At 24.4% G+C, this 126,455-nt stretch overlaps 6 protein-coding genes across 9 annotated transcripts; 2 read left to right on the forward strand and 4 right to left on the reverse strand.

Annotated features, from left to right (window-relative positions):
* Nucleotides 1-6,295: 6,295 nt before the first annotated feature.
* LOC122501072 (protein AF-9) lies at nucleotides 6,296-11,104 on the reverse strand. The gene is made up of 3 exons (XM_043610320.1): nucleotides 10,452-11,104; nucleotides 8,291-8,556; nucleotides 6,296-8,205 (listed from the first exon to the last, which is right to left on the reverse strand). Exons 1-3 carry the CDS (start codon nucleotides 10,588-10,590, stop codon nucleotides 6,352-6,354), a joined length of 2,259 nt encoding a protein of 752 aa, XP_043466255.1. The 5' UTR covers nucleotides 10,591-11,104; the 3' UTR covers nucleotides 6,296-6,351.
* A 634-nt stretch (nucleotides 11,105-11,738) lies between these two features.
* Nucleotides 11,739-13,314, reverse strand: LOC122501057 (26S proteasome non-ATPase regulatory subunit 8). The gene is made up of 3 exons (XM_043610295.1): nucleotides 13,099-13,314; nucleotides 12,741-12,813; nucleotides 11,739-12,462 (listed from the first exon to the last, which is right to left on the reverse strand). The coding sequence occupies exons 1-3, from the start codon at nucleotides 13,297-13,299 to the stop codon at nucleotides 11,843-11,845; spliced, it is 894 nt and encodes a 297-aa protein (XP_043466230.1). The 5' UTR covers nucleotides 13,300-13,314; the 3' UTR covers nucleotides 11,739-11,842.
* A 415-nt stretch (nucleotides 13,315-13,729) lies between these two features.
* Nucleotides 13,730-17,558, forward strand: LOC122501056 (elongation factor 1-gamma). Its single transcript, XM_043610294.1, has 8 exons — nucleotides 13,730-13,890; nucleotides 14,019-14,168; nucleotides 14,801-14,864; nucleotides 15,041-15,183; nucleotides 15,471-15,773; nucleotides 16,053-16,355; nucleotides 16,509-16,661; nucleotides 16,789-17,558. The coding sequence occupies exons 1-8, from the start codon at nucleotides 13,879-13,881 to the stop codon at nucleotides 16,942-16,944; spliced, it is 1,284 nt and encodes a 427-aa protein (XP_043466229.1). The 5' UTR covers nucleotides 13,730-13,878; the 3' UTR covers nucleotides 16,945-17,558.
* Nucleotides 17,559-19,421: 1,863 nt separating this feature from the next.
* LOC122501060 (probable 39S ribosomal protein L49, mitochondrial) lies at nucleotides 19,422-20,989 on the reverse strand. Its single transcript, XM_043610299.1, has 3 exons — nucleotides 20,851-20,989; nucleotides 20,078-20,264; nucleotides 19,422-19,789 (listed from the first exon to the last, which is right to left on the reverse strand). Exons 1-3 carry the CDS (start codon nucleotides 20,950-20,952, stop codon nucleotides 19,497-19,499), a joined length of 582 nt encoding a protein of 193 aa, XP_043466234.1. The 5' UTR covers nucleotides 20,953-20,989; the 3' UTR covers nucleotides 19,422-19,496.
* A 466-nt stretch (nucleotides 20,990-21,455) lies between these two features.
* Nucleotides 21,456-40,642, forward strand: LOC122501058 (serine-rich adhesin for platelets). 3 transcript variants are annotated; one of them, XM_043610298.1, is made up of 8 exons: nucleotides 21,456-21,591; nucleotides 26,766-30,419; nucleotides 33,541-33,613; nucleotides 34,000-34,262; nucleotides 34,461-34,616; nucleotides 34,922-35,235; nucleotides 35,326-36,370; nucleotides 39,264-40,642. In XM_043610298.1, exons 2-8 carry the CDS (start codon nucleotides 26,790-26,792, stop codon nucleotides 39,879-39,881), a joined length of 6,099 nt encoding a protein of 2,032 aa, XP_043466233.1. In that variant the 5' UTR covers nucleotides 21,456-21,591; nucleotides 26,766-26,789; the 3' UTR covers nucleotides 39,882-40,642. The 3 variants fall into 3 exon arrangements, with proteins under 3 accessions (XP_043466233.1, XP_043466231.1, XP_043466232.1); XM_043610296.1 differs by lacking the exon at nucleotides 21,456-21,591 and adding an exon at nucleotides 24,870-25,262; XM_043610297.1 differs by lacking the exon at nucleotides 21,456-21,591 and adding an exon at nucleotides 24,870-25,262 and having other exon boundaries at nucleotides 33,541-33,571.
* A 16,527-nt stretch (nucleotides 40,643-57,169) lies between these two features.
* On the reverse strand, nucleotides 57,170-88,407 carry LOC122501077 (chitin deacetylase 1-like). Of its 2 annotated transcripts, none has more exons than XM_043610327.1 (7): nucleotides 88,273-88,407; nucleotides 82,230-82,359; nucleotides 77,142-77,254; nucleotides 65,551-65,700; nucleotides 62,521-62,961; nucleotides 61,617-62,098; nucleotides 57,170-58,285 (listed from the first exon to the last, which is right to left on the reverse strand). In XM_043610327.1, the coding sequence occupies exons 1-7, from the start codon at nucleotides 88,319-88,321 to the stop codon at nucleotides 58,052-58,054; spliced, it is 1,599 nt and encodes a 532-aa protein (XP_043466262.1). In that variant the 5' UTR covers nucleotides 88,322-88,407; the 3' UTR covers nucleotides 57,170-58,051. The 2 variants fall into 2 exon arrangements, with proteins under 2 accessions (XP_043466262.1, XP_043466261.1); XM_043610326.1 differs by lacking the exon at nucleotides 77,142-77,254 and adding an exon at nucleotides 77,314-77,444.
* Nucleotides 88,408-126,455: the final 38,048 nt, after the last annotated feature.

Consider the following 126,455-nt stretch of genomic DNA (forward strand, 5'->3'; position numbering starts at 1 on the left):
TAATAAATATTGAGAATGCACACAGACTGCTGAAAATTATATTTGAAAAATCTCGAATCAAAATCTAAATTAGTGAAAAAAAATTTTTCCTTTTTAACTATATCACAGCCTGTAATATTATAATTCTGTTAAATTAAATAATAAAAAAATTGATGGATTTTTTTTTCTCTATAGTCACTAAAAAAATCACTGGAAATATTATCATTATTATTAATTATAATTCAAAATTTGCTAAATTCGTTTCATTTATATTAGAGAATAATGCTTCTTTCACTTAATTTCTTTTTGTTTTACAAAAATTTTTTCAAATTATTTTTGAATTTTGAAAAAAATAAAGTATTTTAAACAAAAATTTTTCTTATAATTTATAATATCATTTTTGTATGAAAAAAATTTTTTAATTGGGTCAAAATAAGTGAAACCGGCCACTTGAAAAATTTTTGTCCCCGAATTTAAAGTTATCTATGGTTTTTGATAGATATATGAGTAAACTTTTACCCGCTAAAATATTTTTCAAAAATTTTATTTATTTTGAAAGTTATCAGGTGTTAAACTTTTAGGTTACTTTTTATTCTTTTCATTATTACTCCGAAACGAATGAAGATAATTTCAATTTTTTTTTTGGAAATTAAAGCTAAAAGTCTGTAGTTTAAAGTGCAACTGAAAAAATTGCTGTATAATAAAAATTTCTAATTGTTATTAACAATTATTTTAAACAATTGCGATTTAAAGTATGTTCTCAATGTCGGAAAAAAATCAAACTATACTCATGTGATGCGCAAAACTCTAACGAGTAAATTAAAAAAAAAAAAAGTGAGTAACCTCTAAAATTACAGAAGTTATGCATATTTTTCTGACGACGCGCGGGAATTAACTGATTCGCAAACTCTCGAGCGCGCGGGAATACGCCCGCGCCCGCTCCCGCCGCACTGCTCACACTTGTGTTTTCAAACAATTTATGTTAACAGAGATGGAGAAGTAATTAAAATATTATTTTCTTACTGAATAGTTTATTAATATTTTTACTTTTGGAGTAATTATATACATAAAAACCATTTTGTATGTACTCATAAACTGCTTTGCAGTTTTTATGCTTTGATAAAAAACTTTTTTCGTGGGTCTGATATTCTTGAATCGTACAAAAATCGAAATCGATATTGTTTGTGTAGAATTTCATCAAAAAATTTTTTAAATAATTGGATTTCTAAATAAAATAATTAAATCATTTGTCACTTCTCCAAAATTCAATTTTTATTAGTGTTTTAACTGAAATTTCTTCTATAAATTCGCTATTTTTAATAATTTATTATTTCTTAAAATTGTATTCCCATAAAGAATTTTATTAACAAATTTTTAAATAATTGAATTCTTTGAACGAGTTTTAATAAAATGTTTAAGAATAATTACATTTTTCGAGGAATTCGATTATAATTGTACACGGAGAAAAATATAAAGTAACTTTTACTACTTTTATAGTAAAACATTTCTGATAACTTTTACTACTTTCGGAATAAATTTACTCCGAAAGTAGTAAAAATTATTTGACTAATTTTTAGTAGTTTTCATGGACGACTTTTCCCCTTTTCAATTAGTAGAATATTACTAATTCTTAGTAAAATTTTACTAATGTTTTAGTAGAAATTCACTAATTAAAAGTCACTCATTTCACTAAATGAATTAGTAAAACTGTTTTATCGACTATTAATAAAACAGTTCTACTAATTGTTAGTAGAAATCTACTAATCAATTAGTAAAATTCACTATTTGTTAGTAATATATTACTAAATCATTTGGTGCACGACTTTTTGCCATTTCATTAGTAACTTTCTACTAATTCAGATTTAGAGAGTGCGTTTACAATTTTCATAAATAGATGAACTTACAAATGATTGCAAAAATTCAATTATGATAACAATTTTTTTTAAATTATCGTCAACATTTCAATAAACTTAATAAATAATAAAATTCTTCTCCGAATATAAGTTATTTTCAGAAGTTTTCCTCAATTCAATGATTTTCAAAATCTACTATTTTAATAAAATTTTCTAAGAGAATTCAATTATATTAAAAAATAATTTTAATACCTACAATTCCAGGCAAAAATTTAATTATTATTTATTATTAAGAAATAATAAATTATTAAAAATAGCGGATTTATAGAAGAAATTTCAGTTAAAACACTAATAAAAATTGAATTTTGGAGAAGTGACAAATGATTTAATTATTTTATTTAGAAATCCAATTATTTAAAAAATTTTTTGATGAAATTCTACACAAACAATATCGATTTCGATTTTTGTACGATTCAAGAATATCAGACCCACGAAAAAAGTTTTTTATCAAAGCATAAAAACTGCAAAGCAGTTTATGAGTACATACAAAATGGTTTTTATGTATATAATTACTCCAAAAGTAAAAATATTAATAAACTATTCAGTAAGAAAATAATATTTTAATTACTTCTCCATCTCTGTTAACATAAATTGTTTGAAAACACAAGTGTGAGCAGTGCGGCGGGAGCGGGCGCGGGCGTATTCCCGCGCGCTCGAGAGTTTGCGAATCAGTTAATTCCCGCGCGTCGTCAGAAAAATATGCATAACTTCTGTAATTTTAGAGGTTACTCACTTTTTTTTTTTTTAATTTACTCGTTAGAGTTTTGCGCATCACATGAGTATAGTTTGATTTTTTTCCGACATTGAGAACATACTTTAAATCGCAATTGTTTAAAATAATTGTTAATAACAATTAGAAATTTTTATTATACAGCAATTTTTTCAGTTGCACTTTAAACTACAGACTTTTAGCTTTAATTTCCAAAAAAAAAATTGAAATTATCTTCATTCGTTTCGGAGTAATAATGAAAAGAATAAAAAGTAACCTAAAAGTTTAACACCTGATAACTTTCAAAATAAATAAAATTTTTGAAAAATATTTTAGCGGGTAAAAGTTTACTCATATATCTATCAAAAACCATAGATAACTTTAAATTCGGGGACAAAAATTTTTCAAGTGGCCGGTTTCACTTATTTTGACCCAATTCTAAAATAAAATTTTTGTGTGTGAAAAAACTTTGAAATGTACAAAAATCGATATTCACTAACAATATAAATTACTTTCTAGAGTTTTCTTTTTCTTTTCCATTTCCTTTTTTCTTTTTTTTTTGTATTAAAAAAGATTGATCCTATCTAATGCTTTCTATAATAGTAAATATTGACATACTATTTTCGAAAAACTACAAGGAAAAAAAATTAAATTATTCATAATTATGCTTGACATTTACAAGAAGATCTAAATACGATTGTACTTTTCTTTTTTGATTTTGGTCTTAATCTTTTAATGCAACAGTTTTGTTGTTAATATGCTCATTTTACATAATAACATATAGTGTTAACAAAAAAACATAATTACAAAACGAATCAAGACAAACGTTCATTTCTTATTTGCTTTGAAATTAAAGAGAAAGAAACATTTGCTTTTTATCGTGCACAATATAAATAGTTTTTTTTTTTTGAGATCTTTGTCCCTTTTCTGTTTTTAGTTTAAAAAAAAAATTCGATATTACGTGTATGTGATTGCATTTTCCTTTTGTTCTTTCAATTATTTTTAAATATACACACATTTTTGCAGATTTACAAAAAATGGAATATATAGCAGTTGAATCACTGGAGATGAATTAACATATTTCTTGAAATTTTTCTATTTTTCTAGTTTTCTATTTTACTATTTTTCTATTTCATATTACAATTTATCGTGATGTCAATAAATTTCTAATTATCACAATCGATGTGACAAAATATAATATTTTATATATTAAATAAATACATTTGAAAAAGCTAATTTTATTCGACTTGGAATATATAATTAAATTTCTAAAATTATAAAGGAAAATAGAGATTATTTTTTTTTCTAAATTTATCTATAATCTTAGTCATTAATCACTCAATGTGTTTCGAATTTAAATCAAAAAATTTTAAGTCATGATTCTCGATTCTTAGACAACTATAAAAAAAAAATTATAATAATAAGAATTACAAACAACAAAATTAAGAAATTCGATATTTTATAATAAAAATAACGAAGAAGAATGTAAAAAATTCTTTTTTCGAATATTTCTCAATATACATTGCATTTTTTGTAATTCCTATAACAAAATACACGTAATATTATTGTGTAAATGACAATAAAACAAATATATTATACACAGTTTTAAAACCTTATATACTTTTTAAAGTAAACCTGGCAGTAATAACGAATATTATTTAAATTTTTTGTATATATATATATAATTATAATAATAATCATAAAAATAATAAGAGCAAAATAACCGTTATTGAAGCTTATTTGCATTTGAAAAGGAAAAATTGTATTTCACAAAATTTGATTTATTTTTTACTTTTTGGTAATGAATTTTGCGATTTTTCTTTCAAAATTCCGAACAAATAAGAAAATTTTATTTTAAAGACAAATTAAAAAATTGTAAATTCAACGTGAGCTTTATTATTAGAATTTCAAATCTAATTATCGATTTATTAGCACGTAAGGCTTTTTTCAATTTACAATTATTAAATTAAATTATCAAATTAAAAATAAAATTTAAAATGTATTCAAAATAAAATGGAGAATTAATTTCCCCAAAAATGTTGATTGTCCTAAAATACAATTATTGTACGTTTTTATATTCTTAATTTTAGTTATTTTTTTAAATTTTCAATTGAATGATTCTACAAAAAAAATTAAATTTTAAAAATATTCGAATTAAACATTTATTCAATTGTTAAATTTTCAAAACCATCTAACTTTACAAAAATAATTCTTAGAGAAGAGAAAAAGTGAATAATTGAATTAAAAAATTTGATTTTTTGACACAATTATTTTTTTTCTGTCTTTAAAAGAAATAGATTCAAATTTGAAATTTTTATTTCTTATTTGTTCCAAACAATTAAATATAATTGAAATTAAAAAAATTTTTACTTTAAAATATTAGAATTAAATCTCCTAAGAAAGTAAATTATCCAAAAATACAATTTATTGTACCATTTTTATTTTTCAATTCAATTATTTTAATTGACTGAATAAATTTATAATTTTTTTGTGATGAGATTTTTGAAAAAACTAAAAAAAAACCGAAAATCTAAAAAATAAAACAAATTTATAAAATCATAATTGAATTTAAAATTTTAATTTTCGAAAACATTTTAGGAGAAATGAAATCTCTAAAAATGTATAGAATATTTAAAAAATAAAATTAGGTATTGTTCAATTTTATATTTTTAAAATTTAGTTATTTTTTCATTTCATTCTCATTCATCAAAAAATAAAATAATTGTTCAATTTTAATTAAATCAATATACAAAAAAATTAAATTTTTAAAAATTATATTCTTTTTAAAAATTCGTTGAATTCTACATCAATTGAATTTTCAAAAAAATCTAATTTTACAAAAATAATTTTTAAAGAAGAGAAAAGAGAATTAATAATTGAATTTAAAAATATTAATTTTTTAAAACAATTTAATTCGAAATTTTTTATTTATTTGTTCAAAAAAATTAAATTGAATTCAAGTTATGAAATATAATTTTTTAAAACAGCTTTTTTCTGTTTAACTTTAAAACAAATAAATTCAAATTTGAAATTTTTATTTATTATTTGTTCAAAACAATGAAGTAAAATTGAATTTTAAAATCTATTTTTTTAAATATTAGAAGAATTCTCGGAAAATTTACTTTCTTAGAGGATTTATCTTCTAAGAAAGTAAATTTTCTAAGAATACAATTTTTTTGTATTCTTTTTGTTGTACAATTTTTTTTTTTGTTTTAAATTCACCTTTTTTTCATTTTCATTTAAATTAAATGAGAATGCAAAAAAAGATTTGAATTTTAAAAATATTTCTACTAAAACTTAGTTAAATTCCAACAATAATTAAATTTTAAAAAATATTTTTTGACGAAGAGAAAAACTATAAATTGATAATTGAATTTAAAAAATTTAATTTCTTTCAAAAAACTCAATTTTTAATTTCTTATTTGTTCAAAACAAATATTAAATTTAAAAAATTTAATCTTCTAAAACAATTCTTTGAAATGTTTTATTTTCTTATTTGTTCAAAACAAAATATTGTTGCCATGAAAAGCAATTTTATAGATTATGCCAGTAAAAGAAAAATAAATCAATTTTGAGATTCTTCCTTTTCGTTTGAAAAAGGAATGCGACAATAATATGTAAGCAAAACTTATTCACTTTTTGTAATGCAAAAAATCGCAATCTTTAACATTATCAAACAATGTTAGTGATCAAATATATTATATACTTTTTATTTTTTATACACACGCACATTTAACGTGAAATGGGTGGTCACGACGCGAAAAATTGTTGCAAGCGTTGCACTGTCCTTCGATCTAAAGCGCAAAGATCAAAGTCAAATGTTTTCTTTGTAACTTCATACTGGCCTGTTTCAGCAATAACCTCGACAAGTCTCTGCAATTCCTGATTATCCTCGATCGTCATTATTTTATGCTGCAAATCCTTTAATTGCGAAACATATTCTTGTGAGAATGAGGAAGTATCGGCAGTTGTTTCGGGTTCAACAAGGGTTGAATTTGTTGAATCGGGCGCAACTTGTTCGCCCTCGCCCTCACTTCCCTTGCCTGTTGATGATTGTTTCCTCGAGGCAGCACCATCTTCCTTCGGGACTTTTTGATGAACAGTCTCCATATCGACGGCAATTGGCGATTGACTCGATGACACTGGTTCGACAAGTGGCGAGGCCGATTGATCTCTCTCCTTTTTAATAGCACGCTCATCGTCGCCTTTACTTTCGCTTCTTCTTTTTCGTTTCTTCGTCTCCTTGTCCTCACGATTGCCCTTTGATTTATCACGTTTTGTTCGATCGCTACGATTTTTCTTATCACTAACAGGCGGTGGGGACATGATTGGTTTTGATTCGTTGGAAACAGTTGGAGTTAGGACAGGTGGTTCTTTTTTAACAGGGGGAATTATTTTTGGTTCTGTTATAATGGGTTCGTCGTCAAGTGAAGGGGCTGAATCACTGCTATCTCTATCGGGCATTTCGGCCAGGAGAGTGGAAAGAGGATTCGTTGTCACTGGTGCTTGAATTGGGGCATTATTTGATTTTTCACTTGAACTTCTATTTTTGTCACGTTTCTCCTTTTTGTCTCTTTCTTTACTGCCATCACGTTTATCTTTCTTTTCACGCTTTTTGTGCTTACTTTTGTGCTTCTCCTTTTCTTTATTGTCCTTGGATTTTTCCAATTTTTCGGTTTTTTCGATTTTCTCTAATTTTGGGGGTTTTTCCTCCTTGGGGGGTTTCTCGATTTCCTTGATTGGTTTGGGTGATTTTCTTCCATCTTTCGACTGTTTGAATTCTTGGGGTTTTTCCTTGTCGATCTTCTCGGGTTTCTCGGGTTTTTCAATTTTCTTTTCGACTGTTTTTGATTCTTTGGAATCTTTACTCTTGTCACGTTCTCTGTCCTTGTGCTTATCTTTCTTCTCCTTTTCCTTGTCCTCTTTATGCTTCTTTTTGTCCTTTTTTTTCTCGGTTCGGGAATCGTCGGATGTATTTTTAGATGTTTCTTTTATTTTATCCTTTTCTTTTTCCTTGTCCTTTTCTTGGGGGACTTTTTTCGATTCCTTTTCGCGGGGTTTTGGAGATGGTGGTCGTTTCGATGGTTGTGACGGTGGAGGAGTTGAGGGTTTTTTTATTGGGGAAGGTGAAGTGGGTCTCTTGGTTCCTGGACTCGTGTTGTGACCACTTTTATTTGTTGGACTCTGCGATTTTTTGGATTTTTCTTTATTTTTCTCTTTTTCCTTGGATGATTCTTTGTCCTTTTTCTCCTTTCTTTCGTCGGAGGTTTTTTCCTTTTTTCCATCCTTGTGCGGACTGTGCTTTGCCTTTGAACTTTTATCACTTTTTTCGGGTTTCTCCGAGGATGAGAGTTTTGTACTGCTTGTTTTTTCCGATGTTGATGATGATGATGTGGACGACGAGGAAGGTTTCTTCGTGTCGGGGGAGACTTTCGTTCCCGCAGTCTTTATTGGAGGACCGAATAAATCAGCGAAAGCATTTGATCCCTTCGGTTCTGACATTCTATACTTCTTCCCCTCGGTCCCACTTAATTTAGGTTTACCTACCATTAGAGGAGCTGCTTTACTTTTCTCGGGTGTTCCTTCTGAATTAGTTACCATGACCTGCAGAAAATAATAATTGTCACAAAAAGAAAATTCAAATAATTTCTTTAATTTTAATTTCTACAAAGAATAACCGAAAACTTACGGCTCCACCTTTGAGGAGTTTTTTCCTAAATTCGTCATTGGGATTAGGAATATTTTCACTATGTAACAGAACTTTATTTATCGCTGGACCACTGGGTTGAAGATTCAAGTCGTAGGAAATATGAAACTTCTTTGGTTCATCCTTGTTTTTTAGATAAACGGAAATTGGAATTTCGAATCCGGCATAGCCCGATTCTTTCACTACATAAGGTGGCTCTCTCAAGACTCTTTTTGGCTTAGGAAATGTCTCGTGAAGTTGAAAGACAACTGGAAAAGAAAATATCAAATTAGTGAATATAAAATGCACAAATTCCCGCTTTTTTCACCAAATATTTTTTTTTATTTACAAAATATTTCATAACTTTTTTTAAAAATTTATTCCGAACAAAAATTGCGTTTATTTTACACATTCTGAAAATATTTATTCACTTGATAACAATTCCATTCTATTACTAACACACACACACACACACATTCGCATATATACAATCAGTTTGATTAGAAGAAAAGGAATAAAACATTATTACAAAAAACGATAAAATGTTTTTTCTGTAACAATAAAATTTCTTTCTGTTTTACCAAGAAAAAGAAAAATTGTGCTAAAAATTCAACTAGAATCAATAAAAAAAATTTTTTTATGTTTCGTGTCACATCAAAAAGTGAAAAATGTGCTAATCACACTTATTGCAAAAATTGAATTTTTAAAAATCTATCAAAATGCGTGAATAGTGAAATGTGAAAGTCGTGTGATTTAAATCTGATAAATCACAAAAAAAGAATAAAATGATTTAAAAATCAAAATTTTTATTTAAAAACCAAGACGATAAAGTTTTTAAAATTAACAGTTTACTTATCTGAAAAAATTTAGTTTTCTATAAACTCTGAAACTTTAGGCAAGTTAAATGATAGAAAAAAAAGAAGGAAGAGTAGAAGAGAAACTATATTTATCTCTCGATCCAGGGGGTGGCAATTATTTCCATTTTGACCCACATTTGTATTCGAATTTTTTTTTAATAAAAAAAAGGAAGGAAAATTATTTTCTAAAAATAAAGAATTGAAGTTCACAATATTTTTTGCAAATTTAAAGTATGAATTAATTACCAAGACAAAAATACAATAATATAAATATTAATTAATGTAGGAAATTAGGAATTAAATTATAAAGCGATAAAAATTGATTTATTGGTGTGACGAATTTTTTTCATCGTTAAAAAAATTTTCAATGTTTATTGATATTATCAGATTTAAGTCACGCTTGCACGCATTTATCTCCAAAATATTCTTGTTTAACCTTTTTATTTGCATAAATAAATACCTTTTAATTATTATTTATGAAGTGTTGAACGCAGTTATTAGTTTTTCAATGTTACTTTTTGTGTTGTTTCAATTACTGCAAACTGGTTCTAGGAGTTACTCAAAATTAATTTTATATTTTATAAAATTGACACAAAATTTACTAGTAAATTAATTAAAAATATTCTATGTTTGAATTTTCTAACAAATGTATGAATTTATAATGAACCAATAATTTTTTTAAATAACTAAAAAAGACTAACGGTTTTTAAATTTCTCTTAAAATAACATGAAAATTTATAAATTCATACAAAAATTTAAAATGCAGATTAAATGAAATGAATTTTTGTTTCAATATTCAATTAATATGTACATAATTTAAATATTGTCTTTAAAAAAAGTAAACACCCCCAAAATTTATTAAAATTGTTTTTCCCACATACACTGTGTTGAAAATGTAACATTGATTTAAAACACTAGAAAAAAAGGCTTTATTCTTTCATTATAAATTAAGAAGTAAAAAATAACGTTAATTATATGAAACAATATTTACCTAAACCATAAAAATAATATAATAGCCCATATGTTTCCGAAATCAATGATTTAAAAGCAAAAGAAACAAATCAACGTTAAGATCAAATTTCACAAGTACTTCCTATTCGATTGTTTTATACAGTGTATTGAAATAAAACGTGGCACTAAAATATAAATGATTATTAGAGAAATTAGAGATTTAATTGCTTCAATGATAATTTGAATTTGATAAAAAAATATTAACCTAAATACTGTTTTTTTATGTAATGTGATAAAATGTATATGTAAAAAAAAATGCATGAAGGTAAATAAACAAACAATAAATAAAACTCTACCTTTTTCAATGTATTGATGAATTTCAGCATTGTCAACCCCTCGTACAAAAACTTGCCAATCGTGCGTATAACCTTCTGGAGTCCTTTGGGCACGTAATTCAGATGTATGGCCACACTCGAGAGTTACACGCATTGCCATTCTCCCTCAAAAATTAGTGAATTAATTATGCTTTGAAAAAAAAATTAAATCAACGATCGTGAACTCTTTTCTTTGAATAGTATCTTTCCATTACACCAAATAAAGCACAAAATTATTCATTCACAGATCATTAAACTATCAAATTCCATCAAATTTATCAATTTTTTATGTAAATAATTTCTATCCATTAATTGTTAATGAGAAAATAAAAAAATTACACTATGCACTTGATTTAAAGTACACACAAGCTGACATAATGCGCTCCTCTGATTCTATTAAGTGTCGTTGAGTTGAGAGTACATTTTCTTTTTGACACGAATCCTGTATGAAAATTATGTTTAGCGAATTAATTGTTAATATAATTTCACGAAACGCGTTCATTAGAAGATTTCAAAAGAACGAGACTAGCACGAGTTGCGTAATATTTTGTTTGAAAGCGACCAAGAATGTCAACAAGTAAACTTTTATCAGCAAGAATCAGCCGCCATCACTGCTTCTTAAATTATGACTGATTGATAATGAACGATTGCAGCGCCACTGTAAACTGATAGTGATGTCAACAAGAAGCGCTTTTTTTTAAATGCGCAAGCGCTATTTAAAATGACTATTTCTTTTTATTGTTGATTGAAAATAAAAGAATGTTAATAATTTGATTGAACAATTAGTTGACAATTATTTTTAACTATCTTGAAATAACAATAGTTTGGTAATAATATGATATTTTTTGCGGAATTTTTTTAAGAAAATCAAATATTTTTTTTTCTCTTTTATACAAAGTGCGCCATTTTCAACCAATTGGAATCGCTTGACCCTTTTTTCGCGCTTGCGCAATTAAAATGCAATTAATTATTGACATCATTAATTATTTTTGGCGCAATTGGTATGAGGTTATTAAATTATTAATTTAATGCATTTAATGATTTACAACTTTTCGTAAAATATTTCAACTATTCGAAGATACTGTGTTTTTTAGAAATCGTAGAAATATTTCTAAGATAAGAAATTCTGGTAATTTAACTATAAGTGAAAAATAATAATTTTCTACATTATCGGTACAACTATTATAAAGTAATTAAAATTTTCCGCAAATGAAATTAAAATTAAATTAAAATATTTTTTAAGATGGGTTATAAATGAGATTAAATAAATACGACAGTAGAATGAGTGTTTATTTTTTTGGTTAACTTAGAGAAAATAGAAACAGGATGAAATCGGAAAATTGTGTTACACTGTAAAAAAGTTTTCTTTTTTTTTATACAATCATTTCAAGTTCCCTGGCATAATCAATTGCAAGTGTTGCTAAATCAGAACTTGGTATTGGTTCCTCGGATTTCTTTTCACTTGGAGTACTAAAGTGAAAGTGTCCGTCTTTAGATAATTTCCAATTTTTCTTTGTCGCAAAGGCCATTGTATCTTTTTCTGCATTTAAATTTAGCATTCTCGATGCATCTTTCACGGAAATTTTATCATACGCACTCTCCATGCAGGCACCAATTTCATCGCGTACAGTATTCAAAAGAATATCGATGAAAAAATTGTACGACGTCGCTGGTACATTTCCCTTGGCAAGGAAAATTTTATTATACGAACCCTCCATTAAACATTGCTCTAAACTCAATGGATGTCTAATGTAGACATTCGATTGAATTTGATCAGAGGGCAAGAGTTCTAATTCTGTGTGAAATTCAGCCACTCGATTTTGCGACAATAAAAACAGGAGATTCAATCCAAGCAATTGATATTTATAGGCTGACTCGGATAATTTTGATTTATAATCGAAATAGTAGCATTTTAATTGAGCCATGTAACGTTCAAATGAAGGAATATCTTCCATTGCTATACTCCATTGTACTCCAATCTCGAGAATGTCACCTGCGAAACAATTCTTTTGTTATTAAAGAAACAATACCTATTTTTAGTTACAAATTCAATTACAAATTCAACTTACGTTGAATTTTTTAACTAAAATCGAAATCCCTTTTTTCAGTAAAATATTTTATGATTATAAAATATTAAAAATTTTAAAACCAATTAAAAAACTTTAAGAACTTCTTTTTTCTAAAAGTTGTAAACACGTTTGTTTACAAATAGAACAATTTTTTTAATTCTGGGAATATAAACTAAATAAAGGAGTTTAAAAATATACTTACGTGCAATAAGTAATTCCTTTTGTGACGCATTATTATTTGAAGTGGGTAAAAATGTTAAATGAGTTAATCCAACCTGAAATAAAAATAACACTCCATAAAATATCCAAAACTTGTGAGTCATTGACAAACTACATGACAATTTTTTTACGAAATTTATCGGTAAACCTATTTAAAAAAAACCCCAGAAAATATAGATTTAAAACAAAGCTGTGAAATTATAAATATAAAAGCAGTTTGTAAAAACAAAATGCCTTTAAATGGAACATGACAATTCATTTTGACAGTCTGAAAAGTGAGGTTAAGTTCACAGAAAATGTACCCAAAGGATAATTTCAAAATTCTATGAAGATTGACATACCTTTAATTGATTAAGTAATTCACCGCATTTTTTTAAATTACACGGAGTTTTCGTCCATTCTTGTTTTAAATTTTGATACAAAGAGGTTACATCTTTTAACGCCGCCATATTTAATATTTCTGCCTCTGTTTTCGGTCCACTTCCCACTCTCCTACTGGATCCAATGCTACCAATGCATGACAATTTTCTCAGCTTTTTCATTTTCTCAAAAACGAACAAATATTTTTCTTTAGATAATAAAAAGAAATGGGTTTAAAATCCGAAATTTCACTCTTATAAATTTTTGTTAATATTCTTTCATCAATCTGAAATTATTAACTTGCGGAATTCAATTGTTTTTGTCCATTTTGGCAACAGTGTAAACACGTCCACCAATCAGATGTTTCTAAACACTGGAAGAAGATTTACGCGCCATCTACAGTACACTTTTCTTAATAAATAATCAACTAACATTTGGAATAAATTACTTAAATTAATTAATTTAAATTACAATTATTGATCATCGTGTGATTATTTTAATATAAAGGATTAAAAAAAGGATTAAAATTAATAGTTACGAGTTTATAGACCGGGATTTCGGATAATTTTTTCAAAAATCGCTCCTTAACCTAACTTTTTTGTTCAAAAATCAGGTGTCACTCCGAGCGGTGAATTCGGTGAATTGATGCAAGGGGGAAAGTGTGTAGATAATGCAGATTGCAGTGAAGAATAAACCATAGAACAAAGTAGATCTTACCGGCCTTCAATTTCCTCTTCCTGTAGACTACTGTAAACGTTGCAATGGCGTCTGGTGTAAGTGTAGTCCACGCGACTTTTTCATCCATTAACATCGCCATCAAAATGCATCTTTCACGATGTTGGAATGATGGACGATTCTTACTGAAGAATAGCACATTTAAAGTGACTTCTATTTCTTTCAGACTCTATACACATACCCGGAGAATTTCCGTGCCTACAAGGCCCTTATTGCTGCCCAATTCTCTGGGGCCCAGGTCAAGATCGCTGACAATTTTGTCTTTGGTGTTACCAATAAATCCAAGGATTTTTTGAAAAAATTCCCCCTTGGCAAGGTAATTATTATTTTACTATTAATTTTTCTCTTAATAACTAACACATAATTTTCTCATTTCTCATATTCTTACATACTTTGAAACCAGATTGTAGATTTTTAAATATTCCTGTTGGTGTTTTAACTGTTTTTTGGAAATTTTTTTTATGTTTTATCATTTAGTTTCCGTTTAGTTTAGAGTACTTGATTGAATGGAATTTTATATTTAGAGAGATTGTTTAGTTTCCGAAAAATTGTACTCAATTTCCTGGCATACTTACGTCAGAATTATGCTACTATATAGTTTTGTAAAGTATTGAAAATTTGTCTCGATTCATTGTTTCGAAGTAATCTTCTTAAGTTTTAATTTTAATTTATGAAAATAGAAATTTTTAATAATTATAATTATCGATTATCTGGGCTTACGTGTATTTATTTATAGATTTCGAGGCTGTTCTTAACATTTTATGTATTTGTTTGGAGATTTAAATTTTAAATGGACAGTTAATAAAGTAGGAACAATAGACTAGAATTTGTTTTGTTTTGTATTTTATTTTAAGGGTTTACATGTAATTGTAAATATTTTTACAATACTGTAAATGTAAATTACACGTAGAATAAAATAGCAACTAAAATAAAAAATTTGAATTTAAGGTGCCAGCTTTCGAGACCAACGATGGAAAATGTCTGACTGAAAGTAATGCCATCGCATACTATGGTAAGTTCAATTTTTAATTGATTCCCTTACAATTTTCATTATTAATTAATTTTTATTCTATTTAATTCGTTTTGCTTATTTTATGTATTTATTTTGCTGATTTAAAATTTTATTTTTAATTTAAAATTTTATTTTTTCAATTTTACAACAATTTTTAAAAATACTTTTGTAAATAGTGGCAAACGAACAACTCAGAGGAAAGACAGATCTGGAGCGAGCAGAGGTTATTCAATGGTTTGGATTTGCTGATTCTGAAATTTTGCCAGCCAGTTGTGCGTGGCTATTTCCCTTGCTAGGAATTATGCAGTACAACAAGCAGGTATTTATAATTTCATTAATTGTATTTTTTTTTTTAGAAACTTTTTTATAATATAATAATAGTAATAATCTCCTACAAAGGCGAGCTGTGAAAATTTTCCATTTTATCGTTCGTAACGAACGGAGAAAAAGTAATTAAGGCAGGCATAATAAATATCTAAACTTTCTCTTGGATGTTATTTATACGTTTGCATACAAATGTATTTTTTTTAATTTACATTTTTATTTTCGAGTATCTCTTCTTTTCTTTTTGCACCATTTACAGTTATTTTTGTCTTTTTTTCTCAGGCTGTGGAGAATGCAAAAGAAGATGTGAAGAAGGCATTGACTGCTTTGAATACACATTTGCTCACGCGCACATATTTGGTTGGAGAACGTTTGACCTTGGCTGATATTAGTGTGGCAATGACACTATTGAATCTCTATCAATACGTTTTGGAGCCAAGTCAACGCAAGCCTTACCAGAATGTTAACCGATGGTTCCAAACCGTTATCTATCAACCAGAATCGATTGCCGTGATTGGTGCCTTTAAATTGGCTGATAAAGCTTTGGAATATGACCCCAAGAAATTCGCCGAGAGCCAAGGAAAGGTGAGTTGCTTTTTTTCGCTTGTAGACAAAAGTATTGAAATGACTAAAAAGTATTTTTAATTTCAAAAACTAAAACATAAAAAAAACTAAGTTTAAACTAAGTTTTAAATTTAAAAAAAAACTAAGTTTTTAATTTTAAAAAATAAAAAATAATAACCAAAAAACTGAAAAGTTCCTAAAAGACGAAATAATAAATTATTTCTAAAGACTAAAATGTATAAAACTATTTAAAGAGATTTTTTTTTTGAGAAAATTGCTAAATTTCAATTTGATTGCTAGACGGCCAAGAAGGAGAAGAAAGAGAAGGAGCCCAAGGAACCTAAGGAACCTAAGCCCAAGAAGGAGAAGGAGAGTGAACCAGCAGAGGAACTTGACGCTGCTGATGCTGCATTGGCAGCTGAACCCAAGAGTTCCAATCCATTTGACGCCATGCCGAAAGGCACTTTCGACATGGAAGATTTCAAACGTTTCTATTCAAACGAAGACGAAGCAAAATCTATTCCTTACTTCTGGGAGAAATTCGATCCCGCAAATTACAGTATCTGGTTAGGCGAATACAAATACAACGACGAATTGACGAAGGTACAAAAATAACCAATTCCCTTCAGAAACGAATTTACAATTTATAATTTTAAAATTCCATAAATCTTGTAATTCCAATTTTTCTGATTCGACAATAAACTTTTGGATAATTTCTCTTTTTTATAGAATAATAATAATTTTTACAATTTTCAGGTGTTCATGTCCTGTAACCTTATTGGTGGAATGTATCAACGTTTGGATAAAATGAGAAAGGCTGCATTTGCCAGCGCCTGTCTGTTCGGTACCGACAATGACAGCACCATCAGTGGAATTTGGGTCTGGCGTGGTCAGGATCTCGCTTTCTCGGTAATTAATTCTTCCAAATGTTCAAATTCACTCGAACTCAAGTTTTACCAACACTTCGATTTTCTATTAGTATTTTTTTAGTCTTTCATTTTAGTTTTGTGTTTAAAAATAAAAATTTTCTTTGCAGCTGTGTCCAGATTGGCAAATTGATTATGAATCATACAGCTGGAAGAAATTGGATCCTTCAGCGCAAGAAACGAAGAACTTGGTGAAACAATATTTTAGCTGGTCAGGCACTGACAAAGATGGACGTAAATTTAATCAAGGAAAGGTTTTCAAATAAAAAAACAAAACTCTTTAATTAGACTTTTCATAAATGAGATCCGTATATTGCTGAAAGAATAGAAGACGAAAAAAAAGAAAGATACACTCTTAATACTGTAAAAACACAAATTTCGAAAAAAACGAACTTACGGATCTTCCAAGACACAGAACACACACAAACACCCATTTTATTCCTCATTAATGTCCAATTCTACATGTTTAAATTCTATTTTGCTACGAGTTTGTCACGCGTAAACTTAAGCTCGAAGTTATGTCCTCGGTTATCATTTAAATGTATAAAAAAAAGAATAGAACGTCTTTTCCTTTTTTTGATTATGATAATATTTTCCTTTTTCTCTTCAATCACAGTTCGTTTAATCGTTTAGACTGATCAGTCAAAAAACAGATCATATTCTTTAATTTTTTTTTCATTTATTAGAAGCAGACAATTATACTGTGCAATGTGTTATTTATTGTTGAAAACTACAATTTTGTTTTAGCGACGCATTCTATTGAGATTTGGACGTTTTGTCGAGTGAGACACGTTACGTTGATTTTATCGATCTGCGATTTTTGTATGTCAGTAGTGAGAAAAAAAAAATTAAATATCGAAAAGTCTGAATGGCATTTAAATCTATATGCATTTTTTTTTATATCCATTAACTTTTTAGGATAAAATCCGCTTTTTTAGAATATTTTTTAAGAATAAATAAATGAATAAATAAATAAATTAGGTAATTAATTCATATTATTAAATTATATTCATTAAAATTACTAATTCGTATGATTCAATTATTTTTGATTAATCAGAGTTTCCAGAGGTTAGGGAAATCAGGGAAAAGTCAGGGATTTTTATTAAAAGTATTGGAAAAAATTAAATGTTTAGAATTTATAAGAAAATTCTGCTTTTTTGTGTTTTTGCTTGTCTCATAAACTATGAAATTATCACGAATTCTAAAAAAAACTTTCAATTTTTTCTATTTTTGACAATAATTTATTTTAAATAACTTAATTTTATTGAAGAACTGCCGTAAAGTTATTACTTATAAATTATTTAATGGAGCATTTTTTTTTGAAAAAGTTTAATTTCAATTCTGTTGAAATTAGTTTCAATTTTAAAAATTTTAACGCAATTATTTTAAAGAATTTAACTATCTTAATATGTAAATATTAAAATTCTCTCCAGAAATTCAATTATATTCAAAAATTTTTTAGAAATTCTCGTCAACATTTTAATTATCTTTTTATAGCAAAATTCTTCGCTGAAATTCAATTATATTCAGGAATTTTTATAATATTCATTGTAAAATTCAATTATTTTCATAAATAACAATATTCATAACAAGCATTCAATTAATTTCAAAATTATTTATTTATTTATTTCATATAAACGGGTTTATAAAATTAATTAATAAAATTCTTCGCAGAAATTCAATTATTTTCAAAGAACCCAAAAAAAAATTTGTAACATTTGAATTATCTTCATAATTGAATAGCAAAATTCATCGACAAAATTCAATTATTTTCAGGAATTTTAATAAAATTCATTGCAAAATTCAATTGTTTTCATAAATAATAGTATTCATCACAAAAATTCAATTATTCTTAAAAGTAATAAAATTCAATTATTTTCAAAATTTTTAATAAAATTCATGGCAAAATTTCAATTATTTTCAAAAATATTTCTTAATTCAATTATTTTTAATATTTTACTATTTTAATAAAATTTCTCAAAAGAATTCAATTATTTAAAAACCATTTTGACAAAGTTCTAAACAAATATTCAATTATCTTCAAAAATAATTAAAATTTCACAGGAATTTAATTATTAAAAATAGAATTTGCTCACATTTTTTCGAAAAAAATCAATTGTAAACTTTTTTATAAAATTCTTCGCAATAATTCAATTATTCTCATAAATAAAAAAACTCATTGCAGAACTTAAATTATTTTTAATACAATTTTAATCAAATTCCTCAAAAAATGTAATTATTAATAAAAATTTTTTTAAAATTCGTCGAAAGAATTCAATTATTTAAAAATTTGTTGAAAAACTTTTATATAAGAATATTAAATTTTAAGAAAGATTCATTTATTTATTGAATAAATTTTTTACGTTTGTATTTAAATAATTGAATTCTCGTAGAATTTTCTAATAAAAATTAATTTCATATAAAGTTTTAGATTTAACTTTGGAGAAGTTACCAATAATTGCAATTTTTAGAAATAATTGAATTTCGTAAAGGTTTCAAATTAAAATTATTGATATTTTCGAATAATTTGCCAATTAAAGAAATTCGTAAATAGAACATTTTTTTAGTATGAATCATTTTTAAGGTGAATCAGGATATTCTTTAGGGTCAGGAAAAAGTCAAAATTTTGTCTGGAAACCAGGGAAAAGAAAATTAAATTCTTGTGACAATCCTGTTAATAAAGTTAATAAAAATTAAAATAGTAAAGTAAAATGTATTTGGTAAATAAAGTCCAATAGACAAATTTATCATATAAAGATATAATTCAAAAAGTAATTACAAATATTTCAATTTATACAAATATTATATTCTACAAATGTTAAAATCCTTTTGATTGCAACCATCGGTTTACTATTGAAACGAAATCACCTTGAAATATGACAACACCAGCAGGTTCGTTGATTCGCGATGAAACCAATTTTACTCTCTTTTTCTGTGCAGGTTGAAGATATTCTATGTGACTTTTCAATTCCGACTCAAATTGCCAAATATCGCCTTGGATTTTACGTATATAAGTCAATCGTCTCATTCCTCTTTTTGACAATATCATGTAAACTGGATGCATATGATTCTTTGTACGAGGCACAAAGTAGGGCAAATTCGTGTTTGGCTCTAGAAACCGTTAAAGAATAAATTATTACCCTTTCGTTTAAAATTCAGTTTCTTGAATTCCTATGGTATTTGGTCAATTGAATTAAAAATAAAACAATTTTATTATTAAGTTGTTTCAAAATTGAAAAAAGTGAGTAACAATTTTTTTCCCAAACTATATTAGTTTATTAATTAATCTTTAAATGATTTTTAATTATGGGAATTGTAAAGTAATTGAATTGTCATTTGTCTGATTGTTCTCTGGACTTGAAAGGAATAGGGGAAAAAATGTTAAAGAATTATTTATACCTTTTGGAGGTACCCAGCCACTTGGTGTAGTCTCAACATTCTTTGGAGGTGCTGGAACAGTTTTATACGGAAACAATCGTTCTACGTATTTCCATTCATTTGGATCGGATGTAATATCGAATTTTGTGAATTTAGAAGGGTCCTTATATAAACCACATGATTTAAAATTGCTCCATCTTTTTTGAATCTGAAAAAAAGGAAAAATTATGTTTCCTGTGAAGCTTTTTCATTGTGAATGTAATTTGCAATTAAATAACTTAATAGGTAATTAGTTTAAAAATTGATTAAAAAATAATTATTTCCAATAATACATTCACAGGTACAATTTATTTATTACAAAAGGGCAAATTTTTCTTTTCAGGAAAAATCGGATGTACAGGTTATGTTTGCTGGAAAATTCCTATGTAAAGAAAATGAATTTAAAATTACATTGCATTGAAAAAAATTACTTTCTAAATGGGGAATTTTCAAACGCATTGTCTGTAGAATAATAATTGAATCTCAACCTCGTGGACGTATTTTATCGAGTGACAGTTTATGTTTTAAGGTTATATTGCCATTTAACAAAGGGGATTTTAAAGTGTGCGAAAAATATTCCACCCTGCTCAAGTAAATATGTTAAATTGTGACAATTTGTAAAATCACTGCTAATAAGAGTAATAAGGGTCATTCATAAAGCCCTTCACTTTCGGAACAGGGAAAAAAAAATAAGACATAAATTTTTCCAATTTGAAACAATTAGAGAGTGAAATGTGAGAAAAAGAATGGTCTACCTCGAGAGTGGATGGTGAAACAATCCTTTGAATTTCAGTTTTATTAAAAGCATGAAGTATCGAGGAAAGCTTCGAGCGTGTTAATATTCGAAGGGAGGCCATTTTGACTTCGGTAAATAAGGGTCGGTGTCAGCCATTGGTTGCGCACGGGCGCGTCTTCTTTCTCGCTCTGGTAGATTTTTCCTCGTGTATAACATCAATTTTCCCGCGACCTTGTGTTCCCTTTAGTTATTCAGGAACGTGCACATAAAATTTTTTTTTTGAGAAAAATCGCCAACGATTGGGACAATAATTATATGGGGAAATTTTTTTTGTCGAATAGGTATTGAGACAGACAGTTAGCATGAATGGCGTGTAGGTTTGGAATGTGCCGCGTTGTTGCCACCTTGCTCAGATTAAAATCAGTGTAAAGAAAAATTGTCCGGATTAAATAGTGTTCATTCAAGTGCTTGTGAATTTGGTGAGAAATTAAATTGTGCCTAAATTTTGATTGACATCGTCCTGCAGGGGGATGAACAATTGCAAATTTTCCTTGTGTGAAAATTATCATAAATAGGCTATGGGACTTTAAAAGGTCGTGTGATCTGTCACCAGGTGGCGGAGTTGTGCACCATGGTCAAAACAGTAGGACAGCGATAGCGTACAGACACCCTGCAACGGGACACCGTCTTTTTCTCGAGGATATTTTTACCGTTTTCCCCGAAAAACGACGGACTTTCAGCAGGATTTTTAGCCTCATAGGTAAGTTTATTCTGCATTGTTTCTATTAAGCCTATGATTTATCATGTCCGCAAGTGTTGAGTGGCAGATCTAACTCGAGAAATCCCAAGTCAGACTCGACCTTTTGTTTATTCGTGGCGATTTTTCGCAAAGCTTTCTCGGGAAATTTTCGATATATTAAGTACACCGGAAAAGGAGTTTTCACCGCGAGAAGTTAATATGTGCATTGAAATTAATATTGGGACAAAAATTTCTCAGATTAGTGAATTCATTGTGGAGATATTACCGGAAATACTTGGAGGCATTTTCCTAGTCGGAAAGAGGCGCACAGTACATCCGTGTAAATGCAAAGTTTGTCACGTAATTTTTCTTGGCTAACAGGGCCGCATTCATCAACCCCACTAAGCTACGTATTTACTTTTATGCGGATATATTCTCGACGTGCAGATTTTACATTTCGGAGCATTCTCGTACTTTCGTGGGGTTCTGAATCTTTATACGCTATTTTCCATCCATGTTAGATATAGGAAAAGGTTAGTAGCAGCGTTCGAAATCAGCCATTCTCGACTACTTGTGATTGCTTTACTACTACTTATAATATGTCGGACTTGTTTCGTGAGATTTTTTTAATTAGATGAATTTACTCAACGAGAAAACACATTTAATGATTCATCTCAGTTATTTGTATTATTCTTTCACATAAACTAGGTAAAATGCGAAATTTTTACATGTAGTTTTTTTGAAAATAGTTGTACGCGTCACTCCTCGAAATATTTATTATCTCATAAAGAAACATATTTTTAACAACATTTTTTTTTCTTTTTGTAGAATTGTCTTTATTTACTAATTAAACTATTTTGTCATTATTGCATGAAATTATGTGAATTTGAGTTTGGATTTATCAAACATTTGATGTATATATTTTTTTTCTTGAATAATTGATAAGCATTTTTTAATTGCAAAATTACAGGATTGTAAAGTTGAAATTACTTGTTGATTGTTGGTCAAGTTGACAATATTTTCAAGAAATCTAATGATATCCATAACAATTCTTTTGTTTTATTTGTTAATTCATTTGTTTTTTCTGAAAATAATTTTTAAAGGTTATGTTTGAATATTCGTGTTGTGCAGATTTTCTTTTTTTCATTAAAATTTAAACAATAAAAATGATAGACAAGTGGAAGATAAAATGTTTAATATTGCCTAAAAATTAAATAATTTACTAATTCCTATGTATTTAATTTTTGTTAAATTACTATAAAAAAAAATGTTTTTAATATTTGTGCTTTTGAACGAATTTCTTGAATGAATTTCTTAGAAACTGATTTTGTAATAATTGTTTTTGTCAGTGGAAAAAATTGCATAATATGAGAAAATTAATTTGATAATTAATATTTACTAAATTATTATTTTTTTCTCAAAATGAATATTAATTTTTGTTCATCAAATATCTAGAAAATATATTGCAACAAAAATTGAAATTCCTGTTTCTTATAAAGCACTTTTGGAGAATAAAAATAATTTGAATTCTTTGGAGAGTAAAATCTTTTGATATAAAAATAAATAATAAATTAATTAATTAATTAAAGTAATCGAATTTTAAATTTTACTTAAAAGTTATTTTAAAAATATTCGCAATTTAATTTATTTTTATGTTCCCAAAGTTTTGAAAGTTGGAAATTTTTTATTTATATCTTAATTTCTATATTCTGACTAAAATATTTATTTTCTATATTCAAAAAATTAATTATTAACTCAGTGACTGTTTAATTTGAATTATTTTTTCTTTTTCGATAGCAATTTCAAAAAATATTGAAGCAGAAACAAATTTCGTTCAAAACTTCAAGGAAATTTATTTTTTCTAAGCAAATAGAATTTTCTGCATAAATAATATAAATAATTATTTTCCCATAAAGTCTATTTTATTTTATTTCTTTATTTTTAATTAATTTTATTATCAAATTAAAATTTTTTAGCAATTTTTTGTTAATTCCAAACACAAATTTTACATTTTTAATTTTATAAAAATAATGAGTTTGAAATTTAAGAAAAATCCTTGAATAATTTCTTAATACAAAATTTGTGACTTTGTGTAAAAAAAAACTTTTTCCATAAAAAAATTATCCACATGAGAAAATTTCAAAATATTTAACGTAATTCGTTCTTTGAAAAGTTGAGTATCTTATCAATTCCACATTGATATGATGTATCTAATAACGATTCTGTTACATTTTGGAGTAAAATCTGCATCTAGAAAAAGAACATTGTAAAAATATTTTTATTATTAATTTTATTAGGGAAGATATTTTGATTTTTTTTAATGACACTACACTGAAAAAAATTCGGTCGAAATCTTTAACTACTATTACCTAGTTGAGTTGAAAGTTGTCAAATTAATTACTTTTTTAGTTTTACTAACAATTTTTGTGTAGTTGATTTTACTACTTTGAATATAGTTGAAGAATAATAGTTTATATAACTAAAAAAAGTAGTTAAATTGCAAAAACAACTACAAAATCTAATTACATCAACTAAATTCTTAGTTCTTTTTACTACTTTCGGTAGTAAATATAAATTTTTAAATTCAGTTGAGGACCTATTGAATCACTCAGGGTAGTTAAAAAGTAGTCAAATCTACTAGTTTTTTTTTTGAGTGTAAAAAATGGTCGCTCATTATATGTACTGATTCTAATAAGTAAAAAAAAAGTAGCAAAAAATCAGTAAATTACTGAAAGTTAAGAAAATGGTTAATTTTCTAATTTACCAATTGAGTAAATTAAATTAAAGCAAGATTAAATTATAAAATAAATGAAATTACGGGAATTTTTAAAAACTATGAGCAAAGCTTCATTTTCTTTCGAAACTTTAAGAAGTTTACGAAGTAAAAGTAAATTGACGTCATTTACCCCTTTTTAAATTAAAATTTATTTTCAACAAATATTTTTATTATTCATCGAAATTTGCTTCTATCATATTTGCTTGAAAATTGATTTTTAATTACCTTTCAAGTTCCCCCATAGAAAAATTTCCCGTCTTACAATATTCCCAACTAATAAAATCCATTTATCGCATATTTGAAAAATTGTCATTTTGTTTTTCATACACGGAAATTCATTTGAAAACTTTAAGGCAAATTTTCATTTACAGTAAACCTTGTTTCCGTCACTTTATTATGGGTTTGTGCAGAGTGTTAAACTTTGAGTCTCGCAGGTACTAAGTAGGGGCGGGTATCGTATATTCTCATCAATGGGTGTTTGAAGAATCCAAAACTTTAATGAGAGATGTACACCTTACACAAATCCTCGGACATTTGACTCGAACGGTTGTAATGTAAATGTTTTGTTGTGAATTGTGCGTTAAAATTTCTCGTCTTTTTTCTTGTTGTTATTAATAATTATTTATCGAAAATAGTGTCTCTTACGGTGTGTAAATTATTTATTTTACGGAAAACAATTATGAATGAATATTTGATGTGATTTTGATTGTGTTTGAAAATTGTAATATTGTGTTGCATTTCCGCCATAATAGATTTTTCGCGTGTGTACAAAAATTTTCCCCTTTTTTTCTAATGATCTCTTGTTTTGTCGTGAAAAAAGTGCTTATGTACTTTTATTTTTAGCAACAGTGAACACAAACTTTGACAAGATTTATCCAAAATGCTTACTGTTAGGAAAACTAGACTGAAATTAAAGGTACTTATAATATGGAAAATGGAAATTTATTCTTGAAAATTTTGTTGTATTATTTCGTCTCTCTTTCTTTGTCGTTTTTACAATTTTTCGTTATTTTCTTTTTTTGTCATTTTTAACCTATTTTGGATGTTTGATATATTTCTAATATTTTAATTTTATTATTTCAATTTTTGTATTTTTGTATTTTTGTATTTTAATATTATAGAGTATTTTAGTGTTTAGTATTTTATACTTAGTATTTTACACTGAATTTCTTAGAATTTATATATTGTTTCTAGTATTTCCATGACGAAATTTGTGTTTATGATCAATCACGTGATTTTGTCGATATTAATAATTTTGATCTTGAATATAAATTGAATAATGTTGAATTCTCATGTAAAACGTAAAGTTATATGTCTATTACATGAAAAATCTATAATTCCAAAGTAGGTCAGTAGTAGGCATGGAAATTCTTTAACAAACTTAAAATAGTACATTTTTCTCTTGTTAAATTTGTTGGATTTCATGTGGAAATCAAATGGCATTTATCTTATTTACACACATATGTAGTTAATGACTGTTTCAAAGTTGTTCTCGATATTAATTAACTTTGAAGACTAATCATTATGAATTTTTAAATTAAAAATCTAAATAAACATTGTTCCCTGTTTTGTTTGTACTCATGTTTATTATATAGAAAGCAGGAAAGTAGTTTACACGTTTTATAGAAGGAAAGAGAGTGTTGGTATAGAGCACTAGTGTAAACTGTAGCTTCCAGTGAGAGGTTAGAATACATTACTCAGGGATGGATTGCTTCATATTATATATATATATATATACTTTTTTCATGAATCTTAAGCTCTGATTGTTAAAGGCTATTTAGAATTTTTATTTTCGAACAAAAGGGTAAAATAATTTTTTGACAAGAATGTTTCTTTATTTCATTGAAAAATTTGTGTACTTATTTCAAAATTATCGCGTATTTTACCAAGAAATAGTAAAAGATCAAATAAAGATTTTTAAAATAGAGGATTGAAAGTTACCGAAAAAATTTAACAGGGCAGGTAACGTGATCCTGAGTATTTAAGAAAAATTAAAGAATTCTTCACTTTTTTACACAGAGAAAAATATAAACTTGTAACTTTTACTACTTTTATAGTAAAAAATTTCCGATAAAGCATTTCTGGTAATTTTTACTACTTTTGGAGTAAATTTTGCTACGTTCGAAGTAAATTTTACTATAATTATTACAAATATGTACTTTGAACGTAGCAAAATTTACTCCAAAAGTATTTAAAATTACCAGAAATGCTTTACCGGAAATGTTTTACTATAAAAGTAGTAAAAGTTACTTTATATTTTTCTCCGTGTATAAAACTTGTACATATAGTGAAGTTGAAGTAGTTAAAATAGTAGACAAATCCCAAACTATTTTATTTGATTAAAAAATTGTAATGAAATATTTCAGAAATTTCTTGTTTTTTTTAAATATTGACAAAAATTATTCGCGTTTAATTTCAGGAGCCCAATGTGGGTGGAAGTGAGATGGCATCCAGGGAGAAAAGACCCTTAGTGCCTTCTAAATCAAAGCAGAAGGCGAGTGAATCTAGTATATCGTCTCCCGATAATAAAACAAAAAAAGGAAAAACACTGCCAAATTTGAGACAGCAAATTGCACGCGATATTTTAGAAGCAGTGGCAACAGGTAGCAAACTCCCTCCAAAGTTAGAAGCTAGTTTGCCTCGTAAAAAAGCACTCGAGAAGCTTAAAAGAAATAAGGAACTTCGTTCGAGAGTAACACTGATTAAAGCGAAGCAAAAAGTAGGGCCCATTAAAGGAGCAAGAAAAATTAACACCGAGGCGAAGAAAACAGTGAAACCAAGAAAGGTGAAACAATCCGCGAGTGCTGAAACTAAACTTAATGAATCTGGAGTGAAAGGTGGTACTACTACGGAAAATTCGAATGTAAATACTGACAACAACGAGGGTAAAGGAACTGAGGCGAATGCTAAAAGTGCAAAGATTGTTACTAAAACAATAAAGAAGACGAAGGCAACAAAAATTTCTTCAGGCGACAACGAAACATCAGAATTGCATGATAGTTTAATTATCCCTAAAGTTAATCAAAAAACCGGTAAGAAACAATCGGACTCGCTGAAAAGCGCCGGAAAAACGGTGAAAACAATCGGGAAAAAATTGGGTGCAAAGGAAACTGGAAATTCAGGTGTACTTTTGCTTTGGGACACAAAAAGTACGAAACCGAAGAAAAATCTTGCCAAGGATACGAGTTATTCATCTCTTCTTAAAAATACTTCAACGACTGATAAAACAAAAACATATTCCGAGGATAGTAAAAATTCGATAGATTTAACTATTGAGGAGGTAATTGCTTCAATGTTGAGTGATCCTGAAATAGAAGAATCCGAAGAAAAGGAAGACAGTAAAACGACTAAGACTAAGAAAATGATGGTTGGTGAGAGATCGTTTTGTGATGTTGAAATTAAAAAGGAAAAAATCGACTGCGAAGATGAGACAACGGAAGGAAGGTGTGAATCGTCGGGAATTGAACAAATTATCCAAATGCAAATTCCAGTGCAGGCGAGGAAAAAAGCAACACCCACTCAACGAAGTCTACGAAATGGAAAGCTGCGACAACTTTCCGACTCGGGAATATCGATTGACATTGAAATGAAGAAGGGAGGAAGGCTCAATTCTGATGAGCATTCAATGGAACAAGAGAACACATCGGACGGTAATATTGACACTGAATCCTGCTTTTCCGAATCGAGTGTCAATGAATCGAGAATCAACGTCCTCTCGACTAAGGACAATTTATCCGTGACGACCAAGGAGGAGAAAAATCATCTCGACGAAGTTATTCAATTTGTCTCCGAAATTGAAAACAACAACAACAGCGATCAAGTGGATACAACTGTTGAAGCTCGTCCAGCTTTACGATCAAAGGTAAAAACACGAATTAGCGACGAAATGCCGACCGACGAGATGAAAATCGAAGATTCAAAATCAACCGTAGAATATCCACCGATCAATTTCATGCAAATCGTCCATATTCCGAAGAGGAGAAACAGTTTAAACACCAGTACGAAAAAAAGAAATCCCTTCGCCTACAGTTTCGAGAAGAGTGACGGTTCATCAAAATCACAAATTGATCAAATGATCGAGGACATTAAATTAACCATCGCCAAATCAATAGAGAGTAAAATATACGGACAGGAAAAGGGAAAAGCTTTCGAGGGCTTGAGCAAGAGTTTCGATGTGCCAAAAATTGAGGAAGTCGTCGCCCCCCTAAGTGCCGAAGTTCAAAAGGTCGGACTCGAGGAACGAAACGAGGAGGAAATGTCAAATATTGCCGAGCAAAAGGTGAAATCGGACAATTCGGAGAATTCGGTGCCAAAAGTTGCCGATACAGCCAAAGAAATTGAAAAACTAGTCATGGGAGAAAATCAATCAGTCGATTCGCAATCTCAAAAGAAGAATACCGATCATCAGGAAATAGTTCATCAAACGACGAGTAAAGAAATAGCGGAAAATGTAGCCAACACCTCCCAAGTGACACAATCCAGCAATGAAGTGGCAATTTCCAATTCTGAACACGAGAATAATTTGAAGAAACCAGGAAGAAGTAAAACTACCCAAGAATTATCATCTGAGAAAATAGACTGTATAGTTGAGGAAAAAATATTAAAATCAGAATCATCACAAATTGAGGATTCAATGAATACTTCAAATCTAACAGCCGACTCGGAAACTAGTATCGTTTTAAATATTTCCTCAATAACTGAAGAGGAGGTGGAGGAGGAGGTGGAAAATTTAGAGACTATTTCAGTTAAAGTTGAATCAAACGAGAAAACGAAAATTGTCCAAATGACACAAGTTCCTCTATCTGAAATTCGAAATTCCGAACAGAATAATGAACTGAAGGCCGTTTCTTGTCCTAAAACCGATTCTGTTTCATTAAATGAGGAAATTAATTCTCCAAGTGAAAAAGAACATGTAAATAGTAATCAATTATTGACTGATGGCTGTGATAATGCTGCAACTAGTGCACAAACAAAATTGACACACTCATCTTCTGAGACTGAGAAATTAACGGCATCGAACAACGATAGTTCCTTGAATATTACTAATAAAGAATCATCACCATCCTCAATATCATTATCTTCAACATCATCCTCAACTGCAACAACAACTACAACTTCGTCACCATCATCATCGTCATCATTACCCGAGAGTCAAGATCCAAAGAATCCAAAAGAGGAAGAGCAAAAAGTCGATGACAACAAAAGAGTTCTACGAGGTCGCGAGAAGCAAAAGAAAATCGAACCCAAGGAGGAGGAGAAATGTGACACAAGTCTCGAAACTCAAAGCAATGGCAGTTTATTGACAGAGGAAAAATGTCAAAATAAAGCTCAAAGTGAAAGTGATGTTCCAGTTCGTACGCGACGTACACGCGAGAGTAAAAAACCGGCAGTTAACACAAATCTCAAGCCTAAACGCAACAGAAAGGAAGTGAAAAAATCCGATCAACAAAATAAGGAAGAGACCCTACTCGACAATGAAGTGGCAAAAATAAATGAAAATAAATATCGAAAATCCGTCGAGGAGGTAAAAACACCACGTGGCTGCTCAGTACCATCGACAAACAATGATAAAAATCAAGAAAATAAATCACAAGACAATACATCGAGTAATCGAAGTAAATCGGAGAATGATTTAGAGAATATGCAAAATTCACAACGAAGTAGTGCAACAAGTAATGGAGAAAGTTTTATGCCAAAGGATTCAAATAATGAAAATTCAACATTGGATATCGATGAGAAGAATGTGAAGACATTGGATAATTTGCAAAAGGATTCTGATGAGGCATCAACGTCGGGCGAATCGTTGAGCAGTATAATTCAGGAGACACCGGAGGAAAAAGCGAGAAAGGAGACTGTTTTTCGTCTATTGGGACTTGAATCGTGGGAAAAAGCTGCTGAACGTTTAAATCATCAGAAAGCAAAGAGGGAGCAGACAAGCGGTTTGAAAATGAGAATTCCAAAGGGACGCGATAAGGACAAAATGAGATCGCGATCGCCGTTGAAGATGGTCTTGAAGCAGGGTCGCGCTGACGGTGAAGGAGATTCACCTGAATTCTACACCATTCAAAAGGAGGTATGTACATTTTTTTTTGTTCATTTCTTTTTTTTTTTATCTAATCAGTAAAAAATGTATCACTTTAAAATATTCTCTCAACATAATTTTTATCTATTTTTAAATTTTCCATCACGTTTTTAAATTGAATTAAATTAATTAATTAATTTAATTTATTAAAAATTAAATTTAATTAATTGATTTAATTTAATTTAATCAAAGAAAAATTTGCAAAAGCTTTTTATTGTTCCTACTTAGCACTTGTTTTGAAAGAAATTTAAAAATAAAAAAAATTAAATACAAAAAAATAAGAAATTAATTTAACTTCAAAAAAGTTCTTTTCTGATTTTTCGTTTTCTAAAAACGTTGCCGAATTCTGACTCGCGAAATTCACAGCGTTTATGATCGAGAAATTGAAGATTGAAAGAAAACAAATTAAATTAATTAATTAAATTTAATTAAATCAAGTTAAAGTCCACAACGTTGATCAACGAAAAAAAATTATTCACTAAGTAAATTAATTGAAAATGACGCAGCAATATTGCCACAAAAATATTTATTGTGTTTTGATAATAATTATTGGATAATTAAATATTAAATTAAAAATAATACTTGAATGTATAATTTTTTTCGTTCATCAAAGTTGTGGACTTCAACTTCGATAAATTAAACAGTAAATTTGTACGTCGGTGAAGTTCGCAATGTTTTTAAAAACGAAAAAATAATCTGAAGTTGTATTTCATTTTTGGTTCACAATTCATGTTATTTGTTAGCAATTGCATTTCAAGTTTAGCAAGTAAAGTAAAAATTAAGTTAATTAATTAAGTAAAAATTTCTTATAAATTAAATTTAAAAAATTTAAATAAACATTTAATTACAAAAACATTAATTAATTTTACTTGAAAAAAAAATTCTTTTTTGATTTTTCGTTTTCTAAAAAGGTTGAGGACTTCGGCCTCGTGAAGTTCACAACGATTATGATCGAGAAATTAAAGATTGAAAGAAAAGAAGTGCTAATAGCAATAAAAAGCTTTAACATATTTTTCTTTATTGATCAAAAAAACTGCAAAACATTTTTTATGCAAAAATTTATAAAACTTTGAGTAGAAAAATATTTATTATTCTAAATCGTTTATGATTGACGTTTGAAAAAAAAATATTTTTCTCGAGGAAAACAACAAAATTTGTTTGGAAATTTTTCTTTTTTAAAGTATTGGTCAAGGAAGTATATGTGAAACATTTTAAAATGAAAATTTACACAAATTTTATCAGGAAAATTATTTTTTCTTCTAAATTGTTGATTATAAACGTTGTGAACTTCACCAAAGTTAAGTTCTTACATTTTTTACAATTTATATTATAAAAAAAGAATTTTAAAAAAAATGTTTAATGTTTGATAATAAATCAGGGTTGCCACAGATCAGGAAAATCGGGAAAATCAGATTTTCCCAAAGTTTCTGAAAGTTCAACTGAAGAGAATATTTTTTCTTTTTAAATATTTTTAAAAATTACTGTACAAAAAAAGAATAAAAATTGAAATTAAATATTTACTAATTCAAGAATTAATTTTTTTAATATACAAAATTATTTTCTTTTCTGAAAAAAATACAAAAGAAGCAGAAAAAATATTGACGTTCATTTGGACGTTCAAAACTTTAGGAACGAATTCAGGGAATTTTATCAAAAGTCCTGGAAATTTAATTTAAAAAAATATTTTGAATTTTTGAACTTTTATTCAAATTAATTAAAAATTCCCAATGACGTTGTTTTTGACAAATTTTTATTAAAAATTTTTTTGAAATTAGTTCAATTTTCTAAATTATTAGTTACAAATTATTTAATGAATAATTTTACTTCAAAATTTCAAAAATAATAAAATTTTAAAAGAATTACGTCAACAATTTTTGGAAATGATTGAATTTCAAAAGGTTTCAAATTGAAATTTTAAATATCTGTATTTTAAATCAATTTTAGTTGAAAATTCTAAAAAAAAACTTGTTTTTGGAAAATTTTCATTTAAATTATCTTGAAATTAGTTGAATTTTTTTCTTAAAAATTATTTAATAAATAATCTTACTTTAAAATTTCAAAAATAATTTAATTTTAGAATTGCGTCTACAATTTTTGTAAATGATTGAATTTTCAATGTTTTCCAATTGAAATTTAAAATATTTGTATTTTAAACCAATTTTAGTTGGAAATTTCAAAGAAATTTGTTTTTGAAAAATTTGTATTTACACGTTTTTGAAATTAGTTCAATTTTTTTAATCTGTATAGAAATGTAATTGAAAAATTTTTGAATTATCGAAATTTTATAAAATTGAATTGTAAACGAGTGGATTTCAGTTATTTTAGGCAAACTTTCTTTTTTTCTATTTCAATAATTGAATTCATGTTTCTAAAGTTCTGAGCGTTCAAATGAACAAAATTTATTTATTTCTTCTCCAAATCAAAATTTTATGCCAATTATATTGTATCACTTAACAGAAATATTAATTATAAAGTTTCTGAATGTAAAATTTCAGTTTTCAATTTTTATTACAAACAATAATATTTATAGTAAAAATAAATTTAATTAATTAATTTTTTTTTTATTATTTTTTTTTTAATGAAAAAATATTTAATTTATTTGATCGTACAAAACTTGTGAATAATTTGAATTCTTAAAGAAATTTCTCAAAATTTAATAAAAATAATTGATTTATACAGAAGAATTTTCTGTTGAAAACTGTAGAAAATAATTGAATTGGAATCATAAAAATATAATTTTGGGTAAATTACAGTTACAATTCTTATAAATTATTTAATTTCAAAAGGTTTGAAATATTTGAAATTTTAAAAAATGTTAATTCCTGTGGAAAAACTTCTATTAAAAAAACCAATAGTTTTCATAAATAAATATTTACTTATTATTATAAATAAATATTTATTTAACGAAATAAATTTATTGGCAACTTTTTTTTGTTATATTTAATTATTTTCCGAGTGAATTAGAATATTCTTTCGGATCCAGAGAAAATTGTCAAAATTCTATATGAAAATCAGGGAAAATTCTGGGAAAAGCAAAATTAAATTTCCGTGGCAACCTTGCAAATGTTTAATTATCATGAAGCTAATAGATTCTTCTTTATTTTATTTACAGTGTGGAACCAGTGTGGGAGAAAGCAGTTCTGGTGCGAACCGAAAGTTGACTACTAACCACAGACACTCTTGCGGTAATCCTGGTTGTGGGAATAACTTTGTTAATCGAACCTTTTCCCTAAACGCTTATCAAAAATCATCCAATTACGCTTTCTTTGCAAAAAAAAAAAAATGAAAATATCAGGAGAAAAAAAAATTTCATTTGAAAAAAAATAATGCACGAAAATTCATTGTTATTTTTCAATTAATTTACCATTTAACAAAAATTTGTATTGTTTCATCCAATTCTTTGGTTTTGGCTCTATTTTTTTTGTTTAAAGATTCCAATGAAATTTTTTTAATTCAGAGAAAAAATGCATGCCTCACAAAATGCTTTGCTTAAATAGAAGAAGAAGAAGAAGAAGAAGATTTTTATTCTGATGGCAAATTTGTTTCTTTTTTTGTTTATTGGAAAATACAGACGAAGACAATGAGGAATCACAGTCAAAGGATCGTCAATCTTTGGTGATACCAGAAAAATCCTCATCGTTTTCTATTCATCCTGGCCGTTGTTGTGGCGATGTTTGTTGTTATTGCTTTGGAAAATTTGGCTCGCTCGATACACCAATGCATTTAGCGCAAATGAAATCGGACGAGAGACGGCAAAAGATTTTGAATCTTGAAAGACATCTGACGAAAGATTCTTGTCTCTGCGATGCGTGTTATCGTCACATTGATAGAAAGGTAAGTTTCACAATGTTTAAGAAACGAATTGAAATATAATTAAATTATAAAAAAGTGTCGTTTCTTTAAAAATTGTATTTTGTATTTTTTTAATTAAAATTCATTTTATCCGAAAATGAAATTTCTAAATAATGAATAATAAGTAATTTTAATGAATAATTAGATCTAGATATTAATTAATTTTCGATCTTTGTAAAGGCGAACCAGAGTCCAACAAACATTCAAACGAAACCACAAAAACAACATCGACAATATTTGGTACCAAAATGCTGTGCACGTGGCTGTTTAGAACCCGCGAGGCATCACGTCAGACGCCGTTGGCTTCAAAAAGTTAAGGTCGGCCTTCGAAGCGAGGTAATTTTGCCTTTTTTACAATTGTTAATTAATTTGACACAATTTTCACCTTTTACATGATTTGATTAATTTTTGGATGTTATTGGATGAAAAATATTTCAAAAAAAGTTGAATTCACAATGTCAATTACATCCAAATTGGGGTTAAAAAAATGGTTTAATTTAAAAGAGAATTTTCATTATTCTTGAGCTTAAATTGTAAATTTTTGTCTTTTTTTGTCATTAAAAATGTTTTAATTGATTCGAGCATATTTTTTAATTTCTAATTAAGAGAATAAATGAAAAACTTTATTAATTTGTTTATAGGTTGATATAAATTGGGAATCGAATCCACTCACTTCGATGTCATTTTGCGTGACTCATTATCCCAAAGTCGCAAAGTTCCTAAACTGTGGCCTGTGCAAACGACGCCTTCAGAAGAATCAATCTTTCCCATTAAATTCTCAGGAGACGATTGAATTGAATCGACGCTTCACACCCCAAGGAATGGACATTCCCACAACTGCCGGTACCTTCGTTTGCAAACTCTGCCGATGCTTCACTTCCCTTCAGCTCAAATACAAAGACATTGACAATATGCATAAAACGAATAAAGAATTCTACAAGAAATACAAAGCAAAGTAAGTTTCAATTTTGTTTACCTCTTTACCCAAAACCCGAAATTGTAATTTTGTCGAACTGAATACTAAATTGTTGAATGTTACTTCCAGAATATTGAGCAGTCGTCTCTCGGGTGGAATGGATAACGAAATGGATGACATGCCAAGTAATCAAGAATCAAAGGAGAAAGAAAAGGAGAAACAGAAGAAAGTAAATAAAAATCCAACTCAAACGAAAAATAGTGCATTGAATTCAAAACCATCGAATAATAGTAGTAATTTGACAAATCCAAGTTTGGAGAAAATGGCTGTCAAAACGAATAAACAAGGGGAGGAGAGTTCATCGCCAATAACTGTTATTGGAAGAAGTGAACAACAAGATAAAAGTGAAATTAAAAATAGTGCAAGTACAAGTAATTCAAATGAATCGCCAATAAGAAATGATGTACAATTTGTCGCGATTGAAAAGACTATTGAGAAATTAAAGAAACGAAAAGCATTGGAGGCACTTAGTTTTACGAGTACAAATACTAGTGAGTCTAGTGAGGGTGCAAATGTCGTTGAAATTCTCGCTATGGATAAGGAAGTTACATTAACAAGACTGCCAAAGAAGATGAGAACGAATAATGATATTACACCGGTTGTACAAAGACTTGGAGCAAATCCTTCGATTAGTGTGCGAACACTTTTCCCAGGCGAAGAGGAAATGAATCTTCATGCGAACATTGAATTTGGTAATGTCAGAGAAGTAACGCCTCAAGGTTGGGAAAAATGTGCAACAATGATACAATATGATCGTGATACAAAATTACTTTGGCAGGAACTGCAAAGGCCTTATGGTAATCAAAGTTCCTTTTTGAGACATTTAATTCTATTGGAGAAGTACTATCGATCCGGGGACCTTGTTCTCGCGCCGAATGCTTCGCGAAATGCTATTAATTATTCGACATCGGTGCATAATCGTTTGATCTCTTATGAGGGACCTGAAAAGGTGGATGAACCGATTATGGAACCGGTGACAATTGACTATACGAATGCAAGGAGATTGAGTGGAGGATTTGTCGTTGAAAGGGATCGCGTACCACCCACGAATACAACTACGTCTTTCCTCACTACCAGTACACCGAATCTTCCCAGCACTTCACAAACCTTCAAGGTATATTTTTTCTCTTTATTTCCTTTATTTCTATCCTTTTTTAGGGACATTTTATATTTTGAATACTTCAAAAATTTCCAAGTTTAAAAGTTCTGGAAAAATAATATAAAAAGATTTTGTAGTTTCAAAAAAATAAAATTTTTCCAGTTTTCAAAAAAAGGGAAAAAAGGAGACTAAATGTGATATCTGCAAATAGTAAATATTCTAAATAATTAATTCTTTAGAATATTATTATTATTAATTATTAATTATTCTAAATAATTAATTATTTAGAATATTTTTACTATTTGCACGGATCACAGTTCGTCTTCTTATTTTCCCTTGTTGTCAAACTTTGGAAAAATTTTGGTTTTTAGAAACTTTACAGTCTTTTTATATTATTTTGCCAGAATTTTTAAACTTAGAAATTCTTTTGGAACAAGGTAGCAATAAAAAATAACTTTTATTACTACTTATAAAGTAAATCCCAAAACGTAGTACAATTTGCTATCAAAAATTATTATTTGCAAAGTAAATTTTACTACTTCTGAAGTAAATTTTACTTTTACTTTAAATTTCTTACTTTTACTATTTTCGGAGGAAGCTTTACTAAGTCCGAAATGAATTTCATTAATTTTTACCGAGATTTGCTTCGAATGTAGAAAAACTTATGGAATTTTAAAACAAAAGTAGTTTTTTTAACAAAAATTTTGATTCAAAATTTGATAAAATTGCAGACTACGGGAAATTTGGGAAAAAGTCACTGAATTTAAAAGTACTGAAAAAAGTATCAAATTTCTAGAACTGATTAAAATAATTCTAGTTTTTGTTGTCAAGCGACCTTTGAAAATATTGAAAACATTTTATTTGTCTTGAATTTTTTTTATTCATCATATAAATTTTAAAATCACCTCAAATTTTAATAGAAAACCTTAATTTTTTTTCTATTTCTGACAATAATTGAACTTTACAGAATATAAAATTGAATTTATTTAAAATAATTTATTAATTTATTCTTGAAGAACTTTCTTAAAATTATTATTTTTAAATTATTTAGCTGACATTTGTTTTGTACAAGATTCAAAAACTAATTGGATTTTAGAAGAGTTGCGTTTTTAGTTTTTTTAAATAATTAAATGTCACAAGGTTTTAAATTAAACATTTTTAAAACACTTGAATAATTTTACAATTGAAAATAATCATAAATTTATGTATTAGAAACATTTTCTTGTTTATTTAAATATTTTTAGAGTGAATCAGAATATTCTTTAAAGGCAGGGAAAGATTCAAAATTCTGTCTGGAAATCAGGGAAAAGTCTGGGAAAAATAAAATCAAATTTTTGTGTCAACTATTGCAATTATCAGTAAAAATTGAACAAAAATTAAATGAATCAAATTAAATGGAAATGATCTGAAATTCCATTACTTCTAAAAATACAACTGTAATTCTTAGAAAATTCAATTACTTTCTAGAACTTTTAATCAAAATTATTCAATATTTTAATATTTTCTAAATTATTAAAAAAAAAGCAATTTAAATAAAAGTAGAGAATCTTTAAAATTCCTCTTTTTTTAAACAAAATACCACTTTTTTGTTATAAAATTCTACTTATTTAGTTTTTCGAAATTACATTTTTTTGCAAGTGTTCTAGCGCATAAAATAGATTTTTGTCATGAAAAGTAGAATTATCATTTGTAAAATAAATGTTCAACATTAAGTTTCTAATATTTTTCAAAATTTCTTTTTGATTTCGACTTTTTTAAACATTTATATAAATTTTGACGATAACAAAGTTGTCAAAGATCACAGAAATAAGGGAATTTTGACCAAAGTAGTAAAAAAATTTTTAAATTCTAGAAATGCTACAAAAATTCTATTTTTTTGTCAACTTTGAAAATATTGAAAACCTTCAACTGCTCTTGAATTTTCTTGTTCACGTTAAAAATTAAAAAGAAGACTATAAATTCTTACAGTTGCAATTTTTGTGTTTGAATAATTGAATTGTCGATGAACTTTCGGAAAATTAATAAAAATATTTGATTTAGAGAAGAATTTGAATTCGAAATTATGGAAAATAATAGGTATGAATTTTGGATAAAAATATTTGAAAAAATTTCGAAAAATCGAAATTTCGTAAAATTTAATTGAAAACAATTGAATTTTAGAATCGCTTTTAATTCAACTTTCTTTTTTTAAATAGTTGAATTCTTAAAGAATTTTCATAAAAATATTGAAAAAATAATTTATTTGAAAAAGAATTTTAGTTAAAAATTCTAGAAAGTAATTGAAATTTGGAGAAATTAGAGTAGCAATCTTTAGAACTAATTTAATCACAGAAGGTTTCCATTTCATTTTTGAAATTTTTGAAGATTTAAATTGACAAAAATGTTTAATTATACATTTTATTGTAATTCGAAAGAAATATTAAACTTTTGAATAATTTTAGTTAAAAGTTCTAGAAAATAATTGAATTTTGGAAGAATTATAGTTGTATTTTTTAGAAGTAATGGAATTTCAGATAATTTCCATTTCAAATCTTGGAAACGTTGGGAAAATATGGCTCTAGAAGTTAGCGTCGATGCTTAGCGTCAAACAGGGTTTTTTTTTGCAGAAATGAAAAGAATAAAACTATTTTTTTAAGGTTTTCGGTTAAAAAAAAGTTCCTGAACTAAGCTAAGAGTCGACTCTAACTTTAAGGACATGGGAAATATATAATCCATTTTTTTTATTGTTCAGAATGAAAGAATTGACTTTTTCTACTTTTTTCGTTCTTTGAATCAACTGAAACAATTTTTTTTTACATCTTAAAGTCGATCTAAGGCTAATATCCCATGAAAAAAATCACTGTGATCCCTTTATTTGTTTAGAATTAATCTTCCACTTATTAACAATTATTTAATTTGATTTTTCAAGACGACTTCCCCACGAACGATGAAAATAAATCCCGGAGTGTCAATAATGAAAAAGCCACCAACACTGCAACGATTGAGTTTTCCATCGACCAGCGGAGGAGGATCCATCACACCGCCAAAACGACAAGATCCCCAAAAATCGCCAATGCAACAGCAACGTCGAGGTAAGGCTTTTGAATTGAGTGAAATGAGTGAATATAAACGTCTATTAAAATTTAAACAACAAAAACAACAAACATTGTCAGAGAAGAATTCGCGTAATATTAGTAATGGTCCAGCGGGCATTGGTAATAATACACCAAGTCCATTACCCGGTCTAAAGCCAGTGTCACAAAATCAAAAATCTCACTACGTTCCACAAACACAATTTCAAAAGCATTTAAGAATGCAACAAGAAATGTTAAATCGACAGAGTCGCAGTGATTTTGAACCACTTGTTTGTGACATGAGACAATTATCAAATGAAAATACACCGACGCAAAATTTCCTCGGCAATCTAAATCTACCAAAATCAATTCAAGTGACAACAAAACCATCAATACCAATTCCAATATTGCCGAAAATTCCAAAGTCCTTAACCGTGATACCACAAACAGTACCGAGACCCATCGAAAAGTGAGATTTTTTTTTATTTTTTTCCTAAAAAAAAATAAGTCGGACGTAATTTATTATATCGGCTAATAAAAAGCCTTTTGTCACTGCGTGCTACAAGCTGCCTCTTGGATAATAATTATTCTACTTCTGCCGTTTGCTCCATAAACTTGATTATTCACGATTATATAGATTATATTATAGAAAATATAGTCGTATATTTAATATATACTAAATATCGAGCACGGAATAAAGAAAAAAAGGAGTGGAACTATTATACCGATGTAAGTTTGTAACCAAAGCTCTGACGTGAATGACAAAAAAAAAACATATAATGTATCTATTTTCGAAGAAAAGTGCCTAAAAAAATGAATGACACGCGAGAGGTCGTTAATTTCTATATTATTCTTAATTGCTTAATTAATCGATAATATAGGCTTGTATACATAGTTATATAGACTATATCTATATATTTATATATAATACAAATATACAGATATATAGATATATAGACAAAAAAAATAGAAAAAAAACACGACTCGTCAATATAGTTTAGTTTAAAATTCATATCATATATATATATATATTATTATTATTACTATATTATTATTATTCTTCTACAAAAGTTTCTTTATTTTAATTTTTTGACGATTTTCAAAAAATAAAAAAACCGTTTAAGACGAAATTGTTTATTGACGAACATTGAGAAAAGCATTCGTTTCATGAAGATTTAATTTTCTTATATTAACTGCATCTTTGAATTCAGCGAACAAAACAAAGAGACTGCTTAGAAATCGACAGTAAGCAGTTCTCTGCTGAGAGTATATATATATATATATATATATATATATATATATATATATATATATATTTATATACACATTGCTCGAGTACACGAGTATATTATCATTAATTTTTATTATTATGATTAATATTATTTTTATCGCTACTATTATTATAATTATAATAATAATTATTATTATTTCTATTATTATTATCATTACTATTATTATTATTATAATTATTATTATAATTATTATTACTATTATAATTAAAATTACTATTATTCTTATTATAATTCTGATTACTATTATCATTATAATAATCATGATTATTATAATTATAATTATGATTATTATAATTATAATTACTATTACTATTATTACAATTATTATTATTATTCTTATTATTCTTATTATGATAATTATTACTATATTATAATTATTATTTTCTTTATAATTATAATCATTATCACCACCATCATTATTATTATTATTATTACTATTTTTATTATTAATATAATGATTAATATTACTGTAATTATTCGTGAGAGTGATAATAATAATTGTTCACAGGATAATAATAATTGTCCACAGAATAATAATAATTGTTCGCTGAATAATAATAATTGTTCGTAGAATAATAATAATAGTAATAATAATAGTAATAATTATTGACATTTGTAATTATAATTATATCATTTGTAATTATTTGCCCGAAAAAAAAATTAGGTACATCGTTTATTGTACTGAGCGTTAGGTTTCGCGCGTTGAGCTTATTTATTACGTTTATTAAAAAAAATATTGCAATGTACATAATGAATTATCGATTAATAGTGTATAATTTAAATAATAGGCAATAATAATTATCGATTGGTAATTTTATCTGAAAGAATTCCTTAAAACTCGATACGATCGTCGATTATTGGGAGCCACTGAACTAGATTTTTTTTTTTGATATTTCTCCGAAGTTTCATTATTAATTTATTATTATTTTATAATAATTAATAATAAAATTATTGTTTCTTTAAAAAGTAAATAAACAAGTTTAAGAAAAAAGTTTAAGAAAATGTGAGAAAGGAGAATTATTAGGGATATATAGGTAAATAATTGAAAAGTGGCACTATTTTTGTATGTTGAAAATAAGATGTTTGAGAGAAAGAGAGATAGAGGAAAAAATGAAGCATCTTGGATTTTTTGATTATAGTCTATCGACGGCTGTTTTGCGGGTGATAGATCTTTTTTTGTAAATAGCTTATTATATATATTATATATAAATATATGTTTAAATAAATAATTTCGTTGGGGCCCCCGAGTGCGCGTAAATAACGAAAATATTAAAAAAAAAAAGATGATAAAAATTATTCTATTGTTGAGGAATATATTTAGATAAGGAGGACATTTCAAAGTGATAGCTTTTTTTTCTTCTCTATAATTAATAATAATTGAACTCTCGAGAGTCCGATAAAATGTAAAAAAAGAAAAAAATTGTCGAGAATTATTTTTTAACTATTATTTTTCGATGAAATGCTTTCATTCTTTATTCTTGTAAATTTCGTGCACGTATTGCTGTTTTATAACTTTATTATAATATTGAATTGAATTTTATCATTAAAAGAGAAATTTGTCAGAAAGTTTTCTTCTATTTTCTTCTACTTTTTTTTGTATTAAAAAATATATTCAAATTTTGCATTCAAGTAAATATAATTTTGTTAATTTTCGGGTGAATTTTCCCTTCTCGCTCGAATAGAAGATTTTTTTCAATTTCCTTTGAATAATTTTTTAAATATCTTTTTCATTTCTTTTTCACAATTTCTTTTTCTCCCTTAAATGATAAATTTTGAGAGATATTTTTCGTGATTTCTATATAATAAAAAAAAAAACTCGTATAGATAGAAATTTCAATCTTGTAAATAAATAAATTTAAATAAATCGCGAATCTTGATGCGGAGAGACTTTTTGCACTCGAGAAAAGAAAAAATATGGAAAAAAGAATATAAAATAAAAGAACGGAGAAAAAAGGGCACTCGTGTCGAGATAAATTTTTGCTGATATATACCTTTTGAGAAAAAAAGGGGAAAAAATGTTCACACGACTCATAATGTCGAATATTATAAATATACAATATATACATATATAAATATATAAAAAAATAGCGAATGAATTATCACGCATAAGGTACTCGTTGATACCTTGATATAAATGCTCTATTTTACTAAGGATATTTTTGATATATCTATATATATATAAAAAAAGCAAAGAATGTGTATATCGAATTACAAATACAGAAAAAAAGTGAACTATTACATTTGCTTGATAATCAGTAAATGGAGATAAAAATTGTTATTTAAAAAAAAATGTATTATATATACGATTTGTGATTGAAAAGCTCTGAAAGAAAATTTCACAACGTTTATAACGATTATAAGTTCGTTATTTGTTTCATGAATAATTTGAGGATACAAATTGATAATATCACCTCTTTTTTTGCATTTAAGTAATCCTTTAATTATTTTCGATAAATTATCGAGTATAAAGGAAATGAATTTTCGATTTGAAGGAATTATGATAATTTTAATTAACGAGTGACTGCAGACGGGGATTTTTTATATTTTGTATTTTATATCTGGGGTTAAAATATATATTAAAATGTTGTTTTACTAGTAATTTAATAAATTCAATAAATTATTAATTAATACAAAAAAAAAATATTTTCTGTTTTTGTATTTGTCTGCAAAATAATTTTTTGTATTTTTGTTTAACATTTTTCTATTTTTAATCTCTGGAAAAGCTAGAAATGTTAAAATAAGCAAATTTTTTTTGCTTTTTTGAAAATATGAAAATTTTGTAGAGAAAAAAATAAATAATGGAAATGTAAAAATAATTCAATAATGATAATTTGAAATATTTTCAGTCGAGAGAAGATGGAAAATTAGTAAGGGAATTTATAAAGAATCAAATTTTGCTGTCACCATATTTCTAATTATTTATTTTTATCAAATTTTTCCAAGAAAAAAAAATTAAGATAAAAAATATTTGTGAGATATTTTATTATTAAATTTTTATTTGTAATTCAAGTAAATTAAGAGGGGAAAGAATATATTTTTAATACAGATCTGTTAGTTTTTCAAAATTAGAGTAAAATATAAATTCATGAATTTTAATTAAAAAGGAAAAAAATTTCCAGTAATAACTGTTTGAAAATGTATATCTTAGATTTAAAAATTATTGTTATAATAAATATTTCTAAATTTATATTATTATGGTAAAAAAATATTCTTAAAGTTTAATTAAAGGGATTAAAAAATATATTTTAAAATTAATTGTTATCGATTTTTTCAAAAATAGAGTAAGAATAATATTTATTAAATTTATCTGAAGAGAAAAATATATTTTAGTATTAAATATTTCGAAAATGTTACTTATTGGCTTTATTCATGCAAATTAGTTAAAAGAAAAAAAAAATTTTAATTTTTTTTTATCAATTTTTTTTTTAAATTAGAGTAAAATAATATTCATTTTTATCTGATGAGAAAATATTTTCTTTTTCGAAATTCAGACTCTGGCAAAAAAAGAAAGGATTCACGAAATTCAAGAAAAAAATATATTTTCCAATTATTTTTTTATCAATTTTTTCGAAATTAAAATTACATTCACAATATTTGTCTGAAAAGAAAAAATATATTTTTAGTATTAACTGTTTTGAAATTCAGACTAATTGTCAAAAAAAAGTTTTCATGAAATTCAATTAAAAAGAAAAAAGTGTATTTTTAAATTATTTTTTTTATCAATTTTTTTGGAATTAAAATTACATTCGCAATATTTGTCTAAAAAGAAAAAAATATATTTTTAGTATTAACTGTTTTGAAATTTAGACTCGTTGCCTTTACAAAAATATTCATCAAATTTAATTGAAAGGAAAAAAAATATATTTTCAAATTATTTTTTATCAATTCTTTTTTAAAATTAGAGTATAAAATAATATTCGTTATAAATTTATCTGAAAAGAAAGAATAAAAATAAAATATTTAATAATCTTTCAAAATTTTATGTGAATTATTTTTTATAATTTTAAGTTTTTCTAAGGATATCAAATTGAGACAAAAAACGTAGTTTTTTGTCTCAATTTGATATCCTTAGAAAAACTGTGAAATGAAAAAAAATTCGTGAAATTTAATTGAATAGAAAAAATATATTCTTAGTATTAAGCCCTTCAAAATTTACACTTTTTGGGTTTAAAAATATTTACAGAATTTAATTGAAGGGGAAAACAATTTAAATCTTTTAAACTAAAAATATTCTTGTATTCTTCTAAATTTTTCGAAATAAAAAAGTTCATCAAAATACAGAAAAAAAATTGAATTATAAAACTGAAATAAGTGCGCTTTAAATGGCCTCTGAAAAAAAATGTCTCGAAAGAGTTTCGAAGCTTTTAATGAAACAATGAAGGATTGCTGATTATATGGAAAAATGTGCGAGAGGTGATATTATCGATTTATATTTTTAAGTTGACGATGATGATGATGATGATGACGACGACGGCGACGGCGACGATGAATGACATTGGTGACATTGTTCGTCACACTGTCCTAAAAAAAAATATATGTATGCGTGTGTATTTTTTTTTTCATTCTTTTTCTTTGAACATTAATATAATGCATCGTCATGACGCGTGGATTGTAGAGGACGCGTAAGTAGTTACAGCGTGGCAGTAGTTACGGCCTGTTTATAGAAGTATCTGTCTGATCAGTCTGTGCTTGACGGTCTCTTACTACTGTGAACGAGGCCCCCATTGTAACACACAGCGTTAATCGAAGCGAGACGCCGACGTCCGACCTTCTCAAGCTACTAAACTATACCTGTTTTTACCTGCGAGAATGCTTTCTAGAATCCAGATTAAATGCGCCTTTTGCTTCTCCTTTGGAATCTTACTTGGCAAAATAATATATATATATATGTAGATATAAAGAGGAAAAAGGAGCGCAGGGGTAGCTGAGAATATTATTTTTCGAAAAAATATTTCTATTTAAAATACACTTATGAATATCGTCGGATCAAAAAATTTGGTGTTTTCTAATTACTTTTTTTAGTATATTTTTTTTTTTTTTATTTGAATTCTTTTGCTTTAAGAGAAGAATTATTTTTTCTCTGGTATTTTTTTAAATACAAAATTTATTTGCATATTTTTAATTGGTATTATTAATGATTGTAATGTGATGTTAATTATGATTGCATTATTTATTACGTAATGTAATTACACCCAGAAAAAAAGATTTATTTGAATCAATGTCAATTAGACTTTTTGTTTGTTTCAAATAAAATTTTCTTTGCGATTCAAATAAAAGTTTTATTTTATTTAAATATAGAATTTTCATTGATTTTAATAAAATTTTCTGTGATTCAAATAAAAGTTTTATTTGATTTAAATAGAATTTTCATTGATTTTAATAAAATTTTCCTTAATTCAAATAAAAGTTTTATTTATAACATAATCATAACGTAAATAATAATTACACATTACATTATTAATTGTCATGTTTTTAAATAATGCCATCATTCGAGAGAAAATTATCTAAATGCATTGTTTGATTATTTTTTGAAAATCTGGAATTGAATTATTAAATATTCCTATTAATTAAATATTTAACGACTGTGCACTACAAAGTTATTAACTTTCAAGTGAACAAAATTTTTTAATTTCTCTTTTTAATTTAATATCTTTTTTAATAACTGATTTTAGTAAATACCTAAAAATAAATTATGAACTTCTAAAAATGTTTAATTTTTAAATTTTTAATGTTTTTAAATATTTAATTCAAATTTATTTGATTCGCATAGTCGATTACTTGTCTACTATAAAATAAATATTTAATTAAAAGAAATACTTTTTATTTAAATCTAATCATTATTATATAAATCAAATAATCATAATATAAATCAAATAATTTTTATTTAATTCAAATAAATTGTATTTGAACCATTAGTTTCTGTATTTAATGAAAATTCAATTTAACTGACTTCAATAAAAATTATTCAATATTAAATAAAATACTAGAAAAATATTTATTTAATGATAAATAGATTTATTTATAACAGAGTAATCGTTTACTTGAATCAAATACAATTTTTTTCAGCGTTTTTTTTTTTTTTTTGCTTTTATTGCAGAGAACAATTTTAGAAAATATTTTTTATCCACCAAAAATTTCCTTCATTTGAAAGTTTAAAATTTTGTAGATCAGAATATTTACAGCAAATTCAATTAAAATAATTAGTTTTCATTTAAATGATTAATTAATTAAAATTAATAACACATTTGACAAATTAATTAATTAAAATTGAAATTAATTTACTTACAGGAAAATTTTCTTTTAATAACAATTTATTTTTCATAAAGTAATCAAATAATAGTCTAGATAATTTTCTTGCAGAGTGATTCAATAATTTATAAATTATTATAGAAAAATGACGAACTATAGTTTTTTTGCTTAGAATATTTTTTCGAAATTTTACATTTAATTCAAGTGAATTTCAAAAATTCAAATTTGTTAAATTCAAAAAAAATATCGTTTTGACAAATTATATTTTTCATATTTGAAAATGTTACTTTTACAAATTGTAAAAAACTACACAAAGTTTATTCTTTATTGATTCAAATCATTGCAAATTAAAATTATAAAAACAAGTTTATTTTTTTAATATTAGTATTTGAAAATTTATTTCATTGAAATTTATTTTTTGGAAACAATTTTTTTTGTACCAATTCTTGTTTAGAAACAATTTTTTATACCAATTTTTGTTTAGAAACAATTTTTTTTATTTCTAACGATTTTTTTTGTAAAGAATTTTGTTTAGTAACAATTTTTTTTTTTGGTAACAATTTCGTTTAGTATCAATTTTTGTTTAGTTACAATATTATCTTTTTGTAACAATTTTTTTTGGTAACAATTTTGTTTTGTAACAATTTTGTTTGGTAACAATTTCGGTTAGCAAAAATTTTTGTATAGTACCAATTTTTTCTTTTTGTAATAATTTTTTTTTCGGTAACAATTTTGTTTAGTAAAAATTCTTTTTTAATAACAATTTATTACGATAATAATTTTTTTGAGAATTAACAATTTTGTTTATGTTGAAAGAAAAATTCGTGTATAATTTTGGCAAATATCTTTTAATGATAAGCTTTTTTGAGAAGAATTTTTTTTTCCTAAAAAAGTATATATTCAATTTTTGACGATTACAACTTTTTGTTTGAAATGTAATGAGAAAGTTTCTCGCTAAAATAATTTTTAATAAAATAATGTTGCACGAAGTTTAGTAGATTTTATTTTTTAATTTTGGAGAATTTGGATTAAGAAATTGTGAGAAAAATTGTAAATAAGGAAAATTAATAAAGTTAAAATTCCTAAGGATAGGTTTCGAATTAATATGGAAAGAAGAGAAGGAAAAAATTAATTTCCTATAATTTGTATTGAAAAATAGGAAATTCGAATTTTAATTTTTAAAAAATACATTTCTATTTCTAATTTCTATTTTTCGAGTTGAAATTATATATAAAAATTCAGAAAAAATGATATTTTTCAAATTTTTTGAACTGACGGAATTTTTTGTTGTTTGAATATTGAATAATCAAAAATTGGAATTCGTTTTCAATTTGAATGTATACGAATTTATTACTATAGAAATTATTAAATTATTATTATTTTTTGTTAAATGAACAATTTTTAGTTTTATTGTACCAAATTGTATTTCTTTTATATCGGGGGTTTTTTAAAATTATTTTTTATGAAAAAAAGTGCGTAAAATATTCCTGAGAAGGACTTTTGTCGACGTTTAGCTGCGATGTATAGATTTTTTTTTGAAAATACTGCGTTAATAGAAACGAAAAAAAGAGCTTTAATAAATTTGAGAAATTTCTGCTCAATTAAGCAATAAGGACAGATTTTCTTTTTTTTCGGAATAAAAATTATTTTACAATTTTTCTTATTTAGAGATTTTGTTTTAAATCTACGCGATGATAGTTATTCTCGAAAGCATCAGTCGCGAAGGCTATTTTTGATTTGGTGTCGGTGATTTCGGTGTAAAAATAACGTTTAGTCGTGACTTAAATTGTCGTTAAGCTGTTTGAAAAATTTGGCCAGTAAAAAACATTCAACCCTTTTTTTATTTACTCTTTTTGTTTTAGTAAAACTTGTGTTCGTTTCTTCGAAACAAAGAAAATTCCTTTCTTTCGGAAACAATTTTTTATCAATATTTGCGCAGAAAATCAAATTGAATATTTCACTTTAGAATTTATTCTAAATCGATTAATTTTTTTTTTATTGACATTTGTTATTTTGTAAAAAAAAATGTTTGCTCTCTTTTTTTTTTTGAAGAGAGAAATACTTTATTTGTGGACTATTATAAATTTTTTCATACTTGTTCCCCGTATGATATATTCTATATAAATATGTGTATATTTTTTAAATAATAGTTTTGTAAATATAATTCTGTAAAAAGTAAATTTATCTCTCAATATAATTATAGTTGATAATTGAAGAAAAAAAAGGAAAAATTATTCAAGCTCTTGTTTTTTCAATCGAGAGTAACTTTCAACGTGTTGTTGAAAGAGAAAAATGATTGTATTTTATTCGATTGAAATTAAGGGCTGTGTATATTGATTTTTGTTAATCAATAATGATAATAATTAAATCGTATGTAATTTTATAATTTATTTTTTAATGAAAGATTCATAAAACTGAAAATATCGTTTCGTGCGAAAAAATTTTTTAGTCATCAGATCTTTTTTTTTTATAGTTGCAAATTAATGATGATGATAATTAGAAAATTTAAATAATTTTGTCATTATTATTTGCATTTAATTAAATAATTTTATGTAAATTATTTAATTTTCGGATTTTAGTGAGGAAAAAATGATTTTTTATCTTACTTAAAAAAAAGAGATCTGGTGAACTTAAGTTGATTATCTTGATAGATCTAATCGTGTTCAAATTTCAAATGGAAAAGAAGAAGAAAGAGATTATAAAATGAATGTGCAGGAAAAATAAGCGGGAACTGAGTTTAAGTTTTAAAGAATTCTATTTTCTGATAACGAATAAAAAATGGAGATATAATATACGTGTTCAAACGTGGCGATAAGCTTATTAAATATTAAAACATTTTAAAAGTCATTTTTCCAAAGTTTAATTTTTCTTTTGTAAATATATAAAGAAAATATTTCTGCTAATTAACGAATTTCCCAATTTTTCTATATTTAGAAGTCAATTATGAATAAATAATTAAAATGAGATTTACTAGTTCAATAGAAGGGACCATTTTTACTGTTATTTATATAAAGAAAAATTTAAACATTGGAGAATTAATGACTTTGTTATATAAGCGAAATAAAAATGTGAGAAAAATAATTCAGAAATAGTGATGAAGAGAATAATGTTCAATTAAATATATAATAATCGAATTAAGAAATTAGAATACAAAGAATTTTCAAAAACTATGAATGTTAACAATTTATTGGATTTTGCATTTAGATGTATAGAAAATATCTCTTGTATATTTTTTTACAAAACGAGAAAAAAAAATCACGTATCAAACGTCGAGTAATTTCAATAATAAATATGTAAGCCTTTGGGTATAGTAATATGGCAAATATTATTTTTCTTCGAATTTTGATTAATTGAGAAAATTTAATTTTTGATAAAAAAAAAAAGAGAAACAAGAATAGAAATATTTTGATTGTAATTTTTTAATACGTTTAAACTCAAGAACTCATTTATTTTCTTCGGCAAAGTAATTTTTTTGTAAACAATGTATACTCTTATTTTTTAATAATACAATTTTTCTATAATATCAATTCTATAGATAAAATGTTTGAAAGAATTGATATAATGCGAAAATAAAAATGAGAGAGAAACAATTGCCGATATTTTGCGAGCAATAATAATATTGTATGACGGAGGGTTTTTTTTTCCGATATAAAAAAGCTTTTGTCATCGAATACGAAATGGACAAGATTTGTTTTTTTGTTGACCAGAAACGAGAAATATTTTGTAAAAAGGATTTCATAAAAAATTTGATTATAAAAGGAAAAATAAATTTTTTTCTCTTTATTACGAAATAATACTGGAATTTTTCATCTGTGTTTGTAGTTTTTTTTTTTACTTTTTCGTCTCAGAGTATCATCCTTTTATCAATATGAGTAGGAGAAGAGAAAGAGAAATTGTGGGTAATCTCTGAAACAAATCTCGAATATATTTTTATAATCGGACTAAAGAATTGCGAAAAGAAATTGACTAGAGAATGCCGATTGAAAAATTTCAGCAAAAAAAAAAAGTAATAAAGAAAAAAATGAAGACATTTATAGAGCTTTGTTAATAATAATTATTAATAATAATTGCTCTCGATGAATCCTATCTAATATACGCGTTGTGTTAATAAGTGCCTATAAAATTTTTTGATAAACTTCGAAAAAAAAAGTTTGTTTATCGAAAAATAAAAAAAAAAAACAAATGCGACCATTTGTGAAATATAACGTTTTTCATTTTGAGGAGAGATTATTTTTGTGATGGATTCTCTATTATGAGCATGTGGGAGGAATGTGTGTCATTTCATCGGGCACGAATGTTTCTTTTATTTCGAATAAAAATTATCTTTCATTATTGAGGTTGAATAAGGATCAGCGCATTGCGGGTCTTATATATAGTTATCAATATTACGTTATTTAAATTAATTATAATATTAACTCACGTTACTACAATTATAACAAAACCTTTGTTTATTTAGTTATAATATGTATTAGTTATTTAGTTCTCTATCCTTTGTATATACTCGCAGGACTTAATAAAAATACCAAAAAAAAAAATTAATTTCGTTATTTGTCCTTTTTGTCCACAATTTTCCTTTTTTTATTTAATTTAATATTTATCTTTTAGTATTATTAATTATGCCTTTTAATATTATTAATTAACATTTATTTCACAAAAATGCCGAACAAAGAAATTAACATAATTTAGAAAAGATAAAATAATTTTAATTCTTTTCTAAATTACAAAATTCTTCACAAAAAATTAATTATTTTGAGAAATTTTATTAAATCCTTTGCAAAATTCAATTATTTTCATAAATAACAATATTTATCACAAGGAATTCAATTATTTATATAAAACTAATAAAATTTTTCAACAAGAATTCAATTATTTTCAAAAATTTAAATAAAATTCCTTGCGAAATTTTAATTATTTTACAAAAGTTTTTCGCAATTCAATAATTTTCAATATTTATTATTTTGAAAAAATTTATCAAAAGATTTAATTATTGAAAAAAAATTTTGATATAATTCTACGAAAACATACAATTATTTTCATAAATAATAAAAATTTATTTATAGGAATTCAATTATTTTCATCTCAGAATTTTAAATATATTTTTAATACCAATAATATAATAATGATTCTATCACTCGGTTTTCAAATTAATTATGTGTTGAAGTGATCGTTAACTTCAACACATAATTATTTTTAATACAATTTTAAATAAATTTCTCGAAAATGCAATTATTCGTAAAAATTGTATTAAAACTTGACGAAAGAATTCAATTTTAAGAAACATTTACTTATTCAATTAAAAAATAAAATTCGTTGGAATAAATTCAAATATTTTCATAAATAACTTTTAATTCGTTATAGAAAATCAATTATTTTCAACAATTTTTATGAAATTCTGCAAAAGAATTCAATTATCTTGATAAACAACAAAATTCTTCCCATAAAAATCAATTATTTTAAAGAATTTTAATAAAATTCTTTTCCACAATATTTAATTATTTTGATAAATATCGAAATTCGTCACAAGAATTTAATTTTTTTTTGAAAAGTAATAAAATACTTTGCAGAAATTAAATTTTTTTAAAATTCTTGTGAAAAATTAAATTATTTTTATAAATAGATGGCAAAGTTCTTCTCAAGAATTAAATATATTGTTAAAAATTTTAATAAAATTCTTAGCAAAATTCCAATTATTTAAATTTTAAACAAAATTTAAAAAAATTCTTCACATGAATTCAATTATTTTCATAAATTATTATTTAAATTCTTCTCAGGAATTTATTTATTTATTTAAGTAGTAAACGGGACTATTTTTAAACGGAATTCAATTAGTTTAAAAAATTTTAATACAATTCTACAAAAAGTTTTTAATTATTTTCAAAAATTGTTATAAAATTCTTTAATATAATAAATTTCAGTAAAATCTTAATTAAATTCCTTAAAAGAAATTAAAAATTTTCAAATTTGTTAATAATATTCTTTGTAAAAATTAAATTTTAAGAAACATTCAATTATTGAATAAATATTATTATTTTATTTTTGGAAACAAATGGATTTGAGAATTTTCAAAGAACTTTTTCGAAAATTATTGAAAGTAATTGATCTAAAGAAGAATTTTAATATAAAATAATGATTTTATCATCAGTCAGTCATCTTTAATTGTTGAATTCCAAAAAGGTTTGAATTTGAAATTTTGAAAATATTAATTCCTATGGAAAAATAATAATGACTAAATATTTATTTAAAAATGAAGTTATTGATGTTTTTGAATAATTTTACAATTAAAGAAATTCTTAAATAAATGTATTAGAACATTTTTTTCAGTATCTAATAATTTTTATAGTTATGTTTATGATCTTTCACTATAAAAAGCGTCACTATTTAGTGTAGTACATAAAAGAAAGTAAAAACATATTCTTAAATTTCTATGAAATATACATTTTTTGCAGTTTGTTATTTATTTATTTTTATAAAAGAAAATAATTATGTATTTTTTATTTAAATTTACAGATAATTTTGAGAATGGAAAATGGATGTGAGAGAAAGAGAGAAAGAAAACCACTTTTCCGATTACCTTTTTTCCAAATATTCCCTCTCACAAACAGTGATGATTTATTTAATCAATGAATGTTTACTTCTGTGAGGAACAAGGGTGAGAAAGATTAGTGCAAACTTTCAAAATTATTATCTTTTTTGCTCAAAATAAGTTTTTTTATTTTTATATAATACCCAAAATAATTGTATTTAAATTTAAATTGCAGAGTGAGAATGAAAATAGAAGTAAGAGAGAAAGAGAGAGAGACTCCAACCACTATCCTCTTCTTTTCAAAATTTCATATCCTCTTCCGCCCTGAAGTCAGTCAATGGTGTCATATGACAATATGTGCGATTACTTCGGTTACTTCCGTGGTGAGAAACGTCAAAAACCGAATTGTCTTCGTGCTCGTCTCGCTCGTCTCGCTCTTTGTTGTCCGATCACGTGTTTCTAAATAAAAATCGGAATTTCATTGTAAGTATGACAATAATTCGGGAGTGTGTATCGTGTTGCTCGATCGTTTTTGTAAAGAAGCCAGAAAGTGAAAAAAGGTAAAACGTAAGACGTAACTCTCAGAAGCAGACAAATTAAAGGTTATGTTTGTGGCGTATTTATTTTGAATAAACGTTCAATTTTCAGTATATAAAATCGAAATCAGTTTTTATTGAATACTTCGAGTGTAATAAGAACTTAAACTCTGTTCTAATTGTTGCTCTTCTCTCTGTGTTTTCACTCCATTTTCACTCCAAAACTTACAAACATAACCTAAAATTTTCTGCTGCTGCGCGAAACTTTATCGGCTTTATCGAAATGCGTCGTCACATTTGATTTTTCACGCACGTGAGCAACAAAATTCGGCAGTGTTCGTCGACCACGTGTTTCTAAAATCGTCCTCAAACGAAAATTTTTATTTTTACAATTGCGTGTCAGCTCTTCGGGAGTGTACGAATTTTTTTTTTATCGCGATAATTACAAATATTGGAGTTTAAATTTTTTTAATTTGGTTTTTTTCTTGTAAATTTATAAGTAATTTTTAAATATCGGGAGTGTTCGTACAACTTATAATCGCGATCGTATTGTAATGAGAAAAAATTGCCCCTTTTCCAGTTTGTGAACACGTGGTTCGGGAGTGTTCGAAATTTCTTTTTAAAAAAACGCGAGTGTATTTTTTTTTACCCTAAACACGTCATCGAGGGAAAAAACTCCAGGATATGGAGATCATGTGCTGAGACGGATTTCTGTAAGTTTACTGAACATTATTAAATTATAAAATTTATATATTGTTATTTATTATTTATTTAACATTTACAGTTTGATATTTTTAAATTCATTTAATTTTCATTCAAATTATCCAAAGAATTTTCTTATTGCTTTAAATTTTGATTGCTACTCTTTATTATTTGTTTAAATTACATATTTTTCTATATTCTATTTCATTTGAATTTATATTTCTATTATTTTAATTATTTTACGTCTATTGTCTCTTTAATTATTTTGTTACTTATTTATTTTTCAATTCAATTGTTAATTTTCCTATAGAATTTTGTCGATATTTTTGGTATTACTTTTAATTATGGGGTCATTCACATATTACGTGATTAATTTAGTATTGTAGTTTTTGAAAATATTTAAACAAAAAAACTTTCTTTGTTCATTTGGACGTTCAAAATTTTAATGATATAATTATTTCCATTATATTATTATTATATTTCATTGTAACATTTTATTATCAATTTTGATTCAAATTTATTTTCTTTTTGTTTTGACGTAATTAGTTTTAACACAGTCAAATATGTTTTTCGTTTTAAACAATTCTTTGTTTCAAATAATATTTTACGCAAAAAGATAATATTAAATTTAAACCGCAAATTTTGTCTGATATTAAATTGCACGCATATTTAATTAGAAGTTTAAATCAAACAGTCTCTGCAAATAATTTTGGTTTTAAACAAAATAGAATATCCTTTTAAATTAAATATTGAATTCAAAGAGAAAATATTTTTAAAATCGGTATTTTCCATTTTAATATTAAACTTGTAGACCTCGTTAAATTTTCCAAAAATATTTACTTTATTTTTAATGCATTCAAGTAAATATTTTATTTAATAATAGAATTGAAATAATTGAAGTATTCTGTTAAATTCTCATAAAATGAGACAAAAAATTGTTTTAATAAAATTTGTTGCAAGATTTTAATTATTTTCATAAATAATCAAATTTTTCACAGTGTTTCAATTATTTTTAATACAATTTTAAATAAATTCCTCGAAAAATGTAATTATTTTTAAAAGATTTATTAAAATTCTTCACAGGATTTCAATTATTTTTGTAATACAATTTTAAATGAATTTCTCGAAAAATGGAAAATAATTATTCTTAAAAGATTTATTACAATTTTTCGAAAGAATTCAATTATATTTTCAAAAAGTTTGATAACATTCTTTATAAGTGGTCAATTTTAAGAAATATAATCAATTATTCTATAAATTATTTTTTTTGTACTTAAATAATTGAATTCTTGTTGAAGTTTCTAATAAGAATTGATTAAAAAATTAATTTCAGTTAAAATTTTAGATTATTAAACATTATATGCGTTATTTCTATGATTGTTTAGAAACAGTTAAATTTCAAAAAGCTTTTAGACTAAAATTATTAAAAATTTTAATTCTTGTGGAAAAATAAATAAGTATTTATATATTTTTTGAACAAAAATTAAGTATGAATAATTTAATTTAGAAATTATTATGAAAAAAAGTATCTTGAAAAATTTTAATATTAGAATTTTTTAAATATAGGCCAAATTCTCGAAAAAATTAAAAATCTTCATTTAAATTTCCAATGAATTGGAAATTTTGTAAAATTTAATTGAGATAAATTTTATATTTTTGAAAAATTTATTTTTTGACTTTTAAAAATTATTTTTAAATAGAATCGAATTTTTGAATTATTCTAACTAAAAGTTTGGAAATTAATTTGAACATAAACATTTTAGAATTGAAGTTATAACCAGGATAAGAATAAAAGTGAATATTTTTTATGGAAATCAGGAAAATGTCAAGGAAATACAGAATCTAATTTTTTTTTAATTTTATGAATCCGTTAAACGAGTTTTTTAGTCATCAAATTTAATTTTTCGATTGCTACTTTTTTTTACTACTTTTTTCAGTCTTAAAGCTACTTTTTGCTATTTTTTTTTAAATTAATTACTGAGTGCGAAGTCTGTGATTGTTATAAATTTTAACAGTTTGGGGTGTTTAAAAAACCCCTTTATTCCTTGGTCTCTTGAATCTGAACAATTATTTTGTTTTTTTTAATTGTTAAAAAATCGTAAATTTTTTTTGAAATTTTTAAATTAAAGATCAAGAAATATTTAGAAAACCGAATAAAATATATTCAAATTTTTTGCTCGAAGAATTTAATATAGGGAAAAATAGTTCTAATGTAAAGAATGTTCGAATGAACGATAATGTTTTTATTACCTCTTTCAATGTGAATTCTATTTGCAAAATATTTTTTTTATAATTAAAAAAATAATTTTTTACTAAATAATTATTCAATTATAAAATTTTTTATTTCAGTCTAGTAGTTGTTCAAAATATTGGGACAAAAAAATATATTTCTTTCATTTGAATGTTAAAAACTTTATAGGAAAATAATAGGAAAAAGGGAAAATGAATTCGCATCGAGATAAATAAATATCTTGTTTATTTTTCATTTTGTCCGGATTTAAAAATTCAACACATCTTAGGACACTGTATCTTAACTTCATTCATTCACTCACACAAGATATACTAACATAGATAACTTAACATTATAATATCCTCCTGGGACTTAAAAAAAATGTCTTTTTCCTGAATTAAATTTCAATGATTTTCAACAATGTCGATATTTTTCTCTTGATCGTAGAATTCATATATCATTTTCAAACAAAAATTTTTCATTTCCTTTTTTCTTAGTACTTCAGGAGGAAAACGAGTCTTTGAGATTTCTCGAAAAATAATATTCATATAACAAAATTTTTTATATAGTTCATTTTTGGAATGTGTGCACAACGTCTTTGTGATTATAGAATAGAAAAAAATTCACTGTTTGTTTTTTTGCTAATTTATAGAAAAGAAAACTACGTTCAAAGTCGTTTGAAAAAGAAAAGTGTTTTTCGTTTACTTTTCTGTAGTTTTCCCTCTTTGTTCTCTTATTTTTCGGTAAAGTTCTTAAAATCGATTTTTTTATTATAAAATTCCTATTTATACTATTTGAATATAAATCCATATCCAAATAATATACAAAGTGAAAGGTAGAAACTTTAAAAAGAGAGGGGAGAAAATATCAAAAATATATAAAGGGGAAAAAATGCAATTTGCTGGTGGATTTTTTTTTTAATGAAACTGGAAAAAATGGAATCTATTTTAAAGTTTCTACGTGCCTCTCTATAGAGAGGAAAATGATAAAAAAAAATGTTATTACTCGAGTTTGATATTTAGTAAGGACATCACTGAGTGCTTTGAAATTGTGAAAGAGGTTTTTATTTTGCGACGATCGATTCGATCGTTTCTATGGCCTCGAAACTCTCTCATTTCTTCACGGAGAAACCATCGCCGGTCGGGTCCAGCAGCCAGGGATAGTTGTTGGGACACTCCATGCAGGTGAAAAGACGTAGGGTCTCGCCAGGTAATTCTCTAGTTGTTAGGGGGCATGCATTTGGTAGGGAGCAGTACGGTTGTCCCTTTTCATCACATGTTTCCTTCCATTCCTGGAAGTCTCGGATTGCAGATAATTCCGTTGGCGTCTGCATCCACTTGATTACCTACAAAAATAATATTTTATTTATAGCCAAATCTCTTTCTTCTCTTATGAATATATTATTCAAATTTTTATTTCTCATTTATTTATTATTAATTAATAATCAGGGTTGCTACGCAATCTAGAAAACCTGAGAATGTCAGGGAATTTTATAAACCTTGCAAAAAACCTCGAAAAGTCAGGGAATTTTGATCAAAATCCTGGAAAATTGTTGTTTTTAAAGTTGTTGTGTTTATTCTTGAAATCTAATTTCATTTAAATATTTCAATATTAATTCAATTTTGTAAGAATTGCGTTTACAATTTTCATAACTAGATGAACTTCAAAAGATTTGATTTAAAATTTTATAAAATTTCAATTTTAAATGAATTTAATTAGAAATATAAAAAAAAAATTAGAGTTAACAAAAATTTTAAAAACTAAAATTCTTCTGAAATTAGTTAAATTTTTTAATACGTATTTAATTGATTATTAAAAATAATGGATTTATAGAAGAATTTGAGTTAAAAACACTAAAACAAATAATTGAATTTTCAAGAAGTTACATAAATGATTTCAGAAATTCAATTATTTTCAAAACTAGTAAAATTCTTCTCAGAAATTCAATTATTTTCAAAAATTTTAATAAAATTCTTGGCAAAATTTTAATTATTTTCAAAAACTTTCCTCAATTCAATGATTTTTAATATCTACTACTTTAATAAAAATTCCTAAAAGAATTCAATTAGTTACAAAAAATTTTAATAAAATTCTACGCAAACATTTCATTATTTTCATAAATAATAAAAATTCCACAGAAATTCAATTATTTACAAATTACTTTTATGTATTATTCAATTATTTTCATAAATAATAAAACTCAATGTTGAATTTAAATTATTTTTAATACAACTTTAATGGAATTCCTCGAAAAAAGTTATTATTCTTAAAAATTGTATTAAAATTTATCAAAGAAATTTAATTATTTTAATAACCTTTGCTACAATTTATTTATTAGACTGAATCTATTATTTTCAATTCATTTTTAATTAAATTTCTTTAAAGAATAAAATTATTTTGAAAATTTTTAATGAAATTCTTTGCCTAACAATTCAATTTTTTTCAAAATAATTTTAATGAAATTCTTCGCAGAAATCCAATTATGTTTAAAAATTTACAAAAATTCTCGTCAAAATTTCAATTATCTTTATAAATAATAACATTTTTCTCCGAAATTCAATTATTTTTAATTTTTCTAAACTTTTAATTAAAAATTCTTGGCAGAATTTCAATTATTTTTAATACAATTTTCAACAAAATTTCTTGAAAAATGCAATGATTCTTAAAATTTTTATTAAAATTTGTCAAGAGAATTCAATTGTTTAAAAATTTGGCGATAAAACTCTTTATGAAAATTCAATTTTAAGAAACATTCAATTGTTTAATAAAATATTTATTTTTATAGTTAAATAATTGAATTCTTTCAGAATTTTCTAATAAATATTGATTTAAAAATGAATTTTAAATTAAAATCTTTGAAAATTTGAACTTTTCATGCTTTTAATTAAGAATTCTATAGAATTAATTTTTCTCAATAAGTTTAATGGAATTTTTTTAATTATATTTGAAGTTTTTAATTTCTAATGAATATTTAATTGAAAAATGTCAGAATAATCGAAATTTCGTAAAATTAAATTGGAAACAATAGAATTTGAAAATTCAAAGAATTTTTTCAAAAATTATTTTTAAAAAATTGACTTAAAGAAGAATTTTAGTTGAAAATTCTAGAAATAAATAATCGTAATGAGGAAAATAATGTTTGAAGAAGTTACAGTAACAAAGTAGATTGTAACAAAATAACTTGTCTATTATCAATTAAATGTTTACTTGTGACAAATAATTATTATTTGAATCGATGAAATCGTATTTTCTTCTAATACTGAAATTATCGGTTCAAATAATTTTTGATACGAAATTATTCGATTGAAATAAAAATTTTATTTGGTTCAAGTAAATATTTATTTGATAATATTCAAGTAATTGGTTATATTTGAATCAAGTAAATTTCTTTTTTAGTGAGTTATATTTTGGATTTTATTTATTTTTGTGATGCTTTTTAACTTTTGTAATATTTTGGATTTTATTATTATTCTTCGTCTACTGAATTTTGGATTTTGTATATTTTATTGTTTTTTTTCTAGAAATTTGGATTTTGTTTATTGTATTATTGTTTATTAGCAATATTATGAATTTTATTTATTCTATTGTTTATTAGCTATATTTGTAGTTCCATATGTTCGACTCTTTATTATTTATTAACTTTTAGATTTTTTGATTTTTCATCTACTGAAATTTGGATTCTGTATATTTTGCTGTTTATTTGCTAGAAATTTTAATTTTGTTTATTTTATTGTTGTTTATCAGCTATATTCTTATTTATATTGGTTCTACTGTTTATTATTTATTATTTTTTTGAGATTCTTTGTTTTGTTTATTTTAATTAGATTATTTGGTTTTTCTGGATTTTGCATATTTTCATTTTGCTTCCTCATAGAGGAATTTTATTGCTTATTTGCAATAATTTCTATTTTGTTTATTCTGTTGTTGTGGGTATGCTTTTTATTTGATTTTTTCTTCTCTTAATTTGCTTTTTTGGATTGATTATTATTTTTGGCATTATTAGTATTTTTGGTATTATAATTACATTTCGTTTTTTATCAGTTTTGCTATTATTATTAATTTCATATTAAGAGAAGTTAGTTATTTAATTATGTAATTATGCCTCTAAATTGAAAAATAATTTTATAAAATTTGATAATCATTTCTTTTCATTTGTTTGTTGTTCATTTGCTGTTGTTAGCTGTTCATCACTTTCTGGATTTTTTGGTCCATTGCTCATTTTTCATTTTATTCTACTTTTTGGTTCATTCATTTTTTAAATATATTTTTTGATAGTAATTCTCGTCAAGCAAATAGGTATCTTTCGTTTTTTCGTCTCTTTTCATAAAAGAAGTGAGACAAAACTATAAAAATTTAATTGTTCCAATTGTTTTAATTATTTTTTTGACGATATTCTCGACCGTTTAAAAATCGCTAGACGTGCAACATTATATTTTTCCAAATTCCTCAAAAAATTAAAATTCTAAATATTTTCCAATTAATGTTTCAAAGACAAATTGAATTTTCGGTACTAAACTGAAAAAAAAAATTTATTTGACTCAAATAACCGATTATTTGATCCAATTAAATATTTATAATTGATAATAGTCAAGTAATCGGTTATTTGAATCAAATAAATTTTCTTTTTCAGTGTATTTTCTATGATTTTGGGAGAGGGATATTTTTTGCGTCATTACCTGGACCATTGTGACGAAATAGACATCGTTTCTCGCCAACATTTCCTCAATGAATTTGATGAGTTCCTCCTTAAATTCTTTCTTGCTCTTGAGCCACGACGCATGGAAATTGAATCCCAATGGTGCTCGGTTCGAATTAATGTGACGGAATGCATTATGTCTAAGTAATCTTGCAAATTGTTCGCCAGTTTGAATGTTGGAGCATGAGTCCACCATGTGACAACCGGGGAGTGATTCGTCGAAGGTTGGATCGTCACGTCGATCCAATTCATTCATGACCATTTCCCACACCGGATGTGATCTCGAGGGACAGTTTCCGCTGTTTCCGTTACATTTATGCGGCATACGGAAGTAGAGTGTGTACGGCCAAATGGGCACACGACCAAGTGATGCCGTAATCGATGCATCGTAGACGAAAAGTTGATCAGCCATCATCTCAAATTGCTTATTGCCTCCAACTCTCAAGTAAGGCGCTCTTAATCCTGGAAAGAAAATTGAAAAATATTTAGAAAAATTGTAAAAAAAAGTTTCCTGCGTCAAAAATATTTCCTCGCTTAGAAAAACTTTTCTTTTGAAAGAAACAAATTTTGATTGAATCAATACTCTAAATTTGAATTAGTAAAAATGTTATTTACACACAGTTTTTCTGCGGATATCAAATTGAGACAAAAAACCGAATCAAAAGTGTTGCAACACTTTTGATTCGGTATTTTGTCTCAATTTGATATCCGCAGAAAAACTGCTATATTTTTTTTTTAAATATTTCAAAATAGTTTAAATATTTTAAATACTTCAAAATATTTTTAATATTTTTAATATTTCTAATATTTCTAATATTCGGCAAAAGAAAAAAAGCCAAGATAGTTTTATCAGAAAAAAAATAAAATTTTGTTATTCCACTAACCGACAATGGATCCATCGGTGATATTGGCGAAACGTTCAACAATTAATCGTGCACCGGCCATTTCAGCGAGCCAATCGTCATAAGTTCCCTGACTCCAATATTGTGGATCGTCTTTGTGTGTCAATGAGAAGACAGAAATTTCATGTCCCTTACGATGTAAATCTTGAACGGCTGAATAATTTGTATATTTGTGCGAAACAAAGAATGTGCCACGAATTTGACAGCCATTTGGATTTGCTCGTTGTCCATTGAATATCTCCTCATATAAGTCGATATTGTCGACATTTACTGCACCGTTAAATGTAATTGTTATCATTTGTGGTACTTGAGATGGTTCAATATTCCCTGGAATTCGTGTTCCGTCTGCTGAACAATAACAATCGGGCAGAATACATTGTGTTGGATCACAATCGGGCGCTCTATTTGGATCGGTCTCCACAGCTGAAAACAAGTTTTTTTTCTTTTAAATTGAAAATTTTCTTTTTTAAATTTCACCACTGAAAATTGAATTTGGGTTATTTGAATAAATACATTTTTCTTTTAAACGAACTGATGACTAATAATTTAATTATAATGACTTTGTTAATTAAATTAAAGTATAGAATTTAATTTAATTAAACTAGTACGATAAAAATTAAACTATAATTTAATTAAATTCATTTATAATTTAATTAGCATAAGCAAGTTTAAACTTTAAACTCCGTAAAATTGAAATTATTAAAAATGAGGGTTGCCACAGGTCAGGGAAATCAGGGAAAGTAGAATTTGTCAGGAAAGTAAGGGAAAAATCAGGGATTTTTATTAAAAGTACTGGAAAAAATTAAAAGTTTAGAATTTATAAGAAAATTCTGAATTTTTCTGTTTTTGCTTGTCTCATAAACTATGAAATTACCACGAATTCTGAAAAAACCTTAAAAGTTTTTTCTATTTCTGACAATAATTTATTTTAAATAACTTAATTTTATTGAAGAACTGCCGTAAAGTTATTACTTATAAATCATATTTAATGAAGTATTTTTTTGAAAAACTTTAATTTCAATTCGGTTGAAATTAGTTTCAATTTTAAAAATTTTAACGCAATTTTAATAAACATTAAAATTCTTTCCAGAAATTTAATTAAGTATTTTCAAAATTTTTTTTTAAATTCTCGTCAACATTTTAATTATCTTTATAAATAGCAAAATTCTTCGGCGAAATTCAATTATATTCAGAAATTTTTATAATATTCATTGTAAAATTCAATTATTTTCATAAATAACAATATTCATCACAAGTTTTCAATTATTTTCAAAATTAATAAAATTCTTCGCAGAAATTCAATTATTTTCAAAGAATCCAAAAAAAATTGTCGCCAACATTTCAATTATCTTTATAATTGAATAGCAAAATTCTTCGACAAAATTCAATTATTTTCAAAAATTTTTCTTATTTCAATGATTTTTAATATTCTACTATTTTAATAAAATTTCTTAAAAGAATTCATTTGTTGAAAAACAATTTTTACAAAGTTCTAAACAAATATTCAATTATCTTCAAAAATAATGAAAATTTCACAGGAATTCAATTATTAAAAATAGAATTTGCATACATTTTTTCGAAAAAAATAAATTGTTGTAAACTTTTTTTTTATAAAATTCTTCGCAATAATTCAATTATTTTTATAAATAATAAAAGTCATTGCAGAATTTCAATTATTTTTGATACAATTTCAATGAAATTCCTCAAAAAATGTAATTATTAATAAAAATTTTATTAAAATTCGTCGACAGAATTCAATTATTTAAAAATTTTTGTTGATAAAATTCTATATAAGAATTAAATTTTAAGAAACATTCATTTATTTATTCAATAAATTATTTACATTTGTATTTAAATAATTGAATTTTCTTAGAATTTGCTAATTAAAATTGATTTAAAAATTAATTTAAAAATTAATTTCATATAAAGTTTTAGATTTAACTTTGAAGAAGTTACTAATAATTGCAATTTTTAGAAATAATTGCATTTTGTAAAGGTTACAAATTAAAATCTTTGAAAATTGAATTTTTCATACTTTTAATTAAAAATTCCGTGGAACTAATTTTTTTCAAAAAACTTAATCGCAATTTTTTAATATTATTTCAAGTTTTTATTTTCTAATGTATATTTAATTGAAGAATTTTCGAATAATCGAAATTTCCTAAAACTGAATTGTAAACAAATGAATTTGAAAATTCTCAAAAAAACTTTATCATAAATTATTAGAATTTTATTTAAAAATTTTAGAAAATAATAATTAATTAAAATAATAATTATAATAATATTCTTTCAAGTTATTGAATTTCCAAAAGGTTTGAATTTGAAATTTTTGAAATCTTTTTTCCTATGAAAAAATAATAATAAAAATGAAATTAAGTTATTGATATTTTCGAATAATTTTACAATTAAAGAAATTCGTAAATAAGTGCGACAGAACATTTTTTTTAGTATCTAATAATTTTTAAAGTGAATCAGAATATTCTTTAGGGTCAGGGAAAAAGTCAAAATTTTGTTTGGAAATCAGGGGAAAGAAAATTAAATTAATTTATTAATAGTAATAGTAAATAAAATTAAACTACAATTTACTGCTCTCTAAATGCAAATCAGTTAAAAATAACTAAATTAATAAAATAATTTAAAAATAACTAATTAATTATACGATAAGTTAAAAACGACTAATTAGTTATTTTTAACTAATTCAGATTTAGAGAGATCAAAATTAACTTTAATTATCTGAAAAAATAGCTTTTAAAACTGCAAAAAATTTACCATGTTTTTATTAGCTTAGTTATTTTTTTAATTTTCTTTTATTTCTGCATATTTCAACTTTTGATTTCAACTTTTGTTGCATTGGTATTGTTACTACTTTGATTTCGCTTTTTTATTGTGTAAAAATTTCTATTTTTAAAATTGAAATTTCTATAAAGTTAGCTCAAAAATAATAGAGAGAATCAAATGGATTTTTCTTTTTTTTTTCTTTTTAGTATACAATAGAAAATTAAAAATACATACTGCAGGCGTTTTCGTCAGATTCGTCCTTGCAATCGGGTTTGCCATTACAGAATAATTCTTTATCGACACACTCGCCATTGCCGCAGGATAGTTTTCCATCGGGACAAACAGGCTCGTCTGTTTTGAATTTTGGTAGAACTTTTCTAGGCTCTGAAAAAAATTTTTAATTCCATTTACACTAAATTTCTTGTAATAATTTTTCAATTAAAATACTTATTTCTCTACTGCGTTTATCTTATTTCCTCTTTTAAATGTTTATTATTTTTTCGAATGAATTGTCAAAAAAAAAAAAAAAAATGCAGAAAGTTTGAAATTTAAATATTTAATTTATAAGTAAATAACTAATTTAAGTTAATTAGTTATTTATGTATAAATTAAACATTTTTTTGAGAATTTCGCTAATTAAAAATTTGATTCGAAATTAAGAGATAGAAACTAAAGAGCATAAATATTCCAAGTATAGAAATTTATTTTATTAAACATTAAAAGATGGAAATTAGATAGTTTCATGAAAATGTATCATTTCTTTCAGGAAAATAATTGTTAAATGTATTTTTCCGAAGATGTTTACTTTTTTTTTTGTAAAATAAATTAGAATTAGTATTGAATTGAAGTTAACTAAATATTATTTTATTATTATTGTTTATTTTGTTATTGTTCATTTTATTTATTATTTATTGTTTACTATTATTTATTTATTTTTTGTACTAAACTCAAATTAGTATATTTTTATAAATAATATAAAAATTAAATTATAAATTTATAAAACTAGATATCATACAGTGGACAAATTTTCGACGAAAATGAAAGAAAAGATACATTTTATGAACAAAAAGTTTTGAACGTTCAAATGAACGAAATATTTTTTGTTAAAAATATTTTCATAGATTATTGATTAAAATTCAAATTAAAAACTCAAATTTTACATTTAGAAACATTATAATTAATTTGCTTAATAGTGACGCAAAATTATGGTAATAAAAATTTAATTTGTAGAAGAAATAAATAAATTTCGTTTATTTGAACGTTCAAAACTTTAACCTCCTTACATTTTTTTTTTATTATCAAAATTGTGGATTACATTTTTAAACTAGATAACAAATTAACAAAGCTTTTTACACGAACATCATTGAGATATTCATTGATGTTCATTGCGTATTTATTTATACATATCCAAGGCCAGAATCCATGTAACTTTTGCCCATGCTAAAAAATTTTGGATCAATCTACTGTCTGTCAAAATTCTACAACAGTCTAAAAATCGTGTCGTCTGTAATTTTGAGTTTTATTTTTTGTTTCTTTTTTTTGTGACGCCTATTTTTTGGGTACATTATTTTCTCACGGCGTTGCACGCGTTTAGTGAACACAAATCATTCGCACTTCAATTTTTTTTACAAAGTAAACATTTAAAGCACTTGAAGAAAAATGTAACAAGAAACCAATAAAAACACTTTGCCTTTGACATTTCTTTTTTGAAAATGTGGAGAAGGAGTTAATTAGAAGCTGTACTTTCCTTTATATTATTCTTGATTAAATTACATAAGTTCACTTGCAAGTCTAAATAATTACGATTTGTAAATATTAATTGGCATTTAATTTTAATTAATTGAAATATTGTTTATTCAATAATTATTTCGCGTTTTTAATTTTTGATATTTATTAATTATTATTTTTTTCGAATATTAAATTTTTCATTCAGACACTTTTATTATTATTTATTTTAATTATTCAATTTTCAAGTTTAGAAACTAGAAATTGTAAATAATTTTTTGACAATTCGGGTTTTTTTTACGGTTAATTAAAAAAGGAAAATTTGCCAAAACTAGAAAAATCTTTTATTTTTCTTGAAAAATAATAATTAAAAGGTAGTGTTCGAATCGAGCTTGCATAAGTCAGGTAGTAGTTTTATTGGATTTTTTTTATCAAATTTTTCTTAGCGCCAATGGGCAGAAAAAGAAGAAATGAAACGAGGCAAATGTAAGTAGTAGAAGAGCGGATACGAGAGGCATATATAAATTTTTTAGATTTGCCAGGAGAAGTAAGACTGGTTTATATAGTCAGCTGCATTATTGCAATCCGAGGAGGTAGAAAATAGTAGACACAGACACAAACACAGACACACACACGTAAATATAACATATATATATATATATATATATATATATATATATATATATATGTATTGAATAAAGTATTTTGCGATAAATGAGAAAGCAATGTGACTGAATCAAAAACCTTGCCTTTTTGCTGCTTTGATTCAATCAATAAAAAAGCGTGTGAGAGAATTGTTACAAAACGACCCTTATAATTTAAATATATTTTATTTAGATTCGCTTTTTCTATAATCGATTTCCATTGATTGTGTTCTGTTTATTTTTATAAATATCTATTATGTGAATATTTTTTTTATATTTTAAAAAGAATATTTATTTATATAAATATTTTCTTATTGTTTTATTTTGCTTCCGTATAGAGGAAGTATTTATAAATATTTTTATATTTTATTAATTTTTTATTGTTATATTTTATCAATTTCTTATTTTTACATTTACACTTTATTTATTTTTTATTTTTACATTTTTATATTTTTATTTTTACATTTTTATATTTTAATATTTTCATATTCTTATATTTTTATTTTTTTTATATTTTTATGATTACTTCTTGAAAAGGATTTTAACTAAATGGACAAAGGATAACAAACAATTTTTATTCAACTGAATTATCTTCGAATGAATTATTTTCAACTAAATTATCTTCGAATGAATTACTTTCGACTGAATTGTCTTCAATTGAATTATCTTTTAATAGAATTTCTATATTTAACTGAACATTAACATATTCCAATGTTTTATTAAAAATTTTCATTTGAAGAAATTTTCTTTTTGTAGAATTATTATTAATTACATTGTCATTTATATAACGGAATTTTTATTTAATTAAATTTTTATATTTAGTCCAACTTTTATTGAACGGGATTTTTATTTAAATCGATTTTTGATTGGATAAATTTATAGGCTGGATAAAAATTCCATTTGATTTAAAAATTGTGTACGAAAATAAATATTTGGTTATATAAAAATTTTGCTAAATAAAAAATCTGTGAAATAAAAATTCTACTTAATTTTGTTGAAGAAAAATTTTCCAAAGCAAAAATTCTACAAGACGAAAGTTTTAATTCAATTATCTTGATAAATAACAAGATTCTTCACAAAGATTCAATGATTTTTAGGAATTTAAAAAAAATTCTTTGCAAAATTAAATTATTTTTATTAAATAAAACAAACAAAACATTCATTACAAGAATTCGATTATTTTCAAAAGTTATAAAATTCTTCGAAGAAATTCAATTATTCTTAAAAATTTTAACGAATATTTCGTCAAGAATTCAATTATCTTTATAAATAGAAATATTTTTCGCCAAAAATTGAATTATTTTCAAAAAATTTAAATAAAATTCTTTGAAAAATTTCAATTATTTGTACAAGTTTTTCGCATTTCAAATAATTTTCAATATTCATTATTTTCATAAAATTTAATTATTGAAAAAAGTTTTTGATAAAATTCTACGAAAACATTCAATTATTTTCATAAATAATAAAATTTCACTTAGGAATTCAATTATTTTCACGACAGAATTTTAAATATTTTGAAAACAATTTTAAATAAATTCTTCGAAAAATGCAGTTATTCTTAAACATTTTATTAAAACTTGACGAAAGATTTCAAATTTAAGAAACATTTAATTATTTAATAAAATAATAAAATTCGTTGCAATGATTAAAATATTTTCATAAATAACTTTTTTAATTCGTCTCAGGAAATCAATTATTTTCAAAAAAAATTTAAGTAATTCTGCAAAAGAATTCAATTATCTTGTTAAACAACAAAATTCTCCCCATAAAATCAATTATTTTAAGGAATTTTAATAAAATTCTTTTACAAAATTCAATTATTTTCATAAATATCAAAATCTATCACAAGAATTCAATTTTTTTGAAAAGTAAAAAATATTTTGCAGAAATTAAATTATTTAAATTTTTTTTTTAAATTCTCGTCAATAATTAAATTGTCTTTATAAATATAGGTAGCGAAATTCTTCTCAAGAATGAAATTATTTTCAAAAATTTTAATAAACTTCTTGTCAAAATTTCAATTATTTAAACAAAATTTAATAAAATTCTTCGTATGAATTCAATTATTTAAACAAAATTTAATAAAATCCGTTGCATGAATTCTCAATTATTTTCGTAAATTATTAATTAAATTCTCAGGAATTCAATTATTTTTAAAAATTTTAATAAAATTCTTCAAAAAGTTTTCAATTATTTTCAAAAATTGTTATAAAATTCAATTATTTATTTTTGTATTTAAATAATTGAATTCTCGTAGAATTTTTTAATAAAAATTTATTTAAAAATGAATTTCTGTTAAAATTTTAGATAATAATTTAATATTAAAAACATTATAGCATGGATTTTTAGAAATAATTGAATTTTAAAAAGGTTTCAAATTCAAATTTTTGGAAATCTAAATTTTTCGTTCTTTTAAATAATAAATGATTAAAAGAAATTTAAAAGATTTAAAAAAAATTTAAAAGAAAAGAAAAGAAAGAAAAAAAAAAAAAAAAAGAAAAAAAAAAAAGAAAAGAATTTAAAGAAATTTAAAAGATTTTAGTTAAAAATTCTAGAAAATAATAATTGATTTTAAATAATAAAAATAAATTCAAAGAAGTTAGGAATAACATAAAATAAAACAATTGTTTTCGAATAATTTTACAATTAAAGAAATTGGCAAATATTAGAACATTTCTTTGAGTTTCTAATCATTTTTAGAGTAAATCAGAATATTCGTTAGTGACAGGGAAAATTCAAAATTCTTTCTCGAAATCAGGGAAAAGTCAGAGAAAAACAAAATTAAATTTTTTGTGGTAACCCTGATTTTCCAAAGTAAAAATTCTAATAGACGAAAATTTTGCTAAAAAAAGATTTTCGAAAATAAAAATTCTACTTTATGAAAATTTTACTAAATGAAAATTCTGCTAAAGAAAAATTTGCGTAGTAAAAAATCTACTTAACCCGTTGCCTGTTTCCGACCCACGGGTGGGTCGTGAGAAAGTATGGCCATAACTGTTTCCGACCCACCCGTGGGTCGTATTCACTATCACTCAAAATAAATATAATTTGTTTATAAATTGATAGATATTTTTCTTTACATCAATATTATAAGAAATTATAAGGGTCATTAATGATATTTTAGAAAATAATTGAATAATTAGTTATAATATAAATATATTATACTATTTGAAGAAGTATCAGATTCCGCTGGGCAGTTTGGGACAATCATGTTGTATTTTCCTCAAACAGTTAAGGGGTTAATGAAAATTTCATTACATAAAAATTCTACTAAAAAATAAAAATTGTATTTAATCGAATTTTCTGGAAAAAAATTTCTATTTCACGTAATCTTAATTTTTTATTTACTTAAGTTGTGTGCGGAATAAAAATTTCTTTTGTTTAATAATTTGACACAAATAAATAGATATTTACGAAAATTCTCGTTAATGAAAATAGAACTGAGCCATAAATTTGAGATAATCCATATACAGGAAAAAAAATTTGTAAATTAACATTCAATTGGAATTTGTTTTTTAATGGTGAAAAGGCTTTTATGTAAGTTTCGGAGAAAGCGCGTAAAAGTGAAATGAAATGTGGAATTTGGTTTATATCTTGATTTCATAATGATGTGGGATATGGAATTTTTTTTTTCTTATTTTTTTTTTTTTTCATAAAATGCATTTATGTGTGAGTGATGTCATTGCCTCAGGGGAGATTCTCGTTATTGAATTCTGCGAAAGGCGCGCATATAAACAGGGTGAAGAGCAAGCGAAAGTAGTCTTATAATGTACATTACACACATCAGAAAGTATTTCTCCTCCTGTTACAAGATATCTTATTCGATGAAGAGTGTATAAATGAGGAAAATAATTTTTATGATGATGGAATGAGTGTTTGTTTATAAGATATCTCTATATATATGCGAGCGAGTCAGTGAGCAACCAGGACGAATCGTCCAAGCGAAACTGCAGATGCGAGAAACGAGTTATCCACTCTTGAAAAGAGAGGTCTACACTCTGTTGAATTTGAAATCAAGTACAAAGAGGTATGAAACTAGAGTGCCTTTTTCACAAGGCCTCTTTCTTTCTCTCTTTCTCTCACTTTACAATTCAATCTCTCTGAGGAATCCTACTCAAGAAAAAAAGAGAAGTGCAAAAAAAGGGGGCAAAAAAACTACTTTTTTATATTTAGAGAAAGAGCGATAAAAGTCAGAATGAAAGAGATTTTCGGTTTATTATACAGTAAATGCATTTTTTTCTTAATGAAATTTTATAGAGGAAAATCTGTTTCTGATTTTTCAAAACGAATGTGAATTGTTAAATTTTTCAAAATTGGATGAAATTAATAATTAATTATAATTATAGTATTATTAATAATATTAATGAATTAATTAATTATAATAAATCACTAAATATTGTAAGTGATAAAATAATAACAAATAGTAGTTAATAATAATTAATAGTAATACAAAATTATTATTTTTATTATTAACTATTGTTTGTAATTATATTTTATTTTACACCCAGAAAAAAGTTTTTCTCAATTTCAAGAAATCTGTTTCTCCGACTCGTTTTGTTTCATTCAAAATAAATTTTTCTTTTATTTATTTGTTTATTTATTTACAATGTCAACATATTTAAATTTTCAAAGAAAATTTCAGTTAAACACCAAGAAACAAATAAATTATTTATACCTAAATAAAAAAAAATTGCTTTTAATCAAAATAAATTCTCTTTGAATCTAGGAAAAATTAATTTTCAATCGAAGAAACAAGTCAAAACAACTGATTTCTTTAAATCGACAAAAACTTTTTCTTGCTATAATTTTTCTGTATATGTAAAATATGTTTGTAATTTTCTACCTTGAAATTGTTTCATATTTGTCGAAGTAAAAAAAAATTTGCAAATTATCTTCATTTTCATTTGTATTTTTTATAACAATGGTAATATTAAAAATTTTCGAGACTAAAAATTGTAATATTATTTTATTTATAAAATTTTTATGAAATTTTTATTTATAAAAAAATTGTAAAAATTTAAAAAATTTAAAAAAATTAAATATTAAATAATATTATTGTTGCTAATAATATTAATATTACTGTTTATTATTACTATTGTTATAAAAAATTTAAAAAAAAATTTTCAACTTCTTCTCAATACGAAAAATATGAAACAATTTTGAGGCAAAAAATTGTAAAATATCCAATAAGTGAAGTAAAATGGAAACAGAAATTAAAAGTCTAGAAAGTATTTACTGTATATAAACGCACAAGCCTATAGGCAACCAGTCACACTTTCACGCAATTTCACAGCGAAGATATATACGAACTGATACGAACATAAAAATACAGAGTAAACGAGTAGAAATGAATAATAGTTAATTAACAATGTGAATTTTTGCCAAGTCCAGAGAAAAGTCATTATTAAACAATAATTAGTATTTTTCCCATCACCGAGTGCTATTTAATGATTAATTAATTAATAAATAAAATATTCGTTAATTACTTATTGATTATACATCCATTTGCTTTAATTGATCATAATTAATTTAATTACTGGAATGAAATTTAATTGATAATAATTTATTTAATATCCATTGGTATGTAATTAATTATAATTAATTTAATATCCATTGGTATGTAATTAATTATAATTAATTTAATATTTATTAATTAAATTAACATTAATTTAATTCATTATAATTAATTTAATTTATTATAATTAATTTAATTCATTATAATTAATTTAATATCCATTGAAATTTAATTGTTTATAATCAATTTAATATTCATTAGAATTTAATTGATTATAATCAATTTAATATTCATTGGAATTTAATTGATTATAATCAATTTAATATTCATTGGAATTAAATTGATTATAATCAATTTAATATTGATTGGAATTTAACTGATTATAATCAATTTAATATTTATTGGAATTTAATTGATTATAATCAATTTAATATTCATTGTAATTTAATGAATTATAATCAATTTAAAATACATATATTTGATTGATTAATTAATTTAATTTTTTATTTTAATTAATATTTAATTGACTATAATTAAATAATCCATTTAATACTTAATTGATTAATTAATTCAATATTCGTTAAGATTTGAGTAATAAATATCTATTCATTTTTAATTGTTTCATTAGTTAATTATAAAGTAAGAATGAATATTGATTTCTGCCAAATGGATATTTAAGTTTAATTATAATTTTCTCATGTGGAAATTCTTGTATTGGAAAATTAGATGAAAACGTATTAACCTTTTAAAAAGCGCTTATCAGTTTGTAGGAAAGTTTTGCGAAATAGTTTTTTTTTTTAAATTGAGTGAATTTATAATTAGTCTAAAAATAGTGTAAGAAATTAAAAAAAAGGCCACGGAGGAAAAGCGTAAAGTGCATTATTAATTTGTTAGTTGTGCATATAGTTTTTATAGCCCAAGGAATAAATTTGCTTTGGTGGAGAAGCTTATTTTTAGAAAAATTCTTTTTTTTTTAACGAAAGGATCGCGATGTGTCGAGGATTAAATTAGCATTTTTTTCTTTGATTTCCTCGTCGCAACGCGTCCTTTCATATCGAATGTCTGTGAAGTTAGTCGTCGTATTTTTTTATACATAATGTGCGTGCTACGGCGCGAGTCTATATTTTCGGACCGAATTTTCCGATCCTCCGTTCTCTATTATTTAAATGACATTTCCAATACACGAGTTCGTCCTATTTTTACGAAGTGCATTTTTATTCTTCTCTCTCTCTTTACTTCTCATTCCTGTCGAGGAATTATAAAATAATTAAAACAAATCGATAATCTATCGGAGACTTCATTTCTTTTTAATAAAGCAACTTGATTTCATTTCTAAGAATAGAAAAAGAAAAATTACTTCGCAATGCGAATATATAAGAAAATTGAAAGAAATAATGGAAATTGAGTGAAATGGATAAAATTAGAAAAAGAAGCTCTTTTTAATTACGCAGAGAATTTTAGTAAAGTCTAACAATTTAGAAGCTTAAATATTTTTTCTCGTAAAATTTATAGAGTTTTTGTTTGTTTTCTTGTCCAGCTGAAAAAGTTATATATAATTTCACTAGGATCATTCTATAGGAATAAATTCTAAAAATAAATAAATTAAATAAATTCTATAAAATAAATTCTACATGAATTCAACTAAATTTTAGTGGTTTTCAATTAAACAGAAAAAAAATTGTATATAATATTGTTAGTTGTATAAATTAAATTTTTTCTAAACTATAAAACATAAAGAAATCGAACACTTCATGCTCGATTTCTTCATGTTTTATAATAATTAAAAATGGCAAATTGATAAAATCATTATTTTATATTCTATGAATATTGTACTTCTTCAAAATTATTTTCAAGAATTTTTAACAAAAATTCTTCTTTAAATTAATTAATTTTCGAAAAGGCTCTCTGACAATTTCCAAATTCATTTATTTACAATATTCAATTTCACAAAATTTCAATTATTTGTAAATTCTTCAATTAAATATAATATAAAATTAATATTAATTATTAATTAAATAATATAAAAAAAAATTTTATTACACGTTTTCAAAAAAATTAATTTCAAAATTCAATTATTTCCTAAAATTCACGCTATATTGCTTTTAATATTCAATTATTATCTTAAATTTAAACTGAAATTCATTTTTAAATGAATTTATATTAGAAAATTCTACGGGAATTCAATTATTTAAATACAAAAATAAATAATTTATTTATTAAACAATTCAATGTTTCTTAAAATTAAATTCCCTTAAACCTTAAAGAATCGTTATCAACAAATTTTCAAATAATTGAATAATGAATAATTTATTGAATAGATGAATGTTTCTTAAAATTCAAAATTGTCATAAAGAATTTTACCAACATATTTTTAAATAATTGAATTCTTTCGACGATTTTTAATAAAATTTTTAAGAATAATTACATTTTCCAAGAAATTCGATTAAAATTCTATTAAAAATAATTGAAATTCTGGATTCAGTTTTATTGTTTATGAAAATAATTGAATTCCTAAGAAGAATTTTGCAATTTTTTAACATAATTAAATTTCTGCGAAGGATTTTATAGCTCTTGAAAATAATTGAATTTCGGAGAAGAATTTTATTACTTCTAAAGATAATTGAAATTTTGACGAGAATTTTAAAAATTTTTTGAAAATAATTGAAATTTTGCCAAGAATTTTATTAAAATTATTGAAAATGATTGAATTTTGGAGAAGAATTTAATTATTTCTAAAGATAATTGCAATTTTGACAAGAATTTTTAAAAAAATTTTGAAAATAATTGAAATTTTGCCAAGAATTTTATTAAAATTTTTGAAAATAATAGAATTTCGGAGAAGAATTTTATTATTTCTAAAGATAATTGAAATTTTGACAAGAATTTAAAAAATTTTTTGAAAATAATTGAAATTTTGAGAAGAATTTTATTAAATTTTTTGAAAATAATTGAATTTCGCAGAAGAATTTTATTATTTCTAAAGATAATTGAAATTTTGACGAGAATTAAAAAATTTTTTTTGAAATAATTGAAATTTTGCCAAGAGTTTTATTAAAATTTTTGAAAATAATTGAATTTCGGAGAAGAATTTTATTATTTCCAAAGATAATTGAAATGTTGACGAGAATTTAAAAAATTTTTTGAAAATAATTGAAATTTTGCCAAGAATTTTATTAAAATTTTTGAAAATAATTGAATTTTGGAAAAGAATTTTATTATTTCTAAAGATAATTGAAATTTTGACAAGAATTTTTGATCATAATTGAATTTTGGAGAAGAATTTTATTTCTTTTGAAAATAATTGAATTTCTGCAACATTTGTAAATTCTCTAAAATTCTCCACAATATATTGTACAATTTACGAACTTTTTGTCCTTTTTTAATAAAATTACGGACTTTACGGACCTTTTTTTTTTTAAAAAAAAACTGATTTTTACCGACTTGAATCAAATTTACGGACCTTTACAGGATTTACGAACCTAGTTCGAGCCCTGTAGTAACCAGACAATGATATAATGTTAAAAAAAATATTTCACGAAATTTATATTCTTTCTAATTAAAAATCATTAAAATTTAGTAAAATTCATGTATAAATTCTATAGAGTCGTTCTAGTGAAATTCTATAGAATATTCACTAGAATTCATATAGAATCATTCTAGTGAAATTCTATAGAACTTTTTCAGCCGGTATGATTAATTATTTTTTTGATTATAAAATCAAATTATTTATTTATTTTATTTGTATTTTTTTTCACTGATATCGCGAAGAAAATGATTTTTTTTATGAATAAGAAATGTGCTTCGAAGAAAAGAACGAACGGTGAAATTCGGAAGTAATTGGAGAGATCATTTTTAAAAATAGAGATTTGAGACGTAAGAGGACCTGGAGAACGAGGGCCGGTTTTTTTGTTGTTTTTTTTTGTTCCCCGTGCGTCACTTACTCTCGAGCTTGTCACAGTTGGTGACCTTGCCCTTCCAGTCGCAGGTTTGTTTGTCCAAATCAAAGGCCAATCCACTGGGACACGTGATTGGCTTCAGGCCGGATTTTGTACACCTGAAGGGGGAAAAAAGGAAAAGGAGCTTAATTAAAATAATAAATAATATGCTTCTTACTTTCGAGTGTATCGCAGTTCTTGACGTTGGTCTTCCAGTCACAAGTCTGCCTGTCAATATCAAAAGCAAGACCAGTTGGACACTTCACTGTGGCCAGCCTCGTTACTCCAATCTCAGATGCTTTGTCGCACCTAAAGTCCATAACTCTTACCTTTACTATCTCGTATTTTATGAGGAAATTCTTCACCTCTCATTTCATAACATTTTATTTTTTTTCTATTGCTTTTAAATTCGAAGCAAAATGGGAATTTTTTCTCAATTTGTTTATAACAATGAAAAGTGGAATCAGAGTTCTCGAATAATGAACAAAAAAATGGGAAAGTAAACAAATTTAAAAAAACTGAAAATATGAGAAAAAGAGTGAAAAAATAAATCTTGAATCTATTAAATTTCTATTTAACCGAAATTATATTTGGTTAAATTTTCATGTAACTTTGTTTCCAATTGGATGAATTATTAGTTAGTCGAATTTTTCTGCAACCGAATTTAAATTTGGCTAAATTTCCATTTGACAGTATTTAAAATTGAAAACATTTTTATTTTATTAAATATTGACCAAATTGTCTGAATTTCCATTCAACCGAATTCTCAATTAATCAATTTTGCATTTTACCAAATCACTATGTAATTAAATCAAATTTTACTTAACAGATTCATTTGATTGAATATTTATTTTACCCAATTTCCATTTGATGAAATTTACATTCGAATTTTTATTTGGTTAAATTTTGGCAAATTTTCGTTAAAAATTTGATCGAGTAGGAATTTTCAGGTGGAAAATCAGTCAAGTAAAAATTTCGTTAAATAGAAACTTCGTCAGAGGGAAAATCGGTCAAGTAAAAATGTAGTCGATTAGAAATTTCGTCAACTGAATAATCAGTGAAGTAAAAAATTTCATTGAATAAGAATCTAAAGAAAAGTTCAGGTAAAAATTTGATCGTTCAAGAATTTCGTCAACAGAAAAATTCGTAAAGTAAAAAATTTTATTGAATAAAAATTGCTACAAGGGAAAAATAGATAAAAATTCGGTCGATTAGAAATTTTGTCAAATAAAAAATCAACGAAATTTATTTCGCCGATTTTTTATTTGACAAAATTTGCTCGAAAACAAAATTAAGTCAAGTGAAAATTCAATTAAGTAAATATTTGGTTTAAATTATTCCTCTATAGAAATTCGTTTATTTCATTCAAATAAAAATTAGTCAAATAAATTATTCAGTAAAATAGAAAAGATAAAAATTTTCTACTTTAAAAATCGACTGTTTTTATATGATTTCTTCTCGTTGGGAAAAAATTGATTTTTTTCAAGTAAAATCAAAATTTTTCCTCTTCAATTTATTTTTAAATCGAATCAACGTGATCAATTAATTTAGAAAGCAAATGGAAATTATCTATATAATGATTGATACGTTATATATAGAAGGAGGAATGAAAATCTTCAAAGCTTATCCCTCAAAATTTACTGCAAACACATTAAGGAAATTGAAAACGTATTGGTTTTAGATTTTCGAATCGTGCTACGATCTGACTTCATCTCACGAAAAATTAAATTTTTATGAAAATTAGGAAGTCCAGACGAGTTTTAAGTTTGTTTCTCTATATACATTGTATCAAGGTTACCTTGTGGAATTAATTAAATTGGAAATCCTCTAATTGATAAATTATTCATTTAAGAAAAAGAAGATAATCAATTTTTACGGATACAGAGATTCGATTTTTGTTTTTAATGAATTCTGACGATTCAGGAACAGAAATTGAAAAAAGAAATGGAAGAAACTTGAAAAAAAGAAAAAAAAAAGAATAGAAAACGAAAATAAATAGATGGAAGGAAATAAAACGAATGATAGAGGGAAATGAAAAAAAAGGAAATTTAGATCAAAGATATAAAATAAAAATTTGAAAAGCTAGCTAAAAGGAAGTTGGAAAATATTTGGAGAAAATTTAAAAATATAAGAAATTTAAATTAAGTCTCGTTTGTAAATTAAGAAAATTGTATTTGATTTTATTTATAGACACAAGTTAACGTATGCAAGACGCATTATATCCGTTTCTTTACGCTGCATCCGGTATTTGATAGTGGAAACGTTATTTTCAGAGAGATTTAATATTCAGACAAAAGAGAAGATATTTCTTTTTTAATTAAGATTCCGATCCTCAATTTATTTTTCTCGTAAAATAAAGGGAAGAGAAAAAATTTCTCTTTGCAATATTTTGCAATTTAAATTTTTTTTTTTAAAGCCCAGTGAATTCTTTTTCAAAATGCAGTTGTAACTCTTTATCAGTTTTTATGACTCATTATTTTGTTTTATTTTTTTATTATTATTTTAATCCGTTTATTATTTTTTGTCCTTTTATTATTTTATTATTATTATTTATTCATAAACAATTCATTTTGCTTCCCCTCAAAAGAAGCTTTATTTCTTTATTATTTTGTTCTATCTTTTTATCATTTTGTTTTATCTCTTTATTTTAATATCTTTTGCATTTCTTTTAATGTTCCTTTGAAATTTTCGTTTAAACTCATTGCTTTTTTTTATTGCATTTTTATTTTTATTTTAACTATCGCGGGACCTTGAACATGTACCTGAGTCACTGGGGAGACTCATCTGACATCGATCTCGACTTTGTTTTAAAAGTCGATCGCCTTGAACCTAAATATCCTAACAGAATTGCATCCTGATTACTTTTCCTCGTGTCCTTTTTTCTAATTAAGTACATCATTTATACCGTTATTACAATAATTTTTCATGTCAAGTGCCGTTATTTACTGTTTAAAAATTTAAAAAAGAATTCTAATGAAAAAGAAATTATTAAATTTATTTTTTTAAAATTTAAGTTAGTTTTGAAATTTTAAATTATTTTTGAAAGTTTTTTAGTCTTTTAATTTTTAATTATAGAATAGAGTATGTTAAATACATTTTTTTTGGGTGGGAATATTTTTGAAAATTTTAGGAAATGAGTCAGTTTTCTACATTTTTGTTTTGAAGTTAAATTCATGTATTAAAATGAAGTTAGGAAAGGAAAAATGAAGTAACATTCTCTTTGAATAAAAATATAATTAAGATAGGAGTTTTATATATTTTACGAATTCTGTTAAAAGGGAAAACTGGTTTTTCTAAAAATACGGTATCATTATTTTGTGATTGAGAGTATAATGAAATTAAATTTAAAAACTTGATTGAAACTAATGTGCTCAGGTGTACTGAATAAAAAACTATGACCAGCGTTATTTTAAAAATATTCTACACACAAAGAATCTTAATATAATTTTTATTTATTGTAATTTTTATTAAAATAAAATATTAACATAATTATTTATAAATTCATTAAAAAAATTAATTTCTACGCATTTTTAATCTTTTTTTGTAAGTAAAATTATAAATAAAACTATGAATAATAATATTAGGAATAATATTAATAATTAATCGAAAATAACGAAGGATTTGAATAAAATTAATTTTTCTTTTTCTCATAAGAATTGTTTTATATGATAATTTATAATGTAAATCGTGATAGAAAAACTATTGAAAAAAAAACGGTGGCAAAACCAGTTAGGATAGTTTTAGTAATTTTATGAGAGAGTTCAATTATATCAACTGTATTCGCCTAGTTATTACTTTATGTAAGGCAGTTTGGCAAAAAAAACCAGACACACTTCTAGTCTATAAGATTCAGATATCCTTTACCAATACTCTACTACAGAGAATTACCGCTTTCAAACTATGGTGAAATTATAATTTTACATGACTTCGGTTAAATGGAAAATATTTGAGAACTCTGATTGCTATTCCATGAATCAAATTTACGCTTTTTTTTAATTTATTCCAAACGTGAATATAAAATTTTACAAAAAATTAATTTTTAAAAATTTATACATCAGTGATTTAAAATTATTAGGTATTATATTCTATAATTAAGAATAGATTCAAAATAAATAGAATAAATTATTGATAAGTAATAAATAAACAATAAGTTAATAATAAACAATACATAGATAGGTAATAAATAAACAATAAGTAAATATTAAATAAGTGAAAAAGTAAATAATTAATAGGTGAATATTAAATAAGTAAGAAATAAATTATTAATAAGTAAATATTAAATAAGTAAGAAATAAATAATTAATAAGTGAATAATAAATAATTAACTCTAAATTTGAATTAGTAAAAAACTAAAAATTTTTACTAATTTGAATTACTGACTGAGTTTTTGCTTTTGAATCAATAAATAACAATTTTAATAATAAATTAGTAGAAATTACTACTTATTACTAAAATTTACTAATCGAAAAGCAAAAAAGGCAGTCATAAAATTAATAAACATTTTTACTAATTCAAATTTAGAAAGAATAAATAATAATTCAAAGTTGCTTGAAAATGTTTAGAAAAAAATGATGTTTTTAATTATCGAAAGATAATAACAAAATACTAAAATAGATTAAAGAAAAGTACAATTAAACTAACAAATGCAAAAATTAAATGAAATTAATTAAAAAGTTAATTGAAAATTTACGTGTACGACTGAAATTTAATTAATTAAAATTAAAATTACAAGTAGAACAAAGAAACGAAAAATCTCGTTTGAAAAGAGAAAAAAAAATAGAGAAAAGAAGATCATAAAAAAAATTAGAAAAAAATTTAAATGAAACAGTAAAAAGGAACATGTATATAGTGATAATAAAAAAAAATGTATATACGATCTAAGTTTGAGATTTCAAAATCTCTAATGAAAGTTAAACAGTTAAGATTAGCTAATAGTTCTAATATATTCTCTTTCACTTTGTAGGAGAAATTAAAGTCTACTTTTAAGGCAATTTGGGACACAATATATGCAAGTCAGGCTTGAATGATATTTCAGTTTATATGTTTATATATATATATATATATAGATAGATAGATGTATAACATTTAACTCACCTCACAACATCTCGACAATCTCCATCTGTACTTAAACGAAAGTATTCATCCCCTGGCCTGTCGTGGCAGAGTTCTTCTGCAGTTGGGTCTCCACCTTCACCCCCATCGTCATCTTGGGCTCTTACTGTCACTAGAAATTCAGAAAAAAATTTCTATTAAAATCTGAAGTAGTTTACTAAGCCACTGAAATTATTTTATACGAAAAAATTATTCATTTAGAATTTTGAATTTTAAAACAGCCATTGGTATATAATTTATATTAAGTATTAATAATAGTAATAAATAAATTGATAAAATGATAAATAAATGAAATTTTATATGAAACAATTTTTTTTCTCATAGAAAATTCTCAACAATGAAAATTGATCTAGTAAAAATCGAAAACTTGTTAAAAGTGTAAATTAAGTAGGTACTTTTATAGAGGGGAGAAAGTGCAAGAGGTTTGATGACCTATTTATAATTGTATTTGTATACATTATACATAAATTTATGTAAGAAGTTGAATTCAAGGATTTTTTCGCGACGAGAAATGTATATACGTATATAAGAATTAAGATGATTTGACAAAAGTAAGTGAGAGATAATAGCATTGAAAATGGAAAAAATATGCACACATTTGCAAAAGACGTAAGAGAGGAACGCGGAGGTCACCGAACTCCCATAGAAGTAGAAAGTCTTGGAAATGTCAGGGCAACGGGGGGAGGGAGGGAGAGAAGCAACAGTGGTTCTCTAAAGTAGGTTCTCTCTCGGCCTTTTCATCTCTCGCTATCGTCAAAGGTAATTCCTGTTTTCGTATTATCTATATACTTAATTTCTGAAATTTCCAATTATCCTTTGTCTCGAGTTTTTCCATTCATGCGGAAATCTCTTGCTCGTCGTTTTCCGCGATTGTCGCGCAACAATCGCGTGAAACTGTCTTGTCTTCATAAGGGTTGTAATTTGTTTTTTTCCTGTTTGTGAAAATTGTCTTTTTGGTATTTTGGTAGAAGTACGTAGAAGTACGAAAGTTTGATGAACAAAAAGAAAATGATGTGGAACTGAATAGAATACACAAAGGATCATAAACATATGGAAAAGATGATGATGTACAAAGTAAAAAAGAAAAGGAGACAAAAACTGATGAACAAGATGATAAGAATCAAGATGAAACAGTTGAAGAAGCACAAACAGATAAACAAGAAGATGCACCAAATAAAACAGAAGAAGATAAAAAACACAAAAGGATCATAAGCAAATGAAAAAGATGATGATGAACAGAGTAAACATGAGAATGATAAAGAAACTGATGAACAAAATGATAACAATCAAGATAAAACAGTTGATGAATCACAAACAGATAATCAAGAAGATGCACCAAATATAACAGAAGAAGATAAAAAAACTGATTCACAAGAAGATGATAATAAAAATAAAAATAATCAAAATGAAACAGTTGAAGAACATCAAGCAAATGAACAAGATGTACAAAATAAAATGTAGGAAGCAAACAAAATTGATAAACAAGAAGATGACAATCAAGATAAAACAGTTCAAGAACCACAAGTAAATAAAGAAGAATATGTTCCAAGTAAAATAAAAGAAGATGCACAAAGTAAAACACGAGATAAAAAATTGATGAACAAAAAAATAATCAAGATACAATAGTTAAAGAACTAAAAACAGAGGAATAAGAAGACGATTAACAAGATAAGACAGAAGAAGATAAATCATAAGAACAAGATAAAGTAGAAAAAAAATAAAAATCAGACGAACAAGGAGGAGATGCTAATGATGAACAAGATAAAACAAACAAAGAACCACGACCAGAGGAACCAAAGAAAGAAGTATAAAAACAAACGGAATAAGAAGAAGGTGATAGATAATAAAGAAAATCGGTGACATGAAAAGTAGTTTTAATAAATGTTCGTCTGTTTTTATTTTTGTTTCTACTTTAAAAAAAGAGAAAAGTTGATTTCAAGTTTAGCAGATGATACCACAACTTTTCTAAGGATATCAAATTGAGACAAAAAACGAATCAAAAGTGTTGCGAAGCAACATTTTGATTTGTTTCTTGTCTCAATTTGATATCCTCGGAAAAATTGTGTGAATAAAAGATCAAATGAAGCTAAAGGAGCACATTATAAATAATAAATAAATATAAATAAACAATGAACATTATTCACTGAACTTGAATTTATATCATCCTTTATTTTTGAAACGAAAAACAACATCCGCATATAACTGGACCCGAATTAGAGAAGATTTATTATTCCTTACTTGAATACTAGAGTACAATCATATAAGAAAGAGTTGCCAAACCTTGACCTATAACTATATATTATTGTTTGGTCCTCTCATTTATTAAAGAAGCAGAAAATAATTTCTCTCACTTAATACATCATTTTGCAAGTTCCATTCATTTTTCTTTTTACTCCTATAAAGAAGCACTTCCCCTTCTCTTTGCGAAGGAAAAAAAGAAATCCAAATTTTAAAGAATTCATCTATATTCCATTTCCTAATGTATACAAGAATATTTTATAAATCTTCATAATCAAGAAGAATAAAAAGAAAATAGTGTTCAACTTCGAAAGATGGAAAATGAAGTAAAAATGAGAAAAGAAAAAAAGTGGTCAAATATGTGAAGAGGAAAATCTATCTTCTTCATCATCAGTTTATTGTCAGACAGACAAGTGATCTTGACTATATTGTCTATTAAGTTTAACAAGTGAGGAGAAATATTGAAGACTTCCTTATTGAAGGTATAATAATGATTTTTCAATGTCATTTATGATGAATGTTTAGTTGTCCATTATGACAAGTTATTACGGTTATTAATGTTTTACAACGTAATTCGTCGTTATCTTCACAAATCGTGGCGTCGACGTTTGTATTAACAAAGGAGTGAAAGAAGTTATTATGCAGAACGAGCAAAAAATAATTATGGAAAAACTGGTTAATAGGTTTGAAGAATTTTTGTATTTTAAAGCAAAATGTATGTAATTCCTGTAGGCAGGGAATTTTTTTTTACCAATACGGATTAAATTAAAATTAAACTTTAAATTATTAGCTATTAAAATTGATAAAAATTTACATTTAATTAAAGTTATTGGCAATTAAAATTGACAATAATTTAAATTTCATTTAAATGAGGTATTCAGCAATTAAAATTGCTAATAAAGCTTAGTTATAATAGCTGTTTTATTGGTTAATAAAAGTAAAAATTAAATGTATTCTAATTGATCTAACACTGTGTAAAACAATATTAAATTAAAAAATTCAGTTTTAATTGAAAACCAATTTTGAGTTTTAAACATAAAAATTTTTTTTTTTTAATTTAAACAATTTTTTTAAATTAAAAAATCGTTTGTTTTCTATTTATTATTAAAAATAGGATTGCCAAATATTTATTTATTACAAATAATTTAATTAAGCTCAAATTCAGTTGACCTGAATTTCAATCTATAAAAATTATAAACAATACAAATTTGAAATTATAATCTTAATCAATCTCAAAAACAATCATTTTAAACTTCAAATTTGCTTCGAATTTCAATAGATACAAAGTACTCAGTCTGCATATAACTTTATTTAATTTTTTTATCACTAATTTTTAGAAAAAAAATCCAACTTTTCACCTATTTCATAAAATAACACTGATCCAATAAAAAAAGTCCTAAAAATTGAGAATCAAATTGACATTAAATATCAATAAAAATAATTTTGAAAAATAAATTCATAATTATTCAAAGGGTTCAAAGTTAAGTAGATGAAGTTCACAACGTTTATGATCAAGATTTAAGTAGAATTTATATTTTTTTTTGAAAGGAAAATAATAAACTTTTTGTTTAAAAATGTTGCTCTTAGAAATGTTGCATCAAGAAACTTTGTAAAAATTTTATACAAAAGTTTAGAAAAGTCTGCTTTAGAAAATACTTTTTCCTCTATATCTAAGATCATAAAAGTTGCAAACTTCATCAAAGTCACAATGAAGCAAAAATTTATTTGATTTAAATAAACAATTACCTACTTGTCTATATTAAAATAGATAAAATAGGTGAAATAAATGTTTATTTGTGTAAAATAATTTTTATTTAAATCAAATAAATTGTATTTGAACCAGTAATTTCAGGATTTGAATTTTTTGTATTTGAAGTAAATACGATTTAATTGCTATTTAAATAAAAATTATTTAAAGCAAATGAATGTTTATTTAATCCATTTTATTTATTTTAATAGACATTTAGTCGTTTATTTGAATTAAAGAATTTTTTTTTCAGTACTAGATTAAATAGTTCAAAACTTCAAAGATCACTAAAAGATCACACCTATTTAAATAATTTGGAAAAATTAAAAAATTTTAAAAAGTAATTTTAGTGCAATGTTACACCATAAAAAAAGTAATCTCATATTTTGAGGAAAAATCCTCTTCTAATATTCTCTCAATTTTTCCTCTTAAAACAAAAATATTTCATTTTTGAATGTAAAATATTTTTATTCGCTTTGGTAGTTAATAATGAAACAAAATAATTTTTTTGAGGTTCTACTGTCAAAAACATTGAACTAAAGTGAAATAAATAAATAAAGTTATTAATTAATGTGAGCAATTAACTATTAATCATAAATTATAATTATTTAATTTTTAAATATTTGTTCTATTGTAGCAGAATAACTTTTCTTGAGTTCATAACCATAATTGTCAAATAATATGCGAGAGGAAAATCCTATTAAGTAAAGACTATTATTTTTGATACAACACAGTTTTCTTTAAAGTATAAAGTTGATATACATTTTTGGTATCAATTCGTTGCAATATGATACTTTTAAGTTAACAGTGAATATGTTTAAGAGGAAAATATACATTCAAATTAGAGGAATCCGCATCAAAACAAGATTAATTTTTTTAGATATGTTTTTTATATGAAAGTAAATTTATTTAAAAAATAAAAGTAAATGATTTTATAAAATAAAAGTAAATGAGTTTTTTATAAAAAAGTAAAGAAACTAAAAGGTAAAATGAAAACGAAAAAAATCGTTTTGGAATAAATGAAAAGCGAGTCCAAGGGTAAAAGCAACTTGAAAACCTGTAATATCACCTGAATATCAATTGGATTTGGTGTATATGTCGTAGGCGAAAAGGAAAATTCGTCGTTTAGCTTAATGCCTAGGCTTTAAGCTAAACGCGGGCGAATAGGAAAATGTTCAAGTAAATGACAATTATTTTTTTAATCGCCTGAATTCGTTAGTCATTTTGCTTAATGCCTAGGCTTTAAGCTAAACGCCCAAAGAGCGCCAGGCGAATAGAAAAATTTGTATCGATTGATCAAGAATAAACATTGTAATGAAATTTCAATTATTAATAATATTATATTGCAGGTATTTTGAATTGAAAATCGTTTCTAATTTTTTGTTTATGAGTCTTTGTTTATTTTCTTTGCTTTTAAATATTCTTAGTTGACTTTTCAGTTGGCTTCAATTAATTACAATAAATTATTGCAATTTTGTGAAAAATATTTTTGTCTTTAATTTGGATTTTTTCTATTATATTACTAATTGAAATTTCATTGTTTATTCTGGATCAATTGATACAAATTTTTCTATTCGCCTGGCGCTCTTTGGGCGTTTAGCTTAAAGCCTAGGCATTAAGCTAAATGACTAACAAATTCAGGCGATTAAAAAAATAATTGTCATTTACATGAAAATTTTCCTATTCGCCCGCGTTTAGCTTAAAGCCTAGGCATTAAGCTAAACGACGGATTTTCCTTTTCGCCTACGACATATATATATTTATGTGTATGGTCTATATAAATTTATATGCATATAGTATATATATATATATAGTATATATTGTATATATAGTATATATAGTATATGTAGTATTATATATAAATGTATATGTATATAGACGTATATATATGTATAAACAGTGGATGGTCCCGGGGTGCTCGAAGAAGTGGTAGCGCAATCGGTGGGGTTGGTCAAAGGTCAAAAGGGGAGAGAGCGCGGTGAGTGGATTCAACTTTCGAACGTGTTACACGCGGGTAAGTCAATGATATTTTGTACTTACCGGCAAGTAGACAGATGAATCCAAAAAGAAATATAAACTTTGGCGACATGATCGTCGTCGTCGGCGGGACAGATTGCGTCTGGACAAGCCGCGCCCTCTCGCCCCTCTATATGTGCACCACCACTCCTTCGCCGATTCCTTGGAAGACTTTCACCTTCCGGATGGTGCTGACACCTATCTCGAGTAATAATAATGTATACAATAAAAATTGTTTATGCATTCAAAAGAAATGAACATCATCACCCAAAAATTGAAAATCATATATCGGGAAAGTTGTTTTTTTTCTTTCTCTCATCACTCTATAAGATGTGAGGAAAATTAGAAAGTTTATTCACTCTTCACTATATGTATTATATTACAATTCAAAAATTTTGTCTTTTATGTCTTGTATCTGTTTGATAAATCTCTCGGCGCGAAGATTGATGTTTTTTTTTTTGTCTTTTGAAGAAAGAATTCTTTTTTCTATCTTTTATGAAAGGGATTGATGAATGTTGGAAACGGGCCAAGAATAGTTTTAGTGGAGATGTTTGAGGAAATTGAGATTTTAATGATGAGGATCAACTTGAGAGGAGTTGTGTTTGTATGGACTGGGGATACTTTCGAACGAATTTATTTTATATAGTTTAAGGATATGTTTATAGATATATAGTCTATGGTTATGTAGTGTATGGATTAGTCTAAGGATATATAGTCTACGGACACATAGTCTCAGAATATAAATTTCAAGGATACAGAATTTCATTTCCTTTATAGAAAAGAAACAAGTAGATTCGTAAGCTATTTGTAAAACGTTTAGTAACGTTCGAAGAAATTAAGGAAACTCTTTCATTCTTTGTTTTTGGATAAATAATTTCCCTTCTTTTTTGTTGCAAAGTATTTTACTGAATCAAATTGCACTTTGATTTTCCGGATCAGTTCTTTATTGGAAAGATATTATGTCGCATCGATCACTAAATTTCGATAAACTTCATTAGATTTTCAAGAAGCAGAAGAAGCAGAAATAGAAGATGCTTAAGTAAACCTGAAACCTGACTTCTGTTTTTATTTCTATTTCTTTCTTTACTTTCGCTTTTCGTTCTGCTTTTACTTTTGTTGCTTCTTCTACATTAGATTCTACCATCATTTCTTGTTTTTCTATTATTTTTACTACTAATTCTGCTTCTGATTCTATTTCTTCTACTGCTGTTTCTATTGATACTTATATTATCTTTACTGGTACTTCTACTTCTATTTCTATTGCTGCTTCTACCATAGAATTAAAAGTAAAAGCAGAAGAATAAATAGAAGAATCAGCTGCTACTACTTTTACTGACACTTCTACTTTCATTTTCGGTTCTGTTTTTACTGATATTTCAACTTCTATTTTTGCTTCAACAACAGAAGTAGAAATAAATGTAGATGCAAAAGAATAAATAGAAGCAAGAGCAGAAGTAGAAGTATCAGCAGAAGGAGCAGGATTAAGAATATAAGAGAAAGTAGTATTAAAAGTAGAAGCAAAAATTAAAGAAGTAGCAACAACAGAAGCAGAAATAGAATCAAAATCAGTAGCAGAAGCAAAAGTGGCAAAGGAAGCAGAAGTAAAAGTAAGAGCAAAAATAAAATAAGCAACAACAGAGTTAGAATTAGAACTAAAATCGGTAGCAAAAGCAAACGTGGCAAAAGAAACGAAAGTAAAAGTAGAAGCAAAAATAAAAGTGGAAGCCTAAATAAGAGTAGAAGAATGAATAATAGTCGAACTATAGGTGAAAGTGGTAGCAGAAATATAAGTAGAAGCTGCAGTGGAAACAGAAGAAAAGAAAATTATAAATAATTGATAGAGGTTATTAATCAAAGCGAAAGTACTTCTTTATAACATGATAATACTAAAAATAATAATTACAGTAATTATAGTAGAAATAGTAATAATAATAATAGTAATTATAGTAGAAATAGTAATGATAATACAAATAATAATAATAATCGGTTTTTGAAGATAAAATGTGTAAATATTAAAGTTTTCGTAAACAACTGAAAGCGTATCGCACGAAGATAATTCGGCTGGACCGCAAGATGCGAATAAAAAAAGGAAGGAGCATAACTTACTGGCACGAAAGCGAGAGTTCGAAAGAAAAGGAAAAAAAAAGAAAGAAATGTCGACTAAAGGGGTATAAAAATAAGTGAAACTGACGCCTTTATGGTTACAAAACGTAAACAAGCATATAAACATTATACATGGAATTTTCTACATTTGGAAATACCTCCTCAAAATATTAGTGCAAAAACAGATAATTCTTTCACTTGCTAGAAATTAATAACAGATAATAATAATTATTAAAGAAAACAGTGCAACATGCTCCATTCCAAAGTAAAAATCAACCACTTTTCTAAAGTCTAAACTTTGTATAAAGTTTACAATCGATTTTTGCCTTTGAAACTAAAAATTGTAAACAAAAATCGACAAAAATTAGAAGATTTGGTCAAATGGAGAGCGTTGAAATTTGAGTCTTGCTGGTATAAAGAAACAATTTTAAAATGAGTAGATTTAGTCAAACAGAAAAGATAACTTTATTTCTGATCTCAAAGAAATGTTCGTGTAAAGTAAAAATTGCAAAGCAATGGACAGTGATTTAGTCAAAAGAAAAAGAGAAAAAAAAATACACATTTCTTGGGAGTTGCAGAAATAATTAAAATATCATTGCGGTTAAAGATCGATGTAATTCCTCATTTGATTTTACGGCCAAGTTGGATGAGGAGGACATAAATAATTGGTTATCTTTTGAAGTTTTGTGAAGATCTAGTGGCATTTTGAACGCGCGAGTCCTTGGCGCAAGATGCACGAGGAATGCCAATGGGGGCAACACACAACATTCTCACACACACACACACACGAGAATAAAACCGTGCCCAGAAACCAGTTTTTGTATTTCAAATCTATTTAACGAATAATAAAAAACCCTAAGCGATGAGGATGATTGTAATATATTCAAAAATTATAACGAAATGACAACGAATATTTTTTCTTCGATTTTGAATAAAACTGTTGCTATATATGTATTTAGAGAGGAATTCATTTGCGATAAGAGGAATACCTATTGACATCTATAGAAGGAATTGATCTTTCCCCTTTATTGCTGTGTGTGGCACTCAAGTTCGCGGCGTGCCTGATATGACGACATTCATTGTCTAAGCACTATGAATAAACGATTATATTACGTTTTTCCTATATACACGTTTACATTGGACGAATAATTATTCTCTTTCTTTCTTCACTTGTCAGGAAAAGTAATTCATTATAGGAACTGTTACTATGTATATTTATGTATTCTGAGTTTTATGAGGGAAAATTGAAAAAAATGTATATGATTAGGTAGATAAATCACATTTTTACCTTCTTATATGATGAGAATTCTAAAAGGATATTTTGCGGAAATACAGGAATTTTGAGAAAAATTATTTTTTATAAACTTTTCTTTAACATAACTAAAAACATTTCTAACATACAAAAGAGTTAGTTAGAACATACAAGTTCTTTAAAAAAAAGAAATGGAAAAAATATAAAAGTTGTATCACTAATAGTTTGTTTAAAGTAAATAAAAAATTTATTTACACTACCGACAACTATAAGTTTGAAATACAAAATTTTTATTTAAAATCCCCAAATTTTTTTCTCTGAGTGTATACACTGAGAGAAAAAAGTATAATTCGAGATTATCAAAAGTTTGTTCATATGTAAATATATATATTTACATATGAACAAACTTTTGATAATCTCGAATTATACACGACTCTCGATTTATAAGAATATATAACAGGACGTACGTATACATATATAAAAATGAGAATCAAAAATAAGAGAGAAAGGAAATAAAATAAAAAACCGGAAAAAGGGTTATAAAGAAAGAAGAAAAGACGAAAGTGTGTAGGTCAGTGTGCTAGCGGAGGACGGCGCCTGAAAGGCGAAGCATTTTAAAAGCAACTTCGGTTGGCAACTAACATTTATCGCACGAAGACACCCAGCGATCTTTTACAGATAATCCAGACACCCAGAGGTGCCAACCTGTTCCCTTCCTTTCAACACATTTTATACCGCAAAATGTATTTCACAATGATTTATATATATGTATATCAACTCTCTGCATGTATATTTCTCCTATTTCAACGCTCGGCCAAAATTCACCAATATAAACAATATTCAATTTTATGAAAATGCAGTATGACAGAAGCATATACGGCAGTAATAAGTAACGTAACTTTTGCGCTTGTTTTTCAAACCCAGAACATAGTCAGAAAAGTTTATAAAATTATGATAGAATGATTCCATATAAAATCCAGTGAACATCATGTAAACTCTCTCCAAATGTTCAAAACCTCGAAAACCCAAATTCCCGAATGCTCAAAACCTAGAAAATTCAAAGCCTCTAAAGTTCAAATCTCCAAATGCTTAAAACCTAGTAACTTGAAAACCTCGAAATCTCAAAACCTCGAAAACCCAAATCCCCGAGTGCTCAAAATCTAGAAAATTCAAATCCCCGAATGCTCAAAACCTAGACAATTAAAATCCTCCAAAGTTCAAACCCCGCATGTTCAGAATTTTAAAATCTCAAATCTTTGAATTCTCAAAACCTAGAAAATTCAAAACCTAGAAAAATTCAAAACTTAGAAAATTTAAAACCTAGAAAATTCAAAACCTAGAGAATTCAAAACCTCAAATATCCAAATACTCGAATGCTTAATGCCTAAAAAATTAAAAACTTCGAAAACCCAAATTCCCGAATGTTCAAAACCTCGAAAGTTCAAAGCTTCGAATACTCAAAACCTTGAAAAAATTGAAACCTCAAAAGTTCAAATCCCCGAATGTTCAAAACTTTGAAATCTCAAATCTTTGAATTCTCAAAACCTAGAAAATTTAAAACCTCGAAAACTCAAATACTCGAATGCTCAAAGCCTAAAAAATTTAAAACCTCGAAAACCCAAATTCCCGAATGCTTGAAACCTAGAAAATTCAAATCCTCGAAAGTTCAAAGCTCCGAATGCTCAAAATTTAGAAAATTGAAACCTCGAAAGTTCAAATCCCCAAATGCTAAAAGCCTAAAAAATTTAAAACCTCGAAAACCCAAATTCCCGAATGCTCAAAACCTACAAAATTGAAAACCTTAAAGTTCAAATCCTCGAATGCTCAAAACTACGAAATCTAAAATCCTTGAATTCTCAAAACCTAGAAAATTCGAAACTTCTATGAAAAGTTAATTTAATTTAAAACGTTGATTCCTTAACTGAGTTTTCGAAGTTTTAAAATTTTTCGTGCTTTATTTTAATACATAAAAGCTGCTTTGATTCGAAACCCATTGTTCTAATGGGACTACTTTTTTTTACAGTGATTATAAAATTTTTTCAGTGCTAAATTAAAAAAATCGTTTGTAATCTTCTAAATTTTATAAACTTAAATATTTTAAAGAAAAATCCAATTATTACTTATTAAAAGCAACCTTCATATTCTTGGCAACGTGTACAATTTCGATAAATTTTCAAAAATGTTTTATCTTTTTCTGAGTTGGCGAGTTATTTTTTTTTCTAATAACTACACTAATGGGTATGCTTTTTTCAGTAATAAAAAGCAGTCATTAGTATTCATTTGCAAAATGACTTGCCCTCTTTTTGAGAAATGCAAATGATTTAACATTTTAATTCCAAGAGTGTAGTGATGTGATGTACGAGCAAGTGTAATAATTTTTCGCATTATAAAAAAAATGTAGAATCTCTTGATTCTTCTTCTCTTCTTTTTCTCCTTCAAGCAGTGTGACTTAATATTGATTAAATCGTTATGTTAAAATGCAAATGAAAGTCGTTTTAATGAATGTTATATGGCGATATATTTGAGGTGTGGGTAAAGAAAAATGCGCAGAGGTGTCATTACTCCCATACGTATTTTTCTTTATGTACCTACATATATATGTGTATGTATGTACTTTGTATTAACATAAGTACCGGGTGAATCGCAGCAACAGCTGCTGCTGCTGCTGCTGTAACATCGTGTAAACATCCTCCTAATAATCACACCATACAACCTTGAATCAAATTGACATCATTATCATTATTATTATCGTCATCAATTTATGAATGAGGTCATTAACGTAAATTGAAAATTGCTCCCCTGCAGTTAATGCAGTTTCCTTGATGGAAATTTTAGACAATTTTTCTTTTTTTTTTTATCGAACTACTTTATTTGATCCTTTATCTATAATGAAGAATAATTTTTCGAGTTCTCTAAATTTGAATTAGATAAAAACGTAGTAAAAAATGTTGCTGAAAAAGTTTTCCTGCAGATATCAAATTGAGACAAAAAATGAATTAAAAGTGTTGCGAAGTAACGTTTAAATGTTGCTTCGCAACACTTTTGATTCGTTTTTTGTCTCAATTTGATATCTGCAGAAAAACTGTGAATTCAATTGACAAACGAACCAATTTCCACAGTAAGTAGAATAAATATTTTTTGGTCAGACATTAACATTAGGTTTAATTATAAAGACTCTCAAAGTTAATAAAAATCTAGGGAAAAATATATATTTGTCTCACAAGTAATTACTTATTTAATAAATAGTTATTTATTTGCATAAAATAAAATTTTTTAAACGTTCACTTCTCTAGTTTTAATTTTTTAAATTAGGTAACTCAAATGAAGAATCAAGTAAAGTTACTAGTGAAGCTTTTTTCCGTTAGTTGTAATTATAGTATTTTTTAATTATTATTATTAAATTTTAATTTTTAACATACTTCTATAAATTATTATTTAATATTGATTAATAGAAGTAATTTAATAAAATTATTTGTTTTCATTTTTCTTTTTTTTTGACAATATTTCTAAATATAAATAAAAGTATTTTCCTTTCTTTTTGTTTCAGGTGAGTTAATAAACAACATACGTTTCCTGTCGATTTTTTTTTCGTAAGTAAAAAATTTAAAATTATTAAAAATTATCAAAAATCCGAAAAACCGAATTTCTTAAAATTTAACATTTTTTCTTCTTTTTTGTGGTATTTAGCTTTATTATTTTTGGGCTCTTCAAAAACACATTACTTATTTAATAGTCTCAACTCTTTGGTAAAAAATTTAAAGTTATCAAAAATAATCAAAAATTCAAAATACCGAATTTCTTAAAATTCATAATTTTTCTTCTTTTTTATAGCATTTAGCTTCATTATTTTTAAGCTCTTTAAAAACACTTCAATTATTTAATAGTCTCAACTCTTTGGTAAAAAATTGAAAATTATTAAAAATTATCAAAAATTCGAAAAACCGAATTTCTTAAAATTCAACATTTATTCTTCTTTTTTATGACATTTAACTTCATTATTTTTGGGCTCTTTAAAAACACTTTACTTATTTTTTTGTCTCAACCCTTTGATAAAAAATTTAAAATTATCAAAAATTGTCAAAAATTCGAAAAACCGAATTTCTTAAAATTCAACATTTTTTCTTCTTTTTTATGGCATTTAGCTTTATTATTTTTGGGCTCTTAAAAAACACTTTACTTATTTTTTTTTCTCAACCCTATTTGGTAAAAAATTAAAAATTTTTAAAATTAGGTATCAAAAATTCAAAAAACCGAATTTCTTCAAATTCAACATTTTTTCTTCTTTTTTATGGCATTTAGCTTCATTATTTTTGGGCTCTTCAAAAACGTTTTATGTACTTATTTAATAGTCTTCACCTTTTGGTAAAAAATTTAAAATTATCTAAAATTTATAATTATTCAAATAACCGAATTTCTGTAATATTTAACATAGAAACAAACGATAATAAAAATCTTCTAAGTTTTGTTAGATTAAAAAAATTTTTTATTCACAAAACTTTAATTTTTGTATAAATTTTTAGAAATTTTCCTGGCTTTCAATGAAATTTTCTGACATTCTCTGACTTTTCCATGACTTTTTCCTGACCAAAAAAATTCCCTGACTTTTTCCTGACTTCCCTAACTTCCCTGACCGTTAGACACCCTGTAACAAAATTTTTCGCGAGAATTCAATTTTTTTCTTAAATAATAAAATTCTTCGTAGGTACTCTATTATTATTAAATTTTTTGGATAAAAATTCTTTGCAAGAACTCTATGATTTTCAATACATTAATTTTAAAATTGAAAATATTTAAAATTTTAAATAGAAATATTATTTTAAAAAGTTAGGAAACAAAAAAGCAAATAACAACTGACTTCAAACTGCGAACAGATTATCGGAATACAATGATTATTAATATAGATTATGCAACAATTAACAATAAAGTAAAAATAATTCATAGCATAATAATAATTATAAAACGATATGAAAATTATTATAGTAATAATAATAATAATAATTACTAATTTATTATTATTATTAGGCATTTTTTTTATTATTAATAATTTGTTATTCTATTATTACTATTATCACTAATTTCTTAAGAGTATTTTTTCTTTTAAAAAATCTAAATTAGTAAAAAATAATTCAGAATACACGAAATGAAATTTCTTTTTAGGATCTCAAAGTGCAAGAATGATTTAAGAGAAGATGGTAATGAATCTCTCTCTTCTTCAGGGAAGTTATGTAGTTTATTTCCTATCTTGCATCTAAGTTTTATGTATGTAAGCTTTAACCATCAATTGTACCCTTGACACTTTATAACGAACGAAGGAACGAATGAATGAGACCTTGAGGACTTGAAAATGTTTATAAATATAACATTGATTTGTACATGAGTTCAGCAATAAAATTTGATTCCCTAATTAATTTATACTTAAATTTTAGCAAACACAGAAAGAGAGATAATAAATTATTCTCAGTAGAGATAATATTCTCTGCACACACATTGTATGCTAAAATTTGCAATATCGATGCTCCTCATTTTCTATGCATATGTATCCACTCTGTTCTCTATACACGTGTATACATACAGTATTCTATATATGTATATATACCGTGTACCCGAAACTTGCAAACATACCATCTTCTTGTTTTTGAATTTATAATCAAATTATCCTTTCGTGTGCTCTACACAGTGATCATTTTAAAACATTTACTCCCATTTTCTTTATCGGACGCGAAAATTGAATTTTCAGCAAAAATGAGAGAGAACCTTAAATTTTCGAATTTATTTTTAGATAAAATAGTAATTACCAATTTATCTAAAAATAAATCTTCTTTTTAGATAAATTGGTAAAATTGATTTTAGGAAAGTTGGAAGTTTTTGTATTTTTATATAAATTGCGAGTTATTTCTATTTTTCTTTTAATATTTGATATTGTCTTTTTTCTATTGTTTGCTATTAACTATATTAATCTTCGTATTCATTCATTCATTTTGTCCGCAGTTTAAAGTTAGTTTATGCTTTTGTTTTTTTTAAATATTGTTTGACAAGTCAAAAATGTGCAGGTATTTTTTAATGATTCAGAATAAAATAATGTTAGAAATTAGAAAATTAAAAAAAATGATGATTAACAAATGAAAAATGTGTCCATTTTGTTTATTATATGCTTTTTTCTATAACAAATTTCGTTTGACTGAACTAAATTATTATGCAAATTATTCATCTTTTCATTTATAAAAAATAACTAGAAAATTGTTAATTGTTAAAAAATTTTGATTCAGAAGTAGGAAATATACCCATTTTATACATAATTTTTATTTCTCAATAACAATATTGTTTACAAACTCATTTCTTTCTTTTGTGAAGAAAAACATTAGATATTCCCGTTTCTTAATAATTTTGTAGAAAATTCTCAATTTACATAAGGAAATAATTTGCATCAATTCTATTTCATAATTTCAATTGTTTTAATAAAATTCAAAGTTTTTTAAAAATAAATGAAATAAATGTTTATAAATTATATTTGTCAATTAGAAAATTTAATTGAAAATGAAACTGAGAATTTTTTAACTTTTAGAATATAAAGGAAAAAATTTTATTGAAAAAAATGATTTGTTAAAGTTATTTACGAATATCTTTCATTGTAAAATTATTCGAAAACAATAATTTCCTTTTTAAATATTTTAAACATTTAATTATTATTATTATTTTTACATAGGAATTAAGATTTTTAAACAATTGAAAATAAAATCTTTTTGAAATTAATCAACTTTAAAAAAATTGTTATAAAACATGAGGAAATTGACAACTCCGAGTCGAAGACTTGGAGTTATCGATTTCCTCATGTTTTATAAAATTAATTAAATTTTATTCAATTATTTAAATACAAAAGTAAATTATTTATTGAATATTTGAATGTTTCTTAAAATTTAATTCTTATAAAGAATTTTATTAACAAATTTTTGAATAATTGAATTCTTTTGACGAATTTTAATAAAAATTTTATTAATAATTACATTTTTTCCTTAAATTTTCAATTATTGACTAAAATTTTGACTAAAATTCACATTAAAATCAATTTTTATAAGAAAATTCTACGGGAATTTATTTATTTAAAGGCAAAAATAAATAATTTATTGAGTAATCGAATATTTTTTAAAATTGAATTCTCATAAAGAATTTTATCAACAAATTTTTAAATAATTGAATTATTTTGATAAATCTTAAATTTTAATAAAATTTTCAAGAATAATTACATTTTTCGAGGAATTAGATTAAAATTGTTTTAAAAATAATTAAAATTCATCGATGAGTTTTATTATTTACGAAAATAATTGAATTCCTAAAAAAAATTTTATTATTATATGGAAATAATTGAATTCGTGTAAAAAATTTTATTATTTATGAAAATAATTGAATTCGTGTAAAAATTTTTTATTATTTTTGAAAATAATTGAATTCGTGTAAAAAAACTTTATTACTTATGAAAATAATTAAATTATTGCAAAGAAATTTATAAAAATTTTCTAAATAATTGAATTCCTGTGAAATTTTTATTATTAATGAAAATAATTAAATGTTTGCTGACATTTTTAGTAAAATTGTTTTTAAATAATTGAATTTTGAAGAAGAATTTTTTTGTTTATAAAGATAATAATTGGGACTTTGTCAAGATTTTCTTGTAAATTTTCAACATAATTGAATTTTAAGAATTTTATTACTTTTGAAAATAATTGAATTTCTACAATCATTTGTAACTTCTTCAAAATTAAATTTTTTTTTAGCGATTTTGACTAAAATTCTTCTGTAAATCCATTATTTTTAATAATTAATTAAATGCATATTGACAAATTTAAATAATTTTAAAAGATTTTGAATTATTAAAATTTTTCAAAAATCAAAGTTCATTAAAATTTTTAATTAAATTCATTCAACATTGAAATTTTATAAAATTTAAAATTGAAACCTTTTGAAGTTCATTTATTTATGAAAATTATAAACGCAACTCTTTTAAAATTGAATTAATTTTTAAAAATTTGAGAATAATTATTCATTAAATATGTCATTATTTTATGATAGTTGTTCAAGATTTAAGTTATTTAAAATGAAATTTTTTTTAGAAATGGAAAAAATTGAAGGTTTTGTATTAAAATTTATGATAATTTTATAGTTTATGAGTCAAACAAAAAAGGCACAAAAATATACAATTTTCTTATCAATTCTAAAAATTAAATTTTTTTCTTTGAAATAGTGAATTGAATATGCAAACATTATTAAATTTTGTAAAGTTTAAAAAAAGAAGCAATAAAAAATATATATTTGATTCAGAGTCTGCTGAACTTTTTATTTGTTTCAAATTTCAAAATTTTATTTGGCAGAAATAAATTTTATTTGACATAAATCAATTTTATTTAACATAAATTAATTTTTTTTCAGTAAAAATAAAATTTTGAATTGGAAACAAATAAAATTTGGTTCAAATAAAAATATTTATATCGAACAAAATGTTTTTACTTAAAACAAATAAAAAATTTCATTTTCTCTCTTCGTTTTGTTTTAAATTCGATGAAATAACAATAGAAATGTTGTGAAAATGTTTCAGGGTGGATTTTTGAAAATGATTTTTAGAGACCCTATAAATATATATATATAATATTAAATGTGCACGAAATAACATACTTTAAAAAGATAAGAGCAAGAGTTCTTTTTTCTTTTCTTTTATTTTTATTTTCTTTTGGAAAAACGTGACTCTGGGGTAGATGCGTTTTGTGCAGTGTGGCAGGAATAGATTATAAAGTAGTAAATAATGAAGGACTTGGCTGAGAACCAGAAGCTGGACAATGACCTGGACACACACGGTCAAGGTGAAAACCACTTTGTCCAAGTGTCGCGTCTGTCATACGAATCGAACCCTCTCATCTCTATACGTGGCTAGAATCCTTAACTAAAGACGCTTAGGTGCATAAAACATCGGAGAAAAAATCAACATAAAGAATAACGGTATTTTTGCATAGACTGAAAATATTCTAGGGAAAAAAATAATCCTCCACTTATCCACTATTTTTAACATTCTTCTGGTATTTTTTTTTTATTTATTTTTAATTAAATTTATTGCCCCTCCCTTCATAATAATTAGTATTTAAATATTAATATTATTTCTTTATTTTTATTTTTAGTTAATTAATAATTAAAATAATTCTATAAATTTAGAAACCCTTCAAGTATTTTCGTCACTTTTTTCGTATTTGTTATTTTCTTTTTTTTAAGTAGTCATTTGTTATTATTTATTAAATCCTTTTGAAAATTAATTCATTCCTCAAAGTATTTTCATCTTTATTCTCGAATTTATGTTGATATTAATTATCATTAACATATTCGCTTTCTTCCGCTTGTGAGAGAACTCTCATGACATCTAGGCGGCAATGTAATGTACAATTTTGGCGCGAAATTTAAAAAGAGAAAAATTTAATTTGTTATTTATTAATTTTAATAATATATAATTAATTATTATTTTAAAAAAGTAAATTTATGTTTAATATTATAATAGTAATTAAATTACAATAATTAATAAACCCAGAAAAAAAATTTATTTGGACCAAATATTATTTATTTAAGTTAAATAAAAGTATATTTGACTCAGAGCCTACTAAATTAGTTATTTATTAATTTATTTAAAGAACAAAAATTATTCCGCAGAAATAAAATAGAATCAGAAAATTTGATTTAAATAAAAAGTTTACTATTCAAATATTTTTTTTCTCGGTGTATAAAAGAAATTTATAAGAAATAAGATAAGAAAATAGTAACTTATAGTAATAAATTATTAATAATAATAAATTATTTTTCAAAAAAACAAAAAGTAGTGGAAATATTGAAATATTGGAAAATTAAAAAAAGGTGTTGAAATATTGAAAAATAATAATGAGGAAAATGAGGGGAGAATATTAGGAGAATTGTGAGAGAAAGATTAAAATGTTAATTATAGATAATTAACAGTTATTTATATGTTCTTTTTTTAATCATATTATTGATTTACAAATTGTACATATATACATGTATAGCGACTTTTCTCGTGCCGCCGGATGAGTTTAATTTCCAACTCGCTCGTATAAATAAATTTCTCGACTTATATGAAGAGGAGAGTGTCTTCTTCCTTTCACTTAGAAATTTTTCAACACTTTCACTTTTATTGGAATAATAATTACCAAATCCGTGAAAAAGTACTGACACTGCAAAAGTGAAAAGGGAATAAGGTAATCGCCGAATTCTGAAAAAAGAATTTTTTTTTACATTCAAAGGAATTTGTGGCACTGATAAGAAAGAATATGGGTGTAAATATATAAATGTATTTATATGTATATGTATAAATAAATTTTTATGTAGATTTCTTTTTGTAAGCCCGCGCGTATAAATATGTGTAAAATAAATAAATTTGATTGGTATTTGTATGTATAATATGTAATTGCATGTATGAAATAACGTAATTATAAAGCGCTTCTCAAATTTCGAAATTCTTGACTTTTATTTTTCATACTGAGAATAACAATTGCGCCTGTGGCGCAAAAATGAAAAAAGGAACTTTATGCATTTGACCTTTTCATCTCTTGACTTTATTCGTATTACAAAGTGATATTCTTTGATTGATAATAATCAAGCATGAATAAATATATATGCGTGAAAGTATATTACTATCATACTTTCTAAGAATAGAACACTATAAACTTGTTTACAAATGTGTGACACACTAAAAAAAAGAAGAAAAAAATTTGTAGTCATCCTAGTGTTTAATAGAATCATTATTGCATTATAGTTCGTGTAGAGGTGTACACACTTTTTGCCCTACTTTAAAATAATAGGACTTTATTGAGAAAAACTAGGAAAACTGATTAGATCATTAATAGGGTCATTTCGGTACAGAAATTATCACATTTAGTCTATTTAAAATAGGACTCAATAAATATAATTGGGAAAATTAGAATAATAAATATAGTTAGGATAATTAGTATAATTAGGAAAATTAGTATCTCAGTCAAAAAAATTCTATAGAATTTTACTAGAATGATTCTATGGGATAATTCTAACAAAATCCTAGTAAGCAATCTATAAAATTTCACGAGAAAAATTCTATAGAATTTTTATATAAATGCCAGTAAATATTAGATGGAAATTTAGATACTTTTTTACAAATATTAATTAATCATATATTATTAAAAATTTTAAATAAATAAATAAATAAAATTTTTCTCTTTTTGAATTTTGCGACAAAATTGTGCATTAAATTCCCGCCTAGATGGCATAAAAGTTCTCTCACAAGCGGAATAAAGCGTATAAAGTACATAAATCATGACGATGATATTAAATAGTTTTGTTTCAGTTATAAAGTGAATTATATTATAAATGTCAATGGTAAATAAATTGTAAATAATTCTTGACCAGTAAAAGAAGTTCTATAGTATTTTTTTGTGATTCTTCTACAGAATAATTCTACAAAAATTTTAGTGAACATGTTGTAGAATTTCACTAGAGAAATTTTATTTGTTTTGTTTTTAAAAAATCGCTTTTTATTTCAATTTTTATAGATATTTATACTATTCTCTAAATTTGTATTAGTTAAAAATAATTAATTTGATTGTAAAAAATCAGTCACTGATTCAAATATAGGTATCATGTAAATTAAAAATTAAAATTAAATTAAAAAAAAATTATCGAAGTAATAGAAGTTTTGTGAAATTCAACTGAAAATAATTAAATTTCTTAAGGAATTTCATTAAAAACTTTTTAACAAATCGAATTTTCAAGGTATTTTAATTTAATAATTGATAAATAATTGAATTTTTTAAAGAGTCACATTCTAATATATTCATGTTTCTTAGTGCGAAGATTAATAATTAAAATTTTTATTAGTTAATTTAAAAAAAGATACACACTTAAAATTTTTTAATAAAATTGAACTTTTGCAAAGTTTTTTTTGAAAATTCTGAAAAATAAGATTTTTGAAATTTTCAATCCTGCTATTTCAAGATAATTGAATTTTTATAAACAAATAATTGAAAATTTTTGAAATAATTGAAATTTCTTTACATTCTATTAAAAATAATTTAAATTTCTTCTCAATAATTCAATTATTTTCAGAAATAATAAAACTCATCGCAGAATTTCAATTATTTTTAATACAATTTTAATCGAATTCCTCGAAAAATGTAATTATTCTTAAAAATTTTATTAAAATTCCTCAAAAGAATTCAATTATTTCTAGAAATAGGAAAATTTTTTAGATTTACTGAATTCTTTTGAATATTATTTTTAAAAAAAAATTCTTTACAAGAATTCAATTATTTTCATAAATTTCCATAAAATTCTAAAAAACAATTCAATTATTTTCAAAAGTAATAAAATTCTTCTCAGCAATTCAATTATGTTTAAAACGTTTTTTAAATTCTCCTCAAAATTTCAATCATTTTTATAAATAATTAAAATGTTCTTCACAATTCAATTATTTTCAAAAATTTTAATAAAATTCTACGCAAACATTTAAAATTATTTTCACAAATATGTAATAACATTCTTTGGAAGGATTCAATTACTTTTATAAATAGTAACATTCTTTGCAGAAATTCAATTAGAATCAATACATTTCAATAAAATTGAATTAATCAAATTTTCAATTATAATTATGAACAGACAAGATTATTTTAAAAATAGCTTCAATTTTTATTTATTATTTTAAAAAATTGGAAAAAATTATTTGTTTAATTCAATGATTTTTCAAATTTTTAATTAAAATTATTAAAAAAAACATTATTTTCAAATAATTTAAAGATACTTGTCAAAAAAATTTAATTATTCATAAAAACTCTAATAAAAATTTTGGAAGCCATTTGTAGAGATATTTATGTTCGAAATTAAATAAATTTAAATTTGATGATAAAAGAAACCGTGAAAAAATCGGGAAAAACCCGAGAATTTTGTTGAACGAAAATAGTAGACACCCTGATAATTGAAATTTATAAAAAATCATTGTGTAAATTTCTACAAAATTTTTACTAAAATTTGAGTAACTAAATTTCTTCAAAGGATATTTTCCCTTTTTAATGCCTTATTATGTGTTCTTTTAACTCTGTGGGAATAAAATTAAATTTTTAGCTACACAATAAAAAATTATGTGCTTATTATACTTTTTTTTTTTAATTCTGTACACCTTCTTTGATAATAAAATCGGGAAAGAACTTTTTATACGTGACTTCTAATAAAAACTTTCTCCAAAGTAACTGATTTCAGGAAACGGGAACTTTTTTCGAAGAGGGAGGGAGGGGGACTTTTTTCTTTTTTTTTTTGAAGTGTGGAGGGAGGAAGGGCTTTCTCGTTAAAACTCTTTGAAAAGAACGTGCAAAGAAACCGTTATGAACTTTCCGATGATTCTTATGGTTGAAATTTTTGAATTTATATACCTGCGGATATAAATGTTATTATAGATGTAGTTCACCTTGTTGAATAACTCGATCTTCCGGTATATCATAATTTTGATTAAAAATAAAAGAAAATGCTTTTTATTTTTTATGCCCTTTTCAAATGTCACACCTTTCTCTAATTTCGATTTTTTATTTTTATTTTATATTTCTTTGTTTTTTTCTTATTTTTTTTATTTTCTATTTTATGTTACTTTCTTAGTTTTTTATTTTATTTTATTTTATTTTATTTTTTATTGTATTTTTATTATTCTTTTTACATTTTTTTTATTCGTCTTTAATTACACCGAGGGAAAAATTTTATTTAAAGCAAATATAATTTATTTAAGTTTGTGATTTTTGTTTTTTTTACCGAATTAATTAATTTGTAGAATAATTTATTTAAGTTAAATAAAGATATATTTGTCTCAGAGTTTGTTAAAATATTTATTTAATTTTATATTTGACAAAAATAAAATTTTTATTTAAATCCAAATAATTATTTGAAACAAATAAAAAGTTTAGTCTGAGTTAAATGTTTTTTTGGACTAAAACCCCAAATACTAAGTGTTATTATTATTTTTCTATGTTTAATAAAAAAAATAATTAAAAACAGATTTGTTGAGTGTATATTTTTGTATATTATTGTCAAAAATATTATTAACAATTATATACTTTACGTTTTTCTGAACTTTTAAATAATGTGTTAATATTTTCTCTTAATTATTAAAAAAAACGTGTGGGTCTTTATTAAAAACTTTATTACAGCGAAAGAAATTTTCATATTTCACTGAAAAAAAGAATGAAATATATAATACGTTAAACGTATTCGTGAAGAACGATTTTTTTATTATCAACTTTTATTAATATTACCTTTTTTTATGACTATAAACGAGCGACATAAATCTCATAGATTCTGTAATCATAAAAAAAAACTCTGGTAATTTATCGTTCCTACTGTGAGATATATACTTACAATTGAATTTATTTATTCCGCACTTAATTATTTTTAGCTCTACAATAAAAATGATTTAGTATTGAAATTTTGTCCAAAGCGATGCTAATCTTAAATTTCATTCTTGAATATTATAAAATTATTATAATTGCAATTTTAAATTCAAAATATAGTCCATTATTGAATGCTAAATGAAATTATATAACGAGGGAAATAATTATTGTAATTTTTTTATAAATGTAACAATATCTTTATAGTAAATAATATGAAATATATTTATTTTTTATATTTTAATTTTATGATTATTTTATTTCTTTTTTTAATTAGTAACTATTGTGAATTATGAAAACAACTTTTGTTTTATTTGATACGAGAATAGGAAATTAAAATTTCTCTCATTCAAGTTACAGAGGATAAATCTAAGAAATTAAATTATCCGACGTTTTCATTCGTTATGATCTCGTCATATAACTTTATTATAGTGGAAGTTACGTGTCAAAATTGGAGAGACATAGAGACACATTTCTCCCTTGAGTTCATATAATATGCAAGGTGTCACGCTTTTATGGTGTCGCACTTTATAAAGATGATGATATTTAGAGCTGAAAATGTGAAATTGTAGAAAATGATGATAAAATAATTAGTTGCGTTTGTAATATGCAATTGAAAATGAAAATTGTTCGCGATTCGCGCTACATAATTTTAATTATTATTTTTTTATTGCAATTAATTTTTCTTTTGTGTAAGAAAAGTTTATTTAGAGAAAAAAGTGATGTTATGTATAATTATTTATGTAACAGTCACGAATCAAAGAATATTTAATATTGATATTTATAAAAAATAAGGAAAAATAAATATTCCGTTTATTGATAATCGAAATAATTTCAATGTTAATTTTATTTATTTATTTATATACTGAAAAAAATTTATTTGATTCAAATAACCGATTAATTGACTATTATCAATTAAATATTTAATTGAATCAAGTAATATTTATTGGACTCAATTAAATGGTATTTGAACCAACAATTTAAGTATTTGAAGCAAATACCATTTAATTGACTTCAATAAGTATTGTTTGATTCAAGTAAATATTTAATTGATAATACAGTAGAGACTCCATTATCCGGACCCCTATTATCCGGATATTCGATTATCCGGACAAATTTAAAATTAAAAAATTTTTTTTTTTTTAATATAAAGTTTATAAGGTCTCAAGCCGTTAACTTCTATTTTAAATTTCTTTACACGAAATGTTGCGTTTTAAAGTGTTTTAATTATTTTAAGAAAATGTTTATGTAAATATTTTGAAATATTTCTAACTAAATATTTATTAATGTTGACTTTAAAAGTTTTAGTTTGTTTCAGTCTTATTTTAATACATATGCAAATAAATACATAAAATTATGAATCAAAAATTTGTTTAATTCGTACTTTACTCGATTATCCGGATTTTTGATTATCCGGACAAGTGCCTGCATCCATTAGTCCGGATAATGGAGTCTCTACTGTAGTCAATTAATCAGTATTTAAATCAATTAAATTTTTTTTTCAGTGTAGATTTATATTATTGTCTTTTTTTTATTTGTTTCCACGTTATATTTCTTTTTCCAAATTATATATTACAATAACGGTATTAAAAAGATTAAATTCATTTAATAAAATAAATATCGTCAGAAGTTTGTTTGGAAAAAATTGATAACGTTTCTTTTTGTCTTTTTTTGTTCGTAGCATACAATTTTTATTTTCAAAAAAAGTTATTACAAACGGAAATAAAAAGAACAAATTTAATTTAAAAAATAGAAATTGGTGTAATAGAAGTTGTAAAATCAAAACGTTTATTTTTTTTCTTTAGTTGCAATGTACTTTTTTCAAAAAAGTAATCTGAAATGGAATATAAAATAACAGTTTCAATTTAAAAAATGGAAAACCACGCTTCATGGTTTGTAATACGAATTTCTTCTTGTAGAAAAATTCTAAAAATTGTTATTTTGCATTTTTTTATTATCTTTTGTAGAAAAAAGAAAAATCAGAAAAACTTATGACAAATAGAATTAAAAATACCATTTTAAATTTAAGAAATAGAAATCCCAGCAGTTTCTTCTGCGTAACAATTTTTTAAAAGTAATATTAAAAATAAATAAAAATAAAATAAAATAAATTCAAAACAATGTAAATAGAATGTAAGAATACCTTTTAATTTAAAAAATAGAAAACTATCAATGTTTTATGAAATTCATTTCTTTCCGCATAAAATTATTTTTGAATGTTTATTTATTTATTTATTTATTTCGAGCTAAATATAATTTTCAAAAAAATTTATTACAAACGGAAATTTTTATTTTTGGTTTCTTAAAACCATCTTAGTAATTTTATTTATTCATTTATTTAGTACTATCAAATGAGAATAAAAAAATAAGTAAATAGGAAAATATAAGAATAAAAAATATTAAAAAGTAAATAAAAAAATATTAGAACAAATAAATTTTTCAATAAATAATAATCAAACCGATTATTCGATTTATTTATGTATTTTTTTTGCTTTAAAGAACAATTATTACGATTAAAAATTATTTTTGTGTCTTATTGCAAATAGAAAAAAATTCAAATACCTAAAATATTTGTCGGAACGTTAAAATTGTGCTTTTATTATTTTAATATTTGGAGGATTGATATTTTTCTTGATATTTTATACAAATAAAATAATTTTCATAAAAATATTTTGTTACATTCTACACTCAATTCTAATAAAACACCATTAAGATTTTGCCTTTTTTTGTTACACTTTTTTTACAATTTCATGCCTATTTCTAATCGGTTGCGATACAGTTTTTCTAAAATGTATTTTCTAATTTTTTTATTTTCAAAAACTGTTTTTTCTAATAAAGGTGAATTTTTCTAAAAAAACTTTTTTCTAGTGAAGGTGATTTTCTAATTTTCTTTCTTCTCATATAAAGAGCATTTTCGAAAAATTTCTTTTTCTAATAATTGAGAGTTAAATAATTGTAAAAAAATATAAATTATGCAAATTTTTTAACAATTTTATTAAATAATCTAGTTAAAAATCGTAATTAACAAATAGAAATTACAGAGATTTTTTCCTAAAGATATTTAAAATTTTCTAAAAAAAATGTTTTATAAATATATATTAATTGTGGAAATTTTGGTAAAAAATTATGCAAATTATTTCTTTTTTCATAAGAAGAACCAAATTCTGTTAAAAAATTCGGATAATAGGAATTTTATAAAACTTTTCTTCTTTTTCAAAAAAAAACTCATAATTTTTTAAAGAAAATATTGTTATTGAGAAGCAGAAAATATGCAAAATAGTTTTTATTTCCTAATCTTAATTTTTAGTGAATGAAAATAAATAAAAGTAATATACAAGAAGAAATAGAAAAATTAATAACAATAATGATAATAATAATAAAGTAATTGTTATTGAAATTAAACAATCATTTTAGTATTTGTAAAAGGGTCAGAATTCGTGAAATTTTCACAGAAAACAAGTATTTTTTTTAAATCGAAATGTTGAAAAAACATTTCTATTTGGCCTAAAGAATGTGTCCACCAAAAAACAGAAAAAAAAATTATTTTTTATAAAAGTTATTGCAAAATTAATTTTTTAGCAACTTTTTAAACAAAATTTTTTTTCTCCTAAATGAATGAATCAATTTAAATGAACCAAGCGGGAATATCAAGGGGATAAAATATACTTTCGTTTAGAATTAGAACATTTTTAAAAAGTTTATTTTTTAATAATTATTTAATAAATTGTTTATAAACAATTAATTTTTTTTAATGTTCTACGCCTTTTAAAAATTTAAACAAAATGTTATGTTACATTTTGTTCAAATTTTTAAAAGGCGTAGAACATTAAAAAAAATTAATTGTTTATAAACAATTTATTAAATAATTATTAAAAAATAAACTTTTTAAAAATGTTCTAATTCTAAACGAAAGTATATTTTATCCCCTTGATATTCCCGCTTGGTTCATTTAAATTGATTCATTCATTTAGGAGAAATAAAATTTTGTTTAAAAAGTTGCTAAAAAATTAATTTTGCAATAACTTTTATAAAAAATAATTTTTTTTTCTGTTTTTTGGTGGACACATTCTTAAGGCCAAATAGAAATGTTTTTTCAACATTTCGATTTAAAAAAAATACTTTTTATTTTCTGTGAAAATTTCACGAATTCTGACCCAAAAACAAATAATAATTAGAATAAAATAATACAGTGATTACAAGCGAAAATTAAAAGACCATATAAGTATTGTTAAAAATAAATTGAAAGAAAAAAATAAATTTATATAAAAAATTTTTTGAATTTTGAAAAGAAAGGGTAATTTTTTTGAAAAAAATAAATATCTGCGTCACTGTGGATAAAGAGTTATATCATTGCAAATTTAGCGTTAAAAATCGATTGTATCGCGTAGGTGCCTCGACAAAGACAAATTCCAAGCAGGGAAAATTATGGCGTACACCTCGTGACGCATAGGCGCTTGTCTATACTTAGACACTTTAGACACGTCGATGCACTTTTACGATAAGGCTCTGTTATTTCCATAAGTCGATATAGATGCAGGTGAATCAAGCGAGACAAGGGTTGAAACGAGATTTTAATTAAATGCAGGAAGCTTGCTTACTTGCTTTGTGTTCCAAATTTACGTTCATATATTTAATTTTCTTTCTATTTATATATATATAAACAAGGAAAATTGCTTTCAATCAAACACAAAAAAGAACTCTTACGATTTTTCTGGATACAAATTTCTATATAAATATCGCATCTTTTCTTCAGTCAATATACTCTCAAGAAAAGATGCGATATTTTTTCTCGAAAGTCAATTTATCTTTTAAAGAAGAAATTCTTATCTCTATTGTATTAAAATTTCTCTTGTATAATTTTTCAAAAATATATCTGTTGGATTTTATTATTTATTTTTTGCTTCTATTTATTTATTTTTCCGAATGATTTTTGTTTTTCGTTTTAGATTTTAAGTTTTCGTTTTTAAATTTTATTCGCTTAATTTAATAATTCGAAACAATCGAAAGTGGGAAAATTTAAATTTTTGTGATACTTATAAGTGATGAATTTTCTCCTCGAAATATCGCACTTTAGCGTCGAAAGTGAAAAAGTTTCTAAAAATGTTTTAGAGAGGTTTTTTTTGTTTTCTTGAAAAAAAAAAATTTACAATATCAACAGAGAGGATAAAAGAATAGTGTTTAATCTTTCTCTTTGCACTTTCTTGACAAAAGTCTGATGATTGCGTCAGTGTAGAAGCAGCAGCAGTGGGATTAGATTGTAAATTATAAAATCTGTTATTCTTATGAAATTATATTATCCAGATGATGCAGCAGCTCTCATCATCATCAGCATTCGTAATTAATGCAAACAAAAACCTAAATCCTCGACGTTAAATTGAATATTTATTCCGTTAGTTTTATTAAAACAGTGCTATTTAAATTTTTCTGTTGTATATATTTGTAAATTATATATTTTTCTTTATAAATTATGTATATTTCTATATTAAGGGATCACAGACTGTCACTTTTTTATCTTTTCTCTAAAAAAAACCTTTTTCGCCTTTTTTTGAAATTTCTTTCCCATTTCGTTAATTTTCACCTAACTTTTTTATTAGTTTTTCAAAATATTGTTAATATTTTAATAAAAAGTTTAGCTTCTTAATATTTCTAATTAATTTATATTTTATATTTTAATGAATCTTAATTTTAATTTGTTAAAAGAAAACTGTCATCGATCAAAATATTAGTTCACTCTGTAAATTCAAAATATAAATATTTTTAATTTTTGGAATTTTGAGAAGGATGGTCCCGAAGTCCCTTAAAATTTTGATTTAAATTATTAAAATTTATTTATCGGCAAAGAAAACGTAAATTTTTTATAGTTTTAGGTAAAACATTCGTTTTTTAATTAAACTCACCTTTAGATAATAAGGAATTTGTTTATGAAAGCTCAAAAAAATGTTGTAATAAATTGTTTTCAATTTATTTCTTCTTTAAATTCATTTTTTATTATACAATAATTTTGTCCCACTAAAAAAATTTATTATAAAATTTCTAAATGTAAAATTTTAAGTAGTTTCTAACTTTTATTGCTACCAGTATTTTTTGAAACTATTTTTAATGTCGAATATTTCGTTCATTTGAGCGTTATATTAAAAACTTGTGAATCTTATATTTATTTATTTACCTACGGATACAAAAATATATTATATTATATATTTGTATATTATAAATATTTATATATTATACATAAAAATGTGATTTTGTAATGTTAATACAGTAGCTGCGGCAACCTTGTCCCATGTTACTTTCACCGGTTGCCGCACGAAAGAATCGGATCAAGTGATATCTGACCACTTTGATGGGTGCACATGTGAAAAGAAAAACTTGATAAAAAGAATCTTAACGAAGTTATAAGTAGCGAGAATTATATATATACATATATGTATATACACTATATATATATACATAAACGTACATGGGAGTTGAGTGAGTCGCAAGGTCAGGGCCAATCCTGAGAGAGGAGTCTGCGGTCCTTTCGCGACTATGGTATGTTGTTTCGCTTTCCCTGAACGCTGCGAGCGCAAAACTGGTCTTGGATCGAAAATGAAAGGAGTATAGAAAGAGGCAGTCCTTCTTTTATTCGCCATTAATAATAATCTTCAAATCGATCACGTTAATTTATTGCCAGATCTCTCATTCTCCTCTCCTGATCATGTATTCACATATATATATATATATTTCATCTATGTATTAATTCATTTTAATCATTATATTCTTTTCGTAGAATGCATTATGGTGAAAAGAAATTTTTGTTTGTTGTAGATTGAGATTATTGACAACATTTATTTTTATTTTTATTATTATTTAATTTAATACTTTTTGACACTTATTTCGCTTCATACAACTATTTAGTACTATTTTTAAAAAAAAGCTACTAATGAGACTTATTTTGTTAAAAAAACCACAAATGGTTCTATTTCTTAAACCGAGATTTTAAATATCAATTTTTTCAGTAAAAAAATTAGTTTAACAGGGTTGCCACAGGTCAGGGAAATCAGGGAAATGTGAGGGAAAGTATAATTGGTCAGGGAAATCAGGGAAAAGTCAAGGATTTTTATTAAAAGTACTGGAAAAAAATAAATGTTTAGAATTTATAAGAAAATTCTGAATTTTTCTGTTTTTGCTTGTCTCATAAACTATGAAATTGACATGAATTCTAAAAAAACCTTAAATTTTCTCCATTTCTGACAATAATTTATTTTAAATAACTTAAGTTTATTGAAGAACTGCCGTAAAGTTATTACTTAGAAATCATTTAATGAAGTATTTTTTTGAAAAACTTTAATTTCAATTCTGTTGAAATTAGTTTCAATTTTAAAAATTTTAACGCAATTATTAATAAATTCTTAATAAACATTAAAATTCTTTCCAGAAATTCAATTATTTTCAAAATTTTTTTAAAAATTCTGAACATTTTAATTATCTTTATAAATAGCAAAATTCTTCGCCGAAATTCAATTATATTCAGGAATTTTTAGAATATTCATTGTAAAATTCAATAATTTTCAAAAATAACAATATTCATCACAAGCATTCAATTATTTTTAAAATTAATAAAATTCTTCGCAGAAATTCAATTATTTTCAAAGAATCTAAAAAAAATTGTCGTCAACATTTCAATTATCTTTATAATTAAAAAATTTCTTTATAAATAAATAAATAATTCAATAGCAAAATTCTTTGACAAAATTCAATTATTTTCAGGAATTTTAATAAAATTCATTGCAAAATTCAATTGTTTTTATAAATATTAGTATTCGTCACAAGAATTCAATTATTCTTAAAAGTAATTAAATTCAATTATTTTCAAAAATTTTTATAAAATTCATGGCAAAATTTCAATTATGTTCAAAAATTTTTCTTAATTCAATAATTTTTAATATTCTACTATTTTAATTAAATTTTTTAATTTTATTGAATAACTGTCGTAAAGTTATTACTTATAAATCATTTAATGAAGTATTTTCTTGAAAAACTTTTTCTTAATTCAATGATTTTCAATATTCTACTATTTTAATAAAATTTCTTAAAAGAATTCAATTATTTAAAAACAATTTTGACAAAGTTCTAAACGAATATTCAATTATCTTCTAAAATAATGAAAATTTCACAGGAATTTAATTATTAAAAATCGAATTTGCATACATTTTTTCGAAGAAAATCAATTGTTGTAAACTTTTTTATAAAATTCTTCGCAATAATTATTCAATTATTTTCATAAATAATAAAACTCATTGTAGAATTTAAATTATTTTTAATACAATTTTAATCAAATTTCCCAAAAAATGGAATTATTAATAAAAAATGTATTAAGATTCCTCGAAAGAATTCAATTATTTAAAAATTTCTTGATAAAATTCTTTATAAGAATTTAATTTTCAGAAAGATTCATTTATTTATTCAATAAATTTCTTACATTTGTATTCAAATAATTGAATTCTCGTAGAATTTTCTAATAAAAATTGATTTAAACATTAATTTCGTTTAAAGTTTTAGATTTAACTTTCGAGAAGTTACTAATAATTGTAATTTTTAGAAATAATTGAATTTTGTAAAGGTTTCAAATTAAAATCTTTGAAAATTTGTATTTTTCATACTTTTAATTAAAAATTCTATGGAACTAATTTCTTTCATAAAGCTTAATCGCAAATTTTCAAAATTTCATTTACCTTTAAACGTAATAAAATTCTTCTCGCAAATTCAATTATTTTCAAAAATTTTTCTTAATTCAATGATTTCCAATATCTACTATTTTTATCAAATTTTTTTAAAAGAATTCAATTATTCAAAAAAAATTTAAATTTTTTTTAATTCTATTTTAATCCAATTCCTCGAAAAATGTAATTATTCTTAAAAATTTTATTAATATTCGCAGAAAAATTCAATTAATTAAGTATTTGTTGATAAAATTCTTTATGAGAATTCAATTTTAAGAAACATTTAACTATTCAATAAATAATTTATTTTTGTATTTAAACAATTGAATTCTCGCAGAATTTTCTAATAAAAATTGATTTAAAAATTAATTTCATGTAAAGTTTTAGATTTAACTTTGGAGAAGATACAAATAATTGCAATTTTTAGAAATAATTGAATTTTGTAAAGGCTTCAAATTAAAATCTTTGAAAATTTGAATTTTTCATACTTTTAATTAAAAATTTTATGAAACTAATTTTTTTCAAAAAGCTTAATCGCAATTTTATAAAATTCATTCAAGTTTTTATTTTCTAATGTATATTTAATTGAAATATTTCCGAATAATCGAAATTTTGTAATTCTGAATTATAAACAAATGAATTTGAAAATTCTCAAAAAAAATTTATCGTAAATAGAATTTTATTTAAAAATTTCAGAAAATAATAATTGAATTGAAACGATGAAAGTAATTTTTAAGAAGTCACAGTAACAATATTTTTAAATTATAATATAAAATAATGATTTTATCACTCGGTCACCTTTAATTATTATAAAACATGAAAAAATGGATCATTCCAAGTCTTCGACTCGAAGATGAATAGAGTGATCCATTTCTTCATGTTTTATAATAATATTCTTTTAAATTATTGAATTTCAAAAGGTTTGAATTTGAAAGTTTTGAAATCTTTTTTTCTATGAAAAAATAATAATAAAAATGAAGTTATGTTATTGATATTTTCGAATAATTTTACAATTAAAGGAATTGGCAAATAAGTGCGATAGAACATTTTTTTTAGTATCTAATCATTTTTAAAGTGAATCAGAATATTCTTTAGGGTCAGGGAGAAAGTCAATATTTTGTCTGTTTATTATAATTATAAATAATAATATAATTAAATAATTAATATAAATAGTAAATAAATAAAATAAAATAAATAAATATTATATAAATAAAAATAAATAAATAATATATAAATAGAAATAAATAAATGATAGAATCAAAATAATTGAAAATGCAATAAATTCGATGAATTGTAATTGTCTGCGGGTAATTTTCGTGATTAATACAAATACTCGAGAATTAATGGAAAGAAATTGTGCGGAAAGGGGTCGTTTACGAAGCAGATAATCAGATTTGGATGTACCTTTGGCCCGGGGCTTCTCTGAATAACTTTCACTGTCAAATGCTCCATAATATACGACTTGGCGAAAGACGTAAATGTGTAGAAAGACACGGGAGACTCCTAAGTCGTTTCCAAAAATTTTGCATCAATCGTATCAGTTATTTTAATTACCAAAAAAAAATTGACGATGAAAAAAGTAACTGTTTTGTTAGAAAAAAATTATTTTTCTCTAAACACATCTTTAATGATATTTTTAGTTTCAATTATAATTTTAGGTTGTTTTTAACTAAATTTTAATTAATTAAAATAGTTAATTAAAGTTTAGATAATTATAATTATAAATTCACTCTCTAAATTTGAATTAGTAAAAATGTTTAGTAAATTAAAATTGTGACTCAGTTTCTGCTTTTGAATTTTACTTCTGGGTAAAGTTAATTTTGCTCTAAAAACAATGTTTCCTACACAGGAAAAATGTCTTGTCTGACAAAACTGTATCTTTTCTACTGAAAAATATTTCGTCTCTATGAAGACAGTAGAATATTCACTTAATTATAATATTTATATTATTTATTTAAAAACAAGTTTTGTTAGCAAAAATTTCTATTTTTATGAACCAAAAAAATTTTATTAGTGAACAAAAAACATTTCTAAACAAACCTTTTTTTTAAATTAAAAAGCAAGTCTTGCCCTGACAGGATTACCTACTTAAATAATAATTAGCCATTGTTCTTTTTAGCCTGAGTCACTTTTTCTGGTGTGTGTCAAATTTTAAAGATGTCTTTAAATAAATTTCAACCTCATTTGTTACCATTAACAAGATGACAATGACATTCGAAAATTTCCTTTTATATTGGTATCTAAAACAAAAACGTCATTTTGAAAAAAATTTTGTATTCATTTTCTGATTCAATAAGTGAATGCATTATTTTCTACCATTGACAATTTGACCTTTTGCACCTTTATAAAAAGGGTAAAGGAAATTTTTTTTTCTCTATATATATATACAATATTTATCTCATTAGAAAGTATTTTTTATGCATGGCGAAGAACAAATCTATTTGAATATCATTCGAAGTGTTTTTTATATTCACTCGCCAGTTGATTTATGATCGAAATGCACGCCCAAAGATACATTTCTCTTTCTCTATAATATTCTTCTATAGAATATTTTTAAATGTCTAGAGAATTTCTTTTTTTTTAATTGTTAAATGTGTTAGATGATTTACAACTTAATTCTCAATCCAAATGTCAATATGATTTCGAATGAAATGGCGAAGTTTGACGCATCGTTTATTACAAAATTAAGTTCGCGAGTCAAAAATTTTTTTTTATTTTCTAGAAATTAAAACTTTTAGTACTAAATAAATTTTTTGGAAATATAGATTTTAGTACTAAAGAAACTTTTTAGAAATACAAATTTCAATTCGTAAGAAATAAAAATAGAAAATACAAATTTCAGTACAAAAAAAATTATTTAAAAATAAAAATTTCCAGAAATACAAAATTTTATTACAATAAAAACTGTTTAGAAATAGAAATTTTAAAATTGTTTGGAAATATAAATTTTAATACTAAAAAAAATTTTTTAAATTCAACATTTTAATACTAAAGAAAATTGTCAGGAATTTTTTTTAGTGCTAAAGAAATTTTCAGTGGCTATAATTAAAAATTGTATAAAGAAATTTTTAGAAATTAAAAATTTTAATACTAGAGAAATTTCTTTTCAATTAAAATGTTTTTGAATGAAAAAAATTTCTTTTTAATATTTACATGATGATAGAGGAAAATTGAATATTTTGAAATGGTATTTAAAAGTTAATTTATTTATTAGTTTTAGAAATATACTTTTTCCTATTTTAGAATTAAATTTATTAATAGAACTTATAATTGCATAAGGTTATTAATAAAAAATTTTTTTCCATCGTTACAGTTTCTTCGTTGTTACGAAACTAGTATTATAAAATGTATAAAACATGTTTTACATCTGGTAGTCAAAAAGTTATTGCATGCATAATTTATAAAAGTTCGTGTCTAAGTTTGTCATATTCAAAAAGTTTAGAAAGTTTGTCTTAATATTTTAATTAAGAAATATAATGCATCCTCTTATATTTGAATGATATAAAAATAGAAATAAAGATTCTATTTTAGGATTATTTTCGAAATTTTCAAATCGAATTTTGATTTTCAATATTTTAATTTTTCATGAGTTCACAACTTTCATCAAATTTTCGTTATATAAGTTTGAAGTAAAATTTTATTTTTATCAAAGGTAGGTTTTGGTTCTCAGTTTACTTTTTATTTTTTATTTATTGTATTTGTTATTTCAAATTTATTGTTTATTTTTTTATTATTATTTATAATTTTTTTTTATTTTCAATTTTTGATTTAATTATTTTTTACTGTCAAAAATTGCGGGCGTAATTATTTTTACTTACGAAAATAAATAAATATAAATAATAAATAAATGTTTACAATACGAAAATATATAAATAAAATTTCATTCATATTCGGTATGATTGTTATATTCTATTATTTTTATTTTTCTAATTTCTAAATTTACAATTTTGAATATAATAATTCTGAATATAATTAGATAATTATATTTATCAAAGTATTTGTTATGAAAAATATATTAAATACGTTTCTGGTTTGAATTTCAATTTTCAACTTCCATAAATAATTTTCATTTGTCTTCATAAAATGGAGTTCAACAGGAAATTGCATTTGTCCCTAGGGGATCTTTCTTTAATGTAATTTCTCTAGTAAAATAAGTTTATAAAGTAGGAAATTTCTTACAGAAATTGAATTATTTCAATTAATTCTATTGTTCGTCAAAAAAAGTTAAATTATTAATTAAACTTTTTATTTTCAGTTTCTCTAAAAAGCATTTTTCAGTTAATATACTGTTGACAATTTTTTCTATTTATTATTTTGTCTTATTTTTTTCTATTCTTGCATTTTTCCCCCTTTTTCCTCTTCTCTTTATTTTCCTATTTTTGTATTAAATTTTTTTTCCCGCCATAAAATTCTTCTTATTGATCGAATTTCGTAGAAACAGAAAACCAAAATGGCGGCGATCGCTACGAACAGCTGATCACAATTGAAGAAACAAACTTCTCTTAATTATTAATCTAGACAATTAATTAATTGTATTAACATAAAATCGTTAGCAATTATCAAGCAGCAATTAAAAAAAAGTTGATTTAATTTTTCGTCCAAATGTTAAAATACCGAAAGACTTAATCTCCCTTGAATTGATGACGCCTTGAAAAGAGAAAGAGAAAATTTTTTTCATCAAAACAATTTTTTTTTCGAAAAAACTATCTTAAATCCTTTATAAGCGTTCGAAGGTATCGAGTGACAAGAAGTTATCCTTGTTTTTTGAAGGACAAGCGATAAACATTTACCCGGAACTCCTTCTAAGGATCAAAAAATGGACAGTTTTTTTGGAAAATTACGAATACAATTCTTTTTTTTTTTTTGTCTTTATCAACGGCACAAAGAATGTAAAGCATGGGCGTTCAAGAAAGGTGCGGTCCTGTTTGCCCAAGCTTCCTTCGAGGAAATGCTTGAATGGTAAAAGTGAGAGTATAATAGAATCAGTAATGACTAATTGTATAAGTGCAGAAATTAAAAAAAAAAAAATAATAATACAACGAAGAGGCGGCCTATTTGTCCCGCGGTGACGCGTTAAGTCGATCATTTTTATTTTTTTGTTGTTTTTTTTTACTTGTTCACCAGAGGAAATCGTAAGTCATCAAAAAATAAATTTTAAAGGTGAGGTTGCTCCACTTTGGTAGCGGTCGACGACTCTCGCTCTCTTATAATATACTCAAGGATATAAATTACTCTACCTGATGCCACTTGACGCCTATAAAATAGACAAACTGTGTCGGCGCCACTTGTATTACCGTGTCTTCGACACAAAAAAAAAAAAAAAAAAAAAAAAAAAAAAAAAATTCGAATGATTTATTAAGGTTGGAAAGTAATGGTCTTTAGCTTCGTTTTCATTCAATTTATAATTTATAAATCATTTTATATCATTTTACATCATTTTCACTCTATCATTTTCTTCCCTAATTGGACGTGTATCGATTTTAATGATGTAAATAATGAGAAAAAAAAGAAAGTATACCTATTTTTTTTTAATTTCTACTTTGACATTTCACTTTCGTCCAGCCACTAGTCCTTGTTTGTAGAAAAATTAATTTCGAAAAGAGGTTAGTTTTTAAATTTTCGTTTTGGGGGGAAAAATTTTGAATTTTATTTTTTGAAGTAAAAGTCATTGAGTTAAATATCCAACACGAGTAATAACTAAACCCGATACGTTCATATCCGAGAAATAAGGACAAGAAACAGGATTCGAAAGTTATAGAATATGTAACGAACATTTTGCACAGGATAGGATTTGCAAGGAAATTATATAAAATTTGGTTTTTCTTTATTAGAAAAAAAACATTTTCGATTCTTTTTTCCTCTTCTAGAACAGTGCGCGGTTCAATTTTGTAATTAGAAAAATAAATATTTCTTGGTAATGATAAAATCAAAATGGCTGCAGTTACGAACAGCTGATATCAATTGAAGAAAAGAATTTTATATAATTGTTAAACAAGTCAATTAATTTGTTGTATTTTTCGAATATAGTGAACTATAATTAAGCAAGAAAAAGAACAGGCGAAAAAAAAATGACAAGTAGTTGATTTAATTATTGGAAATTATTATTATAGCCTCCTTTTTTGTTCGCGGAGAAAATTGAAAGTCGTAAACAGGAATAATGTGATGAAAAAGTGACAGGAACTGATAAGCTATGCGGACAATTATTCATAACAATCGTAATCAAGTTATCTCATTTCTGTTCAATATTCAAAAGGAGATCAATTTATAAGAGGGAATTGGAGTGAGAAGAATATTTTGTTCGATCAGGCGTGACGCGTTTGTGTAACGCTGGTAGCCCGGTAATCATTTGTGATACTACTTTCTTGCATCAGGCGGACAACTCGTGCGGGTCTCGCGAGTCTGATTTAATCATGTCCCTCCTTTCTCTCTAGAATATTGTGTATATATATATATGTATATCTTATTTATAAACTCAAAGACATGGGTGTCACAGAAAATAGAATCTGTTTTAAGGAACAAGGTCGATATACAGACGGGAATAAGGAAGCTTTCGATCCTTTTTCGATGAGAGAGAAAGAAAAAGAAATTTCTTTTTTTACGATCGAATATTTCTTTTTAATTATTGGTAATTTTTAGGTGTACTTGAAATTTTGTTTATTCTAAATTACTGAAAAAAAAATAAATAGAATTAACTATATTAATCTCCGTATTCTTTTATTCATTCTGTTCGCAGTTTGAAGTTAGTTTCTGTTTATGCTTTTGTTTTTTCTTCTTTAAAAAATATTGTTTGACAAATCGAAAATATGCAGGTATTTTTTCAAGATTTATAATAAAATAATATTACAAATTAGAAAATTTAAAAAAAATTATGATTAACAAATAAAAAATATACCCATTTTGTTTGTTATATGCTTTTTTCAGTAACAAATTTCGTTTGACTGATCTAAATTATTATGCAAATTATTCTCCTTTTTATTTATAAAAAATACTAGAAAATTGTTAATTGTTAAAAAATTTTGATTAATAAGTAGGAAATATACCCATTTTATGCATGATTTTTATTTCTGAATAACAATATTGTTAACAAACTCATTTTTTTTCTTTTGGCAAGAAAAACATTTGATATTCCCGTTTCTTAATATTTTTGTAGAAAATTATCAATTTTCATAAGGAAATAATTTGCATCAATTCTATTTCTTAATTTCAATTGTTTTAATAAAATTCAAAGTTTTTTAAAAATATTGGAAAAAACTGTTTATAAATTATATTTGTCAATTAGAAAATTAAATTGAAAATGAAATTGAAAATTTTTGAATTTTTAGAAAATAAAGGAAAAAATTTTATTAAAAAAAATGTTCTGTTAAATTTATTTAATTAATATTTATTTATTTATTTATTTATTTAATCTTTAATGTAAAGTTATTCGATAACAATAATTTCTTTTTTAAATATTTTAAATATTTAATTATTATTATTTTTCCATAGGAATTAAAATTTTCAAAATATTCAAATTCGAACTTTTTTTTAAATTAATCAAATTTAAAAAAAATATTGTTATTAAACATGAAGAAATCGATTGCTCCGAGTCTTTGACTCGGAGTATTCGATTTCTTCATGTTTTATAGTAAATAATAATTTTTTTTTATGTAAATAATAATTAAAGATGAAGGAGTGATAAAATCATTATTTTATATTATGAAAATATTGTTACTGTAAATTCTGAAAAAATATTTTCATATTCTATTATTATCTAAAATTTAAACTAAAATTCATTTTCAAATCAATTTTTATTAGAAAATTCTACGAGAATTCAATATGTTTATATATTGAACAATACAATAATGTTTTTTTTAATAATTTTACTAAAAAATTTGTAAAATAATTGAATTAAACAAAGAATTTTTTCAATTTTTTAAAATAATCTTGTCTGTTTATAATAATTATAATTGAAAATTTGATTAATTCAATTTCATTAAAATGTATTGATACTAATTGAATACCTGCAAAGAATTTTACTATTTACAAAAGTAATTGAATCCTTCAAAAGAATGTTATTACTTATGAAAATAATTACATGTTTTACATTTGAATTTTATTAAAAATTTTTTATTAATAATTGAATTGTGGAAAATATGTTAATTATTTATAAAGATAATTGAAATTTTGAGGAGAATTTAAAATAATTTTTAAACATAATTGAATTTCCGCCAAGAATTTTATTACTTTCGAAAATAATTAAAATGTTTTTTAGAATTTTATGGATATTTATGAAAATAATTAAATTCTTGTGAAGAATTTTTTTAAAAATAATATTCAAAAGAATTTAGTAAATCTGAAGAATTTTGTTATTTATGGAAATAATTGAATTATTTGAGAAGAAACTTATAAAAAATTTATAAATATTTGAATTACTGTGAAATTTTAATTATTTATGAAAATAATTAAATGTTTGTGTACAATTTTATTAAAATTGTTTTTAAATAGTTGAATTCTTTTGGGTAATTTTATTAAAATAGTTGATATTGAGAATCATTTAAATGAAAAAATTTTTTTAAAATAATTGAAATTGTGACAAGAATTTTATTAAAATTTTTGAAAATAATTGAATTTTAAAAAAGAATTTTTTTATTTATAAAGATAATAATTGGGTTTTTGTCGAGATTTTCATGTAAATTTTGAAGATACTTGAAATTTTGTGATAAGAATTTTATTACTTTTGAAAATAATTGAATTTCTGCAATCATTTGTAACTTCTTCAAAATTTAATTTTTTTATTGTTGAATTGTATGCTTTGTATTAGAATTTGTATTTTATTTTTGTAAAAAAGAATTTGAATTAGCAATTTTTTCGTTCTATTATTTTTAAAATTGCTAATTTTACTTAAAAAATACATAATTATTAAATATAATTTAAATTAGCCATAAAATATGTTTTTTTAATTTAAAAATAAATTAATTAATTAAATATCTTAATTATTAGAATGAACTTAAAAGCGAATAAATTCAGATTTTTTCTGAAATACAATTAAAATCAATTTAAACAATTTGATAAGAAACAAAAAAACTTAATCTCGGTGGAGAATTTTTTTATAGAAGCATTTTTACTTTTATTGTCGAGACTCCACTGTTAAAAAACTCTTTGGGTTTTTTTTTCGAAACAATTAATTTTTTTAATGAAATCAAATAGATTGGAATCGATCAGACTTTAATCCTTCCGGTAAAGTAGGTAAATAATGGATGAAAAAAAGTAAATTCGGGAAAAATTCAGAAAAATGAGTTGCACATGAAAGAATAAATAAAAGAAAGCAATTAAGTTGGATTGTAAATTTTCTTTAAGTTTAAAATTTATTTTTCTCTGTTCTTAGATTTTTAGAAAAAAATTTAATTAATTCAACTTGAATAAAAAATACTGTTTCAATAATAATTACATGATAAAAAAGTCGAAATAAAACTGTGTAATAAGAGAAGAAAGAAAAGAAATAAGAGGAGAAAAGAAATAAAAGGAGTAAAAAAACTAAATAAAAGAATAAATTAAATAAAAGGTGAAATGTAAATGAAAGAATAAAAAAAAGAAATAAAAGACAAATAAGAAGAATTAATTTAGAAGAAATCTGACAATTTAAAAGTGTAAATAAAAATGGCTATGTGTACACGTATTTTTTGTTTTTGTTTTGAGAACTTTAGAATTTTTCATGAAACTTTGTAGTTTCTATTATATAGTGAATTTCAATTATTCTAAGGGTGGAATTTTAAGTTGTTTAATTTGAAATCTACATACTCTGTAAGTTGTTGGAGAAGATGTGGAATAGACATTCGAAAAGACAGACACTACTTACCTTCCGTCACCCACTGACCTAATAGAAGTCCATTTCACTGACTTCCTTTTCTCACCGACTACTATCTATATTTAATTCTAATTTTCACAGCGCATAAAAAATCTAATTAACGTCTGATTAAAAATACAAGGCAGAAAAATCATCATTACAATTTCATTTTAAAACAGTTTTTTTAATTACTTTTTATAAAATTGATTCTTCCTTTTGACTTTTTAACTATTTCTTGTTTAATTTTCTATTTCTTGTCTTTAATTTCTTGTTAATGAAAAATAAATTATTTTTCTATTTATGGATAGTTATTTTTCTTTTTTGTTTTTTTTAATTATTTCTTTTACTTTGTTCTTCATTTGTTTGTATTTAATTAATTTTCTAATTAAATTCTTGATGATTTTTTTGTGGTTTTTCTACCTTGAATTATTTTTCTACTAGATTTTTCTGTAAATATATTCTTTTTTTTCTTTTCCAAATTTTACATTGAATTAGATTTCTACTTCTTCTTTATTTTTTTTAATTAATTTCTTCTTCTGTTAAATTATTTTTCTATATTATTAATTTCTAACTATTTTCTTCTGTTTCCTCTTCTACATTTTACATTGAATTAGATTTCTACTTCTTTATTTTTTGTAATTATTTTTCTTCTTCTTCTACATTTAACTTCTTTATTTTTTGCAATTAATTTTTTCTTCCTCTTCTATTAAGTTAATTTTTTTTTTTTATTTTTGTGTATTTATTTTCTCCTTCTTCTACTTATATTGAATTATCTTTTTATATTATTTTTAGTGATAATTTCCTTAATTTTCTTTTTCATTCACTTATATTAGGCGCATTTAGGTTGATTTATTTTTCTACTTTATTTCTCAATAATTTTTTTTCAAAATATTTTTCTTCTACTTACATTTAATTAATTTCTACTTCAGGGATCACAGTTAGTCCCTTTATTTATCTAATGCCTTTTTTTCCTCCTTTTTTCTTTTATTTAAAAAAAAACTTATACAAAAATTGTAATTTATTTTTGTTTAAAATTTATTTATTATTTATTTTTTTCGAAGAAAAAAATTCCTACTGTTTTCAAACTATAGCCAAATTCCTTTTTGAAATTTAATCTGCTTTTTAAAAACTATATTTCCCCTTTTTATCAGATATTACATAAAAAATTACTGTGATCCCAGTAATTAAAATTAAAAAATTTATAATTAATAGAAATTATTATTTGTTTTCATTTTTTTTTTTTTTTTTTTTTTTTTTGAAAAAAATTGTAATATTTAAATAAAAGTATTTTCTTTTCTTTTTGTTTCAGGTGAGTTAAACAACATATGCTTTTAGTCGAGTTTATTTCGTAAGTAAATCAAAAGAATAATTTTATATTCTGATCCTTTTTTCCTTAACTTGAATTTTTTTTGCAATTATTTCGCAATTTTTCTTAAAATCGCTTCTTTTGCTTAAAATTACAATTAATAATTAATTAATTAGTAAATAATTCTGTGTCTTCGGTATGATTGACTTCTTAGAATTCTTCGTCACTCCTAAAAGGTTACTAGTGACTGAATAGCTCGTAAAATTGTTGAACAAAATTATTAGAGACATCAGAATGGAAAAATAGTGAAAGCAAAATGACTGTTAAATGAAAGAGACTTGTTGATTTTTTTTTTTGAAAAAAAAAAAATTTTTAACCTTTCATCATAAGCTGTGTTTTACTCTAGAGAAGTAGATTATTCATTTTTTTTTTTTATAAAAAAAATTTTTTGAGCGACTTCTTTTAAAGTTTACTATATATTATCTGATTTATGACAAAGAAAATTTGAGTCTTTCTCTATTATTTTGACATATTCAGGCGTTTTAGCGCCTGGGGCATGTGAATTTCGACGATCTACTTTTATATCAAG

The sequence above is a fragment of the Leptopilina heterotoma genome, unplaced genomic scaffold, assembly GCF_015476425.1.
Source record: "Leptopilina heterotoma isolate Lh14 unplaced genomic scaffold, ASM1547642v1 Lhet_199, whole genome shotgun sequence".
NCBI classification, from domain to species: domain Eukaryota; kingdom Metazoa; phylum Arthropoda; class Insecta; order Hymenoptera; family Figitidae; genus Leptopilina; species Leptopilina heterotoma.

Coding starts and splice junctions, on each gene's coding strand:
- LOC122501056 (XM_043610294.1), top strand. Junction 14,865..15,040: donor TAATGCCATCGCATACTATG/GTAAGTTCAATT, acceptor TTTTGTAAATAG/TGGCAAACGAACAACTCAGA. Junction 15,184..15,470: donor TTATGCAGTACAACAAGCAG/GTATTTATAATT, acceptor TTTTTTTCTCAG/GCTGTGGAGAATGCAAAAGA.
- LOC122501058 (XM_043610296.1), top strand. CDS start 25,227: ATGCTTACTGTTAGGAAAACTAGACTGAAATTAAAG. Junction 34,263..34,460: donor ATCGTCACATTGATAGAAAG/GTAAGTTTCACA, acceptor ATCTTTGTAAAG/GCGAACCAGAGTCCAACAAA. Junction 34,617..34,921: donor AGGTCGGCCTTCGAAGCGAG/GTAATTTTGCCT, acceptor ATTTGTTTATAG/GTTGATATAAATTGGGAATC.
- LOC122501057 (XM_043610295.1), bottom strand. CDS start 13,299: ATGAAAAAGCTGAGAAAATTGTCATGCATTGGTAGCATTGGATCCAGT. Junction 12,814..13,098: donor AATTACTTAATCAATTAAAG/GTATGTCAATCT, acceptor TTTTTATTTCAG/GTTGGATTAACTCATTTAAC. Junction 12,463..12,740: donor AAAGGAATTACTTATTGCAC/GTAAGTATATTT, acceptor ATTGTTTCGCAG/GTGACATTCTCGAGATTGGA.
- LOC122501072 (XM_043610320.1), bottom strand. CDS start 10,590: ATGGCAATGCGTGTAACTCTCGAGTGTGGCCATACATCTGAATTACGT. Junction 8,557..10,451: donor TCATCAATACATTGAAAAAG/GTAGAGTTTTAT, acceptor TTTCTTTTCCAG/TTGTCTTTCAACTTCACGAG. Junction 8,206..8,290: donor AACTCCTCAAAGGTGGAGCC/GTAAGTTTTCGG, acceptor TATTTTCTGCAG/GTCATGGTAACTAATTCAGA.
- LOC122501060 (XM_043610299.1), bottom strand. CDS start 20,952: ATGGCCTCCCTTCGAATATTAACACGCTCGAAGCTTTCCTCGATACTT. Junction 20,265..20,850: donor TTTCACCATCCACTCTCGAG/GTAGACCATTCT, acceptor CCTTTTTTTCAG/ATTCAAAAAAGATGGAGCAA. Junction 19,790..20,077: donor TGGCTGGGTACCTCCAAAAG/GTATAAATAATT, acceptor AACGGTTTCTAG/AGCCAAACACGAATTTGCCC.
- LOC122501077 (XM_043610326.1), bottom strand. CDS start 88,321: ATGTCGCCAAAGTTTATATTTCTTTTTGGATTCATCTGTCTACTTGCC. Junction 62,962..65,550: donor ATCTGACGAAAACGCCTGCA/GTATGTATTTTT, acceptor ACTTGTTTTCAG/CTGTGGAGACCGATCCAAAT. Junction 58,286..61,616: donor ATTTCGTCACAATGGTCCAG/GTAATGACGCAA, acceptor TTATTTTTGTAG/GTAATCAAGTGGATGCAGAC.